Source organism: Lissotriton vulgaris, unplaced genomic scaffold, assembly GCF_964263255.1.
Source record: "Lissotriton vulgaris unplaced genomic scaffold, aLisVul1.2 SCAFFOLD_1640, whole genome shotgun sequence".
Taxonomy (NCBI): Eukaryota; Metazoa; Chordata; class Amphibia; order Caudata; family Salamandridae; genus Lissotriton; species Lissotriton vulgaris.
The window spans coordinates 380,661-524,839 of record NW_028244846.1 but is presented as its reverse complement, the minus strand read 5'-3'; positions in this window follow the sequence as shown (position 1 = coordinate 524,839).

Here is a 144,179-nt window from a genome sequence, read left to right as displayed (position 1 = left end):
ATATTGATGTATCTCTGTTCTATATTGATGTATCTCTGTTCTATATTGATGCATCTCTGTTCTATATTGAGGTATCTCTGTTCTATATTGAGGTATCTCTGTTCTATATTGATGTATCTCTGTTCTATATTGATGTATCTCTGTTCTATATTGATGTATCTCTGTTCTATATTGATGTATCTCTGTTCTATATTGAGGTATCTCTGTTCTGTATTGATGTATCTCTGTTCTATATTGATGTATCTCTGTTTTATATTGATGTATCTCTGTTCTATATTGATGTATCTCTGTTCTATATTGATGTATCTCTGTTCTATATTGATGTATCTCTGGTCTATATTGATGTATGTCTGTTCTATATTGATGTATCTCTGTTTTATATTGATGTATCTCTGTTTTATATTGATGTATCTCTGTTTTATATTGATGTATCTCTGTTTTATATTGATGCATCTCTGTTCTATATTGATGTATCTCTGTTCTATATTGATGTATCTCTGTTCTATATTGATGTATCTCTGTTCTATATTGATGTATCTCTGTTTTATATTGATGTATCTCTGTTTTATATTGATGTATCTCTGTTCTATATTGATGTATCTCTGTTCTATATTGATGTATCTCTGGTCTATATTGATGTATGTCTGTTCTATATTGATGTATCTCTTTTCTATATTGATGTATCTCTGTTCTATATTGATGTATGTCTGTTCTATATTGATGTATCTCTGTTCTATATTGATGTATGTCTGTTCTATATTGATGTATCTCTGTTCTATATTGATGTATGTCTGTTCTATATTGATGTATGTCTGTTCTATGTTGATGTATCTCTGTTCTATATTGATGTATCTCTTTTCTATATTGATGTATCTCTTTTCTATATTGATGTATGTCTGTTCTATATTGATGTATCTCTGTTCTATATTGATGTATGTCTGTTCTATATTGATGTATCTCTGTTCTATATTGATGTATCTCTGTTCTGTATTGATGTATGTCTGTTCTATATTGATGTATCTCTGTTCTGTATTGATGTATGTCTGTTCTATATTGATGTATCTCTGTTCTATATTGATGTATGTCTGTTCTATATGGATGTATCTCTGTTCTATATTGATGTATCTCTGTTCTATATTGATGTATCTCTGTTCTGTATTGATGTATCTCTGTTCTGTATTGATGTATCTCTGTTCTATATTGATGTATCTCTGTTCTATATTGATGTATCTCTGGTCTATATTGATGTATCTCTTTTCTATATTGATGTATCTCTGTTCTATATTGATGTATCTCTGTTCTATATTGAGGTATCTCTATTCTGTATTGATGTATCTCTGTTCTATATTGATGTATCTCTGTTCTATATTGATGTATCTCTGTTCTATATTGATGTATCTCTCTTCTATATTGAGGTATCTCTATTCTGTATTGATGTATCTCTGGTCTATATTGATGTATCTCTGTTCTATATTGATGTATCTCTGTTCTATATTGATGTATCTCTGTTCTATATTGATGTATCTCTGTTCTATATTGATGTATCTCTGTTCTATATTGATGTATCTCTGTTCTATATTGAGGTATCTCTATTCTGTATTGATGTATCTCTGTTCTATATTGATGCATCTCTGTTCTATATGGATGTATCTCTGTTCTATATTGATGTATCTCTGTTCTATATTGATGTATCTCTGTTCTATATTGATGTATCTCTGTTCTATATTGATGTATCTCTGTTCTATATTGAGGTATCTCTATTCTGTATTGATGTATCTCTGTTCTATATTGATGCATCTCTGTTCTATATTGATGTATCTCTGTTCTATATTGATGTATCTCTGTTCTATATTGATGTATCTCTGTTCTATATTGATGTATCTCTGTTCTATATTGATGTATCTCTGTTCTATATGGATGTATCTCTTTTCTATATTGATGCATCTCTGTTCTATATGGATGTATCTCTGTTCTATATTGATGTATCTCTGTTCTATATTGATGTATCTCTGTTCTATATTGATGTATCTCTGTTCTATATTGATGTATCTCTGTTCTATATTGAGGTATCTCTATTCTGTATTGATGTATCTCTGTTCTATATTGATGCATCTCTGTTCTATATTGATGTATCTCTGTTCTATATTGATGTATCTCTGTTCTATATTGATGTATCTCTGTTCTATATTGATGTATCTCTGTTCTATATTGATGTATCTCTGTTCTATATTGAGGTATCTCTATTCTGTATTGATGTATCTCTGTTCTATATTGATGCATCTCTGTTCTATATGGATGTATCTCTGTTCTATATTGATGTATCTCTGTTCTATATTGATGTATCTCTGTTCTATATTGATGTATCTCTGTTCTATATTGAGGTATCTCTATTCTGTATTGATGTATCTCTGGTCTATATTGATGTATCTCTGTTCTATATTGATGTATCTCTGTTCTATATTGATGTATCTCTGTTCTATATTGATGTATCTCTGTTCTATATTGATGTATCTCTTTTCTATATTGATGCATCTCTGTTCTATATTGATGTATCTCTTTTCTATATTGATGTATCTCTGTTCTATATTGATGTATCTCTGTTCTATATTGAGGTATCTCTATTCTGTATTGATGTATCTCTGGTCTATATTGATGTATCTCTGTTCTATATTGATGTATCTCTGTTCTATATTGATGTATCTCTGTACTATATTGATGTATCTCTGTTCTGTGTTGATGTATCTCTGTTCTATATTGATGTATCTCTGTTCTATATTGATGTATCTCTGTTCTGTATTGATGCATCTCTGTTCTATATTGATGTATCTCTGTTCTATATTGATGTATCTCTGTTCTATGTTGATGCATCTCTGTTCTATATTGATGTATCTCTGTTCTATATTGATGTATCTCTGTTCTATATTGATGTATCTCTGTTCTATATTGTATCTCTGTTCTTTATTGATGTATCTCTGTTCTATATTGATGTATCTCTGTTCTATGTTGATGCATCTCTGTTCTATATTGATGTATCTCTGTTCTATATTGATGTATCTCTGTTCTATATTGATGTATCTCTGTTCTATATTGTATCTCTGTTCTTTATTGATGTATCTCTTTTCTATATTGATGTATCTCTGTTCTATATTGATGTATCTCTGTTCTATATTGATGTATCTCTGTTCTGTATTGAGGTATCTCTGTTCTATGTTGATGTATCTCTGTTCTGTATTGATGTATCTCTGTTCTATATTGATGTATCTCTGTTCTATATTGATGTATCTCTGTTCTTTATTGATGTATCTCTGTTCTGTATTGAGGTATCTCTGTTCTATATTGATGTATCTCTGTTCTATATTGATGTATCTCTGTTCTATATTGATGTATCTCTGTTCTATATTGTATCTCTGTTCTTTATTGATGTATCTCTTTTCTATATTGATGTATCTCTGTTCTATATTGATGTATCTCTGTTCTATATTGATGTATCTCTGTTCTGTATTGAGGTATCTCTGTTCTATGTTGATGTATCTCTGTTCTGTATTGATGTATCTCTGTTCTATATTGATGTATCTCTGTTCTATATTGATGTATCTCTGTTCTTTATTGATGTATCTCTGTTCTGTATTGAGGTATCTCTGTTCTATATTGATGTATCTCTGTTCTATATTGATGTATCTCTGTTCTTTATTGATGTATCTCTGTTCTGTATTGAGGTATCTCTGTTCTATGTTGATGTATCTCTGTTCTGTATTGATGTATCTCTGTTCTATATTGATGTATCTCTGTTCTGTATTGAGGTATCTCTGTTCTATGTTGATGTATCTCTGTTCTGTATTGATGTATCTCTGTTCTATATTGATGTATCTCTGTTCTATATTGATGTATCTCTGTTCTATATTGATGTATCTCTGTTCTATATTGTATCTCTGTTCTTTATTGATGTATCTCTTTTCTATATTGATGTATCTCTTTTCTATATTGATGTATCTCTGTTCTATATTGATGTATCTCTGTTCTATATTGATGTATCTCTGTTCTGTATTGAGGTATCTCTGTTCTATGTTGATGTATCTCTGTTCTGTATTGATGTATCTCTGTTCTATATTGATGTATCTCTGTTCTATATTGATGTATCTCTGTTCTATATTGATGTATCTCTGTTCTATGTTGATGTATCTCTGTTCTGTATTGATGTATCTCTGTTCTATATTGATGTATCTCTGTTCTATATTGATGTATCTCTGTTGTATATTGATGTATCTCTGTTCTGTATTGATGTATCTCTGTTCTATATTGATGTATCTCTGTTCTTTATTGATGTATCTCTGTTCTGTATTGATGTATCTCTGTTCTATATTGATGTATCTCTGTTCTATATTGATGTATCTCTGTTCTATATTGAGGTATCTCTGTTCTATATTGATGTATCTCTGTTCTATATTGATGTATCTCTGTTCTATATTGATGTATCTCTGTTCTATATTGTATCTCTGTTCTTTATTGATGTATCTCTGTTCTATATTGATGTATCTCTGTTCTATGTTGATGTATCTCTGTTCTATATTGATGTATCTCTGTTCTATATTGATGTATCTCTGTTCTATATTGATGTATGTCTGTTCTGTATTGAGGTATCTCTGTTCTATGTTGATGTATCTCTGTTCTGTATTGATGTATCTCTGTTCTATATTGATGTATCTCTGTTCTATATTGATGTATCTCTGTTGTATATTGATGTATTTCTGTTCTATATTGATGTATCTCTGTTCTATATTGATGTATCTCTGTTTTATATTGATGTATCTCTGTTCTATATTGATGTATCTCTGTTGTATATTGATGTATCTCTGTTGTATATTGATGTATCTCTGTTCTGTATTGATGTATCTCTGTTCTGTATTGATGTATCTCTGTTCTATATTGATGTATCTCTGTTCTATATTGATGTATCTCTGTTCTATATTGATGTATCTCTGTTCTATATTGATGTATCTCTGTTGTATATTGATGTATCTCTGTTCTGTATTGATGTATCTCTGTTTTATATTGATGTATCTCTGTTCTATATTGATGTATCTCTGTTCTATATTGATGTATCTCTGTTCTATATTGATGTATCTCTGTTCTATATTGATGTATCTCTGTTCTGTATTGATGTATCTCTGTTCTATATTGATGTATCTCTGGTCTATATTGATGTATCTCTTTTCTATATTGATGTATCTCTGTTCTATATTGAGGTATCTCTGTTCTGTATTGATGTATCTCTGTTCTATATTGATGTATCTCTGTTCTATATTGATGTATCTCTGTTCTATATTGATGTATCTCTGTTCTGTATTGATGTATCTCTGTTCTATATTGATGTATCTCTGTTCTATATTGATGTATCTCTGTTCTGTATTGATGTATGTCTGTTCTATATTGAGGTATCTCTGTTCTGTATTGATGTATCTCTGTTCTATATTGATGTATCTCTGTTCTATATTGTATCTCTGTTCTATATTGATGTATCTCTGTTCTATATTGATGTATCTCTGTTCTGTATTGATGTATCTCTGTTCTATATTGATGTATCTCTGTTCTGTATTGATGTATGTCTGTTCTATATTGATGTATCTCTGTTCTGTATTGATGTATCTCTGTTCTATATTGATGTATCTCTGTTCTATATTGATGTATCTCTGTTCTGTATTGATGTATCTCTGTTGTATATTGATGTATCTCTGTTCTGTATTGATGTATCTCTGTTTTATATTGATGTATCTCTGTTCTATATTGATGTATCTCTGTTCTATATTGATGTATCTCTGTTCTATATTGATGTATCTCTGTTCTATATTGATGTATCTCTGTTCTGTATTGATGTATCTCTGTTCTATATTGATGTATCTCTGGTCTATATTGATGTATCTCTTTTCTATATTGATGTATCTCTGTTCTATATTGAGGTATCTCTGTTCTGTATTGATGTATCTCTGTTCTATATTGATGTATCTCTGTTCTATATTGATGTATCTCTGTTGTATATTGATGTATCTCTGTTCTGTATTGATGTATCTCTGTTCTATATTGATGTATCTCTGTTCTATATTGATGTATCTCTGTTCTGTATTGATGTATGTCTGTTCTATATTGAGGTATCTCTGTTCTGTATTGATGTATCTCTGTTCTATATTGATGTATCTCTGTTCTATATTGTATCTCTGTTCTATATTGATGTATCTCTGTTCTATATTGATGTATCTCTGTTCTGTATTGATGTATCTCTGTTCTATATTGATGTATCTCTGTTCTGTATTGATGTATGTCTGTTCTATATTGATGTATCTCTGTTCTATATTGATGTATCTCTGTTCTGTATTGATGTATCTCTGTTCTATATTGATGTATCTCTGTTCTATATTGAGGTATCTCTGTTCTATATTGATGTATCTCTGTTCTGTATTGATGTATCTCTGTTCTATGTTGATGCATCTCTGTTCTATATTGATGTATCTCTGTTCTGTATTGATGTATGTCTGTTCTATATTGATGTATGTCTGTTCTATATTGATGCATCTCTGTTCTATATTGATGTATCTCTGTTCTATATTGATGTATCTCTGTTCTGTATTGATGTATGTCTGTTCTATATTGATGCATCTCTGTTCTATATTGATGTATCTCTGTTCTATATTGATGTATCTCTGTTCTGTATTGATGTATGTCTGTTCTATATTGATGTATCTCTGTTCTATATTGATGTATCTCTGTTCTATATTGATGTATGTCTGTTCTATATTGATGTATCTCTGTTCTATATTGTATCTCTGTTCTATATTGATGTATCTCTGTTCTATATTGATGTATCTCTGTTCTATATTGATGTATCTCTGTTCTGTATTGATGTATCTCTGTTCTGTATTGATGTATCTCTGTTCTACATTGATGTATCTCTGTTCTATATTGATGTATCTCTGTTCTATATTGATGTATCTCTGTTCTATATTGATGTATCTCTGTTCTGTATTGATGTATCTCTGTTCTATATTGATGTATCTCTGTTCTATATTGATGTATCTCTGTTCTGTATTGATGTATCTCTGTTCTATATTGATGTATCTCTGTTCTGTATTGAGGTATCTCTGTTCTGTATTGATGTATCTCTGTTCTATATTGATGTATCTCTGTTCTATATTGATGTGTCTCTGTTCTATATTGATGTATCTCTGTTCTGTATTGATGTATCTCTGTTGTATATTGATGTATCTCTGTTCTATATTGATGTATCTCTGTTCTGTATTGATGTATGTCTGTTCTATATTGATGTATCTCTGTTCTATATTGATGTATCTCTGTTCTATATTGATGCATCTCTGTTCTATATTGATGTATGTCTGTTCTGTATTGATGTATCTCTGTTCTGTATTGATGTATCTCTGTTCTATATTGATGTATCTCTGTTCTGTATTGATGTATCTCTGTTCTATATTGATGCATCTCTGTTCTGTATTGATGTATCTCTGTTCTGTATTGATGTATCTCTGTTCTATATTGATGCATCTCTGTTCTATATTGATGTATCTCTGTTCTATATTGATGCATCTCTGTTCTATATTGATGTATGTCTGTTCTATATTGATGTATCACTGTTCTATATTGATGCATCTCTGTTCTATATTGATGTATCTCTGTTCTATATTGATGTATCTCTGTTCTGTATTGATGTATCTCTGTTCTATATTGATGTATTTCTGTTCTGTATTGATGTATCTCTGTTCTATATTGATGTATCACTGTTCTATATTGATGTATCTCTGTTCTATATTGATGTATCACTGTTCTATATTGATGTATCTCTGTTCTATATTGATGTATCTCTGTTCTGTATTGATGTATCTCTGTTCTGTATTGATGTATCTCTGTTCTACATTGATGCATCTCTGTTCTATATTGATGTATCTCTGTTCTATATTGATGCATCTCTGTTCTATATTGATGTATTTCTGTTCTATATGGATGTATCTCTGTTCTATATTGATGTATTTCTGTTCTATATGGATGTATCTCTGTTCTATATTGATGTATCTCTGTTCTATATTGATGTATTTCTGTTCTATATGGATGTATCTCTGTTCTATATTGATGTATCTCTGTTCTATATTGATGTATCTCTGTTTTGTATTGATGTATCTCTGTTCTATATTGATGTATCTCTGTTCTATATTGATGTATCTCTGTTCTATATTGATGTATCTCTGTTCTATATTGATGTATCTCTGTTCTATATTGATGTATCTCTGTTCTATGTTGATGTATCTCTGTTCTATATTGATGTATCTCTGTTCTATATTGATGTATCTCTGTTCTATATTGATGTATGTCTGTTCTATATTGATGTATGTCTGTTCTATATTGATGTATGTCTGTTCTATATTGATGTATCTCTGTTCTATGTTGATGTATCTCTGTTCTATATTGATGTATCTCTGTTCTATATTGATGTATCTCTGTTCTATATTGATGTATCTCTGTTGTATATTGATGTATCTCTGTTCTGTATTGATGTATCTCTGTTCTGTATTGATGTATCTCTGTTCTATATTGATGTATCTCTGTTCTATATTGATGTATCTCTGTTCTATATTGATGTATCTCTGTTGTATATTGATGTATCTCTGTTCTGTATTGATGTATCTCTGTTCTATATTGATGTATCTCTGTTCTGTATTGATGTATCTCTGTTCTATATTGAGGTATCTCTGTTCTATATTGATGTATCTCTGTTCTATATTGATGTATCTCTGTTCTATATTGATGTATCTCTGTTCTATATTGATGTATCTCTGTTCTGTATTGATGTATCTCTGTTCTGTATTGATGTATCTCTGTTCTATATTGATGTATCTCTGTTCTATATTGAGGTATGTCTTTTCTATATTGATGTATCTCTGTTCTGTATGGATGTATCTCTGTTCTATATTGATGTATGTCTGTTCTATATTGATGTATCTCTGTTCTATATTGATGTATCTCTGTTCTATATTGATGTATCTCTGTTCTGTATTGATGTATCTCTGTTCTATATTGATGTATCTCTGTTCTATATTGATGTATCTCTGTTCTGTATTGATGTATGTCTGTTCTATATTGAGGTATCTCTGTTCTGTATTGATGTATCTCTGTTCTATATTGATGTATCTCTGTTCTATATTGTATCTCTGTTCTATATTGATGTATCTCTGTTCTATATTGATGTATCTCTGTTCTGTATTGATGTATCTCTGTTCTATATTGATGTATCTCTGTTCTATATTGATGTATCTCTGTTCTGTATTGATGTATCTCTGTTGTATATTGATGTATCTCTGTTCTGTATTGATGTATCTCTGTTTTATATTGATGTATCTCTGTTCTATATTGATGTATCTCTGTTCTATATTGATGTATCTCTGTTCTATATTGATGTATCTCTGTTCTATATTGAGGTATCTCTGTTCTATATTGATGTATCTCTGTTCTATATTGATGTATCTCTGTTCTATATTGATGTATGTCTGTTCTATATTGATGTATCTCTGTTCTATATTGATGTATCTCTGTTCTATATTGATGTATCTCTGTTCTGTATTGATGTATCTCTGTTCTATATTGATGTATCTCTGTTCTATATTGATGTATCTCTGTTCTATATTGATGTATGTCTGTTCTATATTGATGTATCTCTGTTCTATATTGATGTATCTCTGTTCTATATTGATGTATCTCTGTTCTGTATTGATGTATCTCTGTTCTGTATTGATGTATGTCTGTTCTATATTGAGGTATCTCTGTTCTGTATTGATGTATGTCTGTTCTATAGTGAGGTATCTCTGTTCTATATTGATGTATCTCTTTTCTATATTGTATCTCTGTTCTATATTGATGTATCTCTGTTCTGTATTGATGTATCTCTGTTCTATATTGATGTATCTCTGTTCTATATTGATGTATCTCTGTTCTATATTGATGTATGTCTGTTCTATATTGATGTATCTCTGTTCTATATTGATGTATCTCTGTTCTATATTGATGTATCTCTGTTCTGTATTGATGTATCTCTGTTCTGTATTGATGTATGTCTGTTCTATATTGAGGTATCTCTGTTCTGTATTGATGTATGTCTGTTCTATAGTGAGGTATCTCTGTTCTATATTGATGTATCTCTGTTCTATATTGTATCTCTGTTCTATATTGATGTATCTCTGTTCTATATTGATGTATCTCTGTTCTGTATTGATGTATCTCTGTTGTATATTGATGTATCTCTGTTCTGTATTGATGTATCTCTGTTTTATATTGATGTATCTCTGTTCTATATTGATGTATCTCTGTTCTATATTGATGTATCTCTGTTCTATATTGATGTATCTCTGTTCTATATTGATGTATCTCTGTTCTGTATTGATGTATCTCTGTTCTATATTGATGTATCTCTGGTCTATATTGATGTATCTCTTTTCTATATTGATGTATCTCTGTTCTATATTGATGTATCTCTGTTCTATATTGATGTATCTCTGTTCTATATTGATGTATCTCTGTTCTGTATTGATGTATCTCTGTTCTATATTGATGTATCTCTGTTCTATATTGATGTATCTCTGTTCTGTATTGATGTATCTCTGTTGTATATTGATGTATCTCTGTTCTGTATTGATGTATCTCTGTTTTATATTGATGTATCTCTGTTCTATATTGATGTATCTCTGTTCTATATTGATGTATCTCTGTTCTATATTGATGTATCTCTGTTCTATATTGATGTATCTTTGTTCTGTATTGAGGTATCTCTGTTCTATATTGATGTATCTCTGTTCTATATTGATGTATCTCTGTTCTATATTGATGTATGTCTGTTCTATATTGATGTATCTCTGTTCTATATTGATGTATCTCTGTTCTATATTGATGTATCTCTGTTCTGTATTGATGTATCTCTGTTCTATATTGATGTATCTCTGTTCTATATTGATGTATCTCTGTTCTATATTGATGTATCTCTGTTCTGTATTGATGTATCTCTGTTCTGTATTGATGTATGTCTGTTCTATATTGAGGTATCTCTGTTCTGTATTGATGTATGTCTGTTCTATAGTGAGGTATCTCTGTTCTATATTGATGTATCTCTTTTCTATATTGTATCTCTGTTCTATATTGATGTATCTCTGTTCTGTATTGATGTATGTCTGTTCTATATTGAGGTATCTCTGTTCTGTATTGATGTATGTCTGTTCTATAGTGAGGTATCTCTGTTCTATATTGATGTATCTCTGTTCTATATTGTATCTCTGTTCTATATTGATGTATCTCTGTTCTATATTGATGTATCTCTGTTCTGTATTGATGTATCTCTGTTCTATATTGATGTATCTCTGTTCTATATTGATGTATCTCTGTTCTGTATTGATGTATCTCTGTTGTATATTGATGTATCTCTGTTCTGTATTGATGTATCTCTGTTTTATATTGATGTATCTCTGTTCTATATTGATGTATCTCTGTTCTATATTGATGTATCTCTGTTCTATATTGATGTATCTCTGTTCTATATTGATGTATCTCTGTTCTGTATTGATGTATCTCTGTTGTATATTGATGTATCTCTGTTCTGTATTGATGTATCTCTGTTTTATATTGATGTATCTCTGTTCTATATTGATGTATCTCTGTTCTATATTGATGTATGTCTGTTCTGTATTGATGTATCTCTGTTCTGTATTGATGTATCTCTGTTCTATATTGATGTATCTCTGTTCTGTATTGATGTATCTCTGTTCTATATTGATGCATCTCTGTTCTGTATTGATGTATCTCTGTTCTGTATTGATGTATCTCTGTTCTATATTGATGCATCTCTGTTCTATATTGATGTATCTCTGTTCTATATTGATGTATCTCTGTTCTATATTGATGCATCTCTGTTCTATATTGATGTATCTCTGTTCTATATTGATGTATCTCTGTTCTGTATTGATGTATGTCTGTTCTATATTGAGGTATCTCTGTTCTGTATTGATGTATGTCTGTTCTATAGTGAGGTATCTCTGTTCTATATTGATGTATCTCTGTTCTATATTGTATCTCTGTTCTATATTGATGTATCTCTGTTCTATATTGATGTATCTCTGTTCTGTATTGATGTATCTCTGTTCTATATTGATGTATCTCTGTTCTATATTGATGTATCTCTGTTCTGTATTGATGTATCTCTGTTGTATATTGATGTATCTCTGTTCTGTATTGATGTATCTCTGTTTTATATTGATGTATCTCTGTTCTATATTGATGTATCTCTGTTCTATATTGATGTATCTCTGTTCTATATTGATGTATCTCTGTTCTATATTGATGTATCTCTGTTCTGTATTGATGTATCTCTGTTGTATATTGATGTATCTCTGTTCTGTATTGATGTATCTCTGTTTTATATTGATGTATCTCTGTTCTATATTGATGTATCTCTGTTCTATATTGATGTATGTCTGTTCTGTATTGATGTATCTCTGTTCTGTATTGATGTATCTCTGTTCTATATTGATGTATCTCTGTTCTGTATTGATGTATCTCTGTTCTATATTGATGTATTTCTGTTCTGTATTGATGTATCTCTGTTCTATATTGATGTATCACTGTTCTATATTGATGTATCTCTGTTCTATATTGATGTATCACTGTTCTATATTGATGTATCTCTGTTCTATATTGATGTATCTCTGTTCTGTATTGATGTATCTCTGTTCTGTATTGATGTATCTCTGTTCTACATTGATGCATCTCTGTTCTATATTGATGTATCTCTGTTCTATATTGATGCATCTCTGTTCTATATTGATGTATTTCTGTTCTATATGGATGTATCTCTGTTCTATATTGATGTATTTCTGTTCTATATGGATGTATCTCTGTTCTATATTGATGTATCTCTGTTCTATATTGATGTATTTCTGTTCTATATGGATGTATCTCTGTTCTATATTGATGTATCTCTGTTCTATATTGATTTATCTCTGTTTTGTATTGATGTATCTCTGTTCTATATTGATGTATCTCTGTTCTATATTGATGTATCTCTGTTCTATATTGATGTATCTCTGTTCTATATTGATGTATCTCTGTTCTATATTGATGTATCTCTGTTCTATGTTGATGTATCTCTGTTCTATATTGATGTATCTCTGTTCTATATTGATGTATCTCTGTTCTATATTGATGTATGTCTGTTCTATATTGATGTATGTCTGTTCTATATTGATGTATGTCTGTTCTATATTGATGTATCTCTGTTCTATGTTGATGTATCTCTGTTCTATATTGATGTATCTCTGTTCTATATTGATGTATCTCTGTTCTATATTGATGTATCTCTGTTGTATATTGATGTATCTCTGTTCTGTATTGATGTATCTCTGTTCTGTATTGATGTATCTCTGTTCTATATTGATGTATCTCTGTTCTATATTGATGTATCTCTGTTCTATATTGATGTATCTCTGTTGTATATTGATGTATCTCTGTTCTGTATTGATGTATCTCTGTTCTGTATTGATGTATCTCTGTTCTATATTGATGTATCTCTGTTCTGTATTGATGTATCTCTGTTCTATATTGATGTATCTCTGTTGTATATTGATGTATCTCTGTTCTGTATTGATGTATCTCTGTTTTATATTGATGTATCTCTGTTCTATATTGATGTATCTCTGTTCTATATTGATGTATCTCTGTTCTATATTGATGTATCTCTGTTCTGTATTGATGTATCTCTGTTCTATATTGAGGTATCTCTGTTCTATATTGATGTATCTCTGTTCTATATTGATGTATCTCTGTTCTATATTGATGTATCTCTGTTCTATATTGATGTATCTCTGTTCTGTATTGATGTATCTCTGTTCTGTATTGATGTATCTCTGTTCTATATTGATGTATCTCTGTTCTATATTGAGGTATGTCTTTTCTATATTGATGTATCTCTGTTCTGTATGGATGTATCTCTGTTCTATATTGATGTATGTCTGTTCTATATTGATGTATCTCTGTTCTATATTGATGTATCTCTGTTCTATATTGATGTATCTCTGTTCTGTATTGATGTATCTCTGTTCTATATTGATGTATCTCTGTTCTATATTGATGTATCTCTGTTCTGTATTGATGTATGTCTGTTCTATATTGAGGTATCTCTGTTCTGTATTGATGTATCTCTGTTCTATATTGATGTATCTCTGTTCTATATTGTATCTCTGTTCTATATTGATGTATCTCTGTTCTATATTGATGTATCTCTGTTCTGTATTGATGTATCTCTGTTCTATATTGATGTATCTCTGTTCTATATTGATGTATCTCTGTTCTGTATTGATGTATCTCTGTTGTATATTGATGTATCTCTGTTCTGTATTGATGTATCTCTGTTTTATATTGATGTATCTCTGTTCTATATTGATGTATCTCTGTTCTATATTGATGTATCTCTGTTCTATATTGATGTATCTCTGTTCTATATTGAGGTATCTCTGTTCTATATTGATGTATCTCTGTTCTATATTGATGTATCTCTGTTCTATATTGATGTATGTCTGTTCTATATTGATGTATCTCTGTTCTATATTGATGTATCTCTGTTCTATATTGATGTATCTCTGTTCTGTATTGATGTATCTCTGTTCTATATTGATGTATCTCTGTTCTATATTGATGTATGTCTGTTCTATATTGATGTATCTCTGTTCTATATTGATGTATCTCTGTTCTATATTGATGTATCTCTGTTCTGTATTGATGTATCTCTGTTCTGTATTGATGTATGTCTGTTCTATATTGAGGTATCTCTGTTCTGTATTGATGTATGTCTGTTCTATAGTGAGGTATCTCTGTTCTATATTGATGTATCTCTTTTCTATATTGTATCTCTGTTCTATATTGATGTATCTCTGTTCTGTATTGATGTATCTCTGTTCTATATTGATGTATCTCTGTTCTATATTGATGTATCTCTGTTCTATATTGATGTATGTCTGTTCTATATTGATGTATCTCTGTTCTATATTGATGTATCTCTGTTCTATATTGATGTATCTCTGTTCTGTATTGATGTATCTCTGTTCTGTATTGATGTATGTCTGTTCTATATTGAGGTATCTCTGTTCTGTATTGATGTATGTCTGTTCTATAGTGAGGTATCTCTGTTCTATATTGATGTATCTCTGTTCTATATTGTATCTCTGTTCTATATTGATGTATCTCTGTTCTATATTGATGTATCTCTGTTCTGTATTGATGTATCTCTGTTGTATATTGATGTATCTCTGTTCTATATTGATGTATCTCTGTTCTGTATTGATGTATCTCTGTTGTATATTGATGTATCTCTGTTCTGTATTGATGTATCTCTGTTTTATATTGATGTATCTCTGTTCTATATTGATGTATCTCTGTTCTATATTGATGTATCTCTGTTCTATATTGATGTATCTCTGTTCTATATTGATGTATCTCTGTTCTGTATTGATGTATCTCTGTTCTATATTGATGTATCTCTGGTCTATATTGATGTATCTCTTTTCTATATTGATGTATCTCTGTTCTATATTGATGTATCTCTGTTCTATATTGATGTATCTCTGTTCTATATTGATGTATCTCTGTTCTGTATTGATGTATCTCTGTTCTATATTGATGTATCTCTGTTCTATATTGATGTATCTCTGTTCTGTATTGATGTATCTCTGTTGTATATTGATGTATCTCTGTTCTGTATTGATGTATCTCTGTTTTATATTGATGTATCTCTGTTCTATATTGATGTATCTCTGTTCTATATTGATGTATCTCTGTTCTATATTGATGTATCTCTGTTCTATATTGATGTATCTCTGTTCTGTATTGAGGTATCTCTGTTCTATATTGATGTATCTCTGTTCTATATTGATGTATCTCTGTTCTATATTGATGTATGTCTGTTCTATATTGATGTATCTCTGTTCTATATTGATGTATCTCTGTTCTATATTGATGTATCTCTGTTCTGTATTGATGTATCTCTGTTCTATATTGATGTATCTCTGTTCTATATTGATGTATGTCTGTTCTATATTGATGTATCTCTGTTCTATATTGATGTATCTCTGTTCTATATTGATGTATCTCTGTTCTGTATTGATGTATCTCTGTTCTGTATTGATGTATGTCTGTTCTATATTGATGTATGTCTGTTCTGTATTGATGTATCTCTGTTCTATGTTGATGCATCTCTGTTCTATATTGATGTATCTCTGTTCTATATTGATGTATCTCTGTTCTATATTGATGTATCTCTGTTCTGTATTGATGTATCTCTGTTCTATATTGATGTATCTCTGTTCTATATTGAGGTATCTCTGTTCTGTATTGATGTATCTCTGTTCTATATTGATGTATCTCTGTTCTATATTGATGTATCTCTGTTCTATATTGATGTATCTCTGTTCTGTATTGATGTATCTCTGTTTTATATTGATGTATCTCTGTTCTATATTGATGTATCTCTGTTCTATATTGATGTATCTCTGTTCTATATTGATGTATCTCTGTTCTATATTGATGTATCTCTGTTCTGTATTGATGTATCTCTGTTCTATATTGATGTATCTCTGTTCTATATTGAGGTATCTCTGTTCTGTATTGATGTATCTCTGTTCTATATTGATGTATCTCTGTTCTATATTGATGTATCTCTGTTCTATATTGATGTATCTCTGTTCTGTATTGATGTATCTCTGTTCTATATTGATGTATCTCTGTTCTATATTGATGTATCTCTGTTCTGTATTGATGTATGTCTGTTCTATATTGAGGTATCTCTGTTCTGTATTGATGTATCTCTGTTCTATATTGATGTATCTCTGTTCTATATTGTATCTCTGTTCTATATTGATGTATCTCTGTTCTATATTGATGTATCTCTGTTCTGTATTGATGTATCTCTGTTCTATATTGATGTATCTCTGTTCTGTATTGATGTATGTCTGTTCTATATTGATGTATCTCTGTTCTATATTGATGTATCTCTGTTCTGTATTGATGTATCTCTGTTCTATATTGATGTATCTCTGTTCTATATTGAGGTATCTCTGTTCTATATTGATGTATCTCTGTTCTGTATTGATGTATCTCTGTTCTATGTTGATGCATCTCTGTTCTATATTGATGTATCTCTGTTCTGTATTGATGTATGTCTGTTCTATATTGATGTATGTCTGTTCTATATTGATGCATCTCTGTTCTATATTGATGTATCTCTGTTCTATATTGATGTATCTCTGTTCTGTATTGATGTATGTCTGTTCTATATTGATGCATCTCTGTTCTATATTGATGTATCTCTGTTCTATATTGATGTATCTCTGTTCTGTATTGATGTATGTCTGTTCTATATTGATGTATCTCTGTTCTATATTGTATCTCTGTTCTATATTGATGTATCTCTGTTCTATATTGATGTATCTCTGTTCTGTATTGATGTATCTCTGTTCTGTATTGATGTATCTCTGTTCTATATTGATGTATCTCTGTTCTGTATTGATGTATGTCTGTTCTATATTGATGTATCTCTGTTCTATATTGATGTATCTCTGTTCTGTATTGATGTATCTCTGTTCTATATTGATGTATCTCTGTTCTATATTGAGGTATCTCTGTTCTATATTGATGTATCTCTGTTCTGTATTGATGTATCTCTGTTCTATGTTGATGCATCTCTGTTCTATATTGATGTATCTCTGTTCTGTATTGATGTATGTCTGTTCTATATTGATGTATGTCTGTTCTATATTGATGCATCTCTGTTCTATATTGATGTATCTCTGTTCTATATTGATGTATCTCTGTTCTGTATTGATGTATGTCTGTTCTATATTGATGCATCTCTGTTCTATATTGATGTATCTCTGTTCTATATTGATGTATCTCTGTTCTGTATTGATGTATGTCTGTTCTATATTGATGTATCTCTGTTCTATATTGATGTATCTCTGTTCTATATTGATGTATGTCTGTTCTATATTGATGTATCTCTGTTCTATATTGTATCTCTGTTCTATATTGATGTATCTCTGTTCTATATTGATGTATCTCTGTTCTATATTGATGTATCTCTGTTCTGTATTGATGTATCTCTGTTCTGTATTGATGTATCTCTGTTCTACATTGATGTATCTCTGTTCTATATTGATGTATCTCTGTTCTATATTGATGTATCTCTGTTCTATATTGATGTATCTCTGTTCTGTATTGATGTATCTCTGTTCTATATTGATGTATCTCTGTTCTATATTGATGTATCTCTGTTCTGTATTGATGTATCTCTGTTCTATATTGATGTATCTCTGTTCTGTATTGAGGTATCTCTGTTCTGTATTGATATATCTCTGTTCTATATTGATGTATCTCTGTTCTATATTGATGTGTCTCTGTTCTATATTGATGTATCTCTGTTCTGTATTGATGTATCTCTGTTGTATATTGATGTATCTCTGTTCTATATTGATGTATGTCTGTTCTGTATTGATGTATCTCTGTTCTGTATTGATGTATCTCTGTTCTATATTGATGTATCTCTGTTCTGTATTGATGTATGTCTGTTCTATATTGATGTATCTCTGTTCTATATTGATGTATCTCTGTTCTATATTGATGCATCTCTGTTCTATATTGATGTATGTCTGTTCTGTATTGATGTATCTCTGTTCTGTATTGATGTATCTCTGTTCTATATTGATGTATCTCTGTTCTGTATTGATGTATCTCTGTTCTATATTGATGCATCTCTGTTCTGTATTGATGTATCTCTGTTCTGTATTGATGTATCTCTGTTCTATATTGATGCATCTCTGTTCTATATTGATGTATCTCTGTTTTATATTGATGCATCTCTGTTCTATATTGATGTATGTCTGTTCTATATTGATGTATCACTGTTCTATATTGATGCATCTCTGTTCTATATTGATGTATCTCTGTTCTATATTGATGTATCTCTGTTCTGTATTGATGTATCTCTGTTCTATATTGATGTATTTCTGTTCTGTATTGATGTATCTCTGTTCTATATTGATGTATTTCTGTTCTGTATTGATGTATCTCTGTTCTATATTGATGTATCACTGTTCTATATTGATGTATCTCTGTTCTATATTGATGTATCTCTGTTCTGTATTGATGTATCTCTGTTCTGTATTGATGTATCTCTGTTCTACATTGATGCATCTCTGTTCTATATTGATGTATCTCTGTTCTATATTGATGCATCTCTGTTCTATATTGATGTATTTCTGTTCTATATGGATGTATCTCTGTTCTATATTGATGTATTTCTGTTCTATATGGATGTATCTCTGTTCTATATTGATGTATCTCTGTTCTATATTGATGTATTTCTGTTCTATATGGATGTATCTCTGTTCTGTATTGATGTATCTCTGTTCTATATTGATGTATCTCTGTTCTATATTGATGTATCTCTGTTCTATATTGATGTATCTCTGTTCTGTATTGATGTATCTCTGTTCTATATTGATGTATCTCTGTTCTATATTGATGTATCTCTGTTCTGTATTGATGTATGTCTGTTCTATATTGAGGTATCTCTGTTCTGTATTGATGTATCTCTGTTCTATATTGATGTATCTCTGTTCTATATTGTATCTCTGTTCTATATTGATGTATCTCTGTTCTATATTGATGTATCTCTGTTCTGTATTGATGTATCTCTGTTCTATATTGATGTATCTCTGTTCTGTATTGATGTATGTCTGTTCTATATTGATGTATCTCTGTTCTATATTGATGTATCTCTGTTCTGTATTGATGTATCTCTGTTCTATATTGATGTATCTCTGTTCTATATTGAGGTATCTCTGTTCTATATTGATGTATCTCTGTTCTGTATTGATGTATCTCTGTTCTATGTTGATGCATCTCTGTTCTATATTGATGTATCTCTGTTCTGTATTGATGTATGTCTGTTCTATATTGATGTATGTCTGTTCTATATTGATGCATCTCTGTTCTATATTGATGTATCTCTGTTCTATATTGATGTATCTCTGTTCTGTATTGATGTATGTCTGTTCTATATTGATGCATCTCTGTTCTATATTGATGTATCTCTGTTCTATATTGATGTATCTCTGTTCTGTATTGATGTATGTCTGTTCTATATTGATGTATCTCTGTTCTATATTGTATCTCTGTTCTATATTGATGTATCTCTGTTCTATATTGATGTATCTCTGTTCTGTATTGATGTATCTCTGTTCTGTATTGATGTATCTCTGTTCTATATTGATGTATCTCTGTTCTGTATTGATGTATGTCTGTTCTATATTGATGTATCTCTGTTCTATATTGATGTATCTCTGTTCTGTATTGATGTATCTCTGTTCTATATTGATGTATCTCTGTTCTATATTGAGGTATCTCTGTTCTATATTGATGTATCTCTGTTCTGTATTGATGTATCTCTGTTCTATGTTGATGCATCTCTGTTCTATATTGATGTATCTCTGTTCTGTATTGATGTATGTCTGTTCTATATTGATGTATGTCTGTTCTATATTGATGCATCTCTGTTCTATATTGATGTATCTCTGTTCTATATTGATGTATCTCTGTTCTGTATTGATGTATGTCTGTTCTATATTGATGCATCTCTGTTCTATATTGATGTATCTCTGTTCTATATTGATGTATCTCTGTTCTGTATTGATGTATGTCTGTTCTATATTGATGTATCTCTGTTCTATATTGATGTATCTCTGTTCTATATTGATGTATGTCTGTTCTATATTGATGTATCTCTGTTCTATATTGTATCTCTGTTCTATATTGATGTATCTCTGTTCTATATTGATGTATCTCTGTTCTATATTGATGTATCTCTGTTCTGTATTGATGTATCTCTGTTCTGTATTGATGTATCTCTGTTCTACATTGATGTATCTCTGTTCTATATTGATGTATCTCTGTTCTATATTGATGTATCTCTGTTCTATATTGATGTATCTCTGTTCTGTATTGATGTATCTCTGTTCTATATTGATGTATCTCTGTTCTATATTGATGTATCTCTGTTCTGTATTGATGTATCTCTGTTCTATATTGATGTATCTCTGTTCTGTATTGAGGTATCTCTGTTCTGTATTGATGTATCTCTGTTCTATATTGATGTATCTCTGTTCTATATTGATGTGTCTCTGTTCTATATTGATGTATCTCTGTTCTGTATTGATGTATCTCTGTTGTATATTGATGTATCTCTGTTCTATATTGATGTATGTCTGTTCTGTATTGATGTATCTCTGTTCTGTATTGATGTATCTCTGTTCTATATTGATGTATCTCTGTTCTGTATTGATGTATGTCTGTTCTATATTGATGTATCTCTGTTCTATATTGATGTATCTCTGTTCTATATTGATGCATCTCTGTTCTATATTGATGTATGTCTGTTCTGTATTGATGTATCTCTGTTCTGTATTGATGTATCTCTGTTCTATATTGATGTATCTCTGTTCTGTATTGATGTATCTCTGTTCTATATTGATGCATCTCTGTTCTGTATTGATGTATCTCTGTTCTGTATTGATGTATCTCTGTTCTATATTGATGCATCTCTGTTCTATATTGATGTATCTCTGTTTTATATTGATGCATCTCTGTTCTATATTGATGTATGTCTGTTCTATATTGATGTATCACTGTTCTATATTGATGCATCTCTGTTCTATATTGATGTATCTCTGTTCTATATTGATGTATCTCTGTTCTGTATTGATGTATCTCTGTTCTATATTGATGTATTTCTGTTCTGTATTGATGTATCTCTGTTCTATATTGATGTATTTCTGTTCTGTATTGATGTATCTCTGTTCTATATTGATGTATCACTGTTCTATATTGATGTATCTCTGTTCTATATTGATGTATCTCTGTTCTGTATTGATGTATCTCTGTTCTGTATTGATGTATCTCTGTTCTACATTGATGCATCTCTGTTCTATATTGATGTATCTCTGTTCTATATTGATGCATCTCTGTTCTATATTGATGTATTTCTGTTCTATATGGATGTATCTCTGTTCTATATTGATGTATTTCTGTTCTATATGGATGTATCTCTGTTCTATATTGATGTATCTCTGTTCTATATTGATGTATTTCTGTTCTATATGGATGTATCTCTGTTCTATATTGATGTATCTCTGTTCTATATTGATGTATCTCTGTTTTGTATTGATGTATCTCTGTTCTATATTGATGCATCTCTGTTCTATATTGATGTATGTCTGTTCTATATTGATGTATGTCTGTTCTGTATGGATGTATCTCTGTTCTATATTGATGTATCTCTGTTTTATATTGATGTATCTCTGTTCTATATTGATGTATCTCTGTTCTATATTGATGTATCTCTGTTCTATATTGATGTATCTCTGTTCTATATTGATGTATCTCTGTTCTATGTTGATGTATCTCTGTTCTATATTGATGTATCTCTGTTCTATATTGATGTATGTCTGTTCTATATTGATGTATGTCTGTTCTATATTGATGTATTTCTGTTCTATATGGATGTATCTCTGTTCTATATTGATGTATTTCTGTTCTATATGGATGTATCTCTGTTCTATATTGATGTATCTCTGTTCTATATTGATGTATTTCTGTTCTATATGGCTGTATCTCTGTTCTATATTGATGTATCTCTGTTCTATATTGATGTATCTCTGTTTTATATTGATGTATGTCTGTTCTATATTGATGTATCTCTGTTCTCTATATTGAGGTATCTCTGTTCTATATTGATGTATCTCTGTTCTGTATTGATGTCTCTCTGTTCTACATTGATGTATCTCTGTTCTATATTGATGTATCTCTGTTCTATATTGATGTATCTCTGTTCTACATTGATGTATCTCTGTTCTACATTGATGCATCTCTGTTCTATATTGATGTATCTCTGTTTTATATTGATGTATCTCTGTTCTACATTGATGCATCTCTGTTCTATATTGATGTATCTCTGTTTTATATTGATGTATCTCTGTTCTACATTGATGTATCTCTGTTCTATATTGATGCATCTCTGTTCTATATTGATGTATCTCTGTTCTATATTGATGTATCTCTGTTCTATATTGATGTATCACTGTTCTATATTGATGTATCTCTGTTCTATATTGATGTATCTCTGTTCTATATTGATGCATCTCTGTTCTATATTGATGTATCACTGTTCTATATTGATGTATTTCTGTTCTATATTGATGTATCTCTGTTCTATATTGATGTATGTCTGTTCTATATTGATGTATCTCTGTTCTATATTGATGTATCTCTGTTCTATATTGATGCATCTCTGTTCTATATTGATGTATGTCTGTTCTATATTGATGTATCTCTGTTTTATATTGATGTATCTCTGTTCTACATTGATGCATCTCTGTTCTATATTGATGTATCACTGTTCTATATTGATGTATCTCTGTTCTATATTGATGTATCTCTGTTCTACATTGATGCATCTCTGTTCTATATTGATGTATCTCTGTTCTACATTGATGTATCTCTGTTTTATATTGATGTATGTCTGTTCTATATTGATGTATCTCTGTTCTCTATATTGATGTATCTCTGTTCTATATTGATGTATCTCTGTTCTGTATGGATGTATCTCTGTTCTATATTGATGTATCTCTGTTCTGTATTGATGTATCTCTGTTCTATATTGAGGTATCTCTGTTCTATATTGATGTATCTCTGTTCTATATTGATGTATCTCTGTTCTATATGGATGTATCTCTGTTCTATATTGATGTATCTCTGTTCTATATTGATGTATCACTGTTCTATATTGATGCATCTCTGTTCTATATTGATGTATCTCTGTTCTATATTGATGTATCACTGTTCTATATTGATGTATCTCTGTTCTATATTGATGCATCTCTGTTCTGTATGGATGTATCTCTGTTCTATATTGATGTATCTCTGTTCTATATTGATGTATCTCTGTTCTATATTGATGTATCACTGTTCTGTATGGATGTATCTCTGTTCTATATTGATGTATCACTGTTCTATATTGAGGTATCTCTGTTCTATATTGATGTATCTCTGTTATATATTGATGTATCTCTGTTCTATATTGATGTATCTCTGTTCTGTATGGATGTATCTCTGTTCTATATTGATGTATCACTGTTCTGTATGGATGTATCTCTGTTCTATATTGATGTATCACTGTTCTATATTGATGTATCTCTGTTCTCTATATTGATGTATCTCTGTTCTATATTGATGTATCACTGTTCTATATTGATGTATCTCTGTTCTCTATATTGATGTATCTCTGTTCTATATTGATGTATCTCTGTTCTATATTGATGTATCTCTGTTCTATATTGATGTATCTCTGTTCTATATTGATGTATCTCTGTTCTATATTGATGTATCTCTGTTCTATATTGATGTATCTCTGTTCTGTATGGATGTATCTCTGTTCTATATTGATGTATCACTGTTCTATATTGAGGTATCTCTGTTCTATATTGATGTATCTCTGTTCTATATTGATGTATCTCTGTTCTATATGGATGTATCTCTGTTCTATATGGATGTATCTCTGTTCTATATTGATGTATCTCTGTTCTATATGGATGTATCTCTGTTCTATATGGATGTATCTCTGTTCTATATTGATGTATCTCTGTTCTATATTGATGTATCTCTGTTCTATATTGATGTATCTCTGTTCTATATGGATGTATCTCTGTTCTATATTGATGTATCTCTGTTCTATATTGATGTATCTCTGTTCTATATGGATGTATCTCTGTTCTATATTGATGTATCTCTGTTCTATATTGATGTATCTCTGTTCTATATTGATGTATCTCTGTTCTATATGGATGTATCTCTGTTCTATATTGATGTATGTCTGTTCTATATTGATGTATGTCTGTTCTGTATTGATGTATCTCTGTTCTATATTGATGTATGTCTGTTCTATATTGATGTATGTCTGTTCTATATTGATGTATGTCTGTTCTATATTGATGTATCACTGTTCTATATTGATGTATTTCTGTTCTATATTGATGTATCTCTGTTCTATATTGATGTATCTCTGTTCTATATTGATGTATGTCTGTTCTATATTGATGTATGTCTGTTCTGTATTGATGTATCTCTGTTCTATATTGATGTATGTCTGTTCTATATTGATGTATGTCTGTTCTATATTGATGTATGTCTGTTCTATATTGATGTATGTCTGTTCTATATTGATGTATCTCTGTTCTATATTGATGTATGTCTGTTCTGTATTGATGTATGTCTGTTCTGTATTGATGTATCTCTGTTCTATATTGATGTATGTCTGTTCTGTATTGATGTATGTCTGTTCTGTATTGATGTATCTCTGTTCTATATTGATGTATGTCTGTTCTATATTGATGTATGTCTGTTCTATATTGATGTATGTCTGTTCTATATTGATGTATGTCTGTTCTATATTGATGTATCTCTGTTCTATATTGATGTATGTCTGTTCTGTATTGATGTATGTCTGTTCTATATTGATGTATGTCTGTTCTATATTGATGTATGTCTGTTCTATATTGATGTATCTCTGTTCTATATTGATGTATGTCTGTTCTGTATTGATGTATGTCTGTTCTGTATTGATGTATCTCTGTTCTATATTGATGTATGTCTGTTCTGTATTGATGTATGTCTGTTCTGTATTGATGTATCTCTGTTCTATATTGATGTATGTCTGTTCTATATTGATGTATGTCTGTTCTGTATTGATGTATCTCTGTTCTATATTGATGTATGTCTGTTCTATATTGATGTATGTCTGTTCTGTATGGATGTATCTCTGTTCTATATTGATGTATCTCTGTTTTATATTGATGTATCTCTGTTCTATATTGATGTATGTCTGTTCTATATTGATGTATGTCTGTTCTGTATGGATGTATCTCTGTTCTATATTGATGTATCTCTGTTTTATATTGATGTATCTCTGTTCTATGTTGATGTATGTCTGTTCTATATTGATGTATGTCTGTTCTGTATGGATGTATCTCTGTTCTATATTGATGTATCTCTGTTTTATATTGATGTATCTCTGTTCTATATTGATGTATGTCTGTTCTATATTGATGTATCTCTGTTCTATATTGATGTATCTCTGTTCTATATTGATGTATGTCTGTTCTGTATTGATGTATCTCTGTTCTATATTGATGTATCTCTGTTCTATATTGATGTATGTCTGTTCTATATTGATGTATCTCTGTTCTATATTGATGTATGTCTGTTCTGTATTGATGTATGTCTGTTCTGTATTGATGTATCTCTGTTCTATATTGATGTATCTCTGTTCTATATTGATGTATGTCTGTTCTATATTGATGTATCTCTGTTTTATATTGATGTATCTCTGTTCTATATTGATGTATGTCTGTTCTATATTGATGTATTTCTGTTCTATATTGATGCATCTCTGTTCTATATTGATGTATGTCTGTTCTATATTGATGTATGTCTGTTCTGTATGGATGTATCTCTGTTCTATATTGATGTATCTCTGTTTTATATTGATGTATCTCTGTTCTATATTGATGTATGTCTGTTCTATATTGATGTATGTCTGTTCTGTATGGATGTATCTCTGTTCTATATTGATGTATCTCTGTTCTATATTGATGTATCTCTGTTCTGTATTGATGTATGTCTGTTCTATATTGATGTATCTCTGTTCTATATTGATGTATGTCTGTTCTATATTGATGTATCTCTGTTCTATATTGATGTATCTCTGTTTTATATTGATGTATCTCTGTTCTATATTGATGTATCTCTGTTCTATATTGAGGTATCTCTGTTCTATATTGATGTATGTCTGTTCTATATTGATGTATCTCTGTTCTATATTGATGTATGTCTGTTCTGTATTGATGTATGTCTGTTCTGTATTGATGTATCTCTGTTCTATATTGATGTATGTCTGTTCTATATTGATGTATGTCTGTTCTGTATGGATGTATCTCTGTTCTATATTGATGTATCTCTGTTTTATATTGATGTATCTCTGTTCTATATTGATGTATGTCTGTTCTATATTGATGTATGTCTGTTCTGTATGGATGTATCTCTGTTCTATATTGATGTATCTCTGTTTTATATTGATGTATCTCTGTTCTATATTGATGTATGTCTGTTCTATATTGATGTATGTCTGTTCTGTATGGATGTATCTCTGTTCTATATTGATGTATCTCTGTTTTATATTGATGTATCTCTGTTCTATATTGATGTATGTCTGTTCTATATTGATGTATCTCTGTTCTATATTGATGTATCTCTGTTCTATATTGATGTATGTCTGTTCTGTATTGATGTATCTCTGTTCTATATTGATGTATCTCTGTTCTATATTGATGTATGTCTGTTCTATATTGATGTATCTCTGTTCTATATTGATGTATGTCTGTTCTGTATTGATGTATGTCTGTTCTGTATTGATGTATCTCTGTTCTATATTGATGTATGTCTGTTCTATATTGATGTATCTCTGTTCTATATTGATGTATGTCTGTTCTATATTGATGTATCTCTGTTCTATATTGATGTATGTCTGTTCTATATTGATGTATCTCTGTTCTATATTGATGTATGTCTGTTCTATATTGATGTATCTCTGTTCTATATTGATGTATGTCTGTTCTATATTGATGTATCTCTGTTCTATATTGATGTATGTCTGTTCTATATTGATGTATCTCTGTTCTATATTGATGTATGTCTGTTCTATATTGATGTATCTCTGTTCTATATTGATGTATGTCTGTTCTATATTGATGTATCTCTGTTTTATATTGATGTATCTCTGTTCTATATTGATGTATGTCTGTTCTATATTGATGTATTTCTGTTCTATATTGATGCATCTCTGTTCTACATTGATGTATGTCTGTTCTATATTGATGTATGTCTGTTCTGTATGGATGTATCTCTGTTCTATATTGATGTATCTCTGTTTTATATTGATGTATCTCTGTTCTATATTGATGTATCTCTGTTCTGTATTGATGTATCTCTGTTCTATATTGATGTATCTCTGTTCTATATTGATGTATCTCTGTTCTATATTGATGTATCTCTGTTCTGTATTGATGTATGTCTGTTCTGTATGGATGTATCTCTGTTCTATATTGATGTATCTCTGTTTTATATGGATGTATCTCTGTTCTGTATTGATGTATCTCTGTTCTGTATTGATGTATCTCTGTTCTATATTGATGTATCTCTGTTCTATATTGATGTATCTCTGTTTTATATTGATGTATCTCTGTTCTATATTGATGTATGTCTGTTCTATATTGATGTATTTCTGTTCTATATTGATGCATCTCTGTTCTATATTGATGTATGTCTGTTCTATATTGATGTATGTCTGTTCTGTATGGATGTATCTCTGTTCTATATTGATGTATCTCTGTTTTATATTGATGTATCTCTGTTCTATATTGATGTATGTCTGTTCTATATTGATGTATGTCTGTTCTGTATGGATGTATCTCTGTTCTATATTGATGTATCTCTGTTCTATATTGATGTATCTCTGTTCTATATTGATGTATGTCTGTTCTATATTGATGTATCTCTGTTCTATATTGATGTATCTCTGTTCTGTATTGATGTATGTCTGTTCTATATTGATGTATCTCTGTTCTATATTGATGTATGTCTGTTCTATATTGATGTATCTCTGTTCTATATTGATGTATCTCTGTTCTATATTGATGTATCTCTGTTCTATATTGATGTATCTCTGTTCTATATTGAGGTATCTCTGTTCTATATTGATGTATGTCTGTTCTATATTGATGTATCTCTGTTCTATATTGATGTATGTCTGTTCTGTATTGATGTATGTCTGTTCTGTATTGATGTATCTCTGTTCTATATTGATGTATGTCTGTTCTATATTGATGTATGTCTGTTCTGTATGGATGTATCTCTGTTCTATATTGATGTATCTCTGTTTTATATTGATGTATCTCTGTTCTATATTGATGTATGTCTGTTCTATATTGATGTATGTCTGTTCTGTATGGATGTATCTCTGTTCTATATTGATGTATCTCTGTTTTATATTGATGTATCTCTGTTCTATATTGATGTATGTCTGTTCTATATTGATGTATGTCTGTTCTGTATGGATGTATCTCTGTTCTATATTGATGTATCTCTGTTTTATATTGATGTATCTCTGTTCTATATTGATGTATGTCTGTTCTATATTGATGTATCTCTGTTCTATATTGATGTATCTCTGTTCTATATTGATGTATGCCTGTTCTGTATTGATGTATCTCTGTTCTATATTGATGTATCTCTGTTCTATATTGATGTATGTCTGTTCTATATTGATGTATCTCTGTTCTATATTGATGTATGTCTGTTCTGTATTGATGTATGTCTGTTCTGTATTGATGTATCTCTGTTCTATATTGATGTATGTCTGTTCTATATTGATGTATCTCTGTTCTATATTGATGTATGTCTGTTCTATATTGATGTATCTCTGTTTTATATTGATGTATCTCTGTTCTATATTGATGTATGTCTGTTCTATATTGATGTATTTCTGTTCTATATTGATGCATCTCTGTTCTACATTGATGTATGTCTGTTCTATATTGATGTATGTCTGTTCTGTATGGATGTATCTCTGTTCTATATTGATGTATCTCTGTTTTATATTGATGTATCTCTGTTCTATATTGATGTATCTCTGTTCTGTATTGATGTATCTCTGTTCTATATTGATGTATCTCTGTTCTATATTGATGTATCTCTGTTCTATATTGATGTATCTCTGTTCTGTATTGATGTATGTCTGTTCTGTATGGATGTATCTCTGTTCTATATTGATGTATCTCTGTTTTATATGGATGTATCTCTGTTCTGTATTGATGTATCTCTGTTCTGTATTGATGTATCTCTGTTCTATATTGATGTATCTCTGTTCTGTATTGATGTATCTCTGTTCTGTATTGATGTATGTCTGTTCTGTATGGATGTATCTCTGTTCTATATTGATGTATCTCTGTTTTATATGGATGTATCTCTGTTCTGTATTGATGTATCTCTGTTCTGTATTGATGTATGTCTGTTCTATATTGATGTATGTCTGTTCTGTATGGATGTATCTCTGTTCTATATTGATGTATCTCTGTTTTATATTGATGTATCTCTGTTCTATATTGATGTATCTCTGTTCTGTATTGATGTATCTCTGTTCTATATTGATGTATCTCTGTTTTATATGGATGTATCTCTGTTCTGTATTGATGTATCTCTGTTCTGTATTGATGTATGTCTGTTCTGTATGGATGTATCTCTGTTCTATATTGATGTATCTCTGTTTTATATGGATGTATCTCTGTTCTGTATTGATGTATCTCTGTTCTGTATTGATGTATCTCTGTTCTATATTGATGTATCTCTGTTCTATATTGATGTATCTCTGTTCTATATTGATGTATCTCTGTTCTGTATTGATGTATGTCTGTTCTGTATGGATGTATCTCTGTTCTATATTGATGTATCTCTGTTTTATATGGATGTATCTCTGTTCTGTATTGATGTATCTCTGTTCTGTATTGATGTATCTCTGTTCTGTATTGATGTATCTCTGTTCTATATTGATGTATCTCTGTTCTATATTGATGTATCTCTGTTCTATATTGATGTATCTCTGTTCTATATTGATGTATCTCTGTTCTATATTGATGTATCTCTGTTCTATATTGAGGTATCTCTGTTCTATATTGATGTATGTCTGTTCTATATTGATGTATCTCTGTTCTATATTGATGTATGTCTGTTCTGTATTGATGTATGTCTGTTCTGTATTGATGTATCTCTGTTCTATATTGATGTATGTCTGTTCTATATTGATGTATGTCTGTTCTGTATGGATGTATCTCTGTTCTATATTGATGTATCTCTGTTTTATATTGATGTATCTCTGTTCTATATTGATGTATGTCTGTTCTATATTGATGTATGTCTGTTCTGTATGGATGTATCTCTGTTCTATATTGATGTATCTCTGTTTTATATTGATGTATCTCTGTTCTATATTGATGTATGTCTGTTCTATATTGATGTATGTCTGTTCTGTATGGATGTATCTCTGTTCTATATTGATGTATCTCTGTTTTATATTGATGTATCTCTGTTCTATATTGATGTATGTCTGTTCTATATTGATGTATCTCTGTTCTATATTGATGTATCTCTGTTCTATATTGATGTATGTCTGTTCTGTATTGATGTATCTCTGTTCTATATTGATGTATCTCTGTTCTATATTGATGTATGTCTGTTCTATATTGATGTATCTCTGTTCTATATTGATGTATGTCTGTTCTGTATTGATGTATGTCTGTTCTGTATTGATGTATCTCTGTTCTATATTGATGTATGTCTGTTCTATATTGATGTATCTCTGTTCTATATTGATGTATGTCTGTTCTATATTGATGTATCTCTGTTTTATATTGATGTATCTCTGTTCTATATTGATGTATGTCTGTTCTATATTGATGTATTTCTGTTCTATATTGATGCATCTCTGTTCTACATTGATGTATGTCTGTTCTATATTGATGTATGTCTGTTCTGTATGGATGTATCTCTGTTCTATATTGATGTATCTCTGTTTTATATTGATGTATCTCTGTTCTATATTGATGTATCTCTGTTCTGTATTGATGTATCTCTGTTCTATATTGATGTATCTCTGTTCTATATTGATGTATCTCTGTTCTATATTGATGTATCTCTGTTCTGTATTGATGTATGTCTGTTCTGTATGGATGTATCTCTGTTCTATATTGATGTATCTCTGTTTTATATGGATGTATCTCTGTTCTGTATTGATGTATCTCTGTTCTGTATTGATGTATGTCTGTTCTGTATGGATGTATCTCTGTTCTATATTGATGTATGTCTGTTCTATATTGATGTATCTCTGTTTTATATTGATGTATCTCTGTTCTATATTGATGTATGTCTGTTCTATATTGATGTATTTCTGTTCTATATTGATGCATCTCTGTTCTACATTGATGTATGTCTGTTCTATATTGATGTATGTCTGTTCTGTATGGATGTATCTCTGTTCTATATTGATGTATCTCTGTTTTATATGGATGTATCTCTGTTCTGTATTGATGTATCTCTGTTCTGTATTGATGTATCTCTGTTCTATATTGATGTATCTCTGTTCTATATTGATGTATCTCTGTTCTGTATTGATGTATCTCTGTTCTATATTGATGTATCTCTGTTCTGTATTGATGTATGTCTGTTCTATATTGATGTATCTCTGTTCTATATTGATGTATGTCTGTTCTGTATGGATGTATCTCTGTTCTATATTGATGTATCTCTGTTCTATATTGATGTATCTCTGTTCTGTATTGATGTATGTCTGTTCTATATTGATGTATCTCTGTTCTATATTGATGTATGTCTGTTCTATATTGATGTATCTCTGTTCTATATTGATGTATCTCTGTTCTATATTGAGGTATCTCTGTTCTATATTGATGTATCTCTGTTCTATATTGATGTATCTCTGTTCTATATTGAGGTATCTCTGTTCTATATTGATGTATCTCTGTTCTATATTGAGGTATCTCTGTTCTATATTGATGTATCTCTGTTCTATATTGATGTATCTCTGTTCTATATTGAGGTATCTCTGTTCTATATTGATGTATGTCTGTTCTATATTGATGTATCTCTGTTCTATATTGATGTATCTCTGTTCTATATTGAGGTATCTCTGTTCTATATTGATGTATCTCTGTTCTATATTGATGTATCTCTGTTGTATATTGATGTATGTCTGTTCTATATTGATGTATCTCTGTTCTATATTGATGTATCTCTTTTCTATATGGATGTATCTCTGTTCTATATTGATGTATCTCTGTTCTATATTGATGTATCTCTGTTCTATATGGATGTATCTCTGTTCTATATTGATGTATCTCTGTTCTATATTGATGTATCTCTGTTCTATATAGTTGTATTCCTCTTCTGTATTCTACCATGAGAAAATAAGGTGCAGAACACTCCAAGTGAGTCAGTTGCTCCTGACTCCTTGAGGTGGATCGACGCCAGGTTTTCTGGGAATAAACAATTTCTTGTACACGCCCTCTTCTCCTGTGGTTAGTGGCAAACCAGTCTCAACACGTACTTCACCTGGCGCGAATCCCATAGAGCCGCCTATTACCGGGAATGCAATTTACTCCGGCAAGACGCCCACAAGCTCCCGGAACTAGCAGTTGAAAACTCATGGGTCATGATAGTTACAGGTTACACCCTGGAGGTGCAATGCCAGTGGAACTCCTTCCTCGCAGTTAAACAGGAACTTCCTGATGCTGGAAGTCAGATACTCTCTCCTTTTCCCGGCTCGACTGTGCGTAATACGAGATGACAAGACATCTTTCTTCACGGCCCCTAAAGATGCTTAGGACTGGATTGATCACTGGCTGGCCCCCGCTGGCCTGGTTTGACAGGTGACCAGAAAACATAGAAGTTCATAATGGTCATTCAACCCTCCTGGAATGACTGTTCCTAAAGACTTTATCCAATGCGTTTTCATCCTTGCTAGGAGAGTATAAGTATCCAACCCTGGGATTTGTTCAATACGTTCCAGAACTGTATATCTTAATTGGGGAATAGTATGTTTCGCTTCTACCCAGTGTCTAGCCCGTGAGGAGTGAGTATTTTGGTTTCTGATACGACTCTTATGCTCCACTATTCGTGTCTTAATTTTTCTACTTGTTCTACCCTCATACACGAGTCCACAGGGGCATTTAATTGCATATATAACTCCTTCAGTGGTGGAGTCTGCGTTATGTTTGAGTTTTATGCTCTGCCCTGTATGAGGATGCATGAATTGATTACCTGTAATAACATTGCCACATTGTCCGCAATTATAACACTTCGTCATGCCTTTCTCTCTCACTCTACTGGTTTCTTTTGTGGGTTTTAACAATTCTCAGTGCAAAGAAGAGATTGATAAACAAGTAAAACAGTACGAAGATCGTGGATATCCAGAAGACATTTTAAAAGCGGCTGCTCAAACAATATCTCACCAAACACGAGATGAACTCTTAATACCCAAAGTGAAGGAGCCATTAAAACGAGAAGTATTCGTCAAAAAAAATTCGATTCAGACATCCCAGATTAAATCTATCATTAAAAATGGATGTGAAATAATTGAGAATGAACCAGATTTTTCAGAAGTGTTTCATGGTACCCCTTTGTTCGCTCACACAAGGGCAAAAAACCTACGAGAATTGTATTCTATGAGGATATATTGCGATACAGATTGTACGGGAGCACACTGGAACATCCTTCACACAGTTGCACTCCACATATTACATAGAGGTCCAGCACATTTACACATTTGTTTGGGGTCCAGATAGATCTAGAGGTTTAGAACTTTCACAGAGCTTTTGGTCTTTAGGTAGACCCTTCTTTTTATAATTGTGTTTATTATCAGTATTCTGAATAGTTACTTGAGAGCACACTTGTAGTTACCAAATTTTATTTTAATTATTATTTATTTTTATTTATTATTTTTTATTTACCATAATGTGAGGACTTGCACGCCGAGTTGAGCTCATACTCTTTTATTAAGTTTTGGTGATGGTTAACACCATTTGGACAGATTTACACGGGTCTTTCGTCTTGTTTATACTTAATTTGACACTCGGGGAGTAGTCTGTTTTCGATTTGTAGTACCTTGGTTTAAACTCTGGCAAGTTCCGCACCACGTGATCGGATGGGCAGACTTGCGTTGGTAATCCATGTCAGTGAGGTGGCGTTTCTCTTCAGTGAGTACTATTACGAAACTTTTGTTCCTCTTTTACTGCGAGTCACAACTGGTCTCAGCGTGAGTAAGATTGATACACTTATTACGTACATATGTATTTACAGGCTCCTCGTCGTCTTGGGCATTTGGAAGCTCAGCGTATACAGTGTTGGAGCTGGTAAGCGTTGCGGAGTGCGAATGTAAGTGTATGTATTGTCCTTGTTATCAGAGGTTTGCATACAGAATCTGTTTTTATTCTGTAGGAATTTCGGTTACACATTGTGAAGGCTTTATTCTGCAAGAAGATTTGTGGCGATTTGCGCTGTCAGCACCTTCCCCTCAGTGAGTGGAATGTAGTACATTTACGTGTATCGGTGCACAGGGTGATTTATTCAAGCGGTATAACTTTTTCTTCGCTATTTTTTCATTAACTGTTGGTGATATGGGATTTAAGTTACTATTCTTTTGTCTTTGTGGTTGACACACTGGCTAAGGGTAGGGACCTGCAATACACTCGCATTAACTGAACTTCTGATTCGGTGTTAGTATATTTCCATACTTTATTTCTCACACGAGTGAAGGCTTTTCCCAAGTGGCGCTCCCTAGCCATACTTTTACCTTCTGTGCTTCATGTGACAATATACAAGAGTTGGATACAATTTCATGTGTTGCTGTTTTTTTAGATCCCGTAGAGACTTCACTTCAGGACGTCGTCACATCAAGATTGTTTATATTATATTTTCGAATTGTATACCCCCTGATGAAGGGTTCAGTTGGAACCCGAAATGCATTGGGACTTTGGTCAACAACCAACTGTTTATATATTTTGCTCCTTCACGAATATAATATGAGAGGTTATGATATGTAATCTGCTTATATGTTTTTGAACACTTTTCAGTTAAAAACAAAAATTTGTGTATGATTACAATACAAAATACGGATAAAGAATTGAAAGTGATGTATTGGATATGTTTTTTTCACTAGTATGTGGAATATTGTTAATTAAATGATACCTGTTTACTCACTCAACTTATAGGATAATATTTTGGTTTATCTTGTGAAAGGCATGTGGTCTATGTGCTGTGCATCTAGTAGTCCAGGGTTTTCCTTGGCCTCATATTTTTTATACTGTTCTGTGATACAGCCATACCATATACTCTTAAGTGCATTATAATCCTTGCAGTTTCTGCTATCTGTGGAATGGCTGCATCAAAACATGTCGTGTTTGGTGTCAAACACTTTGGAATACTACCGCCTGCCAGTCCTGGCTGTGGGGGTAGCTTTCCACCCTTCTAGAGGGAGAAGACATGTACACACTGGTCTAACCGTTAGAAGTTTAAAAGAGCCCAGCATCACAAAATGGATGCTGCTGCCACATACATGAGTCTGACCTCCTGCTGCTGGCCGACACTCCGGCAGGGGAGGCCTGGACAATAGGTTTCCTGTCCAGGGAGGTGTAACCACCTCCCCAGACAGGCTTTGGTGTATTGGAGCAGGGTGGGTGCATTCAGTGAATGGTTTTCAGACACTGCCTGGGGCACACTTGGTGTCCCTGTGCATACCCCAGTTCAAACCAGTTGCAGGGGCTCTCAGCCCCTGCTCTGGCATGAAACTGGACAAAGGGGAAGGGGTGTAACCACCCGCTCCCCAAGTCCTCCCATAGGTGGGACCTTAGTGTTAGTCCATCCCCTAAACTTGGTATAAGTATAGGAACCCAGTCACTAGGCCTTTAGATTACCCTGGACTAAACTCTGCAACATATATATTGGACCTTTGACATTCTATTTCGACTAGAAGACTGAAGAATTCTCCCTTGGGGTCAAGGAGTGACTCCCCTGTTCAAGCAGGCACCAAAGAAGCATCTTGCGAGTGTGCATTCTCGAGGCTCCTGCGGGATCCCAAAGAATCTGCGACACAGGATACAGACTTTCAGACATCTCTGAGTCTGACACGAGATCACAGCAAAGCTGAGTCCCATAGCAATCATGAAAGACATGGGACTGGAACTCCTGGACAACGTGCATTTTTGCAAGTGCATATACTTCCTGAGCTTTTCTGAAGTTGTGCATTGGGCTATTTGTAGTCCAAGCCCTGGGCACCAATTGCACTGAAGATTGTGGGCCTACACTCCACAAGTGTTCTGTGGGCCCACTTTTAGCATTCCTTCTAGAGACTCCTTTGCGATCCCTGGTCCGTCAACTGATGGGTCCCCACAAAGGTAACTCTTTTGTTTCATGGGCTTTTCCTGGTTGCTCCAGATGTACCCAGACTCCCCTCCAAAGGGTGAGTCCCTCAGACCTTGCTGGTCTGCACCGAAGCCAATCTTTGTATTCTGCATGGGTTGCTGTTGCCAAGGATGTATACCGACATAGCAGCACTCGACATCCGACGTGGTACAGCTTGAATCCAGCTCCTGGTTTTCGTCGACGCCTCCTGCTCCTCGTGGCTGAAGAGTCAAGCTTCACTTCCATCACCTGAAATCACCCAACATCGGCTGGCATCTTCTTGTCGCCTTCCTGGTCACTGGCTAGTGACCCAGACTCTGTCCCCTCTGCTTTCAAGTCCTTCAGATCTTCAATCTACCCTTAGATCAATCCAGACACTTTTCATCTGGTCGCCTGCAGCACTTCTTTGGAGCTCTCTATAGGAAACGACGACGAAAAGACACCTATGCACCCGGGTTCCCTGGGTGAAATAACACGAGTACTTTGGTGCTCCCGTGGGTCTTGAATCTCGAAGTGTCCAGTACTGAAGGGGTTTGTTCCTTGTCCACTCCTAGGTGTCCTTAATCTTTAGAAATCTACCCGCAACTTTCTCTATAGAAGTCAATGATGATTGAGGCTGTGTTTAGACACTGCACTTGTCTCCCGTGGGCCTCCTGCGTCCTTACCTTGGGGGGTTCCTGGTTGCCCCAGCAGTTCTACAGGCTCTAGGCCTCTTCTCAATGACTGTAGGGGTACTTATATCACTTTCTTAGTATATGGCTTGTGAGGCCCCTAGGGCAAAACATATACTGTGCTAATTTGCTGTGTGCTAATTAAGTTTTTGTAAAGTACTTTTGCCTCTAGCCTCATAAAGCGACTAGGGGGATGTGTTTAGATTAAATACATATATTTTATATATATACCTGGTGTGTTTCTCCTTTCATTTGTTCACTCATAAAATTATAGACTGGTAAAACAAGCTGCTTTACATTCCTCCAAGACTTAGCCTGAAGGCTGCTCTCCGCAGCGACCACTAGGATAGCTTGTCTATAAAGGTTGTCTTTAACCTACCATCAATAGGGGTCATTTGGACTGGTGCAAGGTGCCCACTAGAATAGTGGACATCATATGCCAGGCCAACTTCTCAGAACATAATCTCCCTCCCCAAAAATGAATGTAAACTTAGGTAATGTCATCGGTGTGCATGAAAAAGCGCTCTGAAACCTTAACAAAAACGCAACACAAATTCTGTCAAATTTAGCGGTGCTCAGCTATGCTCCTTTAAAATGTTGAACAATTAAGAATAGATGCTTCCGCAGCCAGAAGCAGAGGTGTTGGGAGAAGGCATGGGGAGATTAAGGGAACTGGCTCTGGAAGTAGTGCTGTGCACCCACAAGTGGTGAGGAAACTGTGTAAAGTACAAGCATTTACAATGCTAGAGTTAAGAAATAGAAATAAAGGGCGGGCCTCTCTTTTTTCTATTTGTTTACTTCTTCAACAATCGCGGCACCCACGCTTTAGCTTAACATGGCTAAAGGTAAAGTGTGTGCAGCGTGAAAAACAGGTTATGTAAATGGCGGCTGTCCGGAAGTAGCGCAGGGAGTGGCGAAGCATCGGTCCCGGGTAGAGAGCGGTGGAGCAATGTGTCGGGTGAGGACAGGAAGCTGGCAGATGTGTCAGCGGCAGCACTGTGCAAACTTTGCGAGCAGCAAAGGAAACAAGTAGTCTCTAAATGTAAAAGATAACAGCCAGCAGCGTAACTAAACTGTAGTTGGTCGGTGCTGCTTCCTTCAAAAACGGAAGCGATGTATCGGATCACCAGCCAACAATAAGCGAGATAAGAACAGCAATCACAGAGTTCTACAATGGCAAGCAATAAAACCAATAGAAAGGCAATGGGTGGAGTTTCTCTAATACTGATTACTGGATGTCTTGGAGAGACAGCGAATGCTTGCTGCCTAGGCTAGACCTAAAAGGGACATTGTGGCCAAGACCGCTCCCCACAGCCACGCAACACTCGGATCTGGAACAGATGATTCACGAGGGACAAATGGCCTTAAAAGCGGCTTCGACAATTGAAGAACCTAACCCCTTATCTGACCTGGATGAGATGTCCATGCACTCTAGTGACATTTTCTCCTTGATGACCTGGCTTTCCAAGTGAGACTCCACACTACCCCAAGTAACTCCACAAGCTTCCGATGACCTTAGCTGAGTTCTGCTCTAGACTGTATGGTAAACTTTTTACTATTTGTGTCATATTTCATAATGACTTGTTGTGTTTCTAATTGGTAACATGATTAATGATTCATCCTCCCTTCTCCCCACGTCCTACCCCCCTTTTTAGGTCTTGCCTACGCAGTGCGCATGCGCTGCTTAGGAGAGAGACCTATAGCCATCGGCACAGCTTTGGGGGCAAAAACGTGCATGCGTTGCATTGCTTGCAATGGCAACAGGTGCACGTCTGGTGATTCCCTTGCGGGAGCGCGCAGCGCCATATGGTGGCGCCATATGGTCGCAATCATCACTCCTTGCTGCACGCTCCCGCAAGGGAATCACGCTGGCCCCCTCCCCCTGCTGCTGTCGTACACGCTCACCTCCTAATCCATCATGTTGAACTCATCGAGTCCTTCTAGCGGCAAGCAGTCGTAGTCGCAGTTATCCAGGTCGTGCCACCCTGAGCTGCTCTGCAAGCTCAAGACCTGAGGCTACAAGAAAGAAGACGAGGCGATGAAAAGCCGTTCAGCAAAACACGGACGCGGACAGTCCAGATTAAACGCACACTCATGACATGCTGGAAACACTACCCCGCTTTGATGCCTCAGTAAGATGATAACCTATTGATAATGGCGGGTCTCCAAATTCCACACAATCAGGTACACGAACGTTGGGAAGATACACATATCGTTGACGTATGTATATATAACATTAGATACACACATTTCACCATAGGCGCAAAAAGCATACTCTCTCATATCCAACAACGGTCTCAGTTTGCGTGCACCTAGCTATTGTATTCAGTGCTTTTAATAATATATTTATCCCATGTGCATAATGTAACTGGTGCTCAGGTAATACCTTCGGGTTGAGTTTGCGCTATATAAAAAAACTGCACACAAAAATGTGTAAATAACTTCTGGAGCTGGATGCCCAGCCACGTGTTACCTTTAGGATTAGATTTTGCTCCTCCGCGGGTCTGGTCCAGCATTTACCAGTAAGCTCCAGAGCAGGTGGCATGTTCCTGCGGGGCTCTGCTGGACTGCCATGTCTCACTGGTACGGCCGGGGTCTCTTGGTGCACAGCTGCGGACAACTGAGGTGCAGATGTGCTGCTGGCTCCAGTGAACTCCGAAGAGTCCCACCCAAGTGTTACCTATTGCTGCACTTTCATGGTGCTTTCAATTTTTATTTTATCAGCCTTGTATGGTTAAAAGGCGGAGTCTGAACAGTTTTCAATAGCAGATGCAATTTCCTAGATAGTTGACCTTCGCCAGGCTGCTATCCTTAAAATGCCAGTAGGGATGGGACTGGCCAGTTGCATGTCAGCTTCGCCCACCATGAGTCTTATTCTGCCCACCTGTGATTTACTGAAAATCTTCACTTTCCTGTGGGACAGCCTGCCTATACCCAGCAGGATTTTTTTGTCTGTATTTAGCAGACTTGAGATTTCTGAGCAATCAAAAAACAAAAAATATAGTCTATTTTGATTGCCACCTCTCGGTCGGATTTCCACCACAGAGTAGCAAACAGGTAAAGCACGCTACCCTATGACAAATTGTTGACATTCCCATTCCCGCCATAACAAAGCTTTTTAAAACAAAAGGCTGAACTTCGTTCTTGAATTACACCCGCGCCTCTCACATTGTGCGTTTGTTAGCACAATGGTTTGTGTTTTTTTGTGGAGGATGCTGACACGTTTTCTTGACCTTTTCCCACAACGTTTAATAACAGATATTATTACCCAACCTAATGTTATTCGTGTAACACCATTGAGACAATTCAACTCTGAGTAGGCCCGATAGATAGAATTAAAACCTTTAGGGGCTGATTTACTAGCCCCTTGCGCCTCCTTTACGCCGCCGTTGCGTCACTTTTGTGACACAGCGGCGGCGCAAAGCCAGCGCCATGCTGTGGGGTATTAACAATGTGACGCATCTGGGAGATGCGTCACGTTATAAATCCCTGCGCCACATGTAGACATTGTGGCGCTGGGTTGGGGCGTTCCGGTGCAGGAACGCCTTCTAAAAGTGGCTGAGTGAAATCTACAGGATTTGCTAAAGTGTAGGAGGGGTGGCAAGGGGGGATGAACAACTGTGAAGGAGGCACACGGAATGAAAGATGCGAAAGAACAGAGAGAAGCCTTGCTGGAGCTGCGTCGCGCTTGTGACGCAACTCCAGCCATGCGCCGCCTTCACGGCAGCAGATGCGTCACGCATCTGTCCATTTTTGCCCTATGGTGCGCCGCATTGTAAATGCGGCGCATCTATGGTGGCGCAGCCATGACGCACAATAACTGGCGCATCCCTGCTGATATGCAGGTATGCGCCAGTTATTGAAAATCTGTCCATTAGTTTACAGGCGGCCGGGGCTCTGACGTCGCGCTGAAGCTGGTCTCCGGTGACTGCGGGGGCTCCCTACACGCCGGGAGCTCCGCTGAGGGGGGGAAGACACGCACCTTCTCTTGGCCGGCTCCTGACGTCTCCTCTGGGCAGCGCAGGGCTCTCCTTCCCACAACGGAGCCCCGCCTGCACGTTTCCACTGCCTCAGCTCTTCTCGTGCTGCCCTGCGAGGGCGGGACTTCCTGTTTTGACCCCTAGTACTTCCGGGTCACCGCGGGCAGTGCAGCGGCCCTCTCCCCAGCACTCCCAGGCTGCGCTCCAATCAAATGAGGGGTGGGCACCCTCCAGCAAGCAATTAGCGGGGCAATGCTGGGTGGGTACCGGATGAAAAGATAAATAAAGCGCTCCGAAGCGCTATGGCGGCTAATTACAGTGCTCCCAAGGACTAGCAGCAATAAAGCGCTCCCAGGCTCTAGTGACCAGATAAAGCGCTGGAAGGGCACAAAAAGTTCAGCAAGTCCAGAGCAAAGTCCTCCTAGGACTGTAGCAAGATTCGGGGGGGCAAGGCTGTACCCAGAGCCAGCTCACTGGGCCTCCAGGTAGGGAGGCAGTCCAAGTGGCGGTCCTCCTGGCGCCCAGCAGCAGCAGCAGCCCCCCTCAGATAGGATCTTGGAAGAGAACAGATTGTAAGGGGACACAGCCCCTTCTTATACTGTAAAATCCTTTGTCTGGCTTCAGGGTGAGGGGAAAAACCAGTTGCAGCTGGTTTGTGAGCACTCTTGATGTGCTCAGCCCCTCACTCTATTCACTGGCAGGGCTAGGGTCGTTAGACGCACCACAGGGGGCAGAGCCAGCATTGTGTGGGGAAAGCCCAGCCCTATTCAGGACCCAGGTGCACCACTCCCTCACATCACACATGCTAATCTAAACCATCACCACCGGGCAGACCCATCATGACTCATGGAGCCTGGCACCCCAACCAGCTCCAGCCAATCACACGCCAGAACCTTTACAGCACACGCACAGCCATGTCTAGAAGTGGCACTTCCAAACTAGACACACACACGCCGCATACATCATTTCGCAGCATTCAATCACACGAGTCCGCACATACCAGACTTGAGCCTGCACACCCTACGCATCAGGTACTACCAGGGACACATACATTCCCCATGCATTCCTATGGGAGGGCAGGCCTATCTCACCACATGCACTCAGAGTGCGCACACACTTTCCACTGGGACACAGTGAAAGTGCGCAGAAACCAAAAATCACTACTACTGGGTCACCATTAAAAGGTAAAAGTTTAGGGGTGAAGGGCCAAGTCCAACACATAGCCTTTTGCGATTTCTTAATTGTGATTCCTTAATTTTCGCAATTAAGAAATCGCAAACGGCAACAATGATGCATGTGGCCATATATTTTGGCACTTACCTGTTTGTAGATAGGGAGTCGATATTCTGTCCCTTGATATTTTGACCTCAATATTGTGGGTAGTCGATATTCTGTCCCTGGATATTTAGTTATTGATCCCCTAATGCACGCAGTGCCAGGGACTCTACCGTTGGAGGGCTGCTTGTCCCTAGATATACGGCAAGTGTTCGACACGTTGAGTTGGTCATACATGCTTGCAGTGCTAGCAAAGTTTGGAATACCCCCTGAATATTGAAAATGGATTCAATGGCTTTATACTAACCCCACTGCCCACGCCAAGACGGGAGCGATCATATCGCACAGGTATCATATCTCTCGGAGGACTCACCAAGGGTGCCCCTTGTCCCCCCTTCTGTATGTGTTGGCCTTGGAGCCACTGGTGCAACATCTACATTGCGCAATGGCCCCATACCGTATCCCGATACGGACAGTAACCCACTCAGTTTCACTTTACGCTGACGATATGCTGTTATATTTTAAAGACCTTGGCATGGATATGCAGCTCCTACCTACAGTGTTCTTGTACTTTGGTGACATCTTTGGCCTACATCTTAATGCCATGAAGTCAGTGGCATACTCCTTCTCTAACAGCTATGAGGGAACCCACTTGCAATTTGGTCAGTTACAGTTCAGGGTAGAACTCACAACTTTTACGTATCTTGGGATACAAATGTATAGGTCCTCTATTGACACTATTGACAGGAATGTGGTGAGGACTATGAACTCGCTCCGCTACCTTTTGGAACACCCTGCCGTTATCAATGGCAGGCCGCTTAGCAGTGTCCAAAATGGTCATGTTACCCACACTCTTATACCAGTTCGTGAATATTCCTGTGTTATGCCAGACTGGATTTTTGGGACATTAGACACCTTGTTGACATGCTTGTTATGGGGAAAAGGGAGACATAGACATGCACTGTCCAAGATGCAGCTCCCGAGCACTGCAGGCGGCATGGGGGCACCTGATTTTAAAACATGCTGTATTCTTGGGCAGCTACAGTGGTTGGCGCACTGGTTGGCGGATCATAACTTGTTTGAAATAGGTTACACCCCTGCGCAATTACAGCGAGGGACGCTGCTTGCATTGCTGTGTGCCGGGGCCGACAAGATGCGTGACCCTCCCTTTCTCTTGTTTATTGCATTACACTATTGGAAGGAAGCTCTAAAGTATGCAAAAGTACTACATCCATAGGCTCCCAACATTCCCCTTTGTGGTTTGGCTACCCCCCGTCACGTTTTGTCTACTGTTCGGGTGCGGGCTGGACACAAGCGGGGACGACTACAGTTGGGGACCTTTTTTTAGATTGGACTTTGATACCCCATGGTGAATTTGTGCACACTAATGCGGTACCGGACATTCTGTTTCTCACACATGCATCAGTCATACAATATATCCGGAAGTACTGGTTAGTAGACCAGAACCAACCCGCGACATTTCAATTGCTGCAGTCTCTTCACACAACGGGACATGGGCACCATCTTGTTCGATGGCTGTACAGAGGCCTGCAAGAGTACTTAAATATACCACTATTGCCTCTCGGACAGCAGTGGGAAGTGGCACTGACGAGAGAATTAGAGGATAGGGAATGGGGCACTGCCCTAGAACATCCCTTACGGGTGTCCTGTGACTTCCGACTGAAGACGATACAATTATAAATACTACACAGGCCTATCTTACACCGCAGGCTATTCAGAAAATGTATCCCGCTGCATCTGCACTATGTCCCAGGTGCTCCCTCCAACCCGCTGATTTCACTCACATGTTATGGTCGTGCTCTACCCTGGGGAGGTTTTGGTCAGAGGTTACTCAATGTTTATCCCAACTCACGGAATGCTCCCCTTGGGACACCATGGAGGTGTGCTTGTTGGGGCTTCTTCCACTCCCGAAGAAGACAATATTACTACAACGATTCATGGGTTTGGCTCTGATGCTCGCCAAATGATTAATATCACAGCACTGGAAATCTCGCACTGCGCCACAGGAGGGCAAATGGAATGATGAGGTCATTCGATGGGCAGTCCGGAGGGGGAAGTGCTTCGACGCGAAGAATATGGAGTATTGCGAAAAAGAGCGGCTTCCCTTGAATGGGCTCAGTTAATAGAGCAGTTTAAAGCGGAAGCAGATGATGACGCAGAGGTGTCCCTAGATCCTCTGGTAGACTAGATACAAAATACCAGCTACTAGACTGGATTGTGGTCTGGACAGGGAGGGGTTTCCCCCACCCCCTCTGCTTACTTCTTTAATCTGTTCAGATCCCCTTCTCTTCTCCCCCTGAGTTCTTTTGCTCCCCAGCAGCACGCTCGATTCCCCGGGGAACCTGCCCCGGACGAGACGATTGAGGTAAAGCGGCTAAGTTTATAGTTAAATGTTCATAGGAAGGGTAGAATTGTGAGTGAAAGAACAAGGGTGGGTGGTGAGGCAGGAAAAATTACGATATATCGATTTATCAGGTTTACTGTCTCAAGCATATTGATATGATTATGAGTGGTTATCAGGGGCGGCTGGTGACATTTTACAGTGGTGAGGCGCAAACTGATTTGCGAGTGCGGGCCCCAGGCCACTCAGGCCGGCGGCGACCCCCCCCTGACCCACATACACAACCCTCAAAGAAATGTATTCACACACGCATACACACAAACACATCCATTCACAACACTCTCCACCAAACATTCATGCATACACGCACGCTCGCACCAAACACTTTAAAAGAAAAGAAAAACACGCACTCTTACCTTGTTGCCGGTCCCGGTCCGCGCCACCTCTGGGCTCTGCTCCCCACACGTCACAGGCTCACAGCGCCCCTGGCCAATCCTGGCGCCAGGGGCACAGGTACCTTCTCGCCGGCAGCACGCCCATTAGGGCTCCTAATGGGCATGCGCAACGCCGCAAAAACACAAGTGCGCATGCGTGGGCACGGGTAAAAATTCCCCCTCCATCCCCACTTATGTGCACTTGTGTTGCCGCCTGTACAATCATGTCAATCAATCAACATGACACCCGCCGGGCGGTCTGACGTCATGTTGATTCATTGACATGATTGTCACAGTCTTAACTCAAAAACGCAGAGGGAGCTGCAGGCGGCTTTGGGCATGGGGGGCTACGCCCCCACGCCCCAATGGATGAACTGCGCCTGGTGGTTATACCAAATGCCAGTCAATGTAACATGCAACTATAATTAGTAATGTATAAATACGGAAATACAAGCCTGATTATATATTGTACCTAAATGCCGAACCATACAAAATTTTGAAGCTAGATAATATTGTATTTTACGTGTGTAAGAAATCTAATAACATTGTGCTAAAAAAACCAAATAAAATAAAAAGGATCCTGGCCCCGCGGCAGCACCTATGTAGTTCTGCAACTCCCGGCGTGAGTGCCGGTGAGTAGGAACTGTGGTCTATTTAAAGGGGAACAAGAAGTGGGACACGCGTCTGCAGGTAAATCCACTTTCGATCTCATCTTCATTGCGTCATATCAGTTACCCGAAAAAGAACTACCAGGCCACCGAGGAGATCATGGGAGATGTAGTTCTCCTTTTGATATTTCCACTAAGCATGGGCGAATTTTGCGAATCTGGCGTTCGCGAATTTTGCGAATTTGCGAACTCGCAATCCGCAAAATCCGCAAATTCTCGCGAATTTGTGGATTTTTTTTTGTGTTCGCAAGGGTTTCTGCCAGTTCGCGAGGGTTTGGTACCAGTTCACAATCGCGAACCTACTTGTCGGCTCGCAACGGTCGCGACTATGTTGTTTCTACGTCTGGTTCATCATCACAGGTTCCCAGCACCCTCTGTTTCACCACTGCCACCCTCTGTTTCACCCATGCCACCCTCTGTTACATCAATGCCACCCTCTGGTACATCATCACTGTAGATTATGGGGGGGAAAAGCAAGCACACCTGCCCTGCTTCAACTGACATGAATTAATTTGGGGTTGGTTTATTAATGTGTCACTGTTTTAAAATTCCAGGTCTGGCACCTGCTTCCTTATCAGTAATTTGCTTTCTGTTGCAGTGCAATTTTTTTTTCCATGACCTTTGTGGCCTACTTGTAGCTATTCTATGAGCCTGCTGTGAGGGTCAGAGCAGGGTCATACAATTGTTGCAACTAGCAACTGAACTCTGGAGGGGCCCCAGTCAGGAAGCACTACAGGGAATGGTTACTAATGATGAGGTTGAACTCTTGCACCTGCTGAGTGCTTTCGGTTTTGCAAAACTCGTTTTTCTGCAATTTCGCGGGATTTGCGGGGCGCGAACTTGCACGAGATCGGATTCGGAAGCCGCGAATTCGTGCGAATATGCGATTTGTGTTTTTGCGGCGTGTTAGTTCGCAAGGTTTTGTGCGTTTTAGCGAGCCGCTTGTAGCGCAAGGCGCAAAGTTACCCTCGCGGTCGTTCAAGGGCGCAGCCATCTTGTTTGCCTGACGTATTTCCGTTTCCGGCCGCGAAGTGTAATCTCGCAAAGTGTGCGGCTCGCTAGTACAATTTTGCGTGTGTTCGCGAGGAAAATCTCGCGCGAACTTACCCGCGCGGTCGTGAACGGGCGCGGCCATCTTGTTTCTCATTCATTGCTATGGTTCTGGGCATACTTTTTGTATCCTCTCTAAATCTCTGCCATCCTTTGCTTGTTTGAAGTTTTTTTTATCTATTTTACTTATTATCTATCCCTCTATTTTTCTAGCCCTATATTTTTGTGTTTACTGCTAGTTTTGGTTAATTTTAAACTACTTTTTTAAACTCTTTTCTTTTCTTCTCTTCCCTATTCTATTTTCTTTATTATTTAGCTTCCTTTCCACCCAGATCATGGTGAAGGGAGCCGGGAAGCATCCCGAGAAGGGGAAGGGTCCCGCACCCCGTGCCCGGCTCCCGTGCGGGCGTTTGAGGGGGGAGACAGTCTCACCCCGGGAGAACTTCAGCCTGGAGGAGGTGGCTGCACTCATTTTTTATGTTCAGCGCCGCCTCCCCAGGACCATCATGGCAGGCAGCAGGATCGGTACTGGGTACGGGATCCGGGAGCGCCGGAAGCAGTGGGAGAAGGTGTGCCGGGCCATGTACCACCACTCTCGGGTCCGGCGCACCTACAACCAGGCCACCCACCGCTGGACGGATGTCCTGGACCGTGAACGCGATCTGCTCGACCTGCTTGGCCTTGAGATCCCCGGGCTTGGTGAGTAGTAGTAGCTATTTCTTTACTACTCTGTTTTCTCCTGCTCTGTGTGTTATTATATTGCAAATTGTTGTTTTTTAGCAAGAGCAATAATGCTGCTGATTACATTGTAGGTAAATTATATTTCAAAATCTTCTGTGCATTTCAGGTGCACTGCTCTCCTTCTCAGTAGCGTTGCTAATATGCTTATTTGTTTTCGATTTTGTGTTCATTTCATTGGCCTGTGAAATTATGTATGAGTGTAGTTTAAAGAACTGCGTAATGCTAGACACTAAGGGGCAGATTTATGAGGCTCTTGCGCCTCTTTGTGCTGCAATTGCGTCACTTTATTTGACGCAACTGCGGCGCAAACAATGCGCCCTATTTACAACTTGACACATCTAGGAGATGCGTCACGCTGTAAAGCACTGCGCCATAAGGAGGCGTTCCAGCGCAGGGGGGGGGGGCGTTCCAGCGCAGGAACGCCTCCTGGAAGTGGCTGAGTGAAATCTATGAGATTTCACTCAGTCACATTCAGGGCAATGCTGCGTCAAAACCCTGTGCCTGCTTGAAGCAGGCGTAGGTCTTGACGCAGCCTTGTGTAGATAGGGCACCCCGAACCTTGCTGGAGTTGCGTCGCTCTTGCGATGCAACTCCAGCAATGCACCACATTTCCGGCGCAGATGCGTCACGCATCTGTGCCGTTTTTGCACCATGGTGCACCGCATTATAAATGCGGCGCACCATGGCAGGTGGAGCTGTGGCGCACTGTGGCGCACGTTAACTGGCACATCCCTGGGGATGCGCCAGTTAACATAAATCTGCCCCTAAAGTTCAGATTTTTAATTACCGGCGCATCCCTGCAAAGTAGCAGGGATGCGCCAGTAATTGTGCGCCACGCCACCACCACCCATGGTGCGCCGTATTTACAATGCGGCGCACCATGGGCCCAAAACATCACCAAAGCGTTACACATCTGTGTCGTAAAGGTGGCGCATTGCTGGAGTTGCGTCGCAACGATGGCGTAGCTCCATCAATGCTCTGGGGTGCCCTATCTCCCCAATGCTGCGTCAAGCCGTACGTCTGCTTCAAGCAGGTGCAGGGTTTGAGTCACGCATCATTGTCGTTAAAGTGAGTGATTGAAATCTTGTAGATTTCCCTCAGCCACTTTTAGGATGCGTTCCTGCGCAGGAACGCCCTCCCTTGCGCCGGGACGCCCCCTGATGGCGCAGGGCTTTACTACGCGATGCATCTCCCATATGCATCACTTTGTTAATATACGCCGCACCATTGCGCCTCTTTTGTTCTGCCGCTGCGTCGCAAAAGTCACGCAACAATGGAGCAAAAGAGCCACAAGGGGCTTCTAAATCAGCCCCTACAGACTCAAGTCCAGTCCTTCCTTTGTACACATGGCGATAAGAAGAAATAGTGGTGGTGGATTGATAGTTTGAGTATTTTAATGACTGGTTAATGTAGTAGGAAACTTTAGTGTTGTCGCTGATCTGCAATCACGATGGACTTTGTCTGTCACTTCGCGTGCTGCGGACTGCTGCCTGCCAATCCTAGGCAAAACTTTTTAGTACTTTGTTTAGTGAGTTACATAAGAAGTTTCAAATTCGACGGTCCGCAAATCAAGCAATACTAATAACGTAGTAGACCACATGAGATCGGTCAATAATATATCCCGTGGAATAGTTGTATATTTGCTATTTCGCCAAAATATATTGTTATTGTTCTTTTGAAATGTTTGATTTGGTTGACAAATATCATCCATGTTTTCTGGTCTTTCTTTCTTTCATGTTGTACATCAGCTCCCCCCAGGGGCAAGAGGACACAGGAGGAGGAGGAGGAGGGTGCTGTTCAGGGTGCAGGCCAGGATCGGGCAGGCGAGGGCTCCATTGCTGGCCCCAGTAAGTTTTAATTTTAATATAGAGTACTTATTTTTTCCTAGCGTTCCTCATTCGATTTTTTCTAAATCGTCTTTGACCTTCTTGTAGACTGGATCTAAATTCTTATCCTGCCTCGACTATGACTCCCTGTGGTATTACTAGATTATTCTTATTAGTCTGTCTGTGTAGCTAACTAAGATTGCACATTTGGCAATTCCATTGGACTCCCATTCTAGTCAGCAATAGCTCTATGCACTGAGTGCAGTCCTCTGGGATTGTCCATAATGTCTTTTCAAGTCTCCTAAATGTTTATGCTTTGACAATTGCCAACAATAAAAAGGTGAATGACCACCAAGAAAGAATAAGATACTACTTTACTTTTGGTTTGGATAGTAGGACAATCCATTCTACTACTGTTGCAGGGGCAAATCTGCACAAACAGAACTATGGACACTAAATAATGCATTGCTTAGCTTATCAATTATAATAGGTGCTGTTAGACTTTCCACATACCTCAGTGATAACAGACTTTGTAGTTGAACTCCCAATCTCCTTACTGACTAGATAGTGTGGCAGAGTCATTTAGCTCCCAAAGTCACCGATGATTGATCCCCAATGATGTCAGAGGCACGGACTCATGCTTGCAAAAATTCCAAAACCTTTAGCTCATCCACTCTAGTCTGGAGGACCAAAAACCACAGAGTCTATTTTAGTTTAAAAGCTTTATTAAAAGTAAACACATTTATTAAAATCAAGTTTGTCATAAAAGTAAACGTTTAACTGAAAATGCTTAGTGCTGACGATTAATTGGACACATTTCTTGTGGTCGAGCCGAGCTCTCACCTGGTTTGAACTTGATCCTGCTCGTGTTCTTAGAAGTCAAGCTTCTGTCTGTTAGGAGAAAAAGTGGTGCGTGTTAAAAATAAAAAGCAAGCATTCATCAGTTGTGCCAAAAAGTGCAGCAAGACAACAGCCTTCCCTGGAAAAAGGGACATTTTTACTTTAGAGTAGACAGTCACAAATTATTAAATTGTATTCTGTTTTTTTCACATTTCTTTCTTCCTCCTAGACCAAATATTATATAGTAGTGAGTGGTGTATTCTAACATTATTAAATGTACTTTGTAGGTGGAACATCTGGAGGCGGGGCCAGCACGGAGGTGGTGGCATTGGACGAGGGGAACAACTCTGGGGAGGAGGCGGTGGAAGTGCCGGACAATTCTGTGAGGGATAACACGGTGGTGGCGGGCAGAGGTAAGCTATATATTCCTAACTTATTGAGATTGAAGACTGCAGAGTGTGCTTTCTGCACGGGTGTATTATAAATAAACCAGGTAGTACCCTCCTCTAAATGTACTTCGACTTAGCTGTGAAGTTTTTGCCGAGAAGAATCCCAATCAGATCTGAGATGAACTTGATGGATGGGATGAACGAAAAGCGAAAGAAGGGTGTAAGTAAGTGTGGAAGGACGAGAAATGTAATGATGACTGGCAAAGAAGAATGATATGTGTTTTGCTTGGTCCCCGAGGTGGCTGGGAAGGAAAGAATATGGTATGGTGCATGGCTGGGTGAATGATGAAGCAAGGATGGGTGAAAGGAGAACAGCCTGGGTGGGTGAAACAGAAACTGTATGTGTGCATATACTTTGAATGGATGGATGCCTGGATCATGGTACTATCTGACTCTTAGATAGCATATGTGTATCTAGAGAGAGTAGACGGTCACTGGATGAACTAAGTGTTACTTTGAAGAGCATGTAACACTGCACCCGCACGTCCGTTCCAGTGTAGGAAAGGCAAGGAAAAGAGGTTGTTATTTTGTCCAAATACTACCATGAATAGTAGCAGTAGTTTGTATTGCAACTGCAAGCACAGCATATATCCGGTTATTACGGTGGACACTACCTACCTCTCTTAATAACTTTAGTTTAGTAGTAGTACGTCATTCATGTGTGGGTGTATCACTGTTCACTCAATAATAAGCAAAGCACCTAAAGTCATCCCATATGTCATCAAATACATCCCATGTGAAGTGATAGATAATCAGATTATTTAGCTTCTTCATTTTCCTTTTCTAATACTCATTTGCACTATAGGGTGAAAGCTAAATTAATTAAGCAGTAGCCCTTTTAACAGAGTATTCTCAGTGCCACCCGTAATAGAAAAGTAAGAGCTTCACCACCTGCATGTACTGGACCGGTACAGTAACGCAAGTCTGTCTCACTCATCATGGTGTGTGTCTGTTTTTCTCGGGTGCAAGTTCACTGCGCTGGCATTATGCCGGCTTGCATAAGATAACGTACCAATTTTCCTAAACAAGAGAGAAGAAGAAGAATAAGACTGGTGTACTGTCATAGTCGACTGTAATGGAAGTCCATAGTTCTCGTAGAATTTGTTCCTTAAACTCCCACTAATGTTAGAGCAAGGATGAAGAAGTCGGAGGTTACATAGATACTGTCCTCAATAGTTATGTACTGTGCTTTCAATTTGCTACTTGTACTGTGACACAACTTTCTGCTCAATCATTTTGTGTTAATCTTAAGGAGCATTGGTTACAGACTATGTCTTTCTTTCTTCATTTAGTTGCTCCTTCCAAATCCAACAGACCATCAAGGAGGAGGGAGCTGGCTCGAATAGCACGGCAACGGAGGCTGGATGCCACTGTCGCTGAATATCGGCGGCTGGTGGCCCTGGAGGAGGAGGAGACGCAGTCTACCGGTACTACAACAACATGCACTGGGACAGCTGCATCCTCCTCCGTGGCCCCACGGGCTGCCAGCCAGCGCAGTGCTCCAGCGGTACGGAGCCGGGCTACCAAAGTCAAACGCCACCGCCGAGCAGCAAAGACAGCAGCTGCCCCCCACAGGATTTGCAAGGCACGCCGGCGCCGCTTATGCCTCAGAGTGTCCTACCTGGAGCAGGAGGTCCTAAGCTATAAGAACTTGGTGGAGGGCCTCCGCTTCGACCATGCCACCCTCCGCAAGGAGCATGATGCCCTGGCCGCTAAAGTCAACAGCACCCTGCCGTAGTGTCCCTTGCCCCTTTTTTAGAGACTTTTGGGGGGTGGAAATTGGGAGTTGGGTTTTTTTGGGACTTTTGAAGGACAATTGTTGGGGTTAGGGAGGGTCTTGCGGGAGATTATTTTGTTAGGGCTATAAAAATATACTTTTTGAAACTTTATCTGACCATACCTGTTTTTTACTGCTTTTGAGTCTGGTGGGTGGGGGTTTAACAGTAAGTTTGTTTTCCTGAATAGTCCTAGGACTTTAGTAGTACTACCGTCAATCTCTCGTCTCTCCTAATACTCCATTATACTACCTCCAACCAAACGCTTATCCTACCTGTAATTTGTGTTTGAAAGTAGGGCTAGTCCCAGGGCTGGCTCCACGGGAAATGGCAATTAAGGTTGGCAATCCAGGGCGGATGAAATTTCCTTCTCATTGCGGTGGTACTAGTGGCGTGACACAGTGGCAGTTGCATGCCTATGGAAAAAAAGAAAATGAAACCTGGTTTGTCCTTACTGTAGCATTACAACGGTACGATAGAGAATATAGCAGGTGACGGTACACTAGAACAGTGCCACAATGTAGCCTAACAAATGGTAAAGTATTGATAGTATAACTTGTACTTGTGTTGGATTTTTGACATTGGCTACTACTACAAGAAATAGTACTGAAGCTGAGTAAGTCTAGAATATATCCTCGGATTCCTTCACCAGCCTGTTGCTATGCCCTTATCCTCCCCAGCAAGTGTGTGGGTTTATTGATGTCATTTAGTCACACATCAAACAAAACCACACAGCCCGGGGGAAGAGGGTTAGGGTTTGTAAAATGGATGGGAATGGGGGTTTCTTTTTGGGTAGGTTTTGTTGAGAGAAAAAAAAAAAGCACAGCATGCACAAACAATAATTGAACATAAAGAAATTTTTGGGTACAAAGCTAACCATAAATCTTTTACGTGACATAAAGGAAGTGCATGCACTACTGAATGCATTGTTACTGAAAAGTAAGTAGTACTTTCGACAACCGTGAATGACAGAATGCGACAGTACAGGGCTACATTAAATTAGGTTTAAAAAATAGCCGAAGTAAAACCTATAGAATGGCTGTAGGGATCAATTTAGAAGCAGAGAGAGATCCAAGAAATGCAGTCACAGTCATAGAAGAAAACAATGGATACTGTATCTGTATGTTGTTGTAGTTGTCCTGTTGAATTTAGTAAGTAAGTTGCATGCAGCAAACAATTCCTCTCATTAGCGGCACTCCTCCATTCCAGCTGACGCTTCGTCCATCAATGTTGGTGACCAGAAGACACCCTGTCCACTGCCTGCCTGGCGGATGCTGAATTACGGCTCGCTAATGTGAAGCCTGACTCCATCCTTTTTCCCCATTGCACAGACTGAAACCCGGCCTGTAATTATTGAACGAAAAACAGCACTGATAAATAAATAAAAGGTATGTACGCTGTGTAGTGCAAAAAGTCACACTTTGATTTTCCTAATAGACAGTACAATATTTTTGAAAGTGCGTACTCTGTCTGAGTCACCTTTTGAAGGATAAATAAGTATGGGCAAATTAATTTAGCAGATCTTTCCCCTCAAGCTAGGTGTACTGTAAACTGTGTTTTAGAACAAAATTAGACCTTCCCAGCAGTGCTCCCACCCAGACCCTTACTAAAGCCAGTCGCAAAAATGTAAGACCCCCAATCAGATCTCAAAAAACGAGGCCTAGCAGAAAACTGGTGACAAAACGTACTTCGAAAGTAAAAGTAGGCCCAAATACCCCCTTACCCACCGTGGATTGTATTCAAACCACTTGCAAGCAAGCAAAAGTATCCATAGCCAGCATCGCTCCAAGACTCGAAAACCCCCCCACCCAAACACATGCAATAGAAATACTGCTAACCCTAACGAGCCCTAAGTTAAGAATAGTGGCAAAGGGTTTCTTTAACTATGCCAAATCCCCCCTTTCCCACCATGGATTTTCTTCAAATGACTTGCACCCAAAATGACACATTCTCACGAGTGCTCTAAGACCCCAGAACTCAGTTGCAAAAATCTAGAACACCCCGAAACACATGCAATCCTGCTGCTAGGGCTAACCTTAACGAACCCTAAGTTACAAAAAGTGCCAAAAGGCTTTTCCTTATGGATTTTGTCCCAACCACTTCTATCCGGTATTAGACCTTCCCAGGAATGCCCCAAGACCCGCCAACCCACCCGCCAAAAAGCACAACACCCCCAAACAGCCAAAAAGGAAAATCTCATACTTACAATATTTCTCGGCCTTCGGTCCAAACGCGCTGTGCAGCTAGGCCATAACTCCAGTTTTCCACCACGGATTTCCTGAAAAGCAAATGCAATCAAGATTAGACTGTCCCAGCAGTGCTCCCAGACCCCAAAACTCACCCACAAGCACCCGGAACCCCCCAAAGAGCACCTCAAAGGCAAGCAAGTCAGCAAAAACACACAAAAAATTCCGCCTCCGATTTGGTCCAAACCACTTTTATCCGGTATTAGAGCTTCCCAGCAATGGCCCCAGAGCCGTCAACCCAGGAGAAAACTAGTAGAAGACCCCCAAACAGCCAAAAAGCAAAAGTACAAAAATGGGGACTTAGTCATTTTTTTACCAATTTCCCAAATCACTCCGCGCACGCTCTGCAGCTAGGCCCTAACTCCCCTCTGCCACCATGGATTTGGTTCAAACCGCTTGCAAACTAAAGTATCCATAGCCAGCAGTGCTCCCAGACCCCGAAACCCACCCACAAACACCAGGAAGCCCCCCAAACAGGCCCCCGAAAACGCTACATTGAGCAAAATGTCAGAAATAGCAACAAAAAAAATCAGCGTGGATTTTGTCCCAACCACTTCTATCCGGTATTAGACCTTCCCAGGAATGCCCCAAGACCCGCTAACCCACCGGCCAAAAAGCACAACACCCCAAAACAGCCAAAAAGGAAAATCTCATACTTACAATATTTCTCGGCCTTCGGTCCAAACGCGCTGTGCAGCTAGGCCAGTTTTCCACCACGGATTTCCTGAAAAGCAAATGCAATCAAGATTAGACTGTCCCAGCAGTGCTCCCAGACCCCAAACCTCACCCACAAACACCCAGAACCTCCCCAAAGAGCACCTCAAAGGCAAGCAAGTCAGCAAAAACACACAAAAAAATTCCGCCTCCGATTTGGTCCAAACCACTTTTATCCAGTATTAGAGCTTCCCAGCAATGGCCCCAGAGCCGTCAACTCACCCACAAAGAAGTAGAACACCCCCACAAGTGCTGAGTCTTTCTTCATTGGGCGTAATCCAGCCCTCTGCTTTGATGGAAATAGGAGTCTGGAGGAGGAGGATAGAGGAGCATGTTCTTCTGAACTTGTGAACCTGAGGAATGCAGACTGCAGCACCTTCAAATCAATAAGCAAACAAGTGAAGACAGTTCTGCTGATGGGCTTGTTTTTGTGATTAGGTGATTAAATTTTGAATTATATTAACTGTGCACAACAAAGAAAGACAGACTCACAGGAATAAAAGTGAATAAGGACGAAAAAGAAAGTTATTGATTCATTGTCCCATTTTCAGGGCTCGGTGTCAGGGTACAGGAATAAGAATAAGGCTTCGTCATCATACTCTGCGAATTCAGGCGGGGTGAGCTCAGTGTCACCTAACAGAGAAGAAATTCCCTCATCTACGTTGCTGTCCACCTCCTCTTCATCCGGCGCGCTTTCTCGTACTTTGTAATCTGGTGGTATGAGGTGCTGATTCATCTTGATCATTGTTAACCTCTCCACATTTTTGGGCGAGAGGCGGCTCCGTTTGGGAGTTACAATGCCACCAGCAGCACTGAAAACACATTCAGAAGACACGCTTGCGAGTTGGCAAGACAAGTAGTTTAAAGCCAGGTTGGAGAGCTGTGGCCACAATTCTTTTTTCCCATGCCAATACGCCAATGGGTCAGCATTAACATAGACCTCTGTTGAGTCATTCAGATAGTCCTGCACCATCGACTCAAGGTCCTCCTCCAAGGTTCCTCCACTTTGCTTAGCTGTTGCTCTGACCTTTTGAGAACCAAACCCAAGCCAAGTTAGCCAATCCTCTTCTGCATCCAATGTTACTGTTGTGTCTGGTGCAGATGATCCGGTTGCCGGTGTCTTTAACGGCTGAGAGGTCACTTGTGCCACAGCCACAGGTGCAGAAGTGGATTGTTTTGACTGGGGATGGCCTGCTTATGCTGATGTACTGCCTTTTCCTTCAATGAGCTGCCGTTCTCTTTCAAACCTCTTGTCTGACAAGACTAGCCAACGTTTGTACTTTGTAACATCTTCATCAGCAAAAGGAAAGAATGCTCGGCATGCCAGCGCCTTTTTGTAGCGTGGATCCAGAATAGTAGCACAAATGTAATGCTGTTCTGAGTGGATCATTTTAAGACGTTCATCACCTTGTAGGCGCTCTAATAATTTCTCCGACAAAACAAAAGGGTCTTGGTTTTTTTCATTTTTTTGAAACACAGAAGACACCGCCTTCAGTTGGTGCTCCAGCATGTACAACAATGGGATAGATTTTCCCAAATTACAGTCCTCCTTGCTGACTGCACGCGTGAAGACCTCAAAAGGACGAAGCATGTGTGTCAGGCTTTTAACTATTTCTCATTGCGCCGCATCCATCCTCAGGTCCTTGTGAGCTGTACCCTGTTTTAAGAAATAGTGATCGAGTACTATATACTGCTCATACAGACGCTCAAGCATGTAGAAGGTTGAGTTCCAACGTGTTGCCACCTCCTGGATGAGTGCTTTCACTGGCATTCGACGTTCATGTAGCAGGCTCCTCAGATGCTTCCGGGCCTTAAAAGAATGGCTGAAATGGTTGCACATTTTTCGGCAGGTGTCCACTACCTCGTACGCTGGACTGTCTTTATCACTCAAGAATTTTTTAACAACCAGGTTTATACAGTGCGCCAAACACGGCACTCTGAAATAGTGACCCAGCTCCATGGCCTTAACTACATTGGCGCCATTATCCGTGGAAACAACCAATCTGGCGTTTTTTTGGGGACAGCCAGTCAAGGGCCTTTGTGTTAAACTCATACAAAATGTTTTGTGCTGTGTGACGTTTCTCTAAACCAAACATGGCTAGTGTTGCATGTTTCCAAGCAGCTTTAAAAACTTGGTCCGGGTCAACACCTGCATTTAGCTTTGCTTTAACCCCTGAAAAAGAGACCCAGTGTGCAGTGATGCACATGTAATCAGCGCCTGCGCCACTGGTCCACATGTCTGTTGTCAGATGTATAGTGTGAACAGCACTCTTCTGCAAAGCTGCCGCAATCACCTCCAGCACATCTTCATGTAGTGCTGGAACCGCGACCCTGGCAAAATAGAACCGGCTAGGAACCTTCCATTTAGGGCAGAGCGCTGCCACTAATTCTAGAAAACCAACCCCTTCTACAAAAGAAAAAGGGAGAAGGTCCAGAGCTAGTATTTTAGCCAGCTTAGTGTTATACAGACGTGTCAGTGGGTGGTTGCATTCATATTGCGCTTCTGTAAACAACATCTTTTTAATGTTGCCCTGGACCAAGCATTTACGGGATGATGATGATGATATCTTCGACCCAGTTACGCTCGCTGATGAACTTTTGCGCATTGGTGTCTCACTCTCTCCCACACTCTTAGTGTGGCTCACATGGGGTGTGCTGCTGGCAGGGGTACTGGGTGTAAGTGAAGTGTTTGACACGTCTTCTTCCTCCTCGTCATCATCAGATGAAACATCAACGTTTTCATTACATGCAATTCGGGCTTCCTTGATCGCCTGTAGGTGCGCAAACCATTGGACAGCGTGCTGTCTCTTAAGATGACCTCTCTGGCCCCCGGTACCATAGTTGGTACCAACCTTACCACGACTAACTGCAAGTTTACAAATGCTACAAATGGCTATGTTTTCCCTTTTTGGGCAAACACTAAAGAAGTCCCAAGCTGGGGACTTGAATTGTCTGTGGGGGCCGGAGGAGGCGGCGATACTGGTGGTGGGGGTCATGCCAGATGAAGTGGAGGATGTGGATTGCCGAACTTTAGTACGTTGTGCACTTTCACCACCACTAATTGAGGTCGAGGTGGATGGAGGTCCCTTCTGGCGAGGAAGAAATATGGAAGCGGTACGTGTTGGTGTACTAGTTAACTCCAATGATTGTTGTGTTTCCATTGCCTCCTCGTCGACATCATCATCACGCTCAGCAGCTTCTCGGGCTAGGGTCAAAATGTCTGTTTGCTGCATGCCCGCTGGGGCTGCAGTGACCTTTATGATGACTGGCTCGTCGTTGTGAGAGCCTTCATCAGCAGCAGTATCCGCCACTTCTTGTTGAGCCTCATCACACTCCATAACTATGAGTTTTTCGACGACCTTCCTTTTACGCTTAACTACCTTTGTCAGATCATGGTGTGCCTCACACTCAGACGGCCGTGGTGGTTCCCAATTTTCATCCAGTTGATCAGAAGGAGGTGGGCTTGAAGAAGATGTAGACACCAAACTTGATCTTTTCCTTGCTAGGGATGTGGAAGACAATGAATGATCATCAGGAGGAGTGGCTTCCTCAAATGATACCTCGGCTTGATTGTCGATTTCCTGGTGTGCCCCTACTTCGGGAGGAACAACTATTGTGGGCACTTGTGACCCTCCATGCACCTCTGCTTGCGCATCTCCTTGCGCTGCCTCTCCTTCCACATGTACTTGGGCTTGTACTTGCACATGTGGTTGTTGTTGCGGCTGTGGTTGTTCAACACTCGTCAGATGAGTTACAACAACCTGTGTTGATTCAGGGACATTGCTGCTACTTTCTTGCGATGAGCCAACATCACTGGTCGTTGGTGATTGAACAACTAGACTAAGTGCCTCTGCAGCACTCAAGGGCTTGGACTTAAGTTGGCGTGGTGGTGGTGGCACTGAGCCCAATGGAGCGGGGGTGCTGCTCCCAGCTTGGTCCCCAGCAGATCCCGCTGCTGCTGCAGGCATACTTTTTTTTTTACTCCCAAAAAACGTGGCGGGTGGCACACCAGTCTCCTTGGTTACTTGCTTCTTCTGCTCCTTACTGGCAACTTTCTTGCTAGAGGAGCTACAGGGAACTTTTTTTGGGGCCATCTTCTTCAGAGCAGGTCAGAAACGCAGGCCACAGTTGCACGAGTTGCAGAGTTGTCTGTGGCCAGACGTGACGTCGCGTGACGTTATGCTGCACACACACACCGCTCCAGGACTTCTTCCTGGCACTGGTGGTTCTCTTGAGTCTTGTGCACCTAAAAGCAATGGAAGACAGAGGAACATCAGTTCAGTTATACACCCCAAAAAAAATAAAAAAACACAGAAAAATCAGCACAATCCCATGCCCTCCATGATGTTTAAATTCAAGACACCCCACAGAAAGACTAGGCACATGCACCACTCACTAGCCTTGGTGAAAAGGCCACAACAACAGCCCAAAAAACGAAAATCACAGAAAAATCAGCACAATCCCAAGCCCTCCATGATGTTTAAATTCAAGACACCCCACAGAAAACTAGGCACATGCACCACTCACTATCCCTGGTAAAAAGGCCAAAACAGACAAAAAAAACGAAAATCACAGAAAAATCAGCACAATCCCAAGCCCTCCATGATGTTTAAATTTAAGACACCCCACAGAAAGACTAGGCCTATGCACCACTCAGTACCCCTGGGCATAAAGGTTGAAAGCTAGGCAAAATGGTTGCAGACCTAACAACACTGCCTGCATTCAAAATGGCCCCCTCCCTCCCAGCACATGGCCAGGGCCTGTAGCTGCACTCAAAATGGCCCCCAGCCACATGGCCTGTCCCCATGAACATCCCCAAAAAATCGAAAAACACAGAAAAATCAGCACAATCCCATGCCATCCAGGCCCTCCATGATGTTTAAATTCAAGACACCCCACAGAAAGACTAGGCACATGCACCACTCACTAGCCCTGGTGAAAAGGCCACAACAACAGCCCAAACAAACAAAAATCACAGAAAAATCAGCACAATCCCAAGCCCTCCATGATGTTTAAATTCAAGACACCCCACAGAAAGACTAGGCACATGCACCACTCACTATCCCTGGTGAAAAGGCCACAACAACAGCCCAAAAAAACGAAAATCACAGAAAAATCAGCACAATCCCAAGCCCTCCATGATGTTTAAATTCAAGACACCCCACAGAAAGACTAGGCCTATGCACCACTCAGTACCCCTGGGCATAAAGGTTGAAAGCTAGGCAAAATGGTTGCAGACCTAACAACACTGCCTGCATTCAAAATGGCCCCCTCCCTCCCAGCACATGGCCAGGGCCTGTAGCAGCACTCAAAATGGCCCCCAGTCACATGGCCTGTCCCCATGAACACCCCAAAAAATCAAAAAACACAGAAAAATCAGCACAATCCCATGCCATCCAGGCCCTCCATAATGTTTAAATTCAAGACACCCCACAGAAAGACTAGGCACATGCACCACTCACTAGCCCTGGTGAAAAGGCCACAACAACAGCCCAAAAAAACGAAAATCACAGAAAAATCAGCACAATCCCAAGCCCTCCATGATGTTTAAATTCAAGACACCCCACAGAAAGACTAGGCACATGCACCACTCACTATCCCTGGTGAAAAGGCCACAACAACAGCCCAAAAAAACGAAAATCACAGAAAAATCTGCACAATCCCAAGCCCTCCATGATGTTTAAATTCAAGACACCCCACAGAAAGACTAGGCCTATGCACCACTCACTACTCCTGGACATGAAGGTTGAAAGCTAGGCAAAATGGTTGCAGACCTAACAACACTGCCTGCATTCAAAATGGCCCCCTCCCTCCCAGCACATGGCCAGGACCTGTAGCAGCACTCAAAATGGCCCCCAGCCACATGGCCTGTCCCCATGAACACCCCAAAAAATCGAAAAACACAGACAAATCAGCACAATCCCATGCCATCCAGGCCCTCCATGATGTTTAAATTCAAGACACCCCACAGAAAGACTAGGCACATGCACCACTCACTAGCCCTGGTGAAAAGGCCACAACAACAGCCCAAAAAAACGAAAATCACAGAAAAATCAGCACAATCCCAAGCCATCCAGGCCCTCCATGATGTTTTTATTAAAGAGACCCCACAGAAAGACTCAGTACACCCACCACTGAGTACCCCTGGGCAAAAGGCCCCAACAACAGCCCAAAAATCGAAAATTACAAAATTGTAGTTGCAGCAACTGTAATGCCCCAAACAAACTTACTTGTGAAATTTCTAATCCAAAAGTGATCCAAAGAAAGTCAAAAAGGCCTCATATCCAAATATCCAGCAGCATCCACAAAAAGTAATCCTTCCAGCTCCAGATCCAAATGAAAAGTGACCAGGAGATGGACAAAGCAGTGGGAGGAGCCTGCTGGACAGGAACAGGAAGTTGGAGACTGTGGGGCACTTCCTTCCTCCCACCTCCCCCCACCCCAAAATGGACTCCTTGCAAAAAAAGTGCAGGCAAATGTCAACCTGAGGAGTTATTCAGATAAAAATCATCATTTTCAGAAGGTTTATGCTGCTTGCTGGTGGATTTCTTGTGCAGAATTGCAAATTTTGTATTTTCGCGAGTGCGAGATTGTTGCTGCCCGCCACATGTACGGGTTCGCGATTGCGAACTCTCGCGATACGTGATCACGGCGTACTCGCGTTGACAAACTCTCGCTGTGCAAGGTGTCAAACACGATGACGTAATCGCGGTCGCCAAACTCCCGCGGGATCTCGCAGCAAGATCCAAAATGGCGCAGCGCTCGCAAAATATCGAGAAAAACAACTCGGCAAACGCTGAATGACGGTAAGTGAACGCCGCGCGCCGCAAAATTGTATCACCAAGAAAAAAAAATAAGAAGTGTAAACTCCGATCACAGGGCATAAAACGGACGTAATAAGACATGCATATAACAGAATTGCTCAATAGATGATACCGTATCTCCCTCGATCCTAGGGATAACCCTGCACAAAAAGGCTATTAAGAGGACAAATCCATCATCAGTATTTCAAAATATGGCAACAGGTATTTGCACTAAGGTCACAGACATGAATAATTCATGAAAGTGTATACTTTAATGAGGGGGGTCAGTAGCTGTGTGTGCCATCCTGGTGTTCCTAACAGACCCCACCGATGAGTGGTTGTTCTTATAACAGCGATCTGACCACATCCACTAAGATAGTTATGGTACTCTGGGATACCTCATACTCTGCCTAATTGGCCCCACGGAATGGAATCCTTTACACCTTGTTCGTGGGTTTTGAGGGTATACACCCATCTCTGTTCTATTATCAATAGTCTCCTCGGTAGATCAAGACCCCCCTTCACTTTTTCAAGTAGTGTGCTGCTGGGAGCCTTGTAGTAGCTACTTTTCTACGTATGGTGCTCCTATGCTCACTAATGCGAACTTCCACCTTTCTTGTAGACCTGAGTGACCCTAAATGGGTCACTTCCTTCATAATGTTTGAAATATTGATGATTAGATTCAAGACCCCCTGCCTATATACAATCTAATTTGAATTATGTCAAATGTTCTTTTTAATTCTGTGAACGTCTTTGCTTACTGATGTCTGCCTTGTCTATCTGGTGGTGCACAGACAAAATATCGACTCCAAAATATCGACTGGACATAATATCGAGTTTTAAATATAGACTGGACAAAATATCGACTGGACATAATATCGACTACAAAAATATCGTTTTTCAGGTAAGTGAAGTAATATCGACTGCATAAAATATAGATAGCAAAAATATCGAATTTTTAATAATATATAATATTTTATAGTGTATTTTTATGTAATAATATGTGTGAAAAGTGTGTATTAATGTTATAAAATATTTTATTAAATGAATTTTGTTTTTTTAATAATTGCGTAATGTAATTCTGTAGCGGGTTGTGGGTTTATAGGGGAATAGGGTGGGAAGTAATTTAATAATAATTAATTAATTAACATATGTTTGTAAATATGTATAATTAATAATTAATTGATAATTAATTAATAATAATTAGTTAATTAATTAATATAATTTTGTACATATTTTGTATTAGTAATTAATTGGTAATTAATTAATTGTAATTAGTTAATTACATAAATTAGAGTACATTTTAATATATATAATTTTGTGTTATTGTTAAGTAATTAATTGGGAAAAAATAATATTAATTATTAAAATAATTACAGCTAATGTGCTAATATATTTACTTTATTGTTATTGTTAATTAATAATTATTTGGTAATTAAATAATATTGATAAATTTTGGGTAAAGGAGTATTTTTAGGGTTCAGGGTCAGTTTTCAGTTTTTGGGTAAAGGGGCATTTTTAGGGTTCAGGGTCAGTTTTTAGTTTTTGGGTAAAGGGGCATTTTTAGGGTTCAGGGTTAGTTTTCAGTTTTTGGGTAAAGGGGCATTTTTAGGGTTCAGGGTCAGTTTTTAGTTTTTGGGTAAAGGGGCATTTTTAGGGTTCAGGGTCAGTTTTCAGTTTTTGGGTAAAGGGGCATTTTTAGGGTTCAGGGTCAGTTTTTAGTTTTTGGGTAAAGGGGCATTTTTAGGGTTCAGGGTCAGTTTTCAGTTTTTGGGTAAAGGGGCATTTTTAGGGTTCAAGGTCAGTTTTCAGTTTTTGGGTAAAGGGGCATTTTTAGGGTTCAGGGTCAGTTTTCAGTTTTTGGGTAAAGGGGCATTTTTAGGGTTCAGGGTCAGTTTTCAGTTTTTGGGTAAAGGGGCATTTTTAGGGTTCAGGGTCAGTTTTTAGTTTTTGGGTAAAGGGGTATTTTTAGGGTTCAGGGTCAGTTTTGGGTTTTTGGGTAAAGGGGTATATTTTAGGGTTCAGGGTCAACAAATAAGATTGTAAAAAATTATTTTTATTATTTTCATTTATTATTTAATTATTATAATTTAATTTAAGTATTTTTAAGTATATTTTAGTAATTAAAATTTAATATTAATTTAATTTAACACTGTTTTTAATAAAGTCGATATTTTTTACATCTATATTATTGTTAACGATATTTTGTACTCGATATTTTTGTACTTACCTGTTTGTAGATACAAACTCGATATTTTGACTGTCGATATTTTGTCCACGATATTTTGGCAAGTCGATATTTTGTCCCTCAATATTATTTCAGTGATCCCTATCTGGTGTCTTCTTGATTAGAGTACTTTCTTTAATCTTGTGTCTTGTAGCGAATATTATAATAGTTACAAATACATTTTTTTATTGTATTTTCAGCCCTGATGAAGTCCACATCAGATAAAACGCGTTGGCTGGGCTGTTGCATGTATCATTGCATCTGATTGTGAAAATAAAAAGAGAAAACTGAATTCAAGAACTTTTTCAAGACTCACGTCTTCATATGCTTGTGGATTAAGAATTGAAAGACTCTGTTGTACTTTACCATTTAAATATTGAGATCTCTATGCTCCTTGGTACTATCGCTTTTAGTTGACAGTTGGGTTTTGTGTATTCCTCCTAGACAACCACACAAAATGGGAGCTTAGGTGTGTCTCAATGGGCCATCACTCGCAGGATGGGAGGGAGGAGCTGGGCACAGCCTCACTTACACCTGAATAGGCCGTGTCCTGTCCACGCACAAAGGGCTGCATACCCCCCCCCCCCCCACTCCCCACCCCCCCTAGTGAGTCTGGAGCCAGGTCAGGAAGGGAAGACCTCTGTGCACTTCAAAGGCATCACTGGGAAGAGGTAAAGGACCTCAGACACTACAACACAGTACACTCTCGACCTATGAAGACTCTGCCAGGAAGGACTGCTGTGCTGCTGAAGGACTGCCACTCTGCTGCTCTGCTGGACTCCTGCGTTGCTGTGCTGCCCTGCTGCCTGCTGCCCTCCTGCCTGGGTGAGAAGGACTGCCACTCTGCTGGACTGCTGCTCTCCTGGACTCCTGCTTGCTGTGCTGCCCTGCTGTATGCTGCCCTTCTGCCTGGTTGAGAAGGACTGGACCTGCATCACTTGCCCCCAGAACCCAGAGTGACTTCAAGGGTTAGTTGGCAGCCCTCCTGATCTGAAGCCTCAGGGACCTTTGACCCTGTCAGGTAGGTCGCCCCCCAGCCGCCACACGGTCCTCCTGTGACGCTGCCCCCGCAATCTGCTGTCACCTTGCCCCTGCCGCTGCCTGTTGCTGCATGAGTCTCCTCTAGTCTTGCCCCTCGTTTTTCACTTGTTGCCTTGGATTTTGTTTTTTTGTATTTTGTACTCCCCACTAGACATCTGATGTGCCCTTCTGTGCCCCCTTCCCCCGTATTGCCTCTGTGTCCTTCTCCCGTTTTTTCCCCCGGTTTCCTTCTGTTTCCCCGGTTTCACTTGTTGCCTTCGGATTGTGTTTCTGTATTTTGTACTCCCTATTTAATATCTGCTGTGCCCTTTGTACCCCCTTTCCCCCCTTTTTGCCTTCTGTGCCCCCTTTGCCCCATATTGCCTTCTGTGTCCTCTTCCCGCTTTCCCCGTTTTCCCTTTGTGCCACCTTTCCCGCCACTGCGTCCCTGCGGCCCCACCCCCCGTTGTTCCCATTCGCCGCCCAACTCCCGCCTCCCAGCTGCTCCTCCCTCCCACAGCCTCTCATATGGAGGCCGCACAGCGGCGGCGCAGCAGCCGCGCGCTGCGGGGCGCGCCAAAGGCAAGCCCGTCTTCACCTGTCCGCGCCTGGACCGCGCCCTGCGCCAGAACCCCTGGCCCCCGCAGGAGCAAGGGCACACGACTGAGATACGACACCGCCACCCTCAACACACTCAGCACCGGACGCTCACCCACCTGCTACCAAGCCACCCCAAAATAAACACACGGACCCTTCGCCTGCCAAACCTGCAAATTCACATGCCTCCGAATCTACACCCTGCCCACCGAACAAAGCAACAACAACAACAACAACAACCTCAAGTGCATCCTCCTCAACGCCCGCTCCAGCCACAAACACGCCATCGAACTCTGGGACCTCCTCGATACTACAGCACCTGACGTCGCCTTCCTCACGGAAACCTGGATGAACTCCTCCTCGGCCACTGACAACGCCATAGCCATCCCGGACGGCTACAAAATCACCCGAAAGGACCGCGTCAACCAAAACGGAAGAGGAATCGCCATCATCTACAGGAACACCATCAGCGTCACAACCAACGCTGAAGACACAATCTCCGCCGCCGAACACCTACACTTCCAGATCCACACCAACCCCAAGACCATACTCAGAGGAACCCTCATCTACAGACCCTGGGGCCCGCACACACAAACCAGCGAAACCTTCGCCGACTTCATCAGCCTGCACGCCCTAGCATCACCCGAATACATCCTCCTAGGAGACCTGAACTTCCACCTGGAGAACAACAACGATAGCAACACCACCACCCTGCTCAACAACCTCGCCAACCTCAGACTCAGGCAACTGGTGAACACCCCCACCCACTACGCCGGCCACAGGCTCGACCCCATCTTCTCCGGAAGCAACCTCGTCTCCTTCAGCCATACCACCGGACTACACTGGACAGACCACAGCTGCATCCACTTCACTTTCAAGAAGACTACATCCGACCACCACAATCAACAGATACTCCCCAGATGCTGGAGCAAAGTCACCACAGACCAGCTAACCACATCACTCAGCCAGAACCCACCAGTCGACACCCCTGACACCAACAACGCAGCCCAGAACCTCGCACAATGGTTTACCAACTGCGCTGATGACCTCGCTCCTCTCAAGAGCCCCCCTGGCAAGACCAGCAACAGAAAAACCATGTGGTTCACCGACGCCCTCAAAGCCTCAAAGAAATCCTGCTGAACCCTCGAAAAAACCTGGCGCCATCAACGGACAACAGAAAACATGACAGCCCTCAAGAACGCCACTCGCGAACACCACCAGCTGATCCGCACCACCAAAAGGACATCGTTCAAAGACCGGCTGGACAACAACACCCACAACAACAAGGAACTCTTCAACATCGTAAAAGAACTCTCCAACCCCAGGGCCAGCAACAACGACATTGCACCGTCGCAAGACCTCTGCAACTCCCTCTCGCAAGACCTCTGCAACTCCCTCGCCACGTTCTTCTACCGTAAGATCGCAGACATACACGACAGCTTCTGCACCCAAACCCCGCCTCCAGCCACTGAACCAACAATCACACCCACCACCCTCAGCGCCTGGACCCCCGTCAGCACTGAAGACACCACCCACGTCATGAACACCATCCATTCCGGCTCTCCCTCTGACCGATGCCCTCACCACATCTTCAACAAAGCCAACGCCATCATCGCACCCCACCTACGGAACATCATAAACAACTCCTTAGCGTCAGCCACCTTCCCAGAAAGCTGGAAGCATGCAGAGATCAATGCCCTACTGAAGAAACCCACAGCCGACCCTAAAGACCTCAAGAACTTTCGCCCCATCGCTCTCCTTCCCTTCCCGGCTAAAGTCATCGAGAAGACCATCAACAAACAACTGACTGCATTCCTCGTAGCAAACAACTCGCTCGACCCATCCCAGTCTGGATTTCGAGCCAACCATAGCACCGAGACCGCCCTCATCGCAGCCACCGACGATATCAGGACCCTGATGGACAACAGGGATACAACTGTTCTCATCCTCCTAGACCTCTCGGCCGCCTTCAATACCGTCTGCCCCCGCACCCTAATAACCCACCTCCACAACACTGGGATCCAAGGAAATCCCTGGACTGGATAACCTCGTTCCTCTCCGACAGAACCCAGAGAGTCCACCTCCCTCCCTTCCGCTCCACGGCCACCAAGATAATCTGTGGCGTATCCCAAGGCTCCTCGCTCAGCCGAAACTTCAATATCTACATGAGCCCCCTCTCTGCCATCGCTCACAATCACAACCTCAACATCATCTCCTAGGCCGATGACACCTAGCTGATACTCTCCCTCACCAAAGACCCAGCCACCGCTAAAACCAACCTCCAGGAAGAAATGAAAGATGTCCCGGAATGGATGAAGCTCAGCCGTCTGAAACTCAACTCAGACAAGACGGAGGTCCTTATCCTCGGACAATCCCCATCTGCCTGGGACGACTCCTGGTGGCCCACAGAGCTGGGCACCGCACCGACACCCACGGACCACGCTCGCAACCTAGGATTCATCCTGGACTCCTCCCTCACGATGACCAAACAAGTCAACGCCATCTCATTGTCATGCTTCAACACCCTGCGCATGCTCCGAAAGATCTTCCAGTGGATCCCCACCGAAACCAGAAAGACAGTCACCCAGGCCCTCGTCACCAGTCGACTGGACTACGGGAACGCCCTGTATGCAGGAACCACAGCCAAACTTCAGAAACAACTTCAGCCCATACAGAACGCCTCCGCACGACTCTTCCTCGACATCCCTCGCCGCAGCCACATAACACCCCACCTGAGAAACCTGCACTGGCTTCCCGTCAGCAAGAGGATCACGTTCAGGCTCCTCATCCACGCACGCAAAGCACTCCACGACATGGGCCCCGAATACCTCAACAACCGCCTCTCGTTCTACACTCCCACCCGCCAGCTCCGCCCCGCCAGCCTCGCCATCGTCCCACAGATCCGCAGAACCACAACCGGAAGAAGATCGTTCTCTTACCTGGCCGCCAAGACATGGAACTCCCTCCCCGCACACCTACGACTGACCCAGGACCATCTCACCTTCAGGAAGCACCTCAAGACCTGGCTATTCGGGCAGTAACAGCACCCCCCTCCCTTCAGCGCCTTGAGACCCTCATGGGTGAGTAGCGCGCTCTATAAATGTATTGGTTGATTGATTGATTGATAACAGGCTACCAATCTCTGCACATGGACTCTGTCAGCTGTGAGCCTACCCTGCCAAGTGGTGCCCCCAGTCCTCGACCCTTGGAAGTGGGCTTAAGGTGCTTGCCAGCAGAACCAATGCATCTTCTCTGCTGAGCGATGCATCCCCGAGCAGAACCGACACATGAGTGGATTGAACCCGTCTACACTGTCTTCTGAATCTGGGGACTGACACAGTGTCTTCTAAAGCACCACTGCGCAACGCTTTCACCGGTGCAAGCTCCTCGCATCCCTCATTGACGGCAGCCTTGACAACGACGACGAACCTCTGCAATGCAGCTTCACCGCCCTTCGGAACCGACACATCACCTTGGCTGTTCCTTGCATCTTCAACACTTGACTTTGCTTCACAAGCTGCGTCTACAGCATCCTCGACGTCAACTCATCAGGACTTCGCACCACATCCTCGTAGCATCTCAGAACCGACAAATCTCTGCTGCACAACGCATCTTAGAAGCATATAAATTCTGGTTGCAGATCTATGAAACGCTCCGCAACTAGGATTTAAGATATTTTGTTCAGCTGTCCTAATTGATTGCCTGTAGCTCGCTCACACTCCATCGCTGTCAGCCTGAACTTGGGACTTTGTCCCGGTCCAGACCACATACCCCTCAGTAGCACTTTGAGCTTTTTGGCGCTATTTTTCATCATAAATGTTAAAAAAATCTCCATTTCTACTCATTTGATTTTTGTTGTTTCGGTCTTGTTTTATTTATTAAAGTTAGTTATATTTTTCTAGCCCTGGTGTGGGTTTTGTTGTGTGGTTTGTCACTGTTTGAAGTGCTGCACAAATACTTTGCCAGTACTGCTCGAACTATTTGATCATAGACTCAATAAGCTGAGTTGACACTTCTCAACTTAGAAGGACCAAACAATCAGTCCACACCTAATGTTGATGTAGAGAATTTTATTTTCTACTTACAAAATTATTTTAAGAAACTTTTTAAATTTTTGTTTGTATCATCAAAGAAAGAAATCTCAAAGATCTATACACAAGAATAGAATTTAACAAATTATACGATTCAAATGAACAAAAAAGAGGGGGGCGAAGAAGTGTGGGTGATGCAGGGGAATACAATAAACAACATGAATGTCCAATTCAACTCACTCAAGCTCGCAAAACTAGCATTCGTACTACAATCAATCCACATAAAAACACTATACGTACAACAAGTGGGGGAGTGTGGAAGTGGTTATTTACAAGGGGAGGAAAATTCCTAACAATATATACAACTCGGGTAAGCAAAACAAGGCTCAATTCTTAATGAGAAGAAACACAACAATACATTCAATATGAAATAGTGAGCAAATTTAAATTTCTCAATTCGAATGCACCATATGCAACTAGCTAGGCTGAATCTCAATCACCCCGATGACACAGAGTCACCGTGAGGAGAGGTTTAACAATTAATCAATCTAGAGGGGTCAACGCGTTTCGAATCCCATTACTCCTTGGGATTCTCCTCAGGACCAAAGACAGATAAAATCTGAAAAACATGAAACCAACATAAGAAAAAACTCAACCAGATATCGTCACACAGGAGAGACACTCAACTTAACAATCAGCGCAACACACACACATGTAGTACCTGTTGGGTTATCTTGTCGGGTTCTTTGGAGGGAACTGTGAAGAAGAGAGGAATGATCCGTAAGTGTTCTATTCAGTGAAATTACGGAGCCTCTAAGGCAAAAAAGAAAAAGGCAGTTGCTGGACTACTTACTGGAATGTGTTTTGTAGTCCTTTGTAAGGTTTGGCGTTTTTTCCAATCTCAATGAATGGAGGGGGAAACTTCCGTTATGTATCCATCTGTCGAGAAATTACCAGAACTCATAAACGCGATTGAAAAAACGTACTATTGGAACTTGTGCAACGACCGTTTTTAGCAACTGGAATTCTAAGCTTTAGCAATGAGCTCTTACCGTCCAAAGTCTTAGTCCGTGAACCTCGTTTGGCATTAAATTCCGGCGCCGTGTTAAAACGTCATAAATCGGGCGCTTATAACGATCTTCATCCGGGCCCATAGGGGTTCTGGGAAATGTAGTTTATGTAGATCTGTTACACCTTCGCCTACAAATGGTACAATTCTGACATTTCATTAAGTCCTTTAGTGGTGGTATTAAATTTAAGTATAAGCATTGCCTCCTTTTGTCTGAGCTTTGCTTCCAGGTCACCTCCTCTTTTGTCTGGGTCGATTTTGAAAATGACCGTCCATTTCAGGTCGGTTTCGGTATGTCCGTTTTCTAGCCAATGTTGGACTAATGGCGCTGTAAGGATTTTCATCTTAATTCTTGATTTATGTTGTGAGATTCGTTGTCTTATCTCCTGATTTGTCTTTCCGATGTATAACTTGCTACAGGGGCACACAATGCCATACACAACGTTACGGGTTTTACAGTTGGTGAAACTGACGTGTTTCCAGAAGATCCCATCATGTTCAAACAATGCTCCTTCCATTGTTAGGGGGCAATTAACACATGTCCCACATTTATGGTGACCTTTTATAGGTGGCAAGCCTACATATTCTCTCAATGTGGGGCTTGATATTTTTGGTACCATTGCACGTACAACCTGATTGGCGATGCTCTTATCTTTTTTGAACGCAAAGAGCGGTTTGTTGTTAAATTGAGGGTCAAGTTCTTCTATTAAGTGCCAATTTTGGTGGATGATTTTTTTAACCAGTTAGACGATGGACAGTAGGTAGAAACACAAACAACTCTAGACAATTTTTCACGTCTTCTTCTTTTGAGTAGCGATGGGCTGTCCCTTTGCCCCGGAACTTGCCGTACTTTTCATGAGCCAGTACGAGGAATGCTTCGTGTATAATAACAACCCGTACACAGATCGGATAAGAGGATGGGTACGATTCATTGATGACATCTTTTTAACATGGACAGGGAACGAAGACGAACTAATGAATTTCCATGGATGGTTGAATAATCGCACTAGGGACATCCAATTTAGCATTCAATTCTCAAAGACTAGAATCACCTTCTTAGACGTGGAAGTCTACTGCACAAATGGCAAATTGGTAACAACCTTATACCGGAAAAAATCAGACAGAAATAAGGCACTTGACTTCTCAAGTAACCATCCGCGAAGCCTAAAACAAAACCTACCGGTAGGCCAATTCCTCCGAATCAGGAGGAATTGTACATTTAAAGAAGAATATACAGAACACGCCAATGCCCTAAGAGAGAGACTCCTTCAGAGAGGTTATCCGTCTAAACTTTTAAAACAAGCCCAAAAAAGAGCGTGGTGGGCACCACGGGAAGAACTACTCAAAAGAAGAAGACGTGAAAAATTGTCTAGAGTTGTTTGTGTTTCTACCTACTGTCCATCGTTTAACTGGTTAAAAAAAAACATCCACCAAAATTGGCACTTAATAGAAGAACTTGACCCTCAATTTAACAACAAACCGCTCTTTGCGTTCAAAAAAGATAAGAGCATCGCCAATCAGGTTGTACGTGCAATGGTACCAAAAACATCAAGCCCCACATTGAGAGAATATGTAGGCTTGCCACCTATAAAAGGCCACCATAAATGTGGGACATGTGTTAATTGCCCCCTAACAATGGAAGGAGCATTGTTTGAACATGATGGGATCTTCTGGAAACACGACAGTTTCACCAACTGTAAAACCCGTAACGTTGTGTATGGCATTGTGTGCCCCTGTAGCAAGTTATACATCAGAAAGACAAATCAGGAGATAAGACAACGAATCTCACAACATAAATCAAGAATTAAGATGAAAATCCTTACAGCGCCATTAGTCCAACATTGGCTAGAAAACGGACATACCGAAACCGACCTGAAATGGACGGTCATTTTCAAAATCGACCCAGACAAAACAGGGGGTGACCTGGAAGCAAAGCTCAGACAAAAGGAGGCAATGCTTATACTTAAATTTAATACCACCACTAAAGGACTTAATGAAATGTCAGAATTGTACCATTTGTAGGCGAAGGCGTAACAGATCTACATAAACTACATTTCCCAGAACCCCTATGGGCCCGGATGAAGATCGTTATAAGCGCCCGATTTATGACGTTTTAACACGGCGCCGGAATTTAATGCCAAACGAGGTTCACGGACTAAGACTTTGGACGGTAAGAGCTCATTGCTAAAGCTTAGAATTCGAGTTGCTAAAAACGGTCGTTGCACAAGTTCCAATAGTACGTTTTTTCAATCGCGTTTATGAGTTCTGGTAATTTCTCGACAGATGGATACATAACGGAAGTTTCCCCCTCCATTCATTGAGATTGGAAAAAACGCCAAACCTTACAAAGGACTACAAAACACATTTCAGTAAGTAGTCCAGCAACTGCCTTTTTCTTTTTTGCCTTAGAGGCTCCGTAATTTCACTGAATAGAACACTTACGGATCATTCCTCTCTTCTTCACAGTTCCCTCCAAAGAACCCGACAAGAAAACCCAACAGGTACTACATGTGTGTGTGTTGCGCTGATTGTTAAGTTGAGTGTCTCTCCTGTGTGACGATATCTGGTTGAGTTTTTTCTTATGTTGGTTTCATGTTTTTCAGATTTTATCTGTCTTTGGTCCTGAGGAGAATCCCAAGGAGTAATGGGATTCGAAACGCGTCGACCCCTCTAGATTGATTAATTGTTAAACCTCTCCTCACGGTGACTCTGTGTCATCGGGGTGATTGAGATTCAGCCTAGCTAGTTGCATATAGTGCATTCGAATTGAGAAATTTAAATTTGCTCACTATTTCATATTGAATGTATTGTGTATCTTCTCATTAAGAATTGAGCCTTGTTTTGCTTACCCGAGTTGTATACATTGTTAGGAATTTTCCTCCCCTTGTAAATAACAACTTCCACACTCCCCCACTTGTTGTACGTATAGTGTTTTTATGTGGATTGATTGTAGTACGAATGTTAGTTTTGCGAGCTTGAGTGAGTTGAATTGGACATTCATGTTGTTTATTGTATTCCCTGCATCACCCACACTTCTTCGCCCCCCTCTTTTTTGTTCATTCGAATCGTATAATTTGTTAAATTCTATTCTTGTGTATAGATCTTTGAGATTTCTTTCTTTGATGATACAAACAAAAATTTAAAAAGTTTCTTAAAATAATTTTGTAACTAGAAAATAAAATTCTCTACATCAACATTAGGTGTGGACTGATTGTTTGGTCCTTCTAAGTTGAGAAGTGTCAACTCAGCTTATTGAGTCTATGATCAAATAGTTCGAGCAATACTGGCAGTTTTTTTGTTTCATATACTTGTAGGCGTAGCCTTACTGCGCTCAAGCCAAACCCTTTTTGTTTCAAGGCACAAATACTTTGCACACTGCCTCTAAGTTTACCGTGACTGCTCTGTGCCGAGCTACCAGCGGGTGAGCAGAGGTTCATTTAGGGTTTGCCTGCCTCTTACTCTGACTAGGACTGTGGGTGCTGCTTGACCAGGGCTCTCACCCCAACAACCCGTCTCTAACAGACGTCTCCTCAGCCTGGATACCTTCCCTACAGGTACACAGCCTGTAAGCACATCAGCGCCTATGGACAGCTCCAGAGGACTCTGCTGAGCTGTACTATTGGCTGTTATTGATTGAAGGTGAAAAACAAACCCTGACAGAGCGCTCAGGGCCGTTGTTAGAGCGCTCAGGGGCCTTTGTTAGAGCGCTCAGGGGCCTTTGTTAGAGCCTTTGTTAGAGCACTCAGGGGCCTTTGTTAGAGTGCTCAGGAGCATTTTAGAAGGCTCAGTGGACGTTGTTAGAGCTCTCAGGGGCCTTTGTTAGAGCGCTCAGGGGCCTTTGTTAGAGCTCTCAGGGGCCTTTGTTAGAGTGCTCAGGGGCATTTTAGAGGGCTCAGTGGCCTTTGTTAGAGCGCTCAGGGGCATTTTAGAGCGCTCAGCGGCCTTTGTTACAGCACTCAGGGCCTTTGTTACAGCGCTCAGGGCCTTTGTTAGAGCGCTCAGGGCCTTTGTTACAGTGCTCAGGGGCCTGTGTTAGAGCGCTCAGGGGCCTGTGTTAGAGCGCTCAGGGGCCTTTGTTAGAGCGCTTAGGGGTCTTTGTTAGAGCAGTCAGGGCCTTTGTTAGAGCGCTCAGGGTCCATTGTTAGAGCGCTCAGCGGCCTTTGTTAGAGCGCTCAGGGCCTTTGTTAGAGCGCTCAGGGGCATTTTAGAGCGCTCAGGGGCCTTTATTACAGCGCTCAGGGCCTTTATTACAGCGCTCAGGGACTTTGTTAGAGCGCTCAGGGCCTTTGTTAGAGTGCTCAGGGCCTTTGTTAGAGCGCTCAGCGGCCTTTATCACAGCGCTCAGGGGCCTTTGTTTGCGGCGCCCTGCAGAAAGCAGCTGCACCAGCCTCTCCCCCTCCAGTCTCTCCCTCCTCCAGGCTGAATTTGTTTTTCAGAAAGCAGAGCGCGTCTCTTCTGAGTGTCACAGTCTTACCTACTCCATTAATGCACTGTTCTTTTATCCACAGAAAACCAATCATTATAGCCCATTACTTATCTTACGGTTTAATACAAACTCCCCGTTTACAGAGCTCCTTTTTCAAAGCGGCGACAGGATGCGTGTAAAGGAGCCACCTCTCACCGCCCTGAGGGTCAGGGGGCATTTAAAGCCCCTCGCCCGCAGCTCACTCCAAGCTCTGCCAATGCTCTGCCCGGGTATCTTGTAAAGCGCTCCTGTGCCCTTGGGTAGGGTGACCAGAATTTTAAAGCTAAAAACTGGGACATTTCACAAAAATAGAAGGACTACAATTTTACTTCAAGCGATGAGCGCGCTCCTCAGCAGAGAATTACAGAACAGGCAGTAAGAACATACATAAAATGCAATTTTTAAGCCCAGTAACTTGCCTGTTAATTAAATTGCTGTCTTGAAACAACTGCTAACTTTCCCTGCTTTGTAAAACATAAAAAACGCCTCCCACCGTTTTCAGTCGACCCTCTCTAAAAACCGGGACAGGAGCTAAATTTCTGGAAATTTGCTGGGACAGCTGGTTAATATCGGGGACCGTCCTGGCAAAACGGGGACGCCTGGTCGCCCTCCCCTTGGACATGTCGGCGCTGTAAAACTAAAAGCACTGTCATAAAAAAGAAGAAAACTAACCGGGCGGACGGGTTCGTGCACCCAGCCTCGCCCGTCGGAGCCTCGAAACACCCACAAAAGATGCGGGGTGCCAAAAGAGGGCGTGTCCGGGAAGAGACAAGCTGAGGACACCTGCAGTTGACACAGAGTCCCCCCCCCGCCCCCCCCCCCCCCAGTGTGGGCTCTTCCAGTGGAAGCATCCAAGGCCGAGAGAGGAGGGGGGGGGGGTGAGACCCTCCATCAGGCGAGGACGGGTGGGAGCCAGGTACGGATGCTCTGGAGGGAGGAGGGAGGGACAGGTGGATGCGGGGGCGGGAGGGCTCTAGAGGCAACACGTGAAAGTGAAAGCGCTGGAGTCACACAGCGCCTGGAAGAGGAGGCAGCAGCTCGGAGCGCAGCAGGAGGAGAGATCAGTCCATCACCCTCCGGCCCCGGACGGTAAGACGGACTGCCCTAGTGTGGAGGGGACCCCCCCACCCTCCACTACTGCCAGGGCCTCTCTGTGCCCCCTCACTCTCCCCTGCAGGACCCCCCCCTCCTCCCCCCCCCCCCTGCACTGGTCGAGTGTGCCTCGAGGCGTGGAGCGCCCTGAAGCCCGGCCTCACCCAGAGACCAGACTCGGATATTTCTTGGTGTTTCATCATTGCGGTGCCAGGGCTCCGGCACCAGCTGCGGAGGGTCTGCGGGCACCAGGGCGGGGGGCACCAAGGGTCTGAATACAGGGGCACCAGCGGCTGAAGAGTGACTTATGTAGGGCTCTCCTTATGCCAGGGCTCTGCTGCTCCACCCCTGCACGGACTCTCCTTATGCCAGATTTGGAAATCGGCTGGAGGTTTGTATACTCCCCATCCAATGCAGGGTCCGCGCTGCTTTATCCCAGGGGCCCAGTTATCAGTGGTGCGACTGGTGCAGTGGCACCGAGACCTCGGCTGCCTTCCACCGACTTGAGTTTAATTTGATGCTTGTTTGCAGGTGCGGTCGGACACCCCAAAGCCATTCTGGGTGGGGTCACGTGTCTGGGAGCTTGTGTGCCTCGGGCGGTCCTGGCGTCACTGGGGGAATGATGACGTCCCGAGGGGGCCCAGGACTGGGGTCAGATTGGGTCACTGTGGGTCCCACCGGCTCCGAGGGCACGAAGGGCTGATGGGGTCAAGCGCCAACGTGACCACTCTCTGGCACCTGGCGCTGGAAGGAGCGGTGGGGGAGAGACCTCAGTACCAACCCCCCCCCCCCCCCCCCCAGATGAACAGGGGAGGGCGGTGAGCACTCCTAAAGCACATTGTGGTGGGATTAGAGAGGTCAAAAGTTGGCAACAATGAAGGGGGGGCGCTGATTTAATAGAATTCCAAGGCATCTTTTGGCGCTCCTCCGCTTTTACATGTGTTTGGTGCAGAAGGAAGAGATTTTTATTACATGATTTTAAGATACTCCTGACTGCGCGGGGGTTGGGAAGTAAAACCCACGACCAATGTTTCTCAACTTCACAGATTTATAAACTCTTTGCCGCGACCTCTTCTAAAGCTTTCGAAATGTTCAATATATTAACAAGGCGGCGCTATAAAATTATCGCCTTATCAGCAAAGACACGCCATCGTTTCCAGTACGCCTACCTTTGCATCGCTAATGAGATGCAAAGTAGGCGTGGCTGTGAAACCAACCAGGGAAAATATCGCGAAGGCAGCTTCGCGATATTAACAAGGAAGGGAAGAGATTATTTAAATTGCGTTAGGTATGCCTTAACGCAGGAAATTAACGTCTGTTAAATTCCTGACTAAGGCACCCTTAACATGGGGGTGGATTCCTGGCTAAGACCACAGGCCCTCTCATCTAGGATAGCGCCGTTTTACACCATGGAAAACGGCAATATCAACACTATGGGGCCCATTACGATGTCGGGCGGATTGCCTCCGCCGGCCTGGCAGAGGCAATCCGCCCGACATCGTGTCCAGAATTCCCCCCGCCATATTAGTCTGGCGGGGGGACCACGGCGGACGGAAAGACCGTCCGCCGCTTTTCCGCCCCGGTCGCCTTGCTGCCGGGGCGGAAAAGGAATAATATGGTGGCGGTGTCTATCAGACACCGCCAGTCATATTATGATGGGGTGTAAGTGATGCCTTTCCGTGGCGGCAATGCAGCCACAGAAAGGCATGCAGTCTTCACTTTGGGGGCCCCCTGCGGGCCCCCAAAGTGAAGGAGGGGTGGAGGGGTGCACACGGGGGGTACCTGTGGTACCCCCCTGCATTTGCATATGCAATGAGGTAGTCACAGCACTTGTGCCTACCGCATTGTGTATGCAAATGCGTGCATGCATTCATGGCATTGTGGCGGGCGGTTCAGAGTGCACCGCCCGCCACAATGTTATGAATGCAGGATGCGGCCGCCACTGTGGCGGCCGCATCCTAATGCCACACACGGGACCCCCGCCTTCATGGCGGGCAGTCCCTGGTCCTGATAGGATGGCGGGCAGACTAAGTCCGCCCGCCATCCTAATGGACCTCTAACTCTGGAATTTTTATCACCTCTGCAATGCGCGTTGTTGGTTACACGCTAACGGGTGATAAATTCCCGAGATAGCCAGCGATAAAAATGCAAGCGCTAAGCGCGCTTTGCGATATTTATCGCCGGCCTTTGTTAATATGCCCCAGAGTCCTGTACATTCTCCATGCTGCCCGAGCTGCGGCAAGTCACGTGTCAGGTAACATTGTACATGCATACACGACAGTGACACGCGTGAGACATGCGGCAAACGTCACAGTGACACATGTGAGACGTGCAGCATACGTCACAGTGACACATGTGAGACATGCGGCGTACGTCACAGTGACACATGTGAGACGCGCAGCGTGTGCTTGTAAAGTCCAGATTCACACGGTGCTCGTATGAAGGATCTCACGAGCAGGAGGTCAGTTCAGAGCCCGAACTCTCACAGGGGCGGACACAGCACAGCTGTAAACTACCCCTGCTTGAGGGGGGGGGCGGTGAGAATATTGGGGTCACGAATATCAGAGTAAAAGGCTACTGACGGCAAAACATGGACCACCAGGAGACTGTGAAAACTGACATATAAATAAGTATAGATTTAATATCCTGAACACATCTGTGTACCTTATAGACCTCACTGGGGTACGTGGGCGTGCTGTCAGTCGTAAATCCAGACTTACCTCTGTATATTTACCTTTGCGATGCTTCGGTGGGAGGGATGTCCTAGACTGAGTATTGTTGTTGCCAGTGCTTGATTTGAAAACAATAAGTGCCAGGGCTCTCGTCAGGAGGCCTCTGCAGCTGGTGCCGCACACTGCTCCGCCAGCACCGCCAATGACAGTAACAACACAAGTACTAACATTCACACTCCCACCCTCTGCAGCTGGTGCCGCACACTGCCCCCACCAGCGCCACCAATGATACTAACAACACAAGTACTAACATTCACACTCCTACCCTCTGCAGCTGGTGCCGCACACTGCCCCCGCCAGCACCGACAATGATAGTGACAACACAAGTACTAACATCAACACTCCTACCCTCTGCAGCTGGTGCCGCACACTGGCCCGCCAGCTCCGCCAATGATAGTAACAACACAAGAACTAACATTCACACTCCTACCCTCTGCAGCTTGTGTCACACACTGCCCCCGCCAGCGCCGCCAATGATAGTAACAACACAAGAACTAACATTCACACTCCTACCCTCTGCAGCTGGTGCCGCACACTGCCCCCGCCAGCACCGACAATGATAGTAACAACACAAGTACTAACATCAACACTCCTACCCTCTGCAGCTGGTGCCGCACACTGGCCCGCCAGCGCCGCCAATGATAGTAACAACACAAGAACTAACATTCACACTCCTACCCTCTGCAGCTTGTGGCACACACTGCCCCGCCAGTGCCGCCAATGATAGTACCAACACAAGCACTAACACCAACACTCCTACCCTCTGCAGCTTGTGCTGCACACTGCCCCGCCAGCACCGCCAATGACAGTAACAACACAAGAACTAACATTCACACTCCTACCCTCTGCAGCTTGTGTCACACACTGCCCCCGCCAGCGCCACCAATGATAGTAACAACACAAGTACTAACATTCACACCCCCACCCTCTGCAGCTTGTGCCGCACACTGCCCCCACCAGCGCCACCAATGATAGCAACAACACAAGTACTAACATTCACACTCCTACCCTCTGCAGCTTGTGCCACACACTGCCCCAGCCAGCACCGCCAATGATAGTAACAACACAAGTACTAACATTCACACTCCTACCCTCTGCAGCTTGTGGCACACACTGCCCCGCCAGCGCCGTCAATAATAGTAACAACACAAGTACTAACATAACACTCCTACCCTCTGCAGCTTGTGCCGCACACTGCCCCGCCAGCGCCGCCAATAATAGTAACAACACAAGTACTAACATTCACACTCCTACCCTCTGCAGCTTGTGGCACACACTGCCCCGCCAGCGCCGCCAATGATAGCAACAACACAAGTACTAACATTCACACTCCTACCCTCTGCAGCTTGTGGCACACACTGCCCCACCAGCACCGCCAATGATAGCAACAACACAAGTACTAACATTCACACTCCTACCCTCTGCAGCTTGTGGCACACACTGCCCCGCCAGTGCCGCCAATGATAGTAACAACACAAGTACTAATGTTCACACTCCTACCCTCTGCAGCTTGTGCCACACACTGCCCCGCCAGTGCCGCCAATGATAGTAACAACACAAGTACTAATGTTCACACTCCTACCCTCTGCAGCTTGTGGCACACACTGCCCCGCCAGTGCCGCCAATGATAGTAACAACATCAGTACTAATGTTCACACTCCTACTTTCTGCAGCTGGTGCCGCACACTGCCCCCGCCAGCATCGCCAATGATAGTAACAACACAAGTACTAACATTCACACTCCTACCCTCTGCAGCTGGTGCCGCACACTGCTCCCGCCAGCGCCACCAATGATAGTAACAACACAAGTACTAACATTCACACTCCTACCCTCTGCAGCTTGTGCCGCACACTGCCCCCGCCAGCACCGCCAATGAGAGTAACAACACAAGTACTAACATTCACACTCCTACCCTCTGCAGCTTGTGCCGCACACTGCCCGCCAGCCCCGACAATGATAGTAACAACACAAGTACTAATGTTCACACTCTTAAACTCTGCAGCTTGTGCCGCACACTGCCCCCGCCAGTGCCGCCAATGATAGTAACAACACAAGTACTAACATTCACACTCCTACCCACTGCAGCTTGTGCCACACATTGCCCCGCCAGCGCCGCCAATGATAGTAACAACACAAGTACTAACATCAACACTCCTACCCTCTGCAGCTGGTGCCGCACACTGGCCCGCCAGCGCCGCCAATGATAGTAACAACACAAGAACTAACATTCACACTCCTAAACTCTGCAGCTCGTGCCACACACTGCCCCCACCAGCGCCACCAATGATAGTAACAACACAAGTACTAACATTCACACTCCTACCCTCTGCAGCTGGTGCCGCACACTGCCCCCACCAGCGCCACCAATGATAGTAACAACACAAGCACTAACATTCACACTCCTACCCTCTGCAGCTTGTGCCACACACTGCCCCCGCCAGCGCCACCAATGATAGCAACAACACAAGTACTAACATCAACACTCCTACCCTCTGCAGCTGGTGCCGCACACTGGCCCGCCAGCGCCGCCAATGATAGTAACAACACAAGAACTAACATTCACACTCCTAAACTCTGCAGCTCGTGCCACACACTGCCCCCACCAGCGCCACCAATGATAGTAACAACACAAGTACTAACATTCACACTCCTACCCTCTGCAGCTGGTGCCGCACACTGCCCCCACCAGCGCCACCAATGATAGTAACAACACAAGCACTAACATTCACACTCCTACCCTCTGCAGCTTGTGCCACACACTGCCCCCACCAGCGCCACCAATGATAGTAACAACACTAGTACTAACATTCACACTCCTACCCTCTGCAGCTTGTGCCGCACACTGCCCCCGCCAGCACCGCCAATGACAGTAACAACACAAGTACTAACATTCACACTCCTACCCTCTGCAGCTTGTGTCACACACTGCCCCCGCCAGCACCGCCAATGACAGTAACAACACAAGTACTAACATTCACACTCCTACCCTCTGCAGCTTGTGTCACACACTGCCCCCGCCAGCGCCGCCAATGATAGTAACAACACAAGTACTAATGTTCACACTCCTACCCTCTGCAGCTTGTGCCACAAACTTCCCCCACCAGCACCGCCAATAATAGTAACAACACAAGCACTAACATTCACACTCCTACCCTCTGCAGCTTGTGCCACACACTGCCCCGCCAGCGCCGCCAATGATAGTAACAACACAAGTACTAACATCAACACTCCTACCCTCTGCAGCTTGTGCCGCACACTGCCCCCGCCAGCGCCACCAATGATAGTAACAACACAAGTACTAACATCAACACTCCTACCCTCTGCAGCTTGTGCTGCACACTGCCCCCGGCAGCGCCGCCAATGATAGTAACAACACAAGTACTAACATTCACACTCCTAAACTCTGCAGCTTGTGCCACACACTGCCCCCACCAGCGCCACCAATGATAGTAACAACACTAGTACTAACATTCACACTCCTACCCTCTGCAGCTGGTGCCGCACACTGCCCCCGCCAGCACCGCTAATGACAGTAACAACACAAGCACTAACATCAACACTCCTACCGTCTGCAGCTTGTGCCGCACACTGCCCCAGCAAGCACCGCCAATGACAGTAACAACACAAGTACTAACGTCACACTCCTACTCTCTGCAGCTTTTTTTTTTTTTAGGTCCTCATACGCAAAGATATTCTCAGAGTACATTTTGGCGATACCATCCGCTACGCAGCAGATAAACACCGCCACCTATCATGGACTCCAAAGATCTTAATGGATGCACTTTCCGCAGATACCCTAAAAAAAAATTGTCAGTTCTTCTATCTTTAACTCACACAACAGAGAAGTACTAATACAAAGAAAAGACAATAAGTCCTACTTCTTTAAGAGAAAGAGGGTCCATATAACATTACATCTAGGCCCACATAGACACAGTGTTTTTTGATCTTTTAACACCTTGTGGGGTGACAACACATGTCTTAATACTGCCCTCACAGACTTTGCAGTGTCATGCTTCATCACTGGGCCGCATCATACACCCAGGTGCAGACCAACACACTGAGTGGAGCGCTAGATATTTTTAGATGAAGAGCAAGTGGTGAGATTCAGGGAAGTAGAAATGTGGTGAAAACACATACAACACGAACAATAACGTGACGTACTAGACAAACACCAAGGTCAAAGGGCGGGATTGTTGCTACCCCCTGTACTCGGGACCAATATAATGCAGTATTTTAAGGTCGATCGGCGGAGGACGACTGATGGGGGCAGAATTCCTGGTACTTCTCGTGACTATGTGATGGCGAGAGTACGTCCACACAGCGTCCCGGGTTCAGAAAGAATTTATATGAACTCGTGAAGTGGTTCCCTCACAGAAATCCTGGAGAGACCCTAGTGTAAGAAAAATAACCTACAGACTATAAGGTAATAAGAACCCGATTAGGGGAAGGAGCATAACAAAAGGGACCAACACCCTGATGAAAGCCAGTGCCACCCATATGGGGGCTTAGATTTGGCAGAAACACGTTGGTATCTGCAGTGGGGGTATAGGGACCGTTACGCTCCCTATATACCCGGTTCCTTAGTGATTTTAACCCTTCCAGGGGCCCACAGCCAGAATAAAATTATATAGGTGGACCCTTAGGTTGTTTTAAACCTTAAAATACTGTATTATATTGGTCCCGAGTACAGGGGGTAGCAACATTCCCGCCCTCTGACCTTGGTGTTTGTCTAGTACGTCACGTTATTGTTCGTGTTGTATGTGTTTTCACCACATTTCTAATTCCCTGAATCTCACCACTTGCTCTTCATCTAAAAATATGTAGCGCTCCACTCAGTATGTTGGTCTGCACCTGGGTGTATGATGCGGCCCAGTGATGAAACATGACACTGCAAAGTGTGTGAGGGCAGTATTAAGACATGTGTTGTCACCCCTCAAGGTGTTAAAAGATCAAAAAACACTGTGTCTATGTGGGCCTACATGTAATGTTATATGGACCCTCTTTCTCTTAAAGAAGTAGGACTTATTGTCTTTTCTTTGTATTAGTACTTCTCTGTTGTGGAAGTTTAAGTTGATTACAGGGGGATCAGAGAAGTCCTAGTCCCTTGTCTCTCCAGGTGTGTTTTGCATAGTTCTTCTATCTTGCCATTCATGGGACTGATCCCAGGGTATTTTGTTCTGCAAAAAGGCATAATCATTGGACAATTTAGGTCAATGCTCACAGCTTATCCAACCAGGCAATACAGGGAATCCATCAATGTTTTTTCCTTTTCCAGTTTACCCTATCTAGGTTTAATGTATGTTTGATTGCATTAATCCAATCTAAATAGGTTGGTGTGGAATCTTTTAACCATGATTTACAAATTTCTCTATGAGCGAGTATAATTAAATATAACGACAGCTTGTTATGTCTCGAGAAAGTGATTCATAATTAGAAAAGATGTCAAAAAAGATTAGTGTTGAGCTCACCTGTATGTCAAAATTAAACAAAATGTCCATACCTTCACATACCGCACGGCAAAAATTATGCAAAACAGGGCACGTTAAAAACATATGAAGATCATCCGCATTTTCCTGCAGGCACTTTGGGCAGCAGGGAATAGTACCTTTAGAAACTTTAGAAAGCTTAGCTGGGGACCAATATACTCTGTGAAGAAAAAAACAAATGGTTCCGTTTTAAATTGGCAGGAGATACTGTGGTGTGTAATAAATCAAAGGATACTATCCATAGTTCATCTGCATCTTTATCAGGAACGTGGTCTCCCCATAGCTGGACTGGCAAGATGCAATGACCATCCTCTGCTTCCAAGATAGTCCAATACAAAGTTGCTGTCTTTACCTTGCTGCTCTTCCCCTGAAGCAGTTTCTCCAAGACATTCGTTACTCCCACTACTGACCCCACAGCCTGACTCCAGCTCTTAATTTGGAGATATTTAAATTCGGATAAATTGCTCTCAGTCAAAACCGAAATCTCATCCCATCTTAACAACGACCCCTCGGGCATTAACTGGGACCAGTATTTTATGTCAGCATCCAACAATGGCTTTGCAAGGACATCCTTGGTCTACTCTGGAGAGCCCGGTGACTCCCAGATAGGAGCCATAGCTGTATAGTATCCGAAATTCAAAGATTTCCTTTGTTTTGCCCAGGTAAACGCCATATCCCTCAGCAACTTCAGTTGCACCTTTTTGAAAAAGCGCCTACCCTCTGCAGCTTGTGCCGCACACTGCCCCCGCCAGCCCCGCCAATAACAATAACAACACAAGCACTAACATTCACACTACTACCCTCTGCAGCTTGTGTCACACACTGCCCCCGCCAGCGCCGCCAATGACAGTAACAACACAAGCACTAACATGCACACTCCTACCCTCTGCAGCTTGTGCTACACACTGCCCCACCAGAGATAGCAGCCGCTTCTGGAAGGCCAAGAATTTGGAGGTTGGTCCTTCAGGAATGCGACTCCAAGTCTTCATTTTTCACCCTAATTGCAGCCAGCACCTTCTCCATACTAAGGATTTGCGATCTCGACTCCGCCTGAGAGTCCTGTGTATCACACAGCCTATTCTCCAGAACATCAAGCCGAGTTTCATGGACATCCAGCTTTTTTCCTAACAGCATCAAGGCTGGAAGTGAGGGCATCTATCCTACCATCAATAGTTTTAAGTCCAGAGCGCACCTCTAGTAATATAGATCTCATGTCTTCTTCAGAGTTGTCCACTGTGTCGCCAGGGGCTTGAGCAGAACCTGTCTCCGACGACGAGTCCATGGTGCCTGTTTGTCATTACTCTTAAATGGAATCTTGGGTTGCTTGGGATCAGTCTTCCCCATGGTCTTGAAACACCGGTGGTGTAGGCAGACGTGCCCGCCTGTGCAATATGTCACCCCACTATGCTCTGTGTCGCCGTGTATCAGCCCAGCTGTGACTCCAGGTGACAGCTCCTGAGACGTCTGTTTTGCGCGGAATTGTCCTGAATCATGGAAGCAGCTCCTCCACTCTATACCAAGGTATGTGGCACAGTAGCTGGAGCAATTTAGTTTGTTAGTACCCCAGCACTCTCCCACTATGTCATGAGGAGTTTGGTATGAGTGCGTGGTGGAAAGGAGTTGGCGCAGCAATATAGTCCGGCGACCGAGTCGGATCTCACACTCAGCTCCTCACACTAGGCTTCCGCCTAAAGTGGTAGATGATGCACAGCGTCCCCCTCGCACCTGCATTCGCCGTTACTACTGCGCGATCCCTCTCCCGCCCTAACGTTGTCCAGCTTTGATAGGCACATCCAGGATCCAAAGTGTCCTCACTCTTCCCTGAGGTGACAGCGCAGGGGACCCAGATAGCACCACAACGCAAGAGAGAGGAGACCCAGCAGGCCCGCACAGTGACAAGGCAGCCCCCCACCTTGGTTGCAAGGAGAAGCCAAATGCCACCCACAGCCCACTTCAAATCACCTCCCCCCTTGCCAATTGGCTCAGCTAGGAGCCCCTCAGGTGGAAGGAGCAGGCAAAGCCCCATATTCCAGCAGGGGCCAGCCGGCACACACCGCCACGCCTGGGCGCCGTATGGCACCAGTGCCAGTTGAGGCTCAGGTCTCGCCGCGTAGGTCAGCATCGCTATGCACCAGCACTGCGAGTAGGCCCCACCTCACTCACCTCTTCCCCGGCGTGTATCCTCTGCACCAAAGGTCGCTGTCACCCCCTCACCGCAGCCACCTATCTCTTCGCAGCAATCCCCAAGGGATTAGATCCCTCCAGGGATCGCTGAGCTCCAGTCACTGCCCACAGCTTCTGATAGTGAGCTGCCCCTTCCAGCCCTTCGCTCAGCCGGCTGCCACAAAGCAGTACAATTGCCCCTGCAATTCCTTTCTTCTTCTTTTGGCTCCACACCCTCGGTAATGGCCCAGCGGGTGTCGTCGCTCTCCGCTGCCAGCTCAGTTCACTCAGATTCCGCTCGGAGTCTGGTGGACATTTTTCTTCTGCCTTTTCCACATTTCGGCTTCTCCGGTTCGAGCAGATTTCTGCGGATTTCGGTCAACCAGACCGGGATCAGGCACTCTGGCCGTTGGTATCCCAGGTTTTAGAGAGCCGGGCTACACTCGGTAAATGGTATTTTCAGGATATTGGCGCCTGGCCTGCGGAGCTCCTTCATCAGGCAGCCATCTCGCATTGAGCCTTAACCACGCCCCCGCTTTGAAGGATCCTTGTGAGTCACATGGCTGACGGAGGGTCTCTCCCACTGAATTCCACTCCAGATCAGGAGATGAATTGGATTCCTGGGCAGCCACAGACACATGTAGCATCACTGTTGCATGAACATCCCACCGCTTACACATATGTCAAACACACACACGTTGCCCATGTCCCGCATGGAGGGGCGAAAGGACACTGCTACATAGGGCTGGCAGACATGCAACGCTTCCTGGAAGGTGATAGGTTAATGGACTAAAATCACCGGGAACTCACTATGGGGACCTGGAGGCAGCGGTGCGTCCTCTCCAAAGCCATGCAGGGGACCTATCCCTCTTGGAGCCCATAGTGAGAGAAAGGTAACCTCACTTCTCCAAGCTTAAATGAGTTGGGACTAACTGGCAAATAAGCCTCCTTTATTAGAAGCTGTGAGCCCACTCAAATTAAACAAGCATTGGTATAGCCAATAGGTCTTACCTTTGGGAACTTATAAGTGTTTAGCCAGAGATATTGACTTTACCTATGTCTTTAAGCTGTGCTGTACAGAAGGTTGCAGCATGCTGAAAAGTTATAATAAAGAGGTGTCAGAAGCATTTTTGTTACCTTAGATATGACCAAAAAAGCATTATTTAAAACTAAACAACCATATTAAAAAAGTATTAAAAATAATGTCTTGAATTGTTTTTGTCCTTTCGATGCTGGCAACTTGTATCTGCCTGTCCCAATGGTTGCTTGTTGTGTTTTTGTTTGTTATGGGGGCATAAATAACAGGAGGGTGAAGGTCAGTCAGTCAGTCAGTCAGTGAGAGTGAGGGAGAGAGTCAATCAGTCAGTGAGAGTGAGAGAGTCAGTCAGTCAGTGAGAGAGAGAGAGTCAGTGAGAGAGTCAGTGAGAGTGAGAGTCAGTCAGTGAGAGTGAATGAGAGTGAGAGAGTAAGTCAGTCAGTGAGTGAAAAAGAGTGCGTCAGTGAGATAGTCAGTCAGTGAGAGTGAGTGAGTCAGTCTTTTAGCGAGAGTCAGTCGGTCAGTGAGAGAGAGTCAGTCAGTCAGTGAGAAAGAGTTAGTCAGTGAGAGAGAGTCAGTCAGTGAGAGAGAGTCCATGTGAGAAAGTCCGTGAGAGAAAGTCAGTGCGAGAGAGTCAGTGAGAGAGTCAGTCAGTGAGAAAGAGTCAGTCAGTGAGAGAGAGTGAGTCGGTCAGTGGGAGAGAGTGAGTCAGTCAGTGAGAGTGAGTCAATCAGTGAGAGAGAGTGGGAGAGTGAGTCTGTGAGAGTGAGTCTGTGAGAGGTAGTCTGTTAGAGTGTCTGTGAGAGAGTTTCTGTGAGAGTCTGTGAGAGAGTGTCTGTGAGAGTCTGTGAGAGAGTGTGAGAGAGTGTCTGTGAGAGAGTGCCTGTGAGAGTCTATGTGAGAGTGCCTGTGAGAGTGTCTGTGAGAGAGTGTCTGTGAGAGAGTGTCTGCGAGCGAGTGTCTGTGAGAGTGTGTCTGTGAGAGTTTGTGAGAGAGTGTCTGTGAGACAGTGTCTGAGAGTCTGTGAGAGAGTGTCTGTGAGAGAGAGTCTGTGAGAGAGAGTCTGTGAGAGAGTGTCTGTGAGAGAGAGTCTGTGAGAGAGTGCTGTGAGAGAGTTTAGGCATTTTGTGAAAAATTTCAATTGACAACGAAAACTATATACATTCTAAAATGGTGGAGTCTACTTATTCATGCGAAACATCGTGGTTTTATCAAGTCCAAAAAACAATTCCACCTGTGCAAGTCATTTGACTGATAGAATCTTCTATTGAAGTTGCATGCTACACAACGCAGGAGTGACTCCCTTCACTCTTGGTTAATCCTTGGTACATTGTTGGATGTTAGGAACTACAGACATACGCATTGGCCCACAATAATAAATTATTCTTCGGGAAGCTGATGCTTATATGTTCTTAAGCCCCAGGAAGTAGGACGCCATTGTTGAAGGTATTGGGGCTCTGAAATGAAAGTGGACGATATGATTCTAAAAAGTATTTACAGGATGGCAGGCAGGTCTGCGATATACATGATCAAGCAGTATAACAAAGCCCCAGCCACTTTGAGCCTTACAAACCAACCCCCAAAGAAAGGCAACCTTTAGCAGCAGCATGGGGTTCAATCATTTGGAATACCGTTCACATTTCCAAGTGCCAGAAAAACAAGTCTTTGTTTCAGAATCCGTGTAAAACATTTGTTCCTGGAGTGCTGACAATTTCCCCTCTAATGATGAATCCCATAGAGCGTGCTTCATGGTACCAGTGTCTTCCAATGTGCATTGATATGATCACAGCGGGACCCTACTAGATAGAGTAACTATCATCTAACATCGAGCGCGTCTCAAGAGAGTCAATGAAACCTATTGAAGTAAACGGAAAAGGAGTAGTTGCAGAAAATGCTGAACAGTACTTCCTCCCGGAGCTCCGTCAGTCAGGGTTCCCTCTGTTGCATGGAAGAGAAGCAGCCTTACTTAGCCTGTGGAAACATCTCCAGGAAGAAGGGAGTACAGACCATCAGCATTCCTAAAGGGCCAACACCACTGCTTTTAAAACAGTGCCTTGACAAACACCATGCATGCTCCTTTGAAGCAGGACTCAACCATGGCACAGGCAAGACTAACACCACTGAATGCTTTTGGAGAAACTGGATGCTTTCACTGTGCCTGTGTACAGAACTGGCAGCTAATTTCCAATTTGAATATCCCTCTTCATCAAAGATTTAGTATGAAGGAGAGGGAAACTGATGTCAGTAACATGCCTTGCCCCGCTACCCCTCCCACAAAAAGAAGTGTCTGAGGGAGGCAAAAGTTCCTGAAGGTAGTGAAATAATAAGTACACTGAAGACCACACTCGTGCTCAATAGAGACTTCAAGGACATTTAGCTTACCTTTGGCAGGCCAGACATATAAGACAAGCACGCGCGGCAGCAGGGGGAGGGGAGAGAGGAGGGGGCCTGCAAGATTCCCTTGCGGGAAGGGAATCGCCAAACGTGCATGCATTGCCATTGAAGGCTATGCAACTCGTGCACGATTTTGGGACAAACACCCTAGCGATTGCTACAGGTGTTTTTCCTATGCAGCGCATCCGCGCTGCGTAGGCGAGACCTAAAAAGAGAACAAAATGCTGCGGACCACTTTGGGTATGAAAACGTCAACATGTTTCATTGCAAATACCTTGCAGCAATTTCATCAGGGCTCGGGCCGGTCTTCAGCTCACTAAAGTTTCAATCTGAGCCTAGATTGACTGACAAACATAGAAAAGAGACAAAGAAAATGCCAAACAGTGAGGACATCTTAAAAACATTAAAATGTTACCAGGCATCTTTGCCCAAAGGGTAACTTATGCCACTTAGCAGTCATGGTATATTTACCAGGTGGTTGCCATCAGCATTCGTACCGGTAAACCACGTCCAAGGGGTATGCTCCAGCTGTTAGCCACATACCCTACACCCTATAATCACATGCAGTTGCAGCCCCTCAACCTATAATGAAATGAAAAGCTAGCATTTGTAAAGCGCACAGCTACCTCCAGAGAGGTGTCCAGGCACTGGGGGCCCTCGGTAAGATTAAGCCAGCTATTGCCCAGAGTCACACGGTGCTGGGCAGACCTGCCACCGGAGACGGGGATCGAGCCGTGAACCCCGTGGTCCGGAGTCAGGCACCCTAGCCGCTGCGCCACACCTCTTCCATACCTGTGGGTATATGCACAAATGTAAATCACTATGTGTACTGTGCTCTGTTAATTATTCGCTGTGTTCCTCTTCACCAACTGAAACATGTGGCCATCCCTCGCTAATTTATTCAGTACAAATTGCTCCACCAGTTAACATTTCAGTATATGTAGCAGTCTCAACTTATTTAAGGGTAATACAGTGCCTTTTAGCTACCTCTGACCCCCTTTTTTTATATTAAATATTCCAAACAAAGCCTGCACGCTCCGATCCGAATCGCTTTTGCACCACACACAACCTAAAGTACTCCCGCGTTTAAGTGTCACGGCTCGTAAATCGAAACGACAACAGGCTTTCTTGCAGCCCTCAGGGAAACACCTACTGCGACTTTAAGCCAATGTATCAAGGGTACGCATTTTATATACTTGACAGGAAAAACTGCTTGGCTTTTGCCTACATTCATGCATGTACCTCGAGGTATTTATGAAGGTTAAATTATTCTAGACGCCATGCCCTTCTTAATAAAGAAACCTGTTTTATCAAAAGTAGCATACAGTCTCGGTGGGGGTCCGCCTGCTGTGTATTTTCTTTTGCAGGAAATGCGCCGAATTTTCGAATTCGAACTGATTTGCTGCTGCTGAAGCGTAACTTGTTAAACACAGAAAGGCCAGACCCGATTCTTCGTATCCTTCACGATGTCTTTACGAAATATAAGGGGCCTATTAGCAAGGGCCATATCGCCGCTTTAGCAGCAATATTTTTATCGCCCTATCAGCAAGCTGTAGCTAACAGCAGTTAGCGACAGCTTTTAGGCGATAGCGACCAGTTTGGGGCCCGCTTTGCATGTCAGTGATATTTATCGCTAATGACATGCAAAGTGGGCGTACCCAAACTGTTAGCGACTGAAAGCAGTCGCTAACACAGCTATCGCCTATTAGCAAGGCAGGCAAAGCAATAAAAAAATTCGCACTAAGCGCGATTATCGCTAGAATCTAAAGTCTGCTAAAAACATGACTTACCTGTTTATCCAATGCGAGGTGAATTGTCAGGTTAAGTCCCCATTGGCGTTAATGCGTTAATATCGCTGGATTTCTAGCGATACTCAGGCATTTTGCCGCTATCGCTGAATATATTAGCACAATAGAGATAAATGCTGCTAATAGCACGTTTTCTCCGCTAACATATCCAGCGATAGGCAGCAATAACAATAAACTCGCAAAGCGCGTTTTGCGATAAATATCGCAATTCCTTGCTAATATGCCCCTGAGTTAAAAAGAAATGGGCACTTGAATATATTTTGTGGTTCCGCGTTACTGAGGGAGGAACCCCCCGCCCTGCCCCCTCCATGATACAGAATTAAACTGCATTGTGTCCCTCATCGATGCCCGGGTCTCGTTGTTGCCCACCGCTGGGTACATCTTTTCAATTAAACTCTCAAGGGCTGTTCTTTGCAGACACAGGCCCGTGTTCTTTTGCTGCTACTGTGTCTGCACAACCACAGTGCAACCAAACCAGCCTCACAAACTAAACATGTACTGATTAAAAGGGAGTTAGAACACTGCCTGTGTGTGAGGGCATCTTTCACATTCTGCTTGAACCAGCAATCAATGATATAGGATCAAAACACATACATGCTATAGCCTAATGACGCCTCATGTAAAGCGTTATGTCCTAATGACGATATTGCAAACACTGTCAATGTTATGGCTTAGTGACAGCCCGCGTCTTAAATAACATCTAAGTTATGGCCTCGTCTGCGCTGTGCGACAGAACCTGCAGATGTTTACCCCATGCCCTGGTCCTGGACTGCTCTGACCCAATACTGGTCCCAGTGGTCCTGACGCTGGAGTAATGGACTCCAGAGCCAAAGGAACCTGCAGATGTTTACCCCATGCTCTGGTCCTGGACGGCTCTTACCCAATCCTGGTCCCCGTAGTCCTGATGCTGGAGTTATGGACTCCAGAGCTGACAGAACCTGCAGATGTTTACCACATGCTCTGGTCCTGGACCGCTCTGACACAATACTGGTCCCGGTAGTCCTGATGCTGGAGCTATGGACTCCAGAGCTGACAGAACCTGCAGATGTTTACCACATTCTCTGGTCCTGGACGGATCTGACCCAATACTGGTCCCCGTAGTCCTGATGCTGGAGTTATGGACTCCAGAGCTGACGGAACCTGCAGATGTTCACCACATGCCCTGGTCCTGGACGGCTCTCACCCAATACTGGTCCCATCGGTCCTGATGCTGGGAGTTATGGACTCCAGAGCTGACGGAACCTGCAGATGTTCACCACATGCCCTGGTCCTGGACGGCTCTCACCCAATACTGGTCCCCGTAGTCCTGATGCTGGAGTTATGGACTCCAGAGCTGACGGAACCTGCAGATGTTTACCACATGCCCTGGTCCTGGACGGCTCTCACCCAATACTGGTCCCCGTAGTCCTGATGCTGGAGTTATGGACTCCAGAGCTGACGGAACCTGCAGATGTTTACCCCATGCTCTGGTCCTGGGAGTTATGGACTCCAGAGCTGACGGAACCTGCAGATGTTTACCACATGCTCTGGTCCTGGGCGGCTCTGACCCAATACTGGTACCAGCGGTCCTGATGCTGGAGTTATGGACTCCAGAGCTGACGGAACCTGCAGATGTTTACCACATTCTCTGGTCCTGGACGGATCTGACCCAATACTGGTCCCGGAAGTCCTGATGCTGGAGTTATGGACTCCAGAGCTAACGGAACCTGCAGATGTTTACCCCATGTTCTGGTCCTGGGAGTTATGGACTCCAGAGCTGATGGACCCTGCAGATGTTTACCACATTCTCTGGTCCTTGACGGATCTGACCCAATACTGGTCCCGGTAGTCCTGATGCTGGAGTTATGGACTCCAGAGCTGACGGAACCTGCAGATGTTTACCCCATGTTCTGGTCCTGGGAGTTATGGACTCCAGAGCTGACGGAACCTGCAGATGTTTACCACATTCTCTGGTCCTGGACGGATCTGACCCAATACTGGTCCCGGTAGTCCTGATGCTGGAGTTATGGACTCCAGAGCTGACGGAACCTGCAGATGTTTACCCCATGTTCTGGTCCTGGGAGTTATGGACTCCAGAGCTGACAGAACCTGCAGATGTTTACCCCATGCTCTGGTCCTCGACTGCTCTGACCCAATACTGGTCCCAGCGGTCCAGATGCTGGGAGTTATGGACTCCAGAGCTGACAGAACCTGCAGATGTTTACCCCATGCTCTGGTCCTGGACGGCTCTTACACAATACTGGTCCCAGCGGTCCTGACGCTGGAGTTATGGACTCCAGAGCTGATGGAACCTGCAGATGTTCACCACATGCCCTGGTCCTGGACTGTTCTGACCCAATACTGGTCCCCGTAGTCCTGATGCTGGAGTTATGGACTCCGAAGCTGACAGAACCTGCAGATGTTTACCACATGCTCTGGTCCTGGATGACTCTTACCCAATACTGGTCCCCGTAGTCCTGATGCTGGAGTTATGGACTCCAGAGTTGATGGAACCTGCAGATGTTTACCCCATGTTCTTGTCCTGGGAGTTATGGACTCCAGAGCTGATGGACCCTGCAGATGTTTACCCCATGCTCTGGTCCTGGACGTCTCTGCTGTGACCCAATACTGGTCCCCGTAGTCCTGATGCTGGAGTTATGGACTCCAGAGCTGACAGAACCTGCAGATGTTTACCCCATGCTCTGGTCCTGGGCGGCTCTTACCCAATCCTGGTCCCCGTAGTCCTGATGCTGGAGTTATGGACTCCAGAGCTGACGGAACCTGCAGATGTTTACCCTATGCTCTGGTCCTGGGAGTTATGGACTCCAGAGCTGTCGGAACCTGCAGATGTTCACCAAATGCCCTAGTCCTGGACTGTTCTGACCCAATACTGGTCCCCGTAGTCCTGATGCTGGAGTTATGGACTCCAGAGCTGACAGAACCTGCAGATGTTTACCCCATGCTCTGGTCCTGGACGGCTCTGCCCCAATACTGGTCCCAGTGGTCCTCATGCTGGAGTTATGGACTCCAGAGCTGACGGAACCTGCAGATGTTTACCCCATGCTCTGGTCCTGGAATGTTCTGACTCAATACTGGTCCCAGCGGTCCTGATGCTGGAGTTATGGACTCCAGACCTGACGGAACCTGCAGATGTTTACCCCATGCTCTGGTCCTGGAATGTTCTGACTCAATACTGGTCTCAGCGGTCCTGATGCTGGAGTTATGGACTCCAGAGCTGACAGAACCTGCAGATGTTTACCCCATGCTCTGGTCCTGGAATGTTCTGACTCAATACTGGTCCCAGTGGTCCTGATGCTGGAGTTATGGACTCCAGAGCTGACAGAACCTGCAGATGTTTACCCCATGCTCTGGTCCCGGACGGCTCTGACCCAATACTGGTCCCAGCGGTCCTGACGCTGGAGTTATGGACTCCAGAGCTGACAGAACCTGCAGATGTTTACCACATGCTCTGGTCCTGGACGGCTCTGACCCAATACTGGTCCCAGCGGTCCTGACGCTGGGAGTTATGGACTCCAGAGCTGGCGGAACCTGCAGATGTTTACCACATGCTCTGGTCCTGGACGGCTCTTACCCAATACTGGTTCCCGTAGTCCTGAAGCTGGAGTTATGGACTCCAGAGCTGATGGAACCTGCAGATGTTTACCCCATGTTCTGGTCCTGGGAGTTATGAACTCCAGAGCTGGTGGACCCTGCAGATGTTTACCACATGCTCTGGTCCTGGACTGCTCTGACCCAGGACTGGTCCCCGTAGTCCTGATGCTGGAGTTATGGACTCCAGAGCTGACAGAACCTGCAGATGTTTACCCCATGCTCTGGTCCTGGACGTCTCTGCTGTGACCTAATACTGGTCACGGGGGTCCTGACGCTGGAGTTATGGACTACAGAGCTGACGGAACCTGCAGATGTTTACCCCATGCTCTGGTCCTGGGAGTTATGGACTCCAGAGCTGTTGGAACCTGCAGATGTTTACCCCATGCTCTGGTCCTGGACGGCTCTGACCCAATACTGGTCCCAGCGGTCCTGATGCTGGGAGTTATAGACTCCAGAGCTGATGGAACCTGCAGATGTTCACCACATGCCCTGGTCCTGGACTGTTCTGACCCAATACTGGTCCCCGTAGTCCTGATGCTGGAGTTATGGACTCCAGAGCTGACAGAACCTGCAGATGTTCACCACATGCTCTGGTCCTCGACTTCTCTGACCCAATACTGGTCCCAGTGGTCCTGATGCTGGGAGTTATGGACTCCAGAGCTGACAGAACCTGCAGATGTTTACCCCATGCTCTGGTCCTGGACGGCTCTGACCCAATACTGGTCCCAGTGGTCCTGATGCTGGAGTTATGGACTCCAGAGCTGTCGGAACCTGCAGATGTTTACCCCATAGTCTGGTCCTGGACGGCTCTGACCCAATACTGGTCCCAGCGGTCCTGATGCTGGGAGTTATGGACTCCAGAGCTGACAGAACCTGCAGATGTTTACCCCATGCTCTGGTCCTGGACGGCTCTGACCCAATACTGGTCCCAGCGGTTCTGACGCTGGGAGTTATGGACTCCAGAGCTGACGGAACCTGCAGATGTTTACCACATGCTCTGGTCCTGGACGGCTCTTACCCAATACTGGTCCCCGTAGTCCTGAAGCTGGAGTTATGGACTCAAGAGCTGATGGAACCTGCAGATGTTTACCCCATGCTCTGGTCCTGAGAGTTATGGACTCCAGAGCTGATGGACCCTGCAGATGTTTACCCCATGCTCTGGTCCTGGACGTCTCTGACCTAGTACTGGTCCCCGTGGTCCTGATGCTGGAGTTATGGACTCCAGAGCCGACTGAACCTGCAGATGTTTACCACATGCTCTGGTCCTGGACTGCTCTGACCCAGTACTGGTCCCCGTAGTCCTGATGCTGGAGTTATGGACTCCAGAGCTGACGGAACCTGCAGATCTTTACCCCATGCTCTGGTCCTGGACGTCTCTGACCCAGTACTGGTCCCCGTAGTCCTGATGCTGGAGTTATGGACTCCAGAGCTGACGGAACCTGCAGATGTTTACCCCATGCTCTGGTCCTGGACGTCTCTGCTCTGACCCAGTACTGGTCCCAGCGGTCCTGACGCTGGGAGTTATGGACTCCAGAGCTGACGGAACCTGCATATGTTTACCACATGCTCTGGTCCTGGATGGCTCTTACCCAATACTGGTCCCCGTAGTCCTGAAGCTGGAGTTATGGACTCCAGAGCTGATGGAACCTGCAGATGTTTACCCCATGCTCTGGTCCTGGGAGTTAATGACTCCAGAGCTGATGGACCCTGCAGATGTTTACCCCATGCTCTGGTCCTGGACTGCTCTGACCCAGTACTGGTCCCCGTAGTCCTGATGCTGGAGTTATGGACTCCAGAGCTGACAGAACCTGCAGATGTTTACCACATGCTCTGGTCCTGGACGGCTCTTACCCAATACTGGTCCCCGTAGTCCTGATGCTGGAGTTATGGACTCCAGAGCTGACGGAACCTGCAGATGTTTACCCTATGTTCTGGTCCTGGGAGTTATGGACTCCAGAGCTGTCGGACCCTGCAGATGTTTACCCCATGCTCTTGTCCTGGACGGCTCTTACCCAATACTGGTCCCAGGGGTCCTGATGCTGGAGTTATGGACTCCAGAGCTGACGGAACCTGCAGATGTTAACCACATGCTCTGGTCATGGGCGGCTTTTACCCAATACTGGTCCCGGTAGTCTTGATGTTGGAGTTATGGACTCCAGAGCTGACAGAACCTGCAGATGTTTACCACATGCTCTGGTCCTGGGAGTTATGGACTCCAGAGCTGTCGGAACCTGCAGATGTTTACCCCATGCTCTGGTCCTGGACGGCTCTGACCCAATACTGGTCCCCGTAGTCCTGATGCTGGAGTTATGGACTCCAGAGCTGACGGAACCTGCAGATGTTTACCACATGCTCTGGTCCTCGACTGCTCTGACCCAATACTGGTCCCAGTGGTCCTGATGCTGGAGTTATGGACTCCAGAGCTGACGGAACCTGCAGATGTTTACCACATGCTCTGGGCCTGGGAGTTATGGATTCCAGAGCTGACAGCACCTGCAGATGTTTACCACATGCTCTGGGCCTGGGTGGCTCTGACCCAATACTGGTCCCAGCGGTCCTGATGCTGTGAGTTATGGATTCCAGAGCTGACAGAACCTGCAGATGTTTACCCCATGCTCTGGTCCTGGGAGTTATGGATTTCAGAGCTGACAGCACCTGCAGATGTTTTCCCCATGCCCTGGTCCTGGACTGCTCTGACCCAATTCTGGTCCCAGTGGTCCTGATGCTGGAGTTATGGAGGGTCTGGATGACTCCAGAGCTGACAGAACACTCCTGGGGGTGGCCACCATGGTGGTAAAGCGAGACATAGTGACCAGCTGAAAAGATGTTGAGATCCCAGATTCTGGGCCTAACGGGTACATGCTTTGGCCTACTCAGGATGCTCCGTAAGTTTCTTCCTCTGCTCCCGGAAGATCACAGGAAGATTACGGTTCAGGCCTTAATTGGCTCGAGATTTGACTACTCCAATGTCCTTTATACCGGCCTGCCGGAGTATCTCTTGCAACGGCTGCTTGCAAGAGATACTCTGAAGAGGTGGATCAGAACTCGGCAGCACGGGCCATTTTGGGCCTTCATGGGCGAGCCAGAACCTCTAGCCTCCTGCAGTCACTCCATTGGCTACCTATCCAGAAGCGGATAGTTTTTAAGGCCTTGACCTTGGCGCATAAGGCTCTCTATGCTTCTGGAGCGAAATATCCTCAAAAGAGGCTAGTTTTCTACCATCCTGCCCGATCCCTGAGATCCGAGTCTTTGTTCCTTGCCGTGGTTCCTCGGGTAAAAAGGGCACGCATTGGGGGCCGGTCTTTCAGGCTGTTGGTACCACAGCTATGGAACACTCTGCCCGTGTCACTGCGTAGCACTTCCAACCTGTTAGCTTTTAGGAAAGGCCTTAAAACTTGGCTTTTTACTCTCTAGATTTGCTCTCTCTTTTGATTTCTGGTCTCTTTTTTATTTGCCCTGTTGTGTTCTCTGTTACAGGTTAAAAATAAAAGTGCAGGGACACTCCTTGGAGTAGCCGAGCGCTATAAAAGACACAGATAACATAACATAACAAGATCCCTCCCGCTGACTCTCTCTACATGGCGCAGGGGGGTGGATTGGTGTGCCATGCAGGAAAAACCATTGTGTGTGGCGAGGGGATGTCCTTCCAAGTATCATCGTGCATGGGGTCAACGGATGGGACTGACAAAATGAGGTGACCCTGCCCGACTAGAAGTGGACGCAAGGGTCCGATGTGCAGAGCACTCGGAGATTCTCTAAATTGGGGAACAAGGGTGAGTTTGAAAACGTGCTATGTGGATGTGTTGTAATGAATTATCATGCTCTTGTGTTTCTTTTGTTTTTGTCAAAACCAATAAAGTTTGATTAGAAAAAAAGTTTTGGTCTAGTGACACCTTTTGAGTACGCTGGGAACTCATATCCAACTTAGCCAATGTTCCAGCCTAGTATCATATCTTTCTATTAAAAAACCTTCAAGGTTAAGGCATGGGGTGCCTGGAATTATGCTTTCACAAGCTTGTGTCAAACACAATAATATGTCCTAGAGAGAATCATCCAGCAAACAATGACAATGTAACGCCCTAGTGACACTCTGCATATTGAGCGGTGTCGAAGATTCAGCCTCTTTTTAGCTTCTATAAGGGCATATTATCAACAAAGCGCTGCGATAAAATTATCTCTGCTTTAGCGTCCGTTTTTGGGCAAAATGCAGTCATAATTTTATTGCAATATCAGCAAGGTCATGCTATCGCGTGAATCCATGCCTCAGCGCCTGTTTATTGAAGGCCCAGCTTTGCATCTCTAATGAGATGCAAAGTGGGCATTCCCCCCCCAAATAACTTGAGAGATGTCGCTAACCGACATTTCTCCAATTATCTAGCTTCACGCTAACCTGCAGAGTGATAAGAAAAGTAACGCTCACCGCGCTTATCGCTACTTTTCTTGCACCTGCTTTTAATCTGACTTAGCCATAATATCCAATGGAAGGTGGATATTATGGCTAAGGCTGCCCCGGCCTATCACCAAGCTAACGCCAATGGCTGTGCGAATATTGCTGGATTTCCAGCGATAATCGCATATCCATCAGCTATCGCTTGGATTTTTATCGCTCTGGAGATAAGCATCACTGATAGCACTGGCTCTGCGATAAAATCCAGCGATAGCCGCGATAATTATCCTAGCGCTAAGTGCGCTTAGCGATAACTATCGCCGGTTGTTGCTGATGTGCCCCAGTGTTAACACATCTGTCATCATGGTCTGGTGGAGGATGGGCCAGGTGATAGGATAGGGCACAGGTAGATCTGGAGCCCTGAGAACATTCAATGAGAGAGACCATGAAAAAGGGACCATTGAGCAGTGGATGGTGTGAGGGTCGCAGGTTGGGGCGCAGGACATACTGCGAGTACACTCTCTGAAGCGGGATCTCTGACAAGCAGCATCAGTCGGTCCACCCGCAGGAACACATTTCCACTGCAATCAATGCAGGATGAAGGGGCCTCCCTTTTAATTATGGAAACTGTGCAAGCATTACACTTGAGGAAGCTTTTGTACATTTAAATCCACAAAGCTGCGAGTCATTGGACTTTGCTGCTTTGCAAACCCCAACTTGTATTAAATCATTCACTTCTTATGTCCTAAGGACACATGAAACCATGCTTGCAACAAACACATTCGGGGTTATGTCCTAATATGGATCAATATTTGTGCAGTACTTTGCTGAAACATTTTGACATTTTGCATCCTAGGGATATGAATAATATTTTTTCAGAGAGGTTGTCCATAGGCTGGGGTTAATGTAAAACAAATGCCTGAAAAGTTGATCAAATTCAGAAACTCCATCCATGAAGCCAGATGAGCTGGGTCGTGTAGGCCCTGCTAGTTTGCCCACCAGATCACTGGTACAGCATGAGCCCCACCTAGAAGAGGACCACCCGCAGCACCAGGAGCACAGGGATCACTGGACCAGCATGGGCCCCACCTAGAAGAGGACCACCCACAGCACCAGGAAGACAGGGATCACTGGACCAGCATGAGCCCCACCTAGAAGAGGACCACCCGCAGCACCAAGAGGACAGTGATCACTGGTCCAGCATGAGCCCCACCTAGAAGAGGACCACCCGCAGCACCAAGAAGACAGTGATCACTGGTCCAGCATGAGCCCCACCTAGAAGAGGACCACCCGCAGCACCAGGAGGACAGTGATCACTGGACCAGCATGGGCCCCACCTAGAAGAGGACCACCCGCAGCAGCAGGAAGACAGTGATCTCTGGACCAGCATGAGCCCCACCTAGAAGAGGACCACCCGCAGCACCAAGAAGACAGTGATCACTGGTCCAGCATGAGCCCCACCTAGAAGAGGACCACCCGCAGCACCAGGAGGACAGTGATCACTGGACCAACATGGGCCCCACCTATTAGAGGACCACCCGCAGCAGCAGGAAGACAGTGATCTCTGGACCAGCATGAGCTCCACCTAGAAGAGGACCACCCACAGCACCAGGAAGACAGGGATTACTGGACCAGCATGGGCCCCACCTAATAGAGGACCACCCGCAGCAGCAGGAAGACAGTGATCTCAGGACCAGCACGGGCCCCACCTAGAAGAGGACCACCTACAGCACCAGGAGGACATGGTTCTCCGGACCAGCATGGGCCCCACCTAGAAGAAGACCACCCACAGCACCAGGAGGACAGGGATCTCTGGACCTGCATGAGCCCCACCTAGAAGAGGACCACCCACAGCACCAGGAGGACAGTGATGACTGGTCCAGCATGAGCCCCACCTAGAAGAGGACCACCCACAGCACCAGGAAGACAGGGATCACTGGTACAGCATGGGCCCCACCTAGAAGAGGACCACCCGCAGCACCAGGAGCACAGGTATCACTGGACCAGCATGGGCCCCACCTAGAAGAGGACCACCCGCAGCACCAAGAAGACAGTGATCACTGGTCCAGCATGAGCCCCACCTAGAAGAGGACCACCCGCAGCACCAGGAGGACAGTGATCACTGGACCAGCATGGGCCCCACCTAGAAGAGGACCACCCGCAGCAGCAGGAAGACAGTGATTACTGGACCAGCATGAGCTCCACCTAGAAGAGGACCACCCCCAGCACCAGGAAGACAGGGATCACTGGACCAGCATGGGCCCCACCTAGAAGAGGACCACCCGCAGCAGCAGGAAGACAGTGATCTCTGGACCAGCATGGGCCCCACCTAGAAGAGGACCACCCACAGCACCAGGAGGACATGGATCATCTCTGGACCAGCATGGGCCCCACCTAGAAGAAGACCACCCACAGCACCAGGAGGACAGGGATCTCTGGACCAGCATGAGCCCCACCTAGAAGAGGACCACCCACAGCACCAGGAGGACAGTGATCACTGGTCCAGCATGAGCCCCACCTAGAAGAGGACCACCCACAGCACCAGGAGGACAGGGATCTCTGGACCAGCATGAGCCCCACCTAGAAGAGGACCACCCACAGCACCAGGAGGACAGTGATCACTGGTCCAGCATGAGCCCCACCTAGAAGAGGACCACCCGCAGCACCAGGAGGACAGGGATCACTGGACCAGCATGAGCCCCACCTAGAAGAGGACCACCCGCAGCACCAGGAGGACAGTGATCAATGGACCAGCATGAGCCCCACCTAGAAGAGGACCACCCACAGCACCAGGAGGACAGGGATCACTGGACCAGCATGAGCCCCACCTAGAAGACGACCGCCCGCAGCACCAGGAGGACAGTGATCACTGGCCCAGCATGAGCCCCACCTATAAGAGAACCACCCATAGCACCAGGAGGACAGTGATCACTGGACCAGTATGGGTTCCGCCTAGAAGAGGACCACCCACAGCACCAGGAGGACAGGCATCACTGGACCAGCATGAGCCCCAGCTAGAAGAGGGCCACCCACAGCACCAGGAGGACAGAGATCACTGGACCAGCATGAGCCCCACCTAGAAGAGGACCACCCGCAGCACCAGGAGGACAGTGATCATTGGACCAGCATGGGCCCCACCTAGAAGAGGACCACCCACAGCACCAGGAGGACAGTGATCACTGGACCAGCATGGGCCCCACCTAGAAGAGGACCACCCACAGCACCAGGAAGACAGGGATCACTGGACCAGCATGACCCCCACCTAGACGAGGACCACCCACAGCACCAGGAGGACTCGGCTCACTGGACCAGCATCAGCCCCACCTTGAAGAGGACCACCCATAGCACCAGGAGGACAGTGATCACTGGTACAGCATGGGCTGCACCTAGAAGAGGACCACCCATAGCACCAGGAGGACAGTGATCACTGGTACAGCATGGGCTGCACTTAGAAGAGGACCACCCGCAGCACCATGAGGACAGGGATCTCTGGACCAGCATGAGCCCCACCTAGAAGAGGACCACCCACAGCACCAGGAGGACTGTGATCTCTGGACCAGCATGTGCCCCACCTAGAAGAGGACCACCCGCAGCACCAGGAGGACAGGGATCACTGGTCCAGCATGAGCTCCACCTAGAAGAGGACCACCCACAGCACCAGGAGGACAGTGATCTCTGGACCAGCATGAGCCCCACCTAGAAGAGGACCACCCACAGCACCAGGAGGACAGGGATCACTGGACCAGCATGAGCCCCACTTAGAAGAGGACCACCCGCAGCACCAGGAGGACAGTGATCACTGGACCAGCATGAGCCCCACCTAGAAGAGGACCACCCGAAGCACCAGGAGGACAGTGATCTCTGGACCAGCATGAGCCCCACCTAGAAGAGGACCACCCGCAGCACCAGGAGGACAGGGATCACTGGACCAGCACAAGCCCCACCTAGAAGAAGACCACCCGCAGCACCAGGAGGACAGGGATCACTGGACCAGCACGAGCCCCACCTAGAAGAGGACCACCAACAGCACCAGGAGGACAGGAATCACTGGACCAGCATGAGCCCCACCTAGAAGAGGACCACACACAGCACCAGGAGGACAGGGAGCACAGGACCAGCATGAGCCCCAACTAGAAGAGGACCACCCACAGCAGCAGGAGGACAGTGATCTCTGGACCAGCATGAGCCCCACCTAGAAGAGGACCACCCACAGCACCAAGAGGACACTGATCACTGGACCAGCATGAGCCCCACCTAGAAGAGGACCACCCACAGCAGCAGGAGGACAGTGATCTCTGGACCAGCATGAGCCCCACCTAGAAGATGACCACCAACAGCACCAGTAGGACAGGGATCACTGGTACAGCATGAGCCCCACCTAGAAGAGGACCACCCACATCACCAAGAGGACAGGGATTACAGGTCCAGCATGAGCCCCACCTAGAAGAGGACCACCCACAGCACCAGGAGGACAGGGATCACTGGACCAGCATGACCCCCACCTAGAAGATGACCACCAACAGCACCAGTAGGACAGGGATCACTGGTACAGCATGAGCCCCACCTAGAAGAGGACCACCCGCAGCACCAGGAAGACAAGGATCACTGGTACAGCATGAGCCCCACTTAGAAGAGGATCACCCACAGCACCAGGAGGAAACTGATCACTGGACCAGCATGAGCCCCACCTAGAAGAGGACCACACACAGCACCAGGAGGACAGGGATCACTGGTACAGCATGAGCCCCACTTAGAAGAGGACCACCCGCAGCACCAGGAGGACAGTGATCACTGGTCCAGCATGAAGTCCACCTAGAAGAGGACCACCCGCAGCACCAGGAGGACAGTGATCTCTGGACCAGCATGAGCCCCACCTAGAAGAGGACCACACACAGCACCAGGAGGACAGGGATCATATGTACAGCATGAGCCCCACTTAGAAGAGGACCACCCACAGCACCAGGAGGACAGGGATCACTGGACCAGCACAAGCCCCACCTAGAAGAGGACCACCACAGCACCAGGAGGACAGGGATCACTGAACCAGCATGAGCCCCACCTAGAAGAGGACCACTCGCAGCACCAGGGAGACACTGATCACTGGTACAGCATGGGCCCCACCTAGAAGAGGACCACCCACAGCACCAGGAGGACAGGGATCACTGGACCAGCATGAGCCCCACCTAGAAGAGGACCACCCACAGCACCAGGAGGACAGGGATCACTGGTACAGCATGGGCCCCACCTAGAAGAGGACCACCCGCAGCACCAGGAGGACAGTGATCACTGGACCAGCATGAGCCCCACCTAAAAGAGGACCACCCACAGCAGCAGGAGGACAGGATTCACTGGACCAGCATGAGCCCCACCTAGAAGAGGACCACCCACAGCACCAAGAGGACAGTGATCACTGGACCAGCATGAGCCCCACCTAGAAGAGGACTACCCACAGCACCAGGAAGACAGTGATCACTGGACCAGAATGGGCCCCACTTAGAAGAGGACCACCCACAGCACCAGGGGGACAGGGATCACTGGTCCAGCATGAGCCCCACCTAAAAGAGGACCACCCACAGCACCAGGAAGACAGTGATCACTGGACCAGCATGAGCCCCACCTAGAAGAGGACCACCCGCAGCACCAGGAGGACAGGGATCACTGGACCATCATGAGCCCCACCTAGAAGAGGACCACCCGCAGCACCAGGAGGACAGGGATCTCTGGACCAGCATGAGCCCCACCTAGAAGAGGACACCAAACAGCACCAGGAGGACAGAGATCATATGTACAGCATGAGCCCCACTTAGAAGAGGACCACCCACAGCACCAGGAGGACAGGGATCACTGGACCAGCATGAGCCCCACCAAGAAGAGGATCACCCACAGCACCAGGAGGACAGGGATCACTGGACCAGCATGAGCCCCCCTAGAAGAGGACCACCCGCAGCACCAGGAGGACAGTGATCACTGGACCAGCATGAGCCCCACCTAGAAGAGGACCACCCGCAGCACCAGTAGGACAGGGATCACTGGTACAGCATGAGTCCCACCTAGAAGAGGACCACCCACAGCACCAGGAAGATAGGGATCACTGGACCAGCATGAGCCCCACCTAGACGAGGACCACCCACAGCACCAGGAGGACTCGGATCACTGGACCAGCATGAGCCCCACCTAGAAGAGGACCACCCGCAGCACCAGGAGGATAGGGATCACTGGACCAGCATGAACCCCACCTAGAAGAGGACCACCCACAGCACCAGGAAGACAGGGATCACTGGACCAGCTCGAGCCCCACCTAGAAGAGGACCACCCACAGCACCAGGAGGACAGGGATCACTGGCCCAGCATGAGCCTCACCTAGAAGAGGACCACCCACAGCACCAAGAGGACAGGGATCACTGGACCAGCATGAGCCCCACCTCGAAGAGGACCACCCACAGCACCAGGAGGACAGGGATCTCTGGACCAGTATGAGCCCCACCTAGAAGAGGACCACCCACAGCACCAGGAGGACAGGGTTCACTGGATCAGCATGGGCCCCACCTCGAAGAGGACTACCCACAGCACCAGGAGGACAGGGATCACTGGACCAGAATGGGCCCCACCTAGAAGAGGACCACTCACAGCACCAGGAGGAGAGGGATCTCTGGACCAGCATGAGCCCCACCTCGAAGAGGACCACCCCCAGCACCAGGAGGACAGGGATCACTGGACCAGCATGAGCCCCACCTAGAAGAGGACCACCCACAGCACCAGGAAGACACTGATCACTGGTACAGCATGGCCCCACCTAGAAGAGGACCACCCACAGCACCAGGAGGACAGTGATCACTGGACCAGCATGAGCCCCTCCTTGAAGAGGACCATCCGCAGCACCAGAAGGACAGGGATCACTGAACCAGCATGAGCCCCACCTAGAAGAGGACCACTCGCAGCACCAGGGAGACACTGATCACTGGTACAGCATGGGCCCCACCTAGAAGAGGACCACCCACAGCACCAGGAGGACAGGGATCACTGGACCAGCATGAGCCCCACCTAGAAGAGGACCACCCACAGCACCAGGAGGACAGGGATCACTGGTACAGCATGGGCCCCACCTAGAAGAGGACCACCCGCAGCACAAGGAGGACAGTAATCACTGGACCAGCATGAGCCCCACCTAAAAGAGGACCACCCACAGCAGCCGGAGGACAGGATTCACTGGACCAGCATGAGCCCCACCTAGAAGAGGACCACCCACAGCACCAAGAGGACAGTGATCACTGGACCAGCATGAGCCCCACCTAGAAGAGGACTACCCACAGCACCAGGAAGACAGTGATCACTGGACCAGAATGGGCCCCACTTAGAAGAGGACCACCCACAGCACCAGGGGGGCAGGGATCACTGGTCCAGCATGAGCCCCACCTAAAAGAGGACCACCCACAGCACCAGGAAGACAGTGATCACTGGACCAGCATGAGCCCCACCTAGAAGAGGACCACCCGCAGCACCAGGAGGACAGGGATCACTGGACCATCATGAGCCCCACCTAGAAGAGGACCACCAGCAGCACCAGGAGGACAGGGATCTCTGGACCAGCATGAGCCCCACCTAGAAGAGGACACCAAACAGCACCAGGAGGACAGAGATCACATGTACAGCATGAGCCCCACTTAGAAGAGGACCACCCACAGCACCAGGAGGACAGGGATCACTGGACCAGCATGAGCCCCACCAAGAAGAGGATCATCCACAGCACTAGGAGGACAGGGATCACTGGACCAGCATGAGCCCCCCTAGAAGAGGACCACCCGCAGCACCAGGAGGACAGTGATCACTGGACCAGCATGAGCCCCACCTAGAAGAGGACCACCCGCAGCACCAGTAGGACAGGGATCACTGGTACAGCATGAGCCCCACCTAGAAGAGGACCACCCACAGCACCAGGAAGATAGGGATCACTGGACCAGCATGAGCCCCACCTAAACGAGGACCACCCACAGCACCAGGAGGACTCGGATCACTGGACCAGCATGAGCCCCACCTAGAAGAGGACAACCCGCAGCACCAGGAGGATAGGGATCACTGGACCAGCATGAACCCCACCTAGAAGAGGACCACCCACAGCACCAGGAAGACAGGGATCACTGGACCAGCTCGAGCCCCACCTAGAAGAGGACCACCCACAGCACCAGGAGTACAGGGATCACTGGCCCAGCATGAGCCTCACCTAGAAGAGGACCACCCACAGCACCAAGAGGACAGGGATCACTGGACCAGAATGGGCCCCACCTAGAAGAGGACCACCCGCAGCACCAGGAGGACAGGGATCACTGGACCAGCATGAGCCCCACCTAGAAGAGGACCACCCACAGCACCAGCAAGACACTGATCACTGGTACAGCATGGCCCCACCTAGAAGAGAACCACCCACAGCAACAGGAGGACAGTGATCACTGGACCAGCATGAGCCCCTCCTTGAAGAGGACCATCCGCAGCACCAGGAGGACAGGGATCAGTGGACCAGCATGAGCCCCACCTAGAAGAGGACCACCCACAGCACCAAGAGGACAGTGATCACTGGACCAGCATGAACCCCACCTAGAAGAGGACCACCCACAGCACCAGGAAGACACTGATCTCTGGACCAGCATGAGCCCCACCTAGAAGAGGACCACCCACAGCACCAGGAGGACAGTGATCTCTGGACCAGCATGAGCCCCACCTAGTAGAGGACCACCCACAGCACCAGGAAGACACTGATCTCTGGACCAGCATGAGCCCCATCTAGAAGAGGACCACCCACAGCACCAGGAAGACAGGGACCACTGGACCAGCACGAGCCCCACCTAGAAGAGGACCACCCACAGCATCGGGAAGACAGTGATCACTGGACCAGCATGAGCCCCACCTAGAAGAGGACCACCCAGAGCAGCAGGAAGACAGGGATCACTGGTACAGCATGAGCCCCACCTAGAAGAGGACCACCCAGAGCAGCAGGAAGACAGGGATCACTGGTCCAGCATGAGCCCCACCTAGAAGAGGACCACCCAGAGCAGCAGGAAGACAGGGATTCCTAGTACAGCATGAGCCCCACCTAGAAGAGGACCACCCACAGCACCAAGAAGACAGGGATCACTGGTACAGCATGAGCCCCACCTAGAAGAGGACCACCCAGAGCAGCAGGAAGACAGGGATCACTGGTCCAGCATGAGCCCCACCTAGAAGAGGACCACCCAAAGCACCAGGAGGACAGGGATCACTGGACCAGCATGAGCCCCACCTAGAAGAGGACCACCCACAGCATCAGGAGGACAGGGATCACTGGACCAGCATGAGCCCCACCTAGAAGAGGACCACCCACAGCATCAGGACGACAGGGATCACTGGACCAGCATGAGCCCCACCTAGAAGAGGACCACCCACAGCATCAGGAGGACAGGGATTACTGGACCAGCATGAGCCCCACCTAGAAGAGGACCACCCACAGCAGCAGGATGACAGGGGTCACTGGACCAGCATGAGCCCCACCTAGAAGAGGACCACCCACAGCACCAGGAGGACAGGGATCACTGGACCAGCATGAACCCCACCTAGAAGAGGACCACCCACAGCATCAGGAGGACAGTGATCACTGGACCAGCATGAGCCCCACCTAGAAGAGGACCACCCACAGCACCAGGAGGACAGTGACCTCTGGACCACCATGAGCCCCACCTAGAAGAGGACCACCCACAGCACCAGGAGGACAGTGATCACTGGACCAGCATGAGCCCCATCTAGAAGAGTACCACCCGCAGCACCAGGAGGACAGGGATCACTGGTCCAGCATGAGCCCCACCTAGAAGAGGACCACCCGCAGCACCAGGAGGACAGGGATCACTGGACCAGCATTGGCCCCACCTAGAAGAGGACCACCCGCAGCACCAGGAGGACAGTGATCACTGGACCAGCATGAGCCCCACCTAGAAGAGTACCACCCACAGCACCAGGAGGACAGAGATGACTGGACCAGCATGAGCCCCACCTAGAAGAGGACCAACCACAGCACCAGGAGGACAGGGATCACTGGACCAGCATGAGCCCCACCTAGAAGAGGACCAACCGCAGCACCAGGAGGACAGGGATCACTGGACCAGCATGAGCCCCACCTAGAAGACGACCACCCACAGCACCAGAAGGACAGGGATCTCTGGACCAGCATGAGCCCCACCTAGAAGAGGACCACCCACAGCACCAGGAGGACAGAGACCACTGGTCCAGCATGGGCCCCACCTAGAAGAGGACCCCCCGCAGCACCAGGAAGACAGGGATCACTGGACCAGCATGAGCCCCACCTAGAAGAAGACCACCCACAGCACCAGGAAGACAGTGATCTCTGGACCAGCATGAGCCCCACCTAGAAGAGGAGCACCCACAGCACCAGGAGGACAGTGATCACTGGACCAGCATGGGCCCCACCTAGAAGAGGACCACCCTCTAGTAGCTCAGCACTGAGCAGTCAGGTTTAACTTACGAGGCAATGTGTAAAGTATTTGTGTAACACTTCAAAAGTAACACATTGAAAACACCAGAACATGACTCTACAACAGTTTAGAACAAGCATTGGCATAGCCAATAGGTTTCGCCTTTGGGATCTTATAAGTGTTGAGCCATGCAACAATTGATGTTGTTGCACCAAGGATATTGTGCTGCATAGCTAAAGACTTATAAGATCCCAAAAGCAAGACCTATTGGCTATACCAATGCTTGAAACAAAAATGCACAGGTGCACCACATAAACAGTGATTCGAAGTAGGACTCGTTTTAGTATTTCACAAAACAGTACATAGCAAAAGTCAGAGATCTTCAATTTAGGTTCTTTATTCCATTTTCTTGTTTTGTGGAAAGAACAATACAGCTGACGCGCTTCGTCCTGCTATAGGACTTCTTCAGGGCGAGGATTCCAATGTATATGCGATCTCTGTTGAGCGTACCATCAATAAAAAAAGAGCTATATGTCCTCCGACGGGAATTATATTTCAAGAGACAATCCACATGTTGGGTACAATAAATTGGACATGATTATACGCTATGAGTTGGGGGTGTGTCAATACTCTCTTCTAATGTTGATTGAATTCTGAAAGTTGAACTTGAAGACAATTAGTGGCGGTAGTTAGTCCTTGAGTAGTCAATAGTCTGATGGAGTAATCATCTATGAGCTGGATATGTATGCTATATCCTTATTAGGGGACACGTATAGTTAAACAGCAAGCAGAGATGCCCCAGGTGGCCCAATTGAGTATGAGGGACAGGGTTGCAACGTGATAAGAGCGATCCTACGGGGTTCCCATGAGCGTCGTCTCAACCGGCATCCTCCAACAGAAGTCTTGTTTAATTTGAGTGAGCTCACAGCATCTAATAAAGTAGGCTTATTTGCCAGTGTGTTCCAACTCATTGTAGCTTGGAGAAGCAAGTTTACCTTTCTCTCACCTACCAGCAGCTCCCTTGGTAATGCTTACATGAGGTACTTTCTGACCTCGCACACAATTTTTTCATGTATGCACTAATCAGTGGGGGTACAAGTGTGGTGGATTGAAAAACACTGAAATTTGGACACCGAGGTCCGGTTGCTTTTGGCATTCTTTTGTAGGCCAGATTTTGGGCAGAGATATTACTACCCTGCCTGTAGGACTCTCAAGAATTTTGTGTCCGAGCACAATCAGGTCTTTGTTGATATAGTAGTGTTTGAAAACGTGCCTTTTTCTACTGCGGCTTGTGCTGCAGCACTTTTGTGGGCCGCAGCAAAAGCTGCAGTAGAAAAAAGACAGTTTCCAACCACCTACACAGACGTTTTTAACACAATAGATTGGGTAAAATGGCTGAATACTTGTCAAGCAGTCTCAATCCCGCTGCCATGGCGGTCGAATGCTTGTCCGATCACCATTGTAATGAGGCCCATTGTCATTATTATAGCAAGACTCTTTTATTACTAAGCATGAGCGAATTTTGCGGATCTCGCGTTCGCGAATTTTGCGGATTTGCGGATTCGCAAATCTGCAAAATCCGCGAATTCTTGCGAATTTGCGGATTTTTTTTTTTTGTGTTTGCGCGGGTTTCTGCCAGTTCGCGAGGGTTTTGTACAATGTCGCAAATTGCGAACTTACCTGTCGGGTCGCAAGTTTCGCGAACTTGTTGTTTCTACGTGTCCAGCCTGTTTGGGACACTCTTCTTCATCACTGCCACTCTCTGTCACCACTGCCACTCTCTGACTACTCATGCCACCCTCTGGCCCACCCATGCCACCCTCTGTTTCATCACAGCACCCTCTGGTTGTCCAGTCAGTGTACATTATTGTGGCAACAAGCACACCTTCCCTGCCTCAAGTGACCTGAATTAATTTGGGGCTGATTAATGTGTCACAGAATATTTTTTTAGCTGGCACCTGCTTCCTTAGTGCTTCCTGATTAGTGATCTTTTGAACTTGCTAAGTGCTTTCATTGTTGCAAAATTAGTTACAACACCTGCCCTGCCCCAACTGACAATAATGAATTAGGGGCTGAATAATGGATTTGAACCTCCAGCCTGGCTCCTGCTTGTCTCCCTTAGCTGTAATTCAGGACCTTTGTGGCATATATGTAACTATTCTGAGGTTCAGAGCAGGGTCACATAATAGTTGCAACCTGCAACTGAACTCTGGAGGGGCCCCTCAGGAAGCACTACAGAAAATGGCTACTAATGATGAGCCTGAACTTTTGAACCTGGTAAGTAGTTACTTTCAGTTTTGCTAAGAGCGTATTTCTGCAATTTTGCACTTATTCGCACTTATTCGCGGGGCGCGAACTCACGCGAACAGTGCGAGCAGTGCGAGCCAAATCCGCTGCTCGCGGATTTGCGGATTTTGCGGGAGATTCGCGAATCTCGCGGATTGCGAATTTCCCGAAAATCCGCAAAATCCGCGAGCGAAACGGATTTTCCGCCCATGCTTATTTATTACACGCTCAAACTCTGTCTCTGTTGTGTCAGGAAACTGCTTCTTTGTCCTCCAACACTGTCACTATAATCTCAGGACTCTTTCACTACAACATCAACCTCTGTAGTTGTGATAGCAGGACTCTGTTACTGTATCTCCTATCTCTTTTACTATAAGGCAGGGCTCTGCCCTATCATATGAGGACTTTGAAACTATATATATCATTTTTAGAAAATACAAGGTCTCCAGTGCGGTGTACAGGTCTTTGACAAAGCCGCAGCTCCAGCACTATCTGCAAGCCTTTTGAGGGCACCTGCATACTGTATACAAAGCATTGAATATGGCAGGACTCTATCACTCTACTCAAAGCTCTGAACATGGCAGGGCTCTATCACTCTACTCAAGGCTCTGAACATGGCAGGGCTCTATCGCTCTACTCAAGTCTCTGAACATGGCAGGGCTCTATCACTCTACTCAAGGCTCTGTACATTGCAGGGCTCTATCACTCTACTCTAAGCTCTGAACATTGCAGGGCTCTATCACTCTACTCAAAGCTCTGAATATGACAGGGCTCTATCACTCTACTCAAAGCTCGGAGCATGGCAGGGCTCTATCACTCTACTCAAAGCTCTGAACATGGCAGGGCTCTAATACTCTACTCAAGGCTCTGAATATGACAGGGCTCTATCACTCTACTCAAAGCTCTGAATATGACAGGGCTCTATCACTCTACTCAAAGCTCTGAACATGGCAGGGCTCTATCACTCTACTCAAAGCCCTGAACATGGCAGGACTCTATCACTCTACTCAAAGCTCTGAATATGGCAGGGCTCTATCACTCTACTCAAAGCTCTGAACATGGCAGGACTCTATCACTCTATGCACAGCACAGAACATGGCAGGGCTCTATCACTCTACTCAAAGCTCTGAACATAGCAGGGCTCTATCACTCTACTCAAAGCTCTGAATATGGCAGGGCTCTATCACTCTACTCAAAACTCTGAACATGGCAGGGCTCTATCACTCTACTCAAAGCTCTGAACATGGCAGGGCTCTATCACTCTACTCAAAGCTCTGAACATGGCAGGACTCTATCACTCTACTCTAAGCTCTGAACATGGCAGGGCTCTATCGCTCTACTCAAAGCTCTGAATATGGCAGGGCTCTATCACTCTACTCAAAGCTCTGAACATGGCAGGGCTCTATCACTCTACTCAAAGCTCTGAACATGGCAGGGCTCTATCACTCTACTCAAAGCTCTGAACATGGCAGGGCTCTATCACTCTACTCAAAGCTCTGAACATGGCAGGGCTCTATCACTCTAGTCAAAGCTCTGAAAATAACAGGGCTCTATCGCTCTACTCAAAGCTCTGAATATGGCAGGGCTCTATCACTCTACTCAAAGCTCTGAACATGGCAGGGCTCTATCACTCTATGCACAGCACAGAACATGGCAGGGCTCTATCACTCTACTCAAAGCTCTGAACATGGCAGGGCTCTATCACTCTACTCATAGCTCTGAATACGGCAGGGCTCTATCACTCTACTCAAAGCTCTGAATATGGCAGGGCTCTATCACTCTACTCAAAGCTCTTTACATGGCAGGGCTCTATCACTCTACTCAAAGCTCTGGACATGGCAGGGCTCTATCACTCTACTCAAAGCTCTGAATATGGCAGGGCTCTATCACTCTACTCAATGCTCTTTACATGGCAGGGCTCTATCACTCTATGCAATGCTTTGAACATGGCAGGGCTCTATCACTCTACTCAAAGCTCTGAACATGGCAGGGCTCTATGACTCTACTTAAAGCTCTAAATATGGCAGGGCACTATCTCTCTACTCAAAGCTCTAACCATGGCAGGACTCTATCACTCTACTCGTAGCTCTGAATATGGCAGGGCTCTATCACTCTACTCAAAGCTCTGAACGTGGCAGGGCTCTATCGCTCTACTCAAAGCTCTGAAAATGGCAGGGCTCTATCACTCTACTCGTAGCTCTGAATATGGCAGGGCTCTATCACTCTACTCAAAGCTCTGAACATGGCAGGGCTCTATCACTCTACTCAAAGCTCTGAATATGGCAGGGCTCTATCACTCTACTCAAAGCTCTGAACATGGCAGGGCTCTATCACTCTACTTAAAGCTCTGTACACGGGAGGGCTCTATCACTCTACTCAAAGCTCTGAATATGGCAGGGCTCTATCACTCTACTCTAAGCTCTGCACATGGCAGGGCTCTATCAATCTACTCAAAGCTCTGAATATGGCAGGTCTCTATCACTCTACTCTAAGCTCTGGACATGGCAGGGCTCTATCACTCTACTCAAAGCTCTGAATATGGCAGGGCTCTATCACTCTACTCTAAGCTCTGGACATGGCAGGGCTCTATCACTCTACTCAAAGCTCTGAATATGGCAGGGCTCTATCGCTCTACTCAAAGCTCTGAATATGGCAGGGCTCTATCACTCTACTCAAAGCTCTGAACATGGCAGGGCTCTATCGCTCTACTCAAAGCTCTGTACATGGCAGGGCTCTATCACTACGCAAAGCTCTAAATATGGCAGGGCTCTATCACTCTACTCAAAGCTCTGAACATGGCAGGGCTCTATCACTCTACTCAAAGCTCTGAACACGAAAGGGCTCTATCACTCTACTCTAAGCTCTGAACATGGCAGGGCTCTATCACTCTACTCAAAGCTCTGAACATGGCAGGGATCTATAACTCTACTCAAAGCTCTGAACATGGCAGGGCTCTATCACACTACTCAAAGCTCTGAACATGGCAGGGCTCTATCACACTATACAAAGCTCTGAACATGGCAGGGCTCTATCACTCTACTCAAAGCTCTGAATATGACAGGGCTCTATCACTCTATGCAAAGCTCTGAACATGGCAGGGCTCTATCTCTCTATGCAAAGCTCTGAATATGTCAGGGCTCTACCACTCTACTCAAAGCTCTGAACATGGCAGGACTCTATCACTCTACTCAAAGCTCTGAACATGGCAGGGCTCTATCACTCTACTCAAAGCTCTGAACATGGCAGGGCTCTATCACTCTACTCAAAGCTCTGAACATGGCAGGGCTCTATCACTCTACTCAAAGCTCTGAGCATGGCAGGCTCTATCACTCTACTCAAAGCAGGGCTCTATCACTCTACTCAAAGCTCTGAACATGGCAGGGCTCTATCACTCTACTCAAAGCTCTGAACATGGCAGGGCTCTATCACTCTACTCAAAGCTCTGAGCATGGCAGGCTCTATCACTCTACTCAAAGCAGGGCTCTATCACTCTACTCAAAGCTCGGGACATGGTAGGGCTCTATCACTCTACTCAAAGCTCTGGATATAGCAGGGCTCTATCACTCTACTCAAAGCTCTGGACATGGCAGGGCTCTATCACTGTACTCAAAGCTCTGAACATGGCAGGGCTCTATCACTCTATTCAAAGCTCTGAACATGGCAGGGCTCTATCGCTCTACTCAAAGCTCTGGACATGGCAGGGCTCTATCACTCTACTCAAAACTCTGAACATGGCAGGGCTCTATCACTCTACTCAAAGCATCGAACGTAGGAGGGCTCTATCACTCTACTCAAAGCTCTGAACATGACAGGGCTCTATCACTCTACTCAAAGCTCTGAATATGGCAGGGCTCTATCACTCTACTCAAAGCTCTGAACATGGCAGGACTCTATCACTCTACTCAAAGCTCTGTACATGGGAGGGCTCTATCACTCTACTCAAAGCTCTGAATATGGGTGGGCTCTATCACTCTACTTAAAGCTCTGAATATGGCAGGGTTCTATCACTCTACTCAAAGCTCTGAACATGGCAGGGCTCTATCACTCTACTAAAAGCTCTGAATATGGCAGGGCTCTATCACTCTACTCAAAGCTATGAATAGGGCAGGGCTCTATCACTCTACGTAAAGCTCTGAACATGGCAGGGCTCTATCACTCTACTCAAGGCTCTGTACATGGCAGGGCTCAATCACTCTACTCAAAGCCCTGAACATGGCAGGGCTCTTTCACTCTACTCAAAGCTCTGAACATGCCAGGCTCTATCACTCTACCTAAAGCTCTGAACATGGCATGGCTCTATCACTCTACTCAAAGCTCTGATTATGGCAGGGCTCTATCACTCTACTCAAAGCTCTAAACATGGCAGGGCTCTATCACTCTACTTAAAGCTCTGAACATTGCAGGGCTCTATCACTCTACTCAAAGCTCTGAATATGGCAGGGCTCTATCACACTATACAAAGCTCTGAACATGGCAGGGCTCTATCACTCTACTCTAAGCTCTGGACATGGCAGAGCTCTATCACTCTACTCAAAGCTCTGAATATGGCAGGGCTCTATCACTCTACTCTAAGCTCTGAATATGGCAGGGCTCTATCACTCTACTCTAAGCTCTGGACATGGCAGGGCTCTATCACTCTACTCAAAGCTCTGAATATGGCAGGGCTCTATCACTCTACTCTAAGCTCTGGACATGGCAGGGCTCTATCACTCTACTCAAAGCTCTGAACATGGCAGGGCTCTATCACTCTACTCTAAGCTCTGGACATGGCAGGGCTCTATCACTCTACTCTAAGCTCTGGACATGGCAGGGCTCTATCACTCTACTCAAAGCTCTGAACATGGCAGGGCTCTATCGCTCTACTCAAAGCTCTGAATATGGCAGGGCTCTATCACTCTACTCAAAGCTCTGAACATGGCAGGGCTCTATCGCTCTACTCAAAGCTCTGTACATGGCAGGGCTCTATCACTCTACTCAAAGCTCTAAATATGGCAGGGCTCTATCACTCTACTCAAAGCTCTGAACATGGCAGGGCTCTATCACTCTACTCAAAGCTCTGAACACGAAAGGGCTCTATCACTCTACTCTAAGCTCTGAACATGGCAGGGCTCTATCACTCTACTCAAAGCTCTGAACATGGCAGGGATCTATAACTCTACTCAAAGCTCTGAACATGGCAGGGCTCTATCACACTACTCAAAGCTCTGAACATGGCAGGGCTCTATCACACTATACAAAGCTCTGAACATGGCAGGGCTCTATCACTCTACTCAAAGCTCTGAACATGGCAGGACTCTATCACTCTACTCAAAGCTCTGTACATGGGAGGGCTCTATCACTCTACTCAAAGCTCTGAATATGGGTGGGCTCTATCACTCTACTTAAAGCTCTGAATATGGCAGGGTTCTATCACTCTACTCAAAGCTCTGAACATGGCAGGGCTCTATCACTCTACTAAAAGCTCTGAATATGGCAGGGCTCTATCACTCTACTCAAAGCTATGAATAGGGCAGGGCTCTATCACTCTACGTAAAGCTCTGAACATGGCAGGGCTCTATCACTCTACTCAAGGCTCTGTACATGGCAGGGCTCAATCACTCTACTCAAAGCCCTGAACATGGCAGGGCTCTTTCACTCTACTCAAAGCTCTGAACATGCCAGGCTCTATCACTCTACCTAAAGCTCTGAACATGGCATGGCTCTATCACTCTACTCAAAGCTCTGATTATGGCAGGGCTCTATCACTCTACTCAAAGCTCTAAACATGGCAGGGCTCTATCACTCTACTTAAAGCTCTGAACATTGCAGGGCTCTATCACTCTACTCAAAGCTCTGAATATGGCAGGGCTCTATCACACTATACAAAGCTCTGAACATGGCATGGCTCTATCACTCTACTCTAAGCTCTGGACATGGCAGAGCTCTATCACTCTACTCAAAGCTCTGAATATGGCAGGGCTCTATCACTCTACTCTAAGCTCTGAATATGGCAGGGCTCTATCACTCTACTCTAAGCTCTGGACATGGCAGGGCTCTATCACTCTACTCAAAGCTCTGAATATGGCAGGGCTCTATCACTCTACTCTAAGCTCTGGACATGGCAGGGCTCCATCACTCTACTCAAAGCTCTGAACATGGCAGGGCTCTATCACTCTACTCTAAGCTCTGGACATGGCAGGGCTCTATCACTCTACTCAAAGCTCTGAACATGGCAGGGCTCTATCGCTCTACTCAAAGCTCTGAATATGGCAGGGCTCTATCACTCTACTCAAAGCTCTGAACATGGCAGGGCTCTATCGCTCTACTCAAAGCTCTGTACATGGCAGGGCTCTATCACTCTACTCAAAGCTCTAAATATGGCAGGGCTCTATCACTCTACTCAAAGCTCTGAACATGGCAGGGCTCTATCACTCTACTCAAAGCTCTGAACACGAAAGGGCTCTATCACTCTACTCTAAGCTCTGAACATGGCAGGGCTCTATCACTCTACTCAAAGCTCTGAACATGGCAGGGATCTATAACTCTACTCAAAGCTCTGAACATGGCAGGGCTCTATCACACTACTCAAAGCTCTGAACATGGCAGGGCTCTATCACACTATACAAAGCTCTGAACATGGCAGGGCTCTATCACTCTACTCAAAGCTCTGAATATGACAGGGCTCTATCACTCTATGCAAAGCTCTGACCATGGCAGGGCTCTATCTCTCTATGCAAAGCTCTGAATATGTCAGGGCTCTATCACTCTACTCAAAGCTCTGAACATGGCAGGACTCTATCACTCTACTCAAAGCTCTGAACATGGCAGGGCTCTATCACTCTACTCAAAGCTCTGAACATGGCAGGGCTCTATCACTCTACTCAAAGCTCTGAACATGGCAGGGCTCTATCACTCTACTCAAAGCTCTGAGCATGGCAGGCTCTATCACTCTACTCAAAGCAGGGCTCTATCACTCTACTCAAAGCTCTGAATATGGCAGGGCTCTATCACTCTACTCAAAGCTCGGGACATGGTAGGGCTCTATCACTCTACTCAAAGCTCTGGACATAGCAGGGCTCTATCACTCTACTCAAAGCTCTGGACATGGCAGGGCTCTATCACTGTACTCAAAGCTCTGAACATGGCAGGGCTCTATCACTCTATTCAAAGCTCTGAACATGGCAGGGCTCTATCGCTCTACTCAAAGCTCTGGACATGGCAGGGCTCTATCACTCTACTCAAAACTCTGAACATGGCAGGGCTCTATCACTCTACTCAAAGCATCGAACATGGCAGGGCTCTATCACTCTACTCAAAGCTCTGAACATGGCAGGACTCTATCACTCTACTCAAAGCTCTGTACATGGGAGGGCTCTATCACTCTACTCAAAGCTCTGAATATGGGTGGGCTCTATCACTCTACTTAAAGCTCTGAATATGGCAGGGTTCTATCACTCTACTCAAAGCTCTGAACATGGCAGGGCTCTATCACTCTACTAAAAGCTCTGAATATGGCAGGGCTCTATCACTCTACTCAAAGCTATGAATAGGGCAGGGCTCTATCACTCTACGTAAAGCTCTGAACATGGCAGGGCTCTATCACTCTACTCAAGGCTCTGTACATGGCAGGGCTCAATCACTCTACTCAAAGCCCTGAACATGGCAGGGCTCTTTCACTCTACTCAAAGCTCTGAACATGCCAGGCTCTATCACTCTACCTAAAGCTCTGAACATGGCATGGCTCTATCACTCTACTCAAAGCTCTAAACATGGCGGGGCTCTATCACTCTACTCAAGGCTCTGAATGTAGGAGGGCTCTATCACTCTACTTAAAGCTCTGAACATTGCAGGGCTCTATCACTCTACTCAAAGCTCTGAATATGGCAGGGCTCTATCACACTATACAAAGCTCTAAACATGGCAGGGCTCTATCACTCTACTTAAAGCTCTGAACATTGCAGGGCTCTATCACTCTACTCAAAGCTCTGATTATGGCATGGCACTATCACTCTACTCTAAGCTCTGAATATGGCAGGGCTCTATCACTCTACTCTAAGCTCTGAATATGGCAGGGCTCTATCACTCTACTCTAAGCTCTGGACATGGCAGGGCTCTATCACTCTACTCAAAGCTCTGAATATGGCAGGGCTCTATCACTCTACTCTAAGCTCTGGACATGGCAGGGCTCCATCACTCTACTCAAAGCTCTGAACATGGCAGGGCTCTATCACTCTACTCTAAGCTCTGGACATGGCAGGGCTCTATCACTCTACTCAAAGCTCTGAACATGGCAGGGCTCTATCGCTCTACTCAAAGCTCTGAATATGGCAGGGCTCTATCACTCTACTCAAAGCTCTGAACATGGCAGGGCTCTATCGCTCTACTCAAAGCTCTGTACATGGCAGGGCTCTATCACTCTACTCAAAGCTCTAAATATGGCAGGGCTCTATCACTCTACTCAAAGCTCTGAACATGGCAGGGCTCTATCACTCTACTCAAAGCTCTGAACACGAAAGGGCTCTATCACTCTACTCTAAGCTCTGAACATGGCAGGGCTCTATCACTCTACTCAAAGCTCTGAACATGGCAGGGATCTATAACTCTACTCAAAGCTCTGAACATGGCAGGGCTCTATCACACTACTCAAAGCTCTGAACATGGCAGGGCTCTATCACACTATACAAAGCTCTGAACATGGCAGGGCTCTATCACTCTACTCAAAGCTCTGAATATGACAGGGCTCTATCACTCTATGCAAAGCTCTGAACATGGCAGGGCTCTATCTCTCTATGCAAAGCTCTGAATATGTCAGGGCTCTATCACTCTACTCAAAGCTCTGAACATGGCAGGACTCTATCACTCTACTCAAAGCTCTGAACATGGCAGGGCTCTATCACTCTACTCAAAGCTCTGAACATGGCAGGGCTCTATCACTCTACTCAAAGCTCTGAACATGGCAGGGCTCTATCACTCTACTCAAAGCTCTGAGCATGGCAGGCTCTATCACTCTACTCAAAGCAGGGCTCTATCACTCTACTCAAAGCTCTGAATATGGCAGGGCTCTATCACTCTACTCAAAGCTCGGGACATGGTAGGGCTCTATCACTCTACTCAAAGCTCTGGACATAGCAGGGCTCTATCACTCTACTCAAAGCTCTGGACATGGCAGGGCTCTATCACTGTACTCAAAGCTCTGAACATGGCAGGGCTCTATCACTCTATTCAAAGCTCTGAACATGGCAGGGCTCTATCGCTCTACTCAAAGCTCTGGACATGGCAGGGCTCTATCACTCTACTCAAAACTCTGAACATGGCAGGGCTCTATCACTCTACTCAAAGCATCGAACATAGGAGGGCTCTATCACTCTACTCAAAGCTCTGAACATGACAGGGCTCTATCACTCTACTCAAAGCTCTGAATATGGCAGGGCTCTATCACTCTACTCAAAGCTCTGAACATGGCAGGACTCTATCACTCTACTCAAAGCTCTGTACATGGGAGGGCTCTATCACTCTACTCAAAGCTCTGAATATGGGTGGGCTCTATCACTCTACTTAAAGCTCTGAACATGACAGGGCTCTATCACTCTACTCAAAGCTCTGAACATGGCAGGGCTCTATCACTCTACTCAAAGCTCTGAATATGGCAGAGCTCTATCACTCTACGTAAAGCTCTGAACATGGCAGGGCTCTATCACTCTACTAAAGGCTCTGTACATGGCAGGGCTCAATCACTCTACTCAAAGCCCTGAACATGGCAGGGCTCTTTCACTCTACTCAAAGCTCTGAACATGCCAGGCTCTATCACTCTACCTAAAGCTCTGAACATGGCATGGCTCTATCACTCTACTCAAAGCTCTGATTATGGCAGGGCTCTATCACTCTACTCAAAGCTCTAAACATGGCAGGGCTCTATCACTCTACTTAAAGCTCTGAACATTGCAGGGCTCTATCACTCTACTCAAAGCTCTGAATATGGCAGGGTTCTTTCACTCTACTCAAAGCTCTGAACATGGCAGGGCTCTATCACTCTATTCAAAGCTCTGAACATGGCGGGGCTCTATCACTCTACTCAAAGCTCTGAACATGGCAGGGCTTTATCACTCTATTCAAAGCTCTGAACATGGCGGGGCTCTGTCACTCTACTCAAAGCTCTGAACATGGCAGGGCTCTATCACTCTACTCAAAGCTATGAATATGGCAGGACTCTATCACTCTACTCAAAGCCTTGAACATGGCAGGGCTCTATCACTCTACTCAAAGCTCTGAACGTGGCAGGGCTCTATCACTCTACTCAAAGCTCTGAAAATGGCAGGGCTCTATCACTCTACTCGTAGCTCTGAATATGGCAGGGCTCTATCACTCTACTCAAAGCTCTGAACATGGCAGGGCTCTATCACTCTACTCAAAGCTCTGAATATGGCAGGGCTCTATCACTCTACTCAAAGCTCTGAACATGGCAGGGCTCTATCACTCTACTTAAAGCTCTGTACACGGGAGGGCTCTATCACTCTACTCAAAGCTCTGAATATGGCAGGGCTCTATCACTCTACTCTAAGCTCTGCACATGGCAGGGCTCTATCAATCTACTCAAAGCTCTGAATATGGCAGGTCTCTATCACTCTACTCTAAGCTCTGGACATGGCAGGGCTCTATCACTCTACTCAAAGCTCTGAATATGGCAGGGCTCTATCACTCTACTCTAAGCTCTGGACATGGCAGGGCTCTATCACTCTACTCAAAGCTCTGAATATGGCAGGGCTCTATCGCTCTACTCAAAGCTCTGAATATGGCAGGGCTCTATCACTCTACTCAAAGCTCTGAACATGGCAGGGCTCTATCGCTCTACTCAAAGCTCTGTACATGGCAGGGCTCTATCACTCTACGCAAAGCTCTAAATATGGCAGGGCTCTATCACTCTACTCAAAGCTCTGAACATGGCAGGGCTCTATCACTCTACTCAAAGCTCTGAACACGAAAGGGCTCTATCACTCTACTCTAAGCTCTGAACATGGCAGGGCTCTATCACTCTACTCAAAGCTCTGAACATGGCAGGGATCTATAACTCTACTCAAAGCTCTGAACATGGCAGGGCTCTATCACACTACTCAAAGCTCTGAACATGGCAGGGCTCTATCACACTATACAAAGCTCTGAACATGGCAGGGCTCTATCACTCTACTCAAAGCTCTGAATATGACAGGGCTCTATCACTCTATGCAAAGCTCTGAACATGGCAGGGCTCTATCTCTCTATGCAAAGCTCTGAATATGTCAGGGCTCTACCACTCTACTCAAAGCTCTGAACATGGCAGGACTCTATCACTCTACTCAAAGCTCTGAACATGGCAGGGCTCTATCACTCTACTCAAAGCTCTGAACATGGCAGGGCTCTATCACTCTACTCAAAGCTCTGAGCATGGCAGGCTCTATCACTCTACTCAAAGCAGGGCTCTATCACTCTACTCAAAGCTCTGAACATGGCAGGGCTCTATCACTCTACTCAAAGCTCTGAACATGGCAGGGCTCTATCACTCTACTCAAAGCTCTGAGCATGGCAGGCTCTATCACTCTACTCAAAGCAGGGCTCTATCACTCTACTCAAAGCTCGGGACATGGTAGGGCTCTATCACTCTACTCAAAGCTCTGGATATAGCATGGCTCTATCACTCTACTCAAAGCTCTGGACATGGCAGGGCTCTATCACTGTACTCAAAGCTCTGAACATGGCAGGGCTCTATCACTCTATTCATAGCTCTGAACATGGCAGGGCTCTATCGCTCTACTCAAAGCTCTGGACATGGCAGGGCTCTATCACTCTACTCAAAACTCTGAACATGGCAGGGCTCTATCACTCTACTCAAAGCATCGAACGTAGGAGGGCTCTATCACTCTACTCAAAGCTCTGAACATGACAGGGCTCTATCACTCTACTCAAAGCTCTGAATATGGCAGGGCTCTATCACTCTACTCAAAGCTCTGAACATGGCAGGACTCTATCACTCTACTCAAAGCTCTGTACATGGGAGGGCTCTATCACTCTACTCAAAGCTCTGAATATGGGTGGGCTCTATCACTCTACTTAAAGCTCTGAATATGGCAGGGTTCTATCACTCTACTCAAAGCTCTGAACATGGCAGGGCTCTATCACTCTACTAAAAGCTCTGAACATGGCAGGGCTCTATCACTCTACGTAAAGCTCTGAACATGGCAGGGCTCTATCACTCTACTCAAGGCTCTGTACATGGCAGGGCTCAATCACTCTACTCAAAGCCCTGAACATGGCAGGGCTCTTTCACTCTACTCAAAGCTCTGAACATGCCAGGCTCTATCACTCTACCTAAAGCTCTGAATATGGCAGGGCTCTATCACTCTACTCAAAGCTCTGATTATGGCAGGGCTCTATCACTCTACTCAAAGCTCTAAACATGGCAGGGCTCTATCACTCTACTTAAAGCTCTGAACATTGCAGGGCTCTATCACTCTACTCAAAGCTCTGAATATGGCAGGGCTCTATCACACTATACAAAGCTCTGAACATGGCAGGGCTCTATCACTCTACTCTAAGCTCTGGACATGGCAGAGCTCTATCACTCTACTCAAAGCTCTGAATATGGCAGGGCTCTATCACTCTACTCTAAGCTCTGAATATGGCAGGGCTCTATCACTCTACTCTAAGCTCTGGACATGGCAGGGCTCTATCACTCTACTCAAAGCTCTGAATATGGCAGGGCTCTATCACTCTACTCTAAGCTCTGGACATGGCAGGGCTCCATCACTCTACTCAAAGCTCTGAACATGGCAGGGCTCTATCACTCTACTCTAAGCTCTGGACATGGCAGGGCTCTATCACTCTACTCAAAGCTCTGAACATGGCAGGGCTCTATCGCTCTACTCAAAGCTCTGAATATGGCAGGGCTCTATCACTCTACTCAAAGCTCTGAACATGGCAGGGCTCTATCGCTCTACTCAAAGCTCTGTACATGGCAGGGCTCTATCACTCTACTCAAAGCTCTAAATATGGCAGGGCTCTATCACTCTACTCAAAGCTCTGAACATGGCAGGGCTCTATCACTCTACTCAAAGCTCTGAACACGAAAGGGCTCTATCACTCTACTCTAAGCTCTGAACATGGCAGGGCTCTATCACTCTACTCAAAGCTCTGAACATGGCAGGGATCTATAACTCTACTCAAAGCTCTGAACATGGCAGGGCTCTATCACACTACTCAAAGCTCTGAACATGGCAGGGCTCTATCACTACTCAAGGCTCTGAATATGGCAGGACTCTATCACTCTACTCAAAGCCCTGAACATGGCAGGGCTCTATCACTCTAGTCAAAGCTCTGAACTTGGCAGGGCTCGTTCACTCTACTCAAGGCTCTGAATATGGCAGGACTCTATCACTCTACTCAAAGCTCTGAACATGGCAGGGCTCTATCACTCTACTCAAAGCTGTGAACGTGGCAGGGCTCTATCACTCTACACAAGGCTCTAAACATGGCAGGGCTCTATCACTCTACTTAAAGCTCTGAACATTGCAGGGCTCTATCACTCTACTCAAAGCTCTGAATATGGCAGGGCTCTTTCACTCTACTCAAAGCTCTGAACATGGCAGGGCTCTATCACTCTACTCAAAGCTCTGAACATGGCGGGGCTCTGTCACTCTACTCAAAGCTCTGAATATGGCAGGGCTCTATCACTCTACTCAAAGCTCTGAACATGGCAGGGCTCTATCACTCTACTCAAAGCTATGAATATGGCAGGACTCTATCACTCTACTCAAAGCTCTGAATATGGCAGGGCTCTTTCGCTCTACTCAAAGCTCTGAACATGGCAAGGCTCTATAACTCTACTCAAAGCCTTGAACATGGCAGGGCTCTATCACTCTACTCAAAGCTCTGAACGTGGCAGGGCTCTATCACTCTACTCAAAGCTCTGAAAATGGCAGGGCTCTATCACTCTACTCGTAGCTCTGAATATGGCAGGGCTCTATCACTCTACTCAAAGCTCTGAACATGGCAGGGCTCTATCACTCTACTCAAAGCTCTGAATATGGCAGGGCTCTATCACTCTACTCAAAGCTCTGAACATGGCAGGGCTCTATCACTCTACTTAAAGCTCTGTACACGGGAGGGCTCTATCACTCTACTCAAAGCTCTGAATATGGCAGGGCTCTATCACTCTACTCTAAGCTCTGCACATGGCAGGGCTCTATCAATCTACTCAAAGCTCTGAATATGGCAGGTCTCTATCACTCTACTCTAAGCTCTGGACATGGCAGGGCTCTATCACTCTACTCAAAGCTCTGAATATGGCAGGGCTCTATCACTCTACTCTAAGCTCTGGACATGGCAGGGCTCTATCACTCTACTCAAAGCTCTGAATATGGCAGGGCTCTATCGCTCTACTCAAAGCTCTGAATATGGCAGGGCTCTATCACTCTACTCAAAGCTCTGAACATGGCAGGGCTCTATCGCTCTACTCAAAGCTCTGTACATGGCAGGGCTCTATCACTCTACGCAAAGCTCTAAATATGGCAGGGCTCTATCACTCTACTCAAAGCTCTGAACATGGCAGGGCTCTATCACTCTACTCAAAGCTCTGAACACGAAAGGGCTCTATCACTCTACTCTAAGCTCTGAACATGGCAGGGCTCTATCACTCTACTCAAAGCTCTGAACATGGCAGGGATCTATAACTCTACTCAAAGCTCTGAACATGGCAGGGCTCTATCACACTACTCAAAGCTCTGAACATGGCAGGGCTCTATCACACTATACAAAGCTCTGAACATGGCAGGGCTCTATCACTCTACTCAAAGCTCTGAATATGACAGGGCTCTATCACTCTATGCAAAGCTCTGAACATGGCAGGGCTCTATCTCTCTATGCAAAGCTCTGAATATGTCAGGGCTCTACCACTCTACTCAAAGCTCTGAACATGGCAGGACTCTATCACTCTACTCAAAGCTCTGAACATGGCAGGGCTCTATCACTCTACTCAAAGCCATGAACATGGCAGGGCTCTATCACTCTACTCAAAGCTCTGAACATGGCAGGGCTCTATCACTCTACTCAAAGCTCTGAGCATGGCAGGCTCTATCACTCTACTCAAAGCAGGGCTCTATCACTCTACTCAAAGCTCTGAACATGGCAGGGCTCTATCACTCTACTCAAAGCTCTGAACATGGCAGGGCTCTATCACTCTACTCAAAGCTCTGAGCATGGCAGGCTCTATCACTCTACTCAAAGCAGGGCTCTATCACTCTACTCAAAGCTCGGGACATGGTAGGGCTCTATCACTCTACTCAAAGCTCTGGATATAGCATGGCTCTATCACTCTACTCAAAGCTCTGGACATGGCAGGGCTCTATCACTGTACTCAAAGCTCTGAACATGGCAGGGCTCTATCACTCTATTCAAAGCTCTGAACATGGCAGGGCTCTATCGCTCTACTCAAAGCTCTGGACATGGCAGGGCTCTATCACTCTACTCAAAACTCTGAACATGGCAGGGCTCTATCACTCTACTCAAAGCATCGAACATAGGAGGGCTCTATCACTCTACTCAAAGCTCTGAACATGACAGGGCTCTATCACTCTACTCAAAGCTCTGAATATGGCAGGGCTCTATCACTCTACTCAAAGCTCTGAACATGGCAGGACTCTATCACTCTACTCAAAGCTCTGTACATGGGAGGGCTCTATCACTCTACTCAAAGCTCTGAATATGGGTGGGCTCTATCACTCTACTTAAAGCTCTGAATATGGCAGGGTTCTATCACTCTACTCAAAGCTCTGAACATGGCAGGGCTCTATCACTCTACTAAAAGCTCTGAATATGGCAGGGCTCTATCACTCTACTCAAAGCTATGAATAGGGCAGGGCTCTATCACTCTACGTAAAGCTCTGAACATGGCAGGGCTCTATCACTCTACTCAAGGCTCTGTACATGGCAGGGCTCAATCACTCTACTCAAAGCCCTGAACATGGCAGGGCTCTTTCACTCTACTCAAAGCTCTGAACATGCCAGGCTCTATCACTCTACCTAAAGCTCTGAACATGGCATGGCTCTATCACTCTACTCAAAGCTCTGATTATGGCAGGGCTCTATCACTCTACTCAAAGCTCTAAACATGGCAGGGCTCTATCACTCTACTTAAAGCTCTGAACATTGCAGGGCTCTATCACTCTACTCAAAGCTCTGAATATGGCAGGGCTCTATCACACTATACAAAGCTCTGAACATGGCAGGGCTCTATCACTCTACTCTAAGCTCTGGACATGGCAGAGCTCTATCACTCTACTCAAAGCTCTGAATATGGCAGGGCTCGATCACTCTACTCTAAGCTCTGAATATGGCAGGGCTCTATCACTCTACTCAAAGCTCTAAACATGGCAGGGCTCTATCACTCTACTCTAAGCTCTGGACATGGCAGGGCTCTATCACTCTACTCAAAGCTCTGAATATGGCAGGGCTCTATCACTCTACTCTAAGCTCTGGACATGGCAGGGCTCCATCACTCTACTCAAAGCTCTGAACATGGCAGGGCTCTATCACTCTACTCTAAGCTCTGGACATGGCAGGGCTCTATCACTCTACTCAAAGCTCTGGACATGGCAGGGCTCTATCACTCTACTCTAAGCTCTGGACATGGCAGGGCTCTATCACTCTACTCAAGGCTCTAAACATGGCAGGGCTCTATCACTCTACTTAAAGCTCTGAACATTGCAGGGCTCTATCACTCTACTCTAAGCTCTGAACATGGCATGGCTCTATCACTCTACTCAAAGCTCTGATTATGGCAGGGCTCTATCACTCTACTCAAAGCATCGAACATAGGAGGGCTCTATCACTCTACTCAAAGCTCTGAACATGACAGGGCTCTATCACTCTACTCAAAGCTCTAAACATGGCAGGGCTCTATCACTCTACTTAAAGCTCTGAACATTGCAGGGCTCTATCACTCTACTCAAAGCTCTGAATATGGCAGGGCTCTATCACACTACTCAAAGCTCTAAACATGGCAGGGCTCTATCACTCTACTCAAAGCTCTGATTATGGCAGGGCTCTATCACTCTACTCAAAGCTCTGAACATGGCATGGCTCTATCACTCTACTCAAAGCTCTGATTATGGCAGGGCTCTATCACTCTACTCAAAGCTCTAAACATGGCAGGGCTCTATCACTCTACTTAAAGCTCTGAACATTGCAGGGCTCTATCACTCTACTCAAAGCTCTGAATATGGCAGGGCTCTATCACACTATACAAAGCTCTGAACATGGCAGGGCTCTATCACTCTACTCTAAGCTCTGGACATGGCAGAGCTCTATCACTCTACTCTAAGCTCTGGACATGGCAGGGCTCTATCACTCTACTCTAAGCTCTGAACATGGCATGGCTCTATCACTCTACTCAAAGCTCTGATTATGGCAGGGCTCTATCACTCTACTCAAAGCTCTAAACATGGCAGGGCTCTATCACTCTACTTAAAGCTCTGAACATTGCAGGGCTCTATCACTCTACTCAAAGCTCTGAATATGGCAGGGCTCTATCACACTATACAAAGCTCTGAACATGGCAGGGCTCTATCACTCTACTCTAAGCTCTGGACATGGCAGGGCTCTATCACTCTACTCTAAGCTCTGAATATGGCAGGGCTCTATCACTCTACTCAAAGCTCTGAATATGGCAGTTCTCTATCACTCTACTCTAAGCTCTGGACATGGCAGGGCTCGATCACTCTACTCTAAGCTCTGAATATGGCAGGGCTCTATCACTCTACTCAAAGCTCTAAACATGGCAGGGCTCTATCACTCTACTCTAAGCTCTGGACATGGCAGGGCTCTATCACTCTACTCAAAGCTCTGAATATGGCAGGGCTCTATCACTCTACTCTAAGCTCTGGACATGGCAGGGCTCCATCACTCTACTCCAAGCTCTGAACATGGCAGGGCTCTATCACTCTACTCTAAGCTCTGGACATGGCAGGGCTCTATCACTCTACTCAAAGCTCTGGACATGGCAGGGCTCTATCACTCTACTCTAAGCTCTGGACATGGCAGGGCTCTATCACTCTACTCAAAGCTCTGAACATGGCAGGGCTCTATCACTCTACTCTAAGCTCTGGACATGGCAGGGCTCTATCACTCTACTCTAAGCTCTGGACATGGCAGGGCTCCATCACTCTACTCAAAGCTCTGAACATGGCAGGGCTCTATCACTCTACTCTAAGCTCTGGACATGGCAGGGCTCTATCACTCTACTCAAAGCTCTGAACATGGCAGGGCTCTATCGCTCTACTCAAAGCTCTGTACATGGCAGGGCTCTATCACTCTACTCAAAGCTCTAAATATGGCAGGGCTCTATCACTCTACTCAAAGCTCTGAACATGGCAGGGCTCTATCACTCTACTCAAAGCTCTGAACATGGCAGGGCTCTATCGCTCTACTCAAAGCTCTGTACATGGCAGGGCTCTATCACTCTACTCAAAGCTCTAAATATGGCAGGGCTCTATCACTCTACTCAAAGCTCTGAACATGGCAGGGCTCTATCACTCTACTCAAAGCTCTGAACATGGCAGGGCTCTATCGCTCTACTCAAAGCTCTGTACATGGCAGGGCTCTATCACTCTACTCAAAGCTCTAAATATGGCAGGGCTCTATCACTCTACTCAAAGCTCTGAACATGGCAGGGCTCTATCACTCTACTCAAAGCTCTAAACACGAAAGGGCTCTATCACTCTACTCTAAGCTCTGAACATGGCAGGGCTCTATCACTCTACTCAAAGCTCTGAACATGGCAGGGATCTATAACTCTACTCAAAGCTCTGAACATGGCAGGGCTCTATCACACTACTCAAAGCTCTGAACATGGCAGGGCTCTATCACACTATACAAAGCTCTGAACATGGCAGGGCTCTATCACTCTACTCAAAGCTCTGAATATGACAGGGCTCTATCACTCTATGCAAAGCTCTGAACATGGCAGGGCTCTATCTCTCTATGCAAAGCTCTGAATATGTCAGGGCTCTATCACTCTACTCAAAGCTCTGAACATGGCAGGACTCTATCACTCTACTCAAAGCTCTGAACATGGCAGGGCTCTATCACTCTACTCAAAGCTCTGAACATGGCAGGGCTCTATCACTCTACTCAAAGCTCTGAACATGGCAGGGCTCTATCACTCTACTCAAAGCTCTGAGCATGGCAGGCTCTATCACTCTACTCAAAGCAGGGCTCTATCACTCTACTCAAAGCTCTGAATATGGCAGGGCTCTATCACTCTACTCAAAGCTCGGGACATGGTAGGGCTCTATCACTCTACTCAAAGCTCTGGACATAGCAGGGCTCTATCACTCTACTCAAAGCTCTGTACATGGCAGGGCTCTATCACTGTACTCAAAGCTCTGAACATGGCAGGGCTCTATCACTCTATTCAAAGCTCTGAACATGGCAGGGCTCTATCGCTCTACTCAAAGCTCTGGACATGGCAGGGCTCTATCACTCTACTCAAAACTCTGAACATGGCAGGGCTCTATCACTCTACTCAAAGCATCGAACATAGGAGGGCTCTATCACTCTACTCAAAGCTCTGAACATGACAGGGCTCTATCACTCTACTCAAAGCTCTGAATATGGCAGGGCTCTATCACTCTACTTAAAGCTCTGAACATGGCAGGACTCTATCACTCTACTCAAAGCTCTGTACATGGGAGGGCTCTATCACTCTACTCAAAGCTCTGAATATGGGTGGGCTCTATCACTCTACTTAAAGCTCTGAACATGACAGGGCTCTATCACTCTACTCAAAGCTCTGAACATGGCAGGGCTCTATCACTCTACTCAAAGCTCTGAATATGGCAGGGCTCTATCACTCTACTCAAGGCTCTGAACATGGCAGGGCTCTATCACTCTACTCAAAGCTCTGTACATGGGAGGGCTCTATCACTCTACTCAAAGCTCTGAATATGGGTGGGCTCTATCACTCTTTTTAAAGCTCTGAACATGACAGGGCTCTATCACTCTACTCAAAGCTCTGAACATGGCAGGGCTCTATCACTCTACTCAAGGCTCTGAACATGGCAGGACTCTATCACTCTACTCAAAGCTCTGAATATGGGTGGGCTCTATCACTCTACTCAAAGCTCTGAACATGGCAGGGCTCTATCACTCTACTCAAAGCTCTGAATATGGCAGGGCTCTATCACTCTACTCAAGGCTCTGAACATGGCAGGACTCTATCACTCTACTCAAAGCTCTGTACATGGGAGGGCTCTATCACTCTACTCAAAGCTCTGAATATGGGTGGGCTCTATCACTCTACTTAAAGCTCTGAACATGACAGGGCTCTATCACTCTACTCAAAGCTCTGAACATGGCAGGGCTCTATCACTCTACTCAAAGCTATGAATAGGGCAGGGCTCTATCACTCTACGTAAAGCTCTGAACATGGCAGGGCTCTATCACTCTACTAAAGGCTCTGTACATGGCAGGGCTCAATCACTCTACTCAAAGCCCTGAACATGGCAGGGCTCTTTCACTCTACTCAAAGCTCTGAACATGCCAGGCTCTATCACTCTACCTAAAGCTCTGAACATGGCATGGCTCTATCACTCTACTCAAAGCTCTGATTATGGCAGGGCTCTATCACTCTACTCAAAGCTCTAAACATGGCAGGGCTCTATCACTCTACTCCAAGCTCTGAACATGGCAGGGCTCTATCACTACTCAAGGCTCTGAACATGGCAGGGCTCTATCACTCCAGTCAAAGCTCTGAACATGGCACGGCTCTATCACTCTACTTAAAGCTCTGAACATTGCAGGGCTCTATCACTCTACTCAAAGCTCTGAATATGGCAGGGCTCTATCACTCTACTCAAAGCTCTGAACATGGCAGGGCTCTATCACTCTACTCAAAGCTCTGAACATGGCAGGGCTCTATCACTCTATTCAAAGCTCTGAACATGGCGGGGCTCTGTCACTCTACTCAAAGCTCTGAATATGGCAGGGCTCTATCACTCTACTCAAAGCTCTGAACATGGCAGGGCTCTATCACTCTACTCAAAGCTATGAATATGGCAGGACTCTATCACTCTACTCAAAGCTCTGAATATGGCAGGGCTCTTTCGCTCTACTCAAAGCTCTGAACATGGCAAGGCTCTATAACTCTACTCAAAGCCTTGAACATGGCAGGGCTCTATCACTCTACTCAAAGCTCTGAACATGGCAGGGCTCTATCACTCTACTCAAAGCACTGAACATGGCAGGGCTCGATCACTCTACTCAAGGCTCTGAATATGGCAGGGCTCTATGACTTTACTCAAGGCTCTGAACATGGCAGGGCTCTATCACACTATACAAAGCTCTGAATATGGAAGGGCTCTATCGCTCTATGTAAAGCACTGAACATGGCAGGGCTCGATCACTCTACTCAAGGCTCTGAATATGGCAGGGCTCTATCACTTTACTCAAGGCTCTGAACATGGCAGGGCTCTATCACACTATACAAAGCTCTGAATATGGAAGGGCTCTATCGCTCTATGTAAAGCACTTAACATGGCAGGGCTCTATCGCTCAACTCAAGGCTCTGAATATGGCAGGGCTCTATCACTCTACTCAAAGCTCTGAACATGGCAGGGCTCTATCACTCTACTCAAAGCTCTGAATATGGCAGGGCTCTATCAATCTACTCAAAGCTCTGAACATGGCAGGGCTCTATCACTCTACCCAAAGCTCTGAATGTATGGGGGCTATATCACTCTACTCAAAGCTCTGAACATGGCAGGGCTCTATCACTCTACTCAAAGCTCTGAACATGGCAGGGCTCCATTACTCTACTCAAAGCCCTGAACATGGCAGGGCTCTATCACTCTACTCAAAGTTCTGAACATGGCAGGGCTCTATCACTCTACTCAAAGCTCTGAACACGAAAGGGCTCTATCACTCTACTCTAAGCTCTAAACATGGCAGGGCTCTAGCACTCTACTCAAAGCTCTGAACATGGCAGGGATCTATAACTCTACTCAAGGCTCTGTACATGGGAGGGCTCTATCACTCTACTCAAAGCTCTGAATATGGGTGGGCTCTATCACTCTACTCAAAGCTCTGAACATGGCAGGGCTCTATCACTCTACTCAAAGCTCTGAATATGGCAGGGCTCTATCACTCTACTCAAGGCTCTGTACATGGGAGGGCTCTATCACTCTACTCAAAGCTCTGAATATGGGTGGGCTCTATCACTCTACTCAAAGCTCTGAACATGGCAGGGCTCTATCACTCTACTCAAAGCTCTGAATATGGCAGGGCTCTATCACTCTACTCAAGGCTCTGAACATGGCAGGACTCTATCACTCTACTCAAAGCTCTGTACATGGGAGGGCTCTATCACTCTACTCAAAGCTCTGAATATGGGTGGGCTCTATCACTCTACTTAAAGCTCTGAACATGACAGGGCTCTATCACTCTACTCAAAGCTCTGAACATGGCAGGGCTCTATCACTCTACTCAAAGCTATGAATAGGGCAGGGCTCTATCACTCTACGTAAAGCTCTGAACATGGCAGGGCTCTATCACTCTACTAAAGGCTCTGTACATGGCAGGGCTCTATCACTCTACTCAAAGCCCTGAACATGGCAGGGCTCTTTCACTCTACTCAAAGCTCTGAACACGAAAGGGCTCTATCACTCTACTCTAAGCTCTAAACATGGCAGGGCTCTAGCACTCTACTCAAAGCTCTGAACATGGCAGGGCTCTATCACTCTACTCAAGGCTCTGTACATGGCAGGGCTCTATCACTCTACGTAAAGCTCTGAACATGGCAGGGCTCTATCACTCTACTCAAAGCTCTGAACACGAAAGGGCTCTATCACTCTACTCTAAGCTCTAAACATGGCAGGGCTCTAGCACTCTACTCAAAGCTCTGAACATGGCAGGGCTCTATCACTCTACTCAAGGCTCTGTACATGGGAGGGCTCTATCACTCTACTCAAAGCTCTGAATATGGGTGGGCTCTATCACTCTACTCAAAGCTCTGAACATGGCAGGGCTCTATCACTCTACTCAAAGCTCTGAATATGGCAGGGCTCTATCACTCTACTCAAGGCTCTGAACATGGCAGGACTCTATCACTCTACTCAAAGCTCTGTACATGGGAGGGCTCTATCACTCTACTCAAAGCTCTGAATATGGGTGGGCTCTATCACTCTACTTAAAGCTCTGAACATGACAGGGCTCTATCACTCTACTCAAAGCTCTGAACATGGCAGGGCTCTATCACTCTACTCAAAGCTATGAATAGGGCAGGGCTCTATCACTCTACGTAAAGCTCTGAACATGGCAGGGCTCTATCACTCTACTAAAGGCTCTGTACATGGCAGGGCTCAATCACTCTACTCAAAGCCCTGAACATGGCAGGGCTCTTTCACTCTACTCAAAGCTCTGAACATGCCAGGCTCTATCACTCTACCTAAAGCTCTGAACATGGCATGGCTCTATCACTCTACTCAAAGCTCTGATTATGGCAGGGCTCTATCACTCTACTCAAAGCTCTAAACATGGCAGGGCTCTATCACTCTACTTAAAGCTCTGAACATTGCAGGGCTCTATCACTCTACTCAAAGCTCTGAATATGGCAGGGCTTTTTCACTCTACTCAAAGCTCTGAACATGGCAGGGCTCTATCACTCTACTCAAAGCTCTGAACATGGCAGGGCTCTATCACTCTATTCAAAGCTCTGAACATGGCGGGGCTCTGTCACTCTACTCAAAGCTCTGAATATGGCAGGGCTCTATCACTCTACTCAAAGCTCTGAACATGGCAGGGCTCTATCACTCTACTCAAAGCTATGAATATGGCAGGACTCTATCACTCTACTCAAAGCTCTGAATATGGCAGGGCTCTTTCGCTCTACTCAAAGCTCTGAACATGGCAAGGCTCTATAACTCTACTCAAAGCCTTGAACATGGCAGGGCTCTATCACTCTACTCAAAGCTCTGAACATGGCAGGGCTCTATCACTCTACTCAAAGCACTGAACATGGCAGGGCTCGATCACTCTACTCAAGGCTCTGAATATGGCAGGGCTCTATGACTTTACTCAAGGCTCTGAACATGGCAGGGCTCTATCACACTATACAAAGCTCTGAATATGGAAGGGCTCTATCGCTCTATGTAAAGCACTGAACATGGCAGGGCTCGATCACTCTACTCAAGGCTCTGAATATGGCAGGGCTCTATCACTTTACTCAAGGCTCTGAACATGGCAGGGCTCTATCACACTATACAAAGCTCTGAATATGGAAGGGCTCTATCGCTCTATGTAAAGCACTTAACATGGCAGGGCTCTATCGCTCAACTCAAGGCTCTGAATATGGCAGGGCTCTATCACTCTACTCAAAGCTCTGAACATGGCAGGGCTCTATCACTCTACTCAAAGCTCTGAATATGGCAGGGCTCTATCAATCTACTCAAAGCTCTGAACATGGCAGGGCTCTATCACTCTACCCAAAGCTCTGAATGTATGGGGGCTATATCACTCTACTCAAAGCTCTGAACATGGCAGGGCTCTATCACTCTACTCAAAGCTCTGAACATGGCAGGGCTCCATTACTCTACTCAAAGCCCTGAACATGGCAGGGCTCTATCACTCTACTCAAAGCTCTGAACATGGCAGGGCTCTATCACTCTACTCAAAGCTCTGAACACGAAAGGGCTCTATCACTCTACTCTAAGCTCTAAACATGGCAGGGCTCTAGCACTCTACTCAAAGCTCTGAACATGGCAGGGATCTATAACTCTACTCAAAGCTCTGAACATGGCAGGGCTCTATAACACTACTCAAAGCTCTGAACATGGCAGGGCTCTATCACACTATACAAAGCTCTGAACATGGCAGGGCTCCATCACTCTACTCAGAGCCCTGAACATGGCAGGGCTCTATCACTCTACTCAAAGCTCTGAACATGGCAGGGCTCTATCACTCTACTCAAAGCTCTGAACATGGCAGGGCTCTATCACTCTACTAAAAGCTCTGTACATGGCAGGGCTCTATCACTCTACTCAAAGCTCTGTACATGGCAGGGCTCGATCACTTTACTCAAAGCTCTGTACATGGCTGGGCTCGATCACTCTACTCAAGGCTCCGAATATGGCAGGGCTCTATCACTCTACTCAAGGCTCTGAACATGGCAGGGCTCTATCACACTATACAAAGCTCTGAATATGGAAGGGCTCTATCGCTCTATGTAAAGCACTGAACATGGCAGGGCTCGATCACTCTACTCAAGGCTCTGAATATGGCAGGACTCTATCACTCTACTCAAAGCTCTGAACATGGCAGGGCTCTATCACTCTACTCAAACCTCTGAACCTGACAGGGCTCTATCACTCTACTCAAAGCTGTGAACGTGGCAGGGCTCTATCACTGTACTCAAGGCTCTGAATATGGCAGGGCTCTATCACTCTGCTCAAAGCTCTGAACATGGCAGGGCTCTATCACTGTACTCAAGGCTCTGAATATGGCAGGGCTTGATCTCTCTACTCAAAGCTCTGAATATGGCAGGGCTCTATCACTCTACTCGAAGCTCTGAATATGGCAGGGCTCTATCACTCTACTCAAGGCTCTGAAAATGGCAGGGCTCTGTCCCTCTACTCAAGGCTCTGAATATGGCAGGGCTCTGTCACTCTACTCAAGGCTCTGAACGTGGCATAGCTCTATCGCTCTACGCAAGGCTGTCAATGTGGGAGGGCTCTGTCACTCTACTCAAGGCTCTGAATATGGCATAGCTCTATTGCTCTACTCAAGGCTGTCAATGTGGGAGGGCTCTATCACTCTACTCAAGGCTCTGAATATGGCAGGGCTCTATCGCCCGACTCAAGACTCTGAATATGGCAGGGCTCTATCGCCCGACTCAAGGCTCTGAATATGGCAGGGCTCTATCACTCTACTCAAACCTCTGAATATGGCAGGGCTCTATCACTCTGCTCAAAGCTCTGAACATGGCAGGGCTCTATCACTCTACTCAAAGCTCTGAATATGGCAGGGCTCTATCACTCTACTCAAAGCTCTGAATATGGCAGGGCTCTATCACTCTACTCAAAGCTCTGTACACGGGAGGGCTCTATCACTCTACTCAAAGCTCTGAACATGGCAGGACTCTATCACTCTACTCAAAGCTCTGAACATGGCAGGGCTCTATCACTCTACTCAAAGCTCTGAACATGGCAGGGCTCTATCACTCTACTCAAAGCTCTGAACATGGCAGGGCTCTATAACTCTACTCAAAGCTCTGAATGTAGGAGGGCTCTATCACTCTACTCAAAGCTCTGAACATGGCAGGGCTCTATCACTCTACTCAAAGCTCTGAATATGGCAGGCTCTATCACTACTCAAGGCTCTGAATATGGCAGGACTCTATCACTCTACTCAAAGCCCTGAACATGGCAGGGCTCTATCACTCTACTCAAAGCTCTGAACTTGGCAGGGCTCGTTCACTCTACTCAAGGCTCTGAATATGGCAGGACTCTATCACTCTACTCAAAGCTCTGAACATGGCAGGGCTCTATCACTCTACTCAAAGCTGTGAACGTGGCAGGGCTCTATCGCTCTACTCAAGGCTCTGAATGTAGGAGGGCTCTATCACTCTACTCAAAGCTTCGAACATGGCAGGGCTCTATCACTCTACTCAAGGCTCTGAACATGGCAGGGCTCTATCACTCTACTCAAGGCTCTGAATATGGCAGGGCTCTATCACTCTACTCGAAGCTCTGAACATGGCAGGGCTCTATCACTCTACTCAAAGCTCTGAACATGGCAGGGCTCTATCACTCTACTCAAAGCTCTGAACATGGCAGGGCTCTATCACTCTACTCAAAGCTCTGAACATGGCAGGGCTCTATCACTCTACTCAAAGCTCTGAACATGGCAGGGCTCTATCACTCTACTCAAAGCTCTGAACATGGCAGGGCTCTATCACTCTACTCAAAGCTCTGAATATGGCAGGCTCTATCACTACTCAAGGCTCTGAATATGGCAGGACTCTATCACTCTACTCAAAGCCCTGAACATGGCAGGGCTCTATCACTCTAGTCAAAGCTCTGAACTTGGCAGGGCTCGTTCACTCTACTCAAGGCTCTGAATATGGCAGGACTCTATCACTCTACTCAAAGCTCTGAACATGGCAGGGCTCTATCACTCTACTCAAAGCTGTGAACGTGGCAGGGCTCTATCACTCTACACAAGGCTCTGAATATGGCAGGGCTCTATCACTCTGCTCAAAGCTCTGAACATGGCAGGGCTCTATCCCTCTACTCAAGGCTCTGAACCTGGCAGGGCTCTATCACTCTACTCAAGGCTCTGAACATGGCAGGGCTCTATCACTCTACTCAAGGCTCTGAATATGGCAGGGCTCTATCACTCTACTCAAAGCTCTGAACATGGCAGGGCTCTATCACTCTACTCAAAGCTCTGAACATGGCAGGGCTCTATCACTCTACTCAAAGCTCTGAATGTAGGAGGGCTCTATCACTCTACTCAAAGCTCTGAGCATGGCAGGGCTCTATCACTCTACTCAAAGCTCTGAATATGACAGGCTCTATCACTACTCAAGGCTCTGAATATGGCAGGACTCTATCACTCTATTCAAAAAGCCCTGAACATGACAGGGCTCTAACACTCTACTCAAAGCTCTGAACTTGGCAGGGCTCGATCACTCTACTCAAGGCTCTGAATATGGCAGGACTCTATCACTCTACTCAAAGCTCTGAACATGGCAGGGCTCTATCACTCTGCTCAAAGCTCTGAACATGGCAGGGGTCTATCACTCTACTCAAGGCTCTGAACCTGACAGGGCTCTATCACTCTACTCAAAGCTCTGAACATGGCAGGGCTCTATCACTCTACTCAAAGCTCTGAACATGGCAGGGCTCTATCACTCTACTCAAGACTCTGAACATTGCAGGGCTCTATCACTCTACTCAAAGCTCTGAACATGGCAGGGCTCTATCACTCTACTCAAGGCTCTGAATATGGCAGGGTTCTATCGCTCTACTCAAAGCTCTGTACATGGCAGGGCTCTATCACTCTACTCAAAGCTCTGAACATGGCAAGGCTCTATCACTCTGCTCAAAGCTCTGAACATTGCAGGGCTCTATCACTCTACTCAAGGCTCTGAATATGGCAGGGCTCTATCACTCTACTCAAGGCTCTGAACATTGAGGGCACTATCGCTCTACTCAAAGCTCTGAACAATGCAGGGCTCTATCACTCTACTCCAAGCTCTGAACATGGCAGGGCTCTATCAATCTACCCCAAGCTCTGAACATTGCAGGGCTCTATCCCTCTACTCAAAGCTCTGAACGTCGCATAGCTCTATCGCTCTACTCAAGGCTGTCAATGTGGGAGGGCTCTATCGCCCGACTCAAGGCTCTGAATATGGCAGGGCTCTATCGCTCTACTCAAGGCTGTCAATGTGGGAGGGCTCTACCACTCTACTCAAGGCTCTGAATATGGCAGGGCTCTATCGCTCTACTCAAGGCTCTGAACATGGCAGGGCTCTATCACTCTACTCAAGGCTCTGAACATGGCAGGTCTCTATCACTCTACTCAAGACAGTCAATGTGGGAGGGCTCTATCACTCTACTCAAGGCTCTGAACATGGCAGGTCTCTATCACTCTACTCAAGACTGTCAATGTGGGAGGCCTCTATCACTCTACTCAAAGCTCTGAATGTAGGAGGGCTCTATCACTCTACTCAAAGCTCTGAGCATGGCAGGGCTCTATCACTCTACTCAAAGCTCTGAATATGACAGGCTCTATCACTCTACTCAAAGCTCTGAATATGACAGGCTCTATCACTACTCAAGGCTCTGAATATGGCAGGGCTCTATCACTCTACTCAGGGCTCTGAATATGGCAGGGTTCTATCGCTCTACTCAAAGCTCTGTACATGGCAGGGCTCTATCACTCTACTCAAAGCTCTGAACATGGCAGGGCTCTATCACTCTACTCAAGGCTCTGAATATGGCAGGGCTCTATCACTCTACTCAAGGCTCTGAACATTGAGGGCTCTATCGCTCTACTCAAAGCTCTGAACAATGCAGGGCTCTATCACTCTACTCCAAGCTCTGAACATGGCAGGGCTCTATCACTCTGCTCAAAGCTCTGAACATTGCAGGGCTCTATCACTCTACTCAAGGCTCTGAATATGGCAGGGCTCTATCACTCTACTCAAGGCTCTGAACATTGAGGGCTCTATCGCTCTACTCAAAGCTCTGAACAATGCAGGGCTCTATCACTCTACTCCAAGCTCTGAACATGGCAGGGCTCTATCAATCTACTCCAAGCTCTGAACATTGCAGGGCTCTATCCCTCTACTCAAAGCTCTGAACGTCGCATAGCTCTATCGCTCTACTCAAGGCTGTCAATGTGGGAGGGCTCTATCGCCCGACTCAAGGCTTTGAATATGGCAGGGCTCTATCGCTCTACTCAAGGCTGTCAATGTGGGAGGGCTCTACCACTCTACTCAAAGCTCTGAACATGGCAAGGCTCTATCACTCTACTCAAGGCTCTGAACATTGCAGGGCTCTATCGCTCTACTCAAGGCTGTCAATGTGGGAGGGCTCTACCACTCTACTCAAAGCTCTGAACATGGCAGGGCTCTATCACTCTACTCAAGGCTCTGAACATGGCAGGGCTCTATCGCTCTACTCAAGGCTGTCAATGTGGGAGGGCTCTACCACTCTACTCAAAGCTCTGAACATGGCAGGGCTCTATCACTCTACTCAAGGCTCTGAACATGGCAGGGCTCTATCACTCTACTCAAGGCTCTGAACATGGCAGGGCTCTATCACTCTACTCAAAGCTCTGTAGATGGCAGGGCTCTATCGCTCTACTCAAAGCTCTGAATATGACAGGGCTCTATCACTCTACTCTAAGCTCTGAACATGGCAGGGCTCTATCACTCTACTCAAGGCTCTGAACATGGCAGGGCTCTATCACTCTACTCAAAGCTCTGAACATGGCAGGGCTCTATCACTCTACTCAAGGCTCTGAACATGGCAGGGCTCTATCACTCTACTCAAGGCTCTGAACATGGCAGGGCTCTATCACTCTACTCAAAGCTCTGTACATGGCAGGACTCTATCACTCTACTCAAAGCTCTGAACATGGCAGGGCTCTATCACTCTACTCAAGGCTCTGAACATGGCAGGGCTCTATCACTCTACTCAAGGCTCTGAACATGGCAGGGCTCTATCACTCTACTCAAAGCTCTGAACATGGCAGGGCTCTATCACTCTACTCAAGGCTCTGAACATG